Source organism: Haemaphysalis longicornis, unplaced genomic scaffold, assembly GCF_048455015.1.
Source record: "Haemaphysalis longicornis isolate Haplotype H1 unplaced genomic scaffold, Haemaphysalis longicornis Haplotype H1 scaffold_3, whole genome shotgun sequence".
Taxonomy (NCBI): Eukaryota; Metazoa; Arthropoda; class Arachnida; order Ixodida; family Ixodidae; genus Haemaphysalis; species Haemaphysalis longicornis.
The window spans coordinates 212,305,926-212,450,104 of record NW_027526335.1 but is presented as its reverse complement, the minus strand read 5'-3'; the positions used below and the strand labels follow the sequence as shown (position 1 = coordinate 212,450,104).

Here is a 144,179-nt window from a genome sequence, read left to right as displayed (position 1 = left end):
TGCTGGCCCGAGCACGCAGCTGTCGCGTGTGCTGAGAAAGCGAAGTTTTTTGCTCGGCCTCTGTGTAATCTGCCCACGGGTATCTGGCTACCTTTCACGATTACGTTTAGGCTGCAAAAAACTCCAACTTGAAGCGAATGGGTTGCAGAGCAAGTCCTCGTGCCCGTTGAAAAAAAGTTTGTGCCAGACAAACGATTCTAAGGTAAACACTGCGCGCAGAAAAGTAGGGATCTGAGCACAAGCATCGCGCTGGTTTTCGTCACCTTGACGCAGTCAGGGTGATTTCTTCGAATATTCTGCTGGCAGAAGTGGCCACACTGCTGGCTCACGGCCGGCCTGCAGGTTTCGGGAATGTGCAGGTTAAGCAAAGGTGAATCGAGTATCGCTTTGCCAGAAAACTGCACCGCGAAAAATCAGAATTCAGGGAGTAAGAATTTATATGCCCACTTATTGTTACTTTTATACGTTAAAATAACTGTTTCTGCTTTTTGTGCGGCACTATCACAGATGAAACTAGCGTAAATAGAATATTTACCCATCTGTATCCAGCACACTGTCATCGTCATGCGAGCTGGTGTCGCGTTCAAATTCTGCCGACAAGGCGTCCTTGATGGCAGTATCCACTGCAGAGGGGTGTTTTGGAGATGGACCTCCCCAAGTCGAAGAACGGGCGTCCCAATATTGCCGCCAGTTGCTTTTTGCCGTGACTTTCATCCGGCGCCGCTGCTCCGTTATACGAGCCAGGTCGCGGTCCTTCGCTGGCACAGCAACGCAAAATTCCTGGTAAACAAGCTACCAGCATCCTTTTTCTCTGCAATTGACAGCATGGTCGTTGGACGTGTCTTCTAAAACTGAAACTCTCTGAAGAATGGCGCCTAACAGCGCAAGACGTGCGCGTTCCTCCCAGTTCTCGCTCCGCGGCCTTTTTATTTTCTGCGGTGCCATTCGAGAATTACCACACGCACAAAGAACACTAAGTGACACCTGAAGAAATTCAAATAAAAATATAGGGCAGACAGTACTGAGCACAACGTTCACAACAAAAGAGGATTAATATGCGCGGCACACACAACACGAAACAAAGTTGACGCACTAGGAATCTGTCCTGTCACACGCGACCGAAGCGAGCCGAAACATAAACTACAGACAATCGAAAAAAGCCTGCGCAGACGATAGAAAAAACACTTAAAAAATAAAAAGCAAAACAAACACAAAGCAAACCTTATACACGAGCCTAAATATAATAAATGCTTAAACTGAAGGTATATTATGAATATTGTGAGCATTTGTGTGCGCGCTACGATAGTGCTCGCTTCATGGACACATGGAAGGTGCCTGCTACTTTCGCGTCCAATCCACTTTGCACTTTGTCTGCTTCTCACGACCATTATCATCACCATGTCACACCTCATCTGTTTCTCATACCCATCCACATCATCTTTCCTCGGGCTGGTATTCTCGGTTGCCTCTTGGAGTAAACGCGCCGTTCCGACTGACTCTGCGACGTCTCTTCTGGGTGACGGCTGCCTTTGACGTCTCCCTGAAGTGGTGGAGGTGCACCTCGGTCCTGTCCTCTGTCTTTCCCAGTTGCACACCTGGAGCTCCGTTCCGGTAGGCGCTTGCCTCTGATGATGCACTACGAAAGCCCATGCTCCTACGTAAGCGCACTACAATTGCTGGTGTTGCTGACTTGGGGGCCACCTGTATTTTTCAGCTCTGTGCAGTGTCATCCCCTGCTCATCTCGATTCCGGTTCTCCTGGCTGTGATCTAACCGCTACGATGGGTTCTGACCTCTCCCCGGCTGAGACCGAATCGTTAATGGCGGTTCTGAGCAAACACAAATCTTTATTTGACGCTAACTGCACCACACTCGGTCAGACGTATGTGGCAACGCGTCGCATCGAATCCGATTTGTCTCGCATTATTCACCGCCGTCCTTACCGTGTGTCCTCCTAAGAAAGGAAAGTTATCAGTGACAACGTCACCGATATGCTTCAGCGGAACATCATTCGGCCGTCAACCAGTCCGTGGTCGTCTCCGGTTGTTCTCGTGCAGAAAAAGGACGGATCAGTGCGATTTTGCGTTGATTATCGCGCACTGAACAAGATTACACGAAAAGATGTCTACCCGATGCCACGAATTGATGACGCCCTAGATTGTTTAGAAGGAGCGGAATATTTTAAGTGCGAATGCACTTCTTAAGCGAGCCTGAATCGTCCGCCGCCGTCGTCCGCATAGCAACAGCTGCGGGTGCGCGCGCTCCTCGTCTTCCCTAGCAACGGGGGGAGACGGGCGCGCGCTACTCTCCTCCTCCTCTCTCCGCTCAGTGACTGCGGGTGTTGGGCGCCTCCTCTCCACTTCGGGCGGGAGAGCTCTCGCTCGCGTAGCGGGCGCTCCGCATTCCGACGCGTGAGGGCGCTCGTGTAGCGGCCGCGTGGCGCGGGAGGGTATTAGTCGAGCGCGCGCCGTCGTCGAGAGCGGTCGCTGGTCCTGCATCTCGATAACGATGATGGCGGACTGGGCAACGGTACCAGCAATAACGAGTGAAATATCTTTCTTTGTAGTTGTGTGCGTGTGTGTAATCTCTCGACTACTCATTAAGATCACGATATCCACCGTAATCGCGCAATCAACAACCGTGCATTCGCACTTACACACTCTCCCCCTCGGGGAAGTGCGAGGGAATTTTTTTCAAAAAGTCTTGATCTGCGCTCGGGGTATTGGCAGATCCCCATGCACGAGGCCTATAAAGAGAAGACCGCGTTCGCCACCCCGACGGGCTGTATCAGTTTAATGTTTTGCCATTCGGGATTTGCAACGCCCCTGCAACATTCGAGCGGATGATCGATACAGTTCTTCGCGGTCTCAAATGGAAATCGGGCTTTTGTTATCTCGACTATATCGTTGTCTTCGCTTCGAGTTTCTCTGAGCACCTGAAGCGACTGGACGAAGTCCTCACCTGTCTTGCGAATGCGGGCCTTCAACTTAATACTAAGAAGTGCTAGTACTAGGTGCTAAAGAGCTAATACTAAGAAGTGCTAGTCGAAGAATTAAAGTTTTGGGACACGTCGTGAGCAAGGACGGAATTCGCCCAGACCCTGAGAAGATTGCCGCTGTCGTCAACTTTCCATGGCCATTGCAACAAAACAGTCTGCGTAGCTTCCTGGGTCTGGCCCCGTACTTCCGTCGCTTTGTCCGGAATTTCGCTACCCTGCCTTCCCCCCTGAACAAGCTCATGCACTCAGGAACACCCTTTGTGGGGTCTGAAGAATGTGAAGACGCCTTTCAAGCGTTGAAAAAAGCCCTTGCTTCCGGTCCAATACTGTGCCACTTCGACGAGTCCCGACCGGTCCTTCTCTATACGGACGCCAGTGGACATGGCTTAGGTGCTGTTCTCTTGCAGACGGATGGCCAACACAGAGAAAGGGTTGTTTCCTACGCCAGCCGCTCTCTCAGTCACGCCGAGAAAAATTACCCGATTAATGAGCAGGAGTGTCTCGCTGTTGTTTGGGCGGTTCAGAAATTCCGCCCATACCTCTACGGCCGTCACTTCACAGTGGTAACAGACCACCATGCTCTCTGCTGGTTGCAGTAAAAAAAAATCTGACCAGCCGCCTCGGCCACGGGATAATTCGACTTCAAGAATACGACTTTACAGTAATTTACAAATCCTGCAAGATGCACCTTGATGCAGATGTCCTTTCCCGATGTCCGCTAGATCCTCCTGACGTTCCTCCTTCGACTACCTCACGTAGCGCACTACGTACCATCGCTTCTGTCGGCGACATCCCAACTGACGACATCTCAAATTTGGCGACCCTTCAACAATCAGATGGTTACTGCCGTGGAATTATAGAGCAGCTCATGGGCTCCTGAACACCCGTGGACAGCCGCTATCGCCGTCAACTTCAACAATTTCGGCTTTTCGGCGGAGTGCTTCACCGTTCCATTCACCACCCCTCAGGGTACCGGTGGGTTCCTGTTGCGCCGCACTCCCTCCGCCCAAAGATACTTCAAGCCTTGCACGATGATGCAACAGCTAACCATTTAGGTTTCCATAAGACATACGATCGTGTTCGCAGCCGGTTTTTTTTTTTTGGCCTGATCTTGCCACTTGTGTCGCCCGCTACATTGCGTTGTGCGTGTCGTGCTAGCAGCGCAAGTGCCCGACGTCCGCTCCTGCCGGACTCCTACAGCCACTGCCTTGGCCGTCGGCACCGTTCGAAACTGTGGGAATCGACCTTTGCGTCCCTTTACCTACCACGACTGCCGGATATCGCTGGGTGGTGACGGCCGTTTACCACCTCACTAGATACGCGGAGACAGCTCCCCTTCGTTCCGGTTGTGCTGCTGCCAGGGAGTCGACTTCTTGCGCACAATTATCTTGCGCCATGGGGCCCCTCTTGAGTGATCGCGGCAGGACTTTCCTGTCTAACATTGTTAGAGAAGTTCGTTCCTCCAACACAGTGCACAAAACCACGTCAGCCTACCATCCGCAAACAAATGGACTAACCGAACGCTTCCATCGTACTCTATCCGATATTATTTCCATGTATATTCGGCCCGACCAGACAAAGTGGGACGCGATTCTTCTATTTGTGACATTCGCTTACAAGAGCGCTGCTCAGAAGACCACTGGTTATTCGCCATTTTTCCTCGTTTTTGGCCGCCAACCATCTTTTCTTCTCGACACCACCTTCTTTTCTGCTCCCGTACCTACGTCAAGTCCGTTATCCGAGCAGTTTATCGCTCGTCTCGATCACTGCCGTCGCCGTGCTCGCTTGAACACGGAAGCCTGCCAGCGCGACCGAAAACTTCGCAAGACGTTCCCAATCCAACGAAGTATTTTGCCACGAACTCCCATTTCGACAAGGCCTTCAAGGATGTTGTAATGACTTGCTGTGTCGAATGCTCGACTAATATAAAAAAGCAGCTATTTTCATGTTCCTTGAGAGCGCTCTGGTTCAATGGACGTCACCAGGTCTAGGACACTATCCATAGTGCACCGACGTTGCCGGAATCCTGATGTACATGCTAGAAAAGACTCAGATGTTTCTAAAAACCAGTTTAATCTATGCAAAATTACCCTTTCATATACCTTGGCTACGCAACTGGCCAAGCTGACTGGCCGAAACGAGTCGATCGATCGTGGTGATTCTCCTGGCTTAAAGGAGCCATGAAGAGAAAACACAAGTTTGGTCCACTCAAAAGATTTCCTTCTTAGAATCATACTGACACCACTTCTAACGTAAACTCCGCTCAAATAAGCTACATAATTAGCAAAAAATGGAATGGCCAGGCGACCCACTAGCTCATTTCCCGCAACAGAACCTGTGATGTCATACGAGACAGCTCTGCGATTGGCGGAGGGCGGCAAAAGCAAACGCAAATTAGGCAGAGCTTATAAGCTTGACGAACGAGCTATTTGCGCTTAAACATAGGGAACATTCTTTTTAAAGCCCTAAGAATGGTGGGAAAAACAGTAGAAGTTACCAAAGCACACGCAAACATAGAAGTACCGATGCGTACTGCTGTTGGTACTGCGCGCACTATGCTTGGTTTAGCTGCACAGGACTGCGGGGTTTTGGGATTGTTTCAGACGACCCTGGCCGATTGACACAAGCGACGATGTCTTATGTTACCGTATTTGTCGAGCGAGCACCATGTTTCACGAAACGATTGTCTTCACGAACTAACCAAGCCAGGTTCGAATACGGTCAAAAACAAACCGAAGGCAGAAAACGGCTTGCCATGGTGTGGTGGCGCCATCTAGGTTCACTAACGCTAAACACGGCCCTGTGATATCATTGCAGACCACGAAAACGCACGATTTAGCGGGAAAAGTATAATTTTGACTTAAATTAATTATTTCTCAGTGAAGAAAGCATCATTTGCATTTGGACAAGCGCTGGGGGCATTATAAAACACGAAATCTTTCGAATAACACAAACTTGTGTTTTGTCTTCATGGCTCCTTTACTCGGGGATCTCCTCATAATTCCATAATTCATTGAATAAATGTAGCAGATGGCTGGACACACGGGTACCAATTGAGATTGCAAAGGAGAGCGTAGGTGACGTTGTCTGGTCCAGCGGCGGCATTGCGGCGACTCCTTCGCAGTTTCGTCGAGCTCAGTGAGCGAGAACGCGACGTCAAGCTGTACGTGGCATGATGTTCTGTGCTTCTGAAAGAATGGTCTAGCGGCATCGGGAGATGTGATAAACTCATCACAGGCCATTGCATCTGAAGGCCTCGTTAACCATGCCCAAAATTCATCTGCAACAGCTGTTTCGGACAATCCTCTGCATAGCGCTATTCCTTGAAAAGGCATGCTCGCTGCCAAAGGTGATCGAAGAGCGTGAATCGTATCCCACACTTTGCTCGTTGATATCATCGGACATAAAGGGGCACAGACTGACCTCCACCTACGTTTGCCTAAAGACTGCAGTTTCTTACGCATTTTTATTAACGTTCTCTGTGCGGTGCGGTAATCTTCTAGCTTTCCTGAGCGGCGAATACGCCGCTCAGCACGACGTCGAATTGCGCGCAGCCGCGCGTATTCACCGTTTACACCAGCACTGCGCTTGGAACAGGAATCCACTTTGTAAACTTCGGAACGGCCCGCGGCATCTTCGGAACGGCCGTTATGAAAGCGGAAAGCACCCCAGTTAGTAATGCATGCCATCCTTGCTGCTGCGTCAAGAAAAGCCGTTGGTGTTGAAATAGGACAGGAAGATGATCGCTTCCGTGTGTATCAGCATCGACACAACATGACGCCTTCGATGCAATGTCTGAAGAGCATAACGTCAAATCAAGCACAGTACTCTAACCTACTCCTTTAAGATACGTTGGTGGGCCGTCATTGAAAACACATAAGTTGTTACGCTCAATAGTTTGCTCCAGTAGTAGGCCCCGACTGCATATCCGCTGGGATTCCCATGATGGACTATGGATGTTGAAATCACCGCATGCAACAAACGGAGCTGACAGGTTTCTAAATAAAGTATTAAGCACAGATAAACTCACAGTGGTTTGCGGCTCTAGGTAGACACTACCGACAATGCAAATGAAGGATACACACCGCACTTTCACTGTAACGTACTCCGGTGATGAAGAGGTCGATGAGAACACGAGGGTAAGTCTTTGCGCACACAAAGCATAACACCGCTGAGTCCATTTGGTCTCTTAGCACAGTCAAGCGAAATACGAACTATTCCAAAAGTATGCACTATCAGACCACAACCTGGCGCAATCCCACACGCCGTAACTGTCCGGCATAAAGCGCCGATTTCCCTCTTGGGAAAGCTGAAGCAACAGATCGAGACTCTGCGCATGGGTATAATTAGAAAAGTAGAAGGCCCCATAGAGTGGTGCGCAGAAATCGTGCTGCTCACGAAGCAGTCGGGAGAACTAAGAGTGTGCGTAGACCTCACGAAACTAAACAAGTGCATTGTTCGGGAGCGCTTTTAATGTATCCGTTGCCTACGGTAGAGCACGCTTTCGACCCTGTGGCAGGCGCAAAATAATTTTGAAAACTTGACGCCTCCTCGGGGTTAAACTAAGTTCGACTGGGTAAGGACTCCGAAGACTTCTATTCCGAATTGGATCCGCCCAGGAGTACTTTCAGCAAAGAATGTCCGAAATTCCTGCCAGGCGTTTTTACCGTCATAGATGACGTTTTAGTGTTCGGCAAAACGAACGCACAGCGTTTAGCGCAGGTTCTGTCACGCTGGGCTAGGGCCAATGTGACCCTGAACAAAAAAACTGCGTGTTTGGTGTTAATTAAGTGCGATTTCTAGGACATATTTTGAAGGGGGTGGGATTGAGCCTGATCCAACTAAGGTCAGTGCTAGCAATAATCTCAGGACACCAAACAATGTCACCGAAGTAGGAAGCTTACTCGGCATAGCCTATCACTTTGGACGGTTTCTGCCTCATTTGGCAATAACTACGGCCCCGATTCATGCTCTTCTACGCAAAGATATTGAATGGGTGAGGCGATGTCACCAAGAAAAAGCGGTAAATGAGCTGAAAGAGGAAATTTTCTCTGCGAAGTACATGGCCAAGTACGATGGATGATGCAACGCTTCCAACACGTGTGTCGGCGGACGCATCCTCTTTCGGATTGAGAGGGGTCCTTTTTCAAGCGCAGAAAACGGGTCAGCGTAGGCCCATAGCTTTCACGTCTCGATCCCTTACAAACACCGAGCGGCGATGCTCCCAGATAGAAAAAGAAGCGCTGGCACAGACATGGGCTGCCGAAATATTTCACGAGTATATAGGTGCCCTCAATTTCATTTTTGAAGCGGATCACAAGTCTTTAGTGTCTATTGGGCCGGATGTCCATTGACGATATGCCGCTGCAAATTCGACAGTTCCGGCTGCGCCTTATGTGCTATATTTTCAGTGTCCAGCACGTTCCGGGCAAATTGCTTATCGCAGCCGACACACTTCACGTTCCCGGTGGCATTCAGCGATGTAGAATGGAATGGATGACTTTATTATAGGAGCAGGCCAATATGACCATGGGAAAACGGGTAGGGTAAGATGGTTCATATAAGGTCTTTTCACTGCACTGTGAGAGTTCACTTAGCACGATATGCACAGTTGAAATTGTGGCGAGGACACCCTCATAGGACCATCATCGGGGTATCTAAAACGAGCCCTTCAGGAACCACAAAGGGTATTTTGGGGGCAAATCTAGAGAGTGGATAAACGATCTGCCATCACACTATTTTGTAGAGACCTGTTTTGAGACCTAATTCTGTAATTTGCTTTAAAAGTTGGGGTTGTTTCTGACATGTTGGATATGTTCTTCAGAAGTCGTCAAGCATACTTGCGTTTTAAGGAACTGGCCGCGGTCAGTTGAGTAAGCGGAACATGCCCAGATAAGGTGGAAAAGGTTCGGTGTATTGTTACTGCCGCAGTATGGGCACAGAGGACTAGCAAGGTGCCTATGCGTTGTCCATTTGGAGATGAAGTCCGGAGTGTAGGGCGAGTCAGCGTAGACTTTATTGGCAACAATTTCTCCTGTTCTTGGCAGGGACTGCAGAGGAGCCAGAAAACCAGGTGGTGAGGCGTCGGCACGCCGTTGCCGGCTGAGGTTCTTAATTCGGCGGTATGTTTGCTGCCAGTCCACTTTGCATGCCTGTTGGTGGTCAGGTCGTTCCTGGACGGATGCGGGAACCATGAAAAAAACTTTGAGTGTATCAGTCGTCACCGGGCATTGTAAGACGTGTTTGGCGGGTTTAGAAACTTGGAACGATTTTTCGGTCAGAGTAAAAGAATGTCAAATGAATGACCCCAATTTTAAACGGTTCACAGGCTGTGCAAAACCGGTTGGCCGAGAAAACCCAATGTTTCTTCGTTCCTGGCGCCATTGTGGCAAGATAGAGCATGCCCTGATGTCATTGATGGTCTCTTGTTGAAAGAAACGAGGCTTGTAATCCCGCACCCTTTAAGAGCAGGATGATGGCCTTCGACGCAAAGATCAAGCATGCAACCTCAGTCAAGAAGAAATCGCTCAAGGATACGCTGCACAGCAGGCCACACCTAGGGAATAATCTCGCGAACGAAGAACACAGCCAAGATGAAGAAGAGTAAACACGACCGGAATAGCACGACGATAATTTACCAATGGAATTGCAGAGAGATAAAAAACAAATTAGAGGAGCTCAGCCTACACATCGAAAATCTAGAACAGAAACCGGACGTCATAGCGCTACAAGAAACCAACGACAGACCCAAGCTCGCGGGGTACATTACCTACACGGACCCGAGCGAAAAGAGCACGGCAATCCCAGTCCGCAGTAACTTAGCCGCAACACAACACGTAACCGCCCAACGCGGATGCGAGCACGTGCTGATCGAGATCCATAACAGGAGCATAGGCAACGAGAAGAATATTTTCGTACTCAATGCCTACTGCCGGCCATCGAAAAAAGATCCCGACTTCGATGGCACCCTCCTGGACTGCATCAAGGAAGCAAATACAAGACCGATAATAATGCTGGGGGACGTCAACGCTCCGCACACACAATGGGGATACAAATTCCAATCAAAAAGGGGCAGACAACTAGCTAACGTAATAGAGCAACACAACCTGGTCATAATGAACGAGCCGGACACCCCCACCAGAATGGGTACGAGCACGTCAAGGGACACCACCCCGGACCTGTCCCTGTTGAGGGGGGACCTCGACTTATCCTGGCAAAACAAGGGGACGAATCTAGGATCGGACCACGATATTATATGCCTGACAATAAGAGGACCTAATTTCAAAGTGAAACTAGGACAGGCAAGAATCACGGACTTGGATCGCCTCAGGAAGAGAATGGAAACCGAAGAAGAAGAACAAGGGGAAACAGAGTCCAGGTCCTACCAGGAGTGGGCCAAAAAACATTTGGAGGGGGTGGACAAGTACACGCAAAAGATAGCTACCACCGTGCAAACCCAGCACGTGGACAGCAAACTAGTCCATATATGGGAGGCTAGGCACGGGTTAACCAGAAGATGGAAAAGGCAAAAACACAACAAGAAGTTGCGGAAGCGCATACACAAACTTAACAGGCAGGCTGCGGAATACGCAACCCAGCTGTGCAGAGAAAACTGGATGCAGCTGTGCGACGGACTGCAAGGCACTCTGTCGACAAGAAAAACGTGGAACCTCCTCAGACACCTGATAGACCCCCTAAATGACAAGAGCGCAAGCAACCGCAGCCTTACGCGCACGTTGAACAACCACAAGGGTGGCAGCGATCAGCTAATCAAAGATCTCAAGACAAAATATCTAAAAACGGGAAAGAACGCCACGCCACTTCCCGAATACGAGGGAACGAGTAACGGTGACTTGGACGAACCTTTCACCGATCAAGAGCTGACAGCGGCAATCGACGAAAGCAACCATGGCAGCGCACCGGGCAGAGACACCATAAACTACAAGATGCTCAATAACCTCTGCAACAAAAGCCGTCTCGAGCTCCTAGGACACATAAACAGTGCCTGGGAGACAGGAACGCTACCCAAGGAATGGAAAGAGGCGGAGATCAGGTTCCTACCAAAACCAGGGAAGACGCCGCACATAGACAACATGAGACCCATTTCCCTCAAATCATGCGTGGGGAAGGTGATAGAACGCATGGTCCTCAAAATACTTCAGAGACATCTGGACATCACCGACCAGATGCCAACAACCATGTACGGGTTTCGAGAGCACCTAAGCACCTAGGATGTTCTCATACCACTAAGCGAACTGGTCATCAAGAAAGCAAAAAGTCAGACGCCCAGAGCGATACTAGCACTCGATTTGAAAGGGGCATTTGACAATGTCACCCACGAGAGCATACTTCGCAACCTACGCAAAACGGAATGCGGAGAAAGGACCTATAGGTATATCAAGGACTTTCTCACCAACAAGACGGCAATCATCAAACTCGGAAAGGAGAAGTCACAGCCGCTAGCGTTGGGCGACAGGGGCACCCCGCAAGGGTCAGTCCTCTCTCCCATGCTTTTTAACCTGGCCCTTCTCCCCCTTCCGGCCTTGCTGGAGAACATAGAAGGGATAGACCATGCACTGTACGCAGGTGATATCACCATCTGGACATCGAAGGCGGGATCAGACGGCTGGATAGAGGAGACTCCAAAAAGCAGCAGAAACGGTCCACGAATTTGCAAGATCATGCGGCCTAAGCTGCTCACCGCAGAAATTCGAGTTAGTGATAATAAAGCCAAGACAGAAAAAGGATGAAACGAAAGAGATAAGAATCGTCATAGACAACACCAATATCAACCCGACACCCCAAGTCAGAATCCTAGGCCTGCTCATACAAGAAAATGGCAAGGCCGGAGCAGCGATACGCAGACCCAAGACCACATCAGAGCAGATCATGAACATGATCAGAAGAGTATCAAACAGAAGGGGACTGAAAGAAGATGACGCCCTGAAGCTAGTTCAAGCCTTCGTGACATCAAGGATAGTATACTCAGCCCCATATCTCCAACTACTAAAGAGTAACAGGGAACAGCTAAATCATCAGGAAAGCCACAAAGCTGGCCTTGGGCATCCCAGTCCACTCATCCACCGATAACCTCCTGGGGATGGGTAAACACAACACAATAAGTGAACTGGCCCATCTGTCCAACCAAAGAGTCAGGCTCAGTCAAAGCAAAGCGGGAAGAGCCGTCCTAGCCAAGATAGGATGGCAGGAAGCTTATCACCAAAGGAAGGGCCCCACACCCAAGACCTGGACCGAAATAATTGAAACCAAACCACTACCCCGGAATATGAAACCGGACCGCAACGAGGGACGAAGAGGGGCCAGAGCGAAAGCCCTAGCCAAAACTCTGGAACAAGAAGACGGGATCTTGTATACGGACGCCTCGCTGCCTACGTTTTCAACGAAAGCAACGATCACCGTCACGAAAGTAGACAAACTAGTCACGTGTGCATCCATTGCGTCGCCCTCCCCCGAGGAGGCCGAAGAGACAGCGATAGCCATTGTCCTGTCTAACTCTCGTTCTTTTTGTGCCGTGTTTTCGCGCGCTGGATTGTCAATCATGAGCCATTGCCCTAACCCAACCTGGCACAAAGAAGATAATCACGGACTCCCAGAAGGCTTACAGAAACTTCAGGAAAGGATTGGTGTCTCTAGCAGCGCTGAGAATCCTCAAAAAGAAACCGCCTCCAAACCATAAGACAGAGCTAGTATGGGTACCGGCACACTCAGCGGTGGGGGGCAATGAATTTGCCCACCAACAGGCCCGAGAAATCAATCTCCGGGCTGAGGGGCCAGAGCAACAACCCATCACGAGCTACAAAGATATCCTAACCCATTACAGGGACGGCGGAAAACGCTTCCCCGAACCACACCGCTCCTTTAGTAGAACCCAGCAAGCAATTTATAGACAGATCCAAGCCGGATCCTTCCCGCATCCATACCTCCAGAACAAAATGTATCCAGAGAGACACAAAAAGGAATGCAACTTTTGCAAACAACCTGGCACACTCCGACATGTCATAGGAGAGTGCAATTGCTTGAAAACGTTCCCCCCCTCCCCCTACCCAATAATGCCCTTATCGAGCGATGGGAGATCTTGCTGTCCAGCCCCGCCTTGGAAGACCAGCAAACACAGATCACCAGGGGCCAGGAGGAACTGGAAGCATATGGTACCCGAGAAGAGGGAACCACCCCATCTAGCGCTTAAGCGCTACATGCTCAATAAGGTTTTTCCTCCTCCACCTCCTGGATAGACATCAGGGCATTGGTCGATGTCGCAGTGTGTCTAAAGGTTCGGCTGGTGGTCTCGAGCACCAAACTGGCCCAGTTCGTGAAGTAGTGTACTGTTTGTGCACAACATGCTCTGCAACAAACTGAGCCCATTATAGCGACCACGACACCTTCATTCCCTTGGAAGAGAGTTCGGGTGGAATTAGGCGTTATCAGGTCAGGCCTGCCTTGTCGTGGTTGGTCACGTTTCACGCTACCCTGAGATTGCTATTCTTCTTTCCACAAAATCTGGCACGTTAATTGAGAGATTAAAAGATATCTTTTGCAAGGCATGGAATCCGTGGTTACGAATGACGGTCCTCATTTTGTGGCTACGGACTTTGAACAGTTTGCTGTGTCGTATGGGTTCCGCCATGTCACCGTGAGTCCGCAGCACCCGCGCGGATACGGGGAAGGCGAACAAATGTCTCAGACGATTAAGCACCTCATTTTAGAGTCCACGAACCCTTACCTCGCACTGTTACGACGTGCTCCCGTTTTGGCGTGGTGGTGAGTTGACTTGAGAAAAGCTGTTGTTGAAAACCGAGGAGCGGGCGACGTAGAGAGAGGGCCACTTTATTGTGCCAGCGGCAAGAATAATTCCAAAGAAGCCTAATGATGATGGCACGCGCCACCTCGTTCCCCGCCTCCCCTCAGTTCATGCCAGGTTCGTCGTCGTTTTCTTGACCCCGTCGCTTTAAATATGTAACAGGCTCTGGGCCGGCCAGATAAGAAGCAACAGGTTGCGGCTGGGTGACGAATCTTGACATTAGACCAGGACATCTTTACCATTTGGTCCACGTGGATCCATGTCAACATAACCCTCATGGGTCTCCAGGTGGTATAGAAGTTGCACAGGTCGGCGCAAAATTGTCTCGGAAGAGGTGCGGATTTGACACGAACGAACTTTTCCATCTTTGCCTGGGAAAAGTTCTGTCACAACCGCCATCTTCCACATTTGTCTCGGTGTGCCTCTTGCAAAAGGACGACGTCTCCAAGCTTTACGGACGCTCGTGATCTGCAAACTCTGATAGGTGCAGAGCGAAGTAGATCTAGAAGATACTCGCGCCGCCATCGTGCCCAAAGCGCATCCAATATCTTTTCCCGATGCCTCCATCTTTTACGCAGAATTTCAGCTGACTGCTGCTTCGTCGAGTTTAGAACTGATGATCCATAAGGTAGCATGGTCAGCCGTTGTCCAATCAGAAAATGTCTTGGTTTTAATCCTGGGTTCAGAGGGCTCCGAGTATGTGTAAGTAATAGGCCGAGAGTTAAGCATGGCTTCTACTTGCGTGAGGATAGTGGAAAGTTCGTGATAGGTGAATTATTTTCTTCATAGTAGTTTTGATGGACCGAATGAGTCGTTCCCAGAAACCTCCCTACCAAGAAGTTTGTCCAGCAATAAATTTCTATTGAATCCGGTGACTTAAAAAGTATGTCTGAGCTTTTTTTCCTCGCATGATGGACCAGAAAAGTTTACGTTCTTTCGCTGCTCTTTTGAAAGTCTTGCTTTTGTCACAGTAAACAACTTTGCACAGTCCTCGTCTAGATACAAATCTTTGAAAAGTGGGCCTAAGCTGTTCTGTCGTAAGATCCGTGACGCGTTCTAGATGAACTGCTCGCACAACCACGCAGGTGAAGATCAGGATGTAAGACTTCCGAAGTATTGCCTTTGTTTTGTACAGCAGTGGTCCAGCAAAGTCAACGCCGGTTACTTCAAACGGCAAGGTCTGGTGCATCTTATCCATTGCCAGTGGGGCAAAGCGTACAAAATATGGTTTAGAAGCGAAGCGCCGAGAAACCGTACACTCGTGTATGACACTTCTTGTCCTGCCGCTTGGTAACAACCAGGGGAGTTTGCATTGATTCCAGTAACTTTTTTATCGAAGGCTTCAGCGTATTAGTGTCAATATTCCATACACGCCCCAGAATCTTGTTGTCCTGCGCAGTGCTAAACATTATTGGGGCGTCTCTCTTATTGAAGTACCCTTGTACAGCTGTGCTGTTAGTTTTCCATGTGGTCAAGCGCATTCCCACCTCCTCCAGTATCCGGAAAGAGCCTTCCACCACTCGTGAACTTCTTCATAACTGGTAGCCCCAATCACAAGGTCGTCAAAGTAGAAGTGGTTTTTGAGTTGATCAGCGAGTTCGGGGTTAGCCCCTCTAACTTCATGAAAGTGGTGCCACAGCGTTGCAACCAGAAGAAAGGGGCTGCTCGAGGCGCCAAAGGGCACTCGCATCATTCGTAGTTCTTCGACATTAGACGATCCTCCTTCCTCATAACAAATAAAAAGAAAAGCGTCTGTCCTTTTCAGCCAAGGATATTTGTAAAAAAGCCTTTTCAGTGTCCTAAGATATTCCAATCCTGTAGCTTCGAAATCAAATAAGCAAATCAAGGACATTCTGGTTCAAATTTGGACCTGTCCACAAAATGTCGTTCAAGGAAGGGCAATAGGGTGCGTCCAAAGACGCATCAAAGACTACACGGACTTTGGTTGTAGTTCTGTCACGTTTGACCACGGCTCGGTGAAGCATATAGTAGACCATCTTTTCTCTTGTTGTGGTGGGATCAACCTTTTCTGTGAAGCCGTTGTCATAATAACTTCTTATCGTGACGTCATACTCTCTTTTGAACTCTGAGTCACGGTTGCGCTTCCTCTGTAGAGTTTCAAGTCGCTGCAGAGCGATGACTTTGTTATTCTTGAGTTCAGCGGTTTGGTCACCATGGTGTTCCGCAGTACTTTTAGTAAAAGTCTTGAAAACGTCGTGTTCTTTGGCTGGAAATTGTGGTTCATCTTTCAATCCGAGGTGTTCAATTTCCCATAATGCCTTGAGCTGATTTGAGATTTCTTCAAAAGACACTTGGAAGGTCTTAACCTCTTCCACTCTGCCGCTGTTGGTAACGCACGCGCTGTTCCCGTGTAGAGTCCATCCGACAGCAGTATTTACAGCAGTCAGCGATTCGTTCCGACGCTTGATATCTCCAGTTACCAACGTCCAGTAAAAATATGCGCCAATAAGTATGTTAATGCCTGGGTCAGGCTGGATGTCGAAGACGGCAACGTCAGCAAAGGAAGGTTGATCGTCTTTCATGTGTTGGAAACCATGCTGCTCCGTTAGAGGGTGGAGGTCGTTACATATTTCCAATGGTCGGTTGTCATACTGACTGTAAAGCGTGACTCTCACCTTGCGATATTCTTTTCTTTGAAACGAAGAACTTCCGAACCCCGAAATGGTCAACAGTTCGTGTCCGATCGATTCAGCGTGCAGACTTCGTACTAGAGACTGTGTAATAAAGCTGCGCTGGCTGCCTCCATCAAAAAGTCATTACTAAACAGCGCAACAAAAACACGGACTATAGCTGAGGTACACAGGACGAGCGCTGACTTCCAACTGATCTTTTATTGAAAAAAACACATATTTATACCCCACACACCTACACACACGTGCCATAAATGCACACAACAAAACAAGCAATTCATCACAGCCGTGCTATGACGCGCCACACACGCTCTAAAAATTTTCATTACAACACACGCACTTGAAATGATAAAAAGCCCTCTCAAGCCATGACACACTTGTTGCGCCCCTAGATTACTTTCTATGTAGCGTTCCTTTCCCCTTGTAAAAAATCAAGTTCCTTGGCTGACAGAGCAACCAAAGGTATGCTGACGCAATTTTCCCCCAACCTAGCAATTTTCGCTGCCTCCACTATCTCCCTTGTCGTCTGGTCACTATGGCGCTGAATGACTTCGCATTTTTCGAACATGGGAATGCACTTTCCGGTGGTGCCTTTGCAATCTCGGCAGTGAATGCCTAACTGCCCTTTGACACTTGTTCGTACGTTGTTGCTATGCTCCCGGAGCCTTGTATTAAGACACCTTCCCGTCTGGCCCACGTACTTTTTTCCGCATGGCAAAGGAATCGCATAGATTACCGACTTTGCGCATGGGACGAACTTCGTTTTGTGCTCAATGGAGCACTTGTGGGAATCCTTTCTCGGGAGGTACGTCTTTTTGCAAAGGGCCCCCAGTTTGCGAGGGGCGGAAAAAACCACTTGTACGTCAGCGGCATTCCCTGTTTTTTTTCAGCCTATGGGCTATATTATGTATGTATGGAATTACTGCAACCTTCCTTTTTTTCTTTTTCCTTTTCTACCACAACCGTGGCCTCGCCCTCGCTCCGGCGGTGGTTCTTCTTCAGCTCCCTCAGAACCTGCCCCGCCACAGACGTCACCACGTCATGTGGAGAGCCAGAGCTATGCAGGCGCGCTTCTTGTGCATGGATGCTATCCTACATCCTGTGGGGGCACGATCTTAGTGCATTTGTGAGGCACATCTTCACTATTGCCCTTTTCACCAGCTTGGAGTGACCCGATGAGAAAGGAAGTAGTGGCGTGTTACTGCGGGGCTCATACTGCCAGCAAACGTGGTTCTGAAAAATTGCAGTCGCAGGTCAAGGAACCTCAAAACGTTATTCTCGGGTACTTCATGCGTCAACGTCAACGGGTGAAAGCATTTCTGGAACACACCTAACACTTCCGGCACCTGCTCGCCACTGGTTGCACCCAAGCAGTCTATGAACACTAAAAAATCATCTACATATCGAACAACCTTGAGAACACCCATATCCCCCAATTCACTGGCCACTTTTCGTCCCAGGCATGCCAATTACAGGTCGCTGAGAACCGGGGCTATACGAGAGCCTATACACACCATTAGTTTGTAGGTACACATTGCCATCCCACTTCGCAAACGTAGAAACTAAATACATAGACAACAGGCTAAGAAAACCTTTGGCTGACACTCCTACTTCATTTTGAAATGCTACCACTCTATAGTTATCAATTCCTTCTTCAACACAGGTCATCAACCCTTCATGTGGCAAGGAGTAATATAGGTCCTTAATGTCTATTGAGAAGGCCGAAACGCCTGTGGTGCTGCCAGTTGCTAGGAAAGTATTACATCTTCAGAGTTCCTGATCAAGAAAGCGTCGTCTAACATCAACTGTCCTAGCCCTTTTTGAAGGTACATGGACAAACACTTCTGCCAAGTTCCATGTTCCGAAATGATTACCCTAAGCGGACAATCAAGTTTGTGCGGTTTGGCCGCGAAAAACAACTCAAGGGAGCACGAGGCACTCTCTTCAATGTTGTGTGCTAGAACCGTTAAGTTTAAATCAGTACAAATTGTTTTTGCGGCCGATTTTACCTTGTTCAGTGAAACGTTATCGTGACGGTTGAAGGCTCCGGTGACAGCCTCAATGGCTTTTCGCTTGAAGCTTTCTTCCGGGAACACCATGAACCCTCCTTCCTTGTCTGCAGGCAGCAAACATAGGTTCTCCTCCTTGAAGAATCGTTCTACACGCTTGAGAGGCAAACCGCTGGTCCTGGATTGAGCCTTTCGTAGAACGTCAACACCAGCCGACACACACTGGTCTGATTGGGGATCCGGAGCGCGCTTGGAGACCTGTCTCACCAAGGACAATAGTTCAGGCGGCGACAACCTCGGTTCGACGGCGAACTTGGGTCCCAAGTTGAGCGTTTCGCACACATCGGTAGGCAATTGAAGACCACCTTCCGTACGGACGAAGTTCCCTTGCTCCTTCCTTCGGTGTCGCCTGTTCGCCTTCAGCTGAGTTAAGGCCGGTTTCCAAAGGGATTCCACCGTGATATCTACGAGGCCGCATAGTTCACGCCACTTTTTCTTCCGTGCGTGTGGTGGCCCAACCTGGGTCTGAACTTGAGCATAGAGTGCATCCTGGTAACGTCGCGCCTGTCTATTCCATTCTGCTGCCATAATTTTGCAAATCCTGACACCATGTCCCCGAGATGGAGCGAAGCCACCAAAGAGGCCTTGTACTTCCGGAGGCAAGATGTGCACCCTAAGGCAGTACGACAAAACACGTGCCCTGAAGAGCGCGACGGCGATGAGGGTTACTAACATGGTTGGATTTAGGGTTACACACTGAAAAGAGCCCGATGTACTAGAAACGTAGTTAAGCAAAGTGCAGTATTGGGCGAGTTGGTTATCCATCATTACTAAACAGCGCAACAAAAACACCGACTATAGCTGAGGTACACAGGACGACCGCTGACTTCCAACTGATCTTTTATTGAAAAAAACACATATTTATACCCCACACACCTACACACACGTGCCATAAATGCACACAACAAAACAAGCAATTCTTCACAGCCGTGCTATGACGCGCCACACACGCTCTAAAAATTTTCATTAGAACACACGCACTTGAAATGATAAAAAGCCCTCTCAAGCCATGACACACTTGTTGCGCCCCTAAATTACTTTCTATGTAGCGTTCCTTTCCCCTTGTAAAAAATCAAGTTCCTTGGCTGACAGAGCAACCAAAGGTATGCTGACGCAATTTTCCCCCAACCTAGCAATTTTCGCTGCCTCCACTATCTCCCTTGTCATCTGGTCACTATGGCGCTGAATGACTTCGCATTTTTCGAACATGGGAATGCACTTTCCGGTGGTGCCTTTGCAATCTCGGCAGTGAATGCCTAACTGCCCTTTGACACTTGTTCGTACGTTGTTGCTATGCTCCCGGAGCCTTGTATTAAGACACCTTCCCGTCTGGCCCACGTACTTTTTTCCGCATGGCAAAAGGATCTCATAGATTACCGACTTTGCGCATGGGACGAACTTCGTTTTGTGCTCAATGGAGCACTTGTGGGAATCCTTTCTCGGGAGGTACGTCTTTTTGCAAAGGGCCCCCAGTTTGCGAGGGGCGGAAAAAACCACTTGTACGTCAGCGGCATTCCCTGTTTTTTTTTCAGCCTATGGGCTATATTATGTATCTATGGAATTACTGCAACCTTCCTTTTTTCTTTTTCCTTTTCTCCCACAACCGTGGCCTCGCCCTCGCTCCGGCGGCGGTTCTTCTTCAGCTCCCTCAGAACCTGCCCCGCCACAGACGTCACCACGTCATGTGGAGAGCCAGAGCTATGCAGGCGCGCTTCTTGTGCATGGATGCTATCCTACATCCTGTGGGGGCACGATCTTCTTAGTGCATTAGTAAGGCACATCTTCACTATCGCCCTTTTCACCAGCTTGGAGTGACCCGTTGAGAAAGGAAGTAGTAACTTGTTACTGCGGGGCTCATATTGCCAGCAAACGTGGTTCTCAAAAAATTGCAGTCGCAGGTCAAGGAACCTCAAAACGTAATTCTCGGGTACTTCATGCGTCAACGTCAACGGGTGAAAGCATTTCTGGAACACACCTAACACTTCTGGCACCTGCTCGCCACTGGTTGCACCCAAGCAGTCTATGAACACTAAAAAATCATCTACATATCGAACAACCTTGAGAACACCCATATCCCCCAATTCACTGGCCAATTTTCGTGCAAGGCATGCCAATTACAGGTCGCTGAGAACCGGGGCTATACGAGAGCCTATACACACCATTAGTTTGTAGGTACACATTGCCATCCCACTTCGCAAACGTAGAAACTAAATACATAGACAACAGGCTAAGAAAACCTCTGGCTGACACTCCTACTTCATTTTGAAATGGTACCACTCCATAGTTATCAATTCCTTCTTCAACACAGGTTATCAACCCTTCATGTGGCAAGGAGTAATATAGGTCCTTAATGTCTATTGAGAAGGCCGAAACGCCTGTGGTGCTGCCAGTTGCTAGGAAAGTAATTACATCTTCAGAGTTCCTGATCAATAAAGCGTCGTCTAACATCAACAGCCCTAGCCCTTTTTGAAGGTACATGGACAAACACTTCTGCCAAGTTCCATGTTCCGAAATGATTACCCTAAGCAGACAATCAAGTTTGTGCGGTTTGGCCGCGAAAAACAACTCAAGGCAGCACGAGGCACTCTCTTCAATGTTGTGCGCTAGAACCGTTAAGTTTAAATCAGTACAAATTGTTTTTGCGGCCGATTTTACCTTGTTCAGTGAAACGTTACCGTGACGGTTGAAGGCTCCGGTGACAGCCTCAATGGCTTTTCGCTTAATGCTTTCTTCCAGGAACACCATGAACCCTCCTTCCTTGTCTGCAGGCAGCAAACATAGGTTCTCCTCCTTGAAGAATCGTTCTACACGCTTGAGAGGCAAACCGCTGGTCCTGGATTGAGCCCTTCGTAGGACGTCAACACCAGCCGACACACACTGGTCTGATTGGGGATCCGGAGCGCGCTTGGAGACCTGTCTCACCAAGGACAATAGTTCAGGCGGCGACAACCTCGGTTCGACGGCGAACTTGGGTCCCAAGTTGAGCGTTTCGCACACATCGGTAGGCAATTGAAGACCACCTTCCGTACGGACGAAGTTCCCTTGCTCCTTCCTTCGGTGTCGCCTGTTCGCCTTCAGCTGAGTTAAGGCCGGTTTCCAAAGGGATTCCACCGTGATATCTACGAGGCCGCATAGTTCACGCCACTTTTTCTTCCGTGCGTGTGGTGGCCCAACCTGGGTCTGAACTTGAGCATAGAGTGCATCCTGGTAAAGTCGCGCCTGTCTATTCCATTCTGCTGCCATAATTTTGCAAATCCTGACACCATGTCCCCAAGATGGAGCGAAGCCACCAAAGAGGCCTTGTACTTCCGGAGGCAAGATGTGCACCCTAAGGCAGTACGACAAAACACGTGCCCTGAAGAGCGCGACGGCGATGAGGGTTACTAACATGGTTGGATTTAGGGTTACACACTGAAAAGAGCCCGATGTACTAGAAACGTAGTTAAGCAAAGTGCAGTATTGGGCGAGTTGGTTATCCATCATTACTAAACAGCGCAACAAAAACACCGACTATAGCTGAGGTACACAGGACGACCGCTGACTTCCAACTGATCTTTTATTGAAAAAAACACATATTTATACCCCACACACCTACACACACGTGCCATAAATGCACACAACAAAACAAGCAATTCTTCACAGCCGTGCTATGACGCGCCACACACGCTCTAAAAATTTTCATTAGAACACACGCACTTGAAATGATAAAAAGCCCTCTCAAGCCATGACACACTTGTTGCGCCCCTAAATTACTTTCTATGTAGCGTTCCTTTCCCCTTGTAAAAAATCAAGTTCCTTGGCTGACAGAGCAACCAAAGGTATGCTGACGCAATTTTCCCCCAACCTAGCAATTTTCGCTGCCTCCACTATCTCCCTTGTCATCTGGTCACTATGGCGCTGAATGACTTCGCATTTTTCGAACATGGGAATGCACTTTCCGGTGGTGCCTTTGCAATCTCGGCAGTGAATGCCTAACTGCCCTTTGACACTTGTTCGTACGTTGTTGCTATGCTCCCGGAGCCTTGTATTAAGACACCTTCCCGTCTGGCCCACGTACTTTTTTCCGCATGGCAAAGGGATCTCATAGATTACCGACTTTGCGCATGGGACGAACTTCGTTTTGTGCTCAATGGAGCACTTGTGGGAATCCTTTCTCGGGAGGTACGTCTTTTTGCAAAGGGCCCCCAGTTTGCGAGGGGCGGAAAAAACCACTTGTACGTCAGCGGCATTCCCTGTTTTTTTTTCAGCCTATGGGCTATATTATGTATCTATGGAATTACTGCAACCTTCCTTTTTTCTTTTTCCTTTTCTCCCACAACCGTGGCCTCGCCCTCGCTCCGGCGGCGGTTCTTCTTCAGCTCCCTCAGAACCTGCCCCGCCACAGACGTCACCACGTCATGTGGAGAGCCAGAGCTATGCAGGCGCGCTTCTTGTGCATGGATGCTATCCTACATCCTGTGGGGGCACGATCTTCTTAGTGCATTAGTAAGGCACATCTTCACTATCGCCCTTTTCACCAGCTTGGAGTGACCCGTTGAGAAAGGAAGTAGTAACTTGTTACTGCGGGGCTCATATTGCCAGCAAACGTGGTTCTCAAAAAATTGCAGTCGCAGGTCAAGGAACCTCAAAACGTAATTCTCGGGTACTTCATGCGTCAACGTCAACGGGTGAAAGCATTTCTGGAACACACCTAACACTTCTGGCACCTGCTCGCCACTGGTTGCACCCAAGCAGTCTATGAACACTAAAAAATCATCTACATATCGAACAACCTTGAGAACACCCATATCCCCCAATTCACTGGCCAATTTTCGTGCAAGGCATGCCAATTACAGGTCGCTGAGAACCGGGGCTATACGAGAGCCTATACACACCATTAGTTTGTAGGTACACATTGCCATCCCACTTCGCAAACGTAGAAACTAAATACATAGACAACAGGCTAAGAAAACCTCTGGCTGACACTCCTACTTCATTTTGAAATGGTACCACTCCATAGTTATCAATTCCTTCTTCAACACAGGTCATCAACCCTTCATGTGGCAAGGAGTAATATAGGTCCTTAATGTCTATTGAGAAGGCCGAAACGCCTGTGGTGCTGCCAGTTGCTAGGAAAGTAATTACATCTTCAGAGTTCCTGATCAAGAAAGCGTCGTCTAACATCAACTGCCCTAGCCCTTTTTGAAGGTACATGGACAAACACTTCTGCCAAGTTCCATGTTCCGAAATGATCACCCTAAGCGGAAAATCAAGTTTGTGCGGTTTGGCCGCGAAAAACAACTCAAGGGAGCACGAGGCACTCTCTTCAATGTTGTGCGCTAGAACCGTTAAGTTTAAATCAGTACAAATTGTTTTTGCGGCCGATTTTACCTTGTTCAGTGAAACGTTATCGTGACGGTTGAAGGCTCCGGTGACAGCCTCAATGGCTTTTCGCTTGAAGCTTTCTTCCGGGAACACCATGAACCCTCCTTCCTTGTCTGCAGGCAGCAAACATAGGTTCTCCTCCTTGAAGAATCGTTCTACACGCTTGAGAGGCAAACCGCTGGTCCTGGATTGAGCCTTTTGTAGGACGTCAACACCAGCCGACACACACTGGTCTCATTGGGGATCCGGAGCGCGCTTGGAGACCTGTCTCACCAAGGACAATAGTTCAGGCGGCGACAACCTCGGTTCGACGGCGAACTTGGGTCCCAAGTTGAGCGTTTCGTACACATCGGTAGGCAATTGAAGACCACCTTCCGTACGGACGAAGTTCCCTTGCTCCTTCCTTCGGTGTCGCCTGTTCGCCTTCAGCTGAGTTAAGGCCGGTTTCCAAAGGGATTCCACCGTGATATCTACGAGGCCGCATAGTTCACGCCACTTTTTCTTCCGTGCGTGTGGTGGCCCAACCTGGGTCTGAACTTGAGCATAGAGTGCATCCTGGTAAAGTCGCGCCTGTCTATTTGATTCTGCTGCCATAATTTTGCAAATCCTGACACCATGCCCCCGAGATGGAGCGAAGCCACCAAAGAGGCCTTGTACTTCCGGAGGCAAGATGTGCACCCTAAGGCAGTACGACAAAACACGTGCCCTGAAGAGCGCGACGGCGATGAGGGTTACTAACATGGTTGGATTTAGGGTTACACACTGGAAAGAGCCCGATGTACTAGAAACGTAGTTAAGCAAAGTGCAGTATTGGGCGAGTTGGTTATCCATCATTACTAAACAGCGCAACAAAAACACCGACTATAGCTGAGGTACACAGGACGACCGCTGACTTCCAACTGATCTTTTATTGAAAAAAACACATATTTATACCCCACACACCTACACACACGTGCCATAAATGCACACAACAAAACAAGCAATTCATCACAGCCGTGCTATGACGCGCCACACACGCTCTAAAAATTTTCATTAGAACACACGCACTTGAAATGATAAAAAGCCCTCTCAAGCCATGACACACTTGTTGCGCCCCTAAATTACTTTCTATGTAGCGTTCCTTTCCCCTTGTAAAAAATCAAGTTCCTTGGCTGACAGAGCAACCAAAGGTATGCTGACGCAATTTTCCCCCAACCTAGCAATTTTCGCTGCCTCCACTATCTCCCTTGTCATCTGGGGGCCGGCCAGATAAGAAGCAACAGGTTGCGGCTGGGTGACGAATCTTGACATTAGACCAGGACATCTTTACCATTTGGTCCACGTGGATCCATGTCAACATAACCCTCATGGGTCTCCAGGTGGTATAGAAGTTGCACAGGTCGGCGCCAAGCATGTTGTTTCACAACATGCTTGGCGAATACCAAGCATGTTGTTTCACAAAATGGAAACCAGAACTCGTTTAAATGCGAATCTTGGTCGTCGTCCAATCACGTAGCAGCCTTACCTGACGTCACTGCGATTAGTCGGTGCAGCCGCCGCAAACTGCGCGTGGTAGTTTTTCTTCCTTCGGGATTTATAAAATAAACACCGCCTTATCAACCGGATAAACGATGAAAAGTGGGTTTATTTGAGCCAGTCTGCGCAGTGGAAGCAAGAACGGGAACTTGACAAATTAACATCAGTGCCCCTTTCACAGAACTTTTTGCACCATGTTACCACCATCTTATTGTGCTTTGCGCTAATATTTCGGAAGTCATAGTAAGTCTAGTAGCGCACTTTTTGTCAGACATTTACAGTAAAAGGGCTCCAAAAAGAAGTGAAAAACAATCGTTTATTCAGTATCAGGTAAATACATGCGAAATGACGAAAAAGTAGGTCTCGATTCTTCATTCAACTTGCGTGATCTCAGGTTTTATGATCTCAACTGGCGGAAGGATGGCTTCTCGGAGTCAGCTTAATTTCAAGGCCTTGGATAGGCTTCATAATGATGTCGGTGGTCAGTGCAAGCTCGTTCATTGGGATTTTAGATGTGATTTCGAAGCGCCGTAAAATGTGGGCAATCAGAATCTTGGCTTCCATGATTGAGAACTTTTGACCTGAAAGAATGGACAAGAACAGTGAAAAATTGTCCCCAAATAAAGAACGAAGACGTCTCCGCCGACCTGGCTCAGTGTCATATATGGCTTGCTATACTCAACGCTGTGTGCTTGAGAACTACTGCAAGCTCCGTCTTCGTTCGTGCTAGATAACGTACTAGAATGCCGTACCGTATTTCTCACATCCGGAAGTGGCATCCAGGTCCAGTTGTTTATCTAAAGAGGAACTAGCCTACATTTTAAAGATAACAACTTTCTCATATGCATTCAACGTTTCCTCAACAAACAAAAAATTCGAAATATTTGCAACCAGAACTTGCCGCTAAAGTGCGGTAGAAAGCCACGCACTTTTTAGACTCCAAGTGAGCATGGCGAAGTAGGGTGGCTATCTATGCTGCGCATTTAAGCGCTTGCAACGCTTCTCAAAACCGCGGCCTAAAGTAGCCAGCTGTGCTTTTTTCCGTTTATTACAGGTTAGCCATTGACGTTGCTTCTATATCTACGTGTTAGCGCGGCCAAGCTAACGAGAGCGCTGAGCAGCCGCTTACCTAGACAGTTTCTAGGACCGCCAGAGAAAGGGGCGAAAGTGTAGCTGTGGATCTTTTTCGTCTCCATAAATCTGTCGGGTTTGAAAGCATCAGGGTCTTCGAAGAACCTCGGGTGTCTCTGGAGAAAGTAGAGTGCCACGAAGCCTACGGTGCCCCGGGGAATGGTGTGCTTCCCTACAAAAAATAAAGGAAAGTCATTTCGCAAGTATTTCGACAAGCACCTATTATTGAATCATCACCATTGATGCCTTGGTCAACTTTCTTTGTCCTAAATTGTCTTCAATGAATTCTACAAAATATTACGTTCTTACAGTCCCCTTATTTCGTACGTGTGAGGCATATTCGATTCGTCATTTTATCAATTCAGGCTCCTACGTTTCCAGGTAAATGTACGAACTCGGATAGAAGGGCCCGACATTTGTCCATTCAGGTACAAATACGCTACGGAAGATATTTTCAAGAACATAGCTTTGGATGCACCAAGACGGCGCTGTTGTGGGAGTTATACGAAAAACATTTTACTGGTTTAAAAGTTCTCAAAGCAAAAGTGCACGAGGTTTTTAGATACCTTCCGACTAAAGACACGTACTTGTGCTTTTGGATTGACACTGAGGTGGCAACCAGGACAGCCTTCCAGATAACTAAAGTTCCCAAAAGGAGTACAATCTGCTTGCATGATAGCACAGCACTTGTTATTCAGGCTAAAAATGTCATACGGTGTGGGAACGGTTAACGGCACCAAGACAATTTTGGGCCTGCATTTTTTTAACGGCGAAAAATCAAATGTGGTGACACGGCATTGGTGAAGGTCGGATTGATTGATTGATTGTAGGGTTTAACGCGCCGACGCAACGCAGGCGATGAGGCGCGCCGTAGTGGAGGGATCCGGATTAATTTTGACCGCCTGGGGATCTTTAACGTGCGCCGAAATCTCGTACACACGGGCGTTTTTGCTTTTCGCCTCCATCGGAAAAGCGGCCGCCGCGGCCGGGAATCGAACCCGCGACCTCGTGCTCAGCAGCGCAACGCCTTAGCCACTGAGCCACCGCGGCGGGTGGTGAAGGTCGGCCAATGAAATACGGTCCAACTAGCATCACAGGGTAGGGTTAACGCACCAGGAGTTTTCTCCACAGCGTAGGCTTGCAAAAACTGCTAGCATCAGCATGAAAACATATAACAGACTACCTGAATGCCGCAAAAAAAAAAAAAAGATTTGTCTTATTTTCGATTTCGCTGCAATGGTTCGCCTTAATGTAAGCCCAGTCACAGACTGTATGCGGGTGAACGCGGCAGCCATTATGCCTATTTACTGCCTGCGCACTTTACGCGAGGGCCAGGTACAAACGTCAAAGATTTTAGAGCGAAAGCCTGATATGTCTTATTGGAAGGACGACATCGAATATCTCAGGTGCGGGCACGCATGATGCAAGCCTCTAGTGAACTAAGAAAGGATAGAAGAGAACCAAAGTTGCCAACGTGAATCACAGATGATCATTGACTAGCAAAGTTAAGAATAAGTTCAAATACCCTCCGCCTATCGACAACAATGGTCGAAATGCGAATCTTTCTTGCATGCGAAAATGAAATGGCGAGGTGCAATGTCAAACCGGCAGCAACCAAAGTCACAGCGTGAACGATCAAAGGGCAAAACGGCTGAGAATTCCGACCATGGGAAGTTTTTTTTTTCTGTTTAAGCATTCTCACGAAAGTGCACTCGCACTGCGAAAAGTTGGCGTTCCTGCAGTGCATTTTTGTTGACGCTAGCATGACTAAAACCAAGAAAGTTGTTCTTTAATAATCAATTATGGATTTCTATTATTAATTACTAAAAAAGGGATGAAAGCATAGTAAATTGAAGAAGGGTGAATTAAAAGAATTAAAATACAGTAAGGCGCACTAGGATAGGCGTTAGGGCAGTTGCATTCATGCTCAGCTTCTTCTGTCTCGCCCTTTCTGAATAACGAAAAGAAAGGGCGGGAAGGTCAGTAAGCTCGTCCCAGGGGCTTGACGATGCACTTTAATAAGCATCTCCATCGAAGGAAAAAGCATTATTCGTTTTTAAGCCTCTCAACGAAGACAGAAAATAACACTGCACAGAATAATCACAGGGCAACGCAATCAAACGAAAAAGAACTTAGTAGACATAGTCCCCATTATGTACAATCTACAATTCTAGAAAAAGAATTCAACAGAGTTCAACGGAATTCAACTGCTCACAATTATATCACATTCAGAATAGTGTTTTGTGTGCGAACGGATCTCTCTGTTCAAATGCCGGGAGTTTCGCGGTCGGTCGGTATACACATTTTCTTAGCCGTGTTTCCTCTCCTTTCCGCGGGGTTTTGAGTTCTGTTCCTGTTTTATGAAGGAGTAGTGATGCAGTGGTGCATACTTCCGATTTCATTATTCATTTTTTACATTTGTAGGTATTCCTATCTCTGTATTTTTTTATTTTAATAATTCGGAATCGGCCCCTGTTTTATCATTGATAGCTCGTGTTCCGTGAATCGGTCGTTGATACAACGGCCAGAAAAACAAAACAGGGTCGTATTTTCCACATCATTGTTTCGCCTGCGAAGACAAGCCATGTCAGCCGCTGTTTAATGAAACAAAGTGCTGAGCTGAAGCCGGGAAGAAGTCGCCCGCGAGCTCATAGAAGCGCTTTATTCCTAAAAACCATTGATATTCTGTGAGCGAGCCTTCTGTTACATTGTACGGAACTGAGTTCCTGTTTTCAATAAGGCTACTTGTGAGCCTGCGCCCATTCTGTCCCCTTTGTTGTGGTCTTGTCTGTGATGCGCAGGATTTAACACCAAAGTGTTTTATTCTGGGATACACGAAGATTTCACTGACGTCACGAAAATGACGCCCGTACAACGAAGCAAGTGGCCTGTAAAGGGTGCACCCCTGCAGACAGGGTGTTTTTGCGGGGAATAACATTTAGTACTAAAAAGTACGTTATAGGTTTGTCCGTTTTCGGGTTTTATATTTTAACACGAAGGCGTTTTATGCCGGGATACACCAAGATTTTACTGACACCAGTACACCTTGGCCGAAGCGACCCGCCAGCAGAACATCGCTCGCCAAGCAAAGCCACAAGACAACCGCCGACCCGAAAATTATGCTCAGCTGCAGATTTCGCTGCACATTTCACTTTCGTGTTTTACCGATTCCTACGACAGAGGAATCAATCACAGTTTTTTCTACTCTGGAAAAGTCTTTGAAATGTTTCAAACATAAAAAATGGAGAAAAACGTGCTTGCCGAGCGGGACCCGAGCTCATGACCTCAGGAATACCTGTCTGGTGCGATAACAACTACGTTAGCGCTGAAGCTGTGCTCTCCTCCTCTTTCTTGTGTATTTATGTTAACGTAAGTCTTTCCTACGCTTTCTGGTAGTAGCCAGCGACACTCCGACTGCTCCGCTACCTGTGCAGGGCTACCTGTCAAGGAAAAGGTCCTTCTTCAAAAAGATCTTTTTGAAATCTTTGAAATATAGAAAGTGCAGGAAAACAACCTTCGCAATACCGGTATGATGCCACACTGACTAGGCTACCGCGAAGGCTGCGTTCCTCTGTGCTTTCCTTGGTATTTATATGAAATCAGTGGTTTTATATACTTTCATCCACTGTATATACCCCGACCTGGAGTAGCAAGCGCGACAATTAGTGGGGCTGACCTCTTCAGCTTTCATTGAAGGTCTCTCTTTCTCTCTCGCTTATTCTCTCTCTCTCTCTCTCTCTCTCTCTCTCTGGTTTTGCAAATGGGCATGGTAGCTAGCCAGGGCCACTCCTAGAATACAGAATGAAAGGGACCGTTTTTTAACTGCAGAACACTTTAGGAGCTCGACTTGTCGTCGTAGCTCGAATCCCGGGTGAACCGTCGTCATGGCGTCTAACACAAGCTTCGGAAAACAAGCAGTTTATATACCGTATTTACCCGATTCTAACGCGCCCCCGATACTAACGCGCACCCGATTTTCCTGGCAAAAAAAACGAAAAAACTTGCACTTCCGATTGTGACGCGCACGGGACTTTGTGACCGAGACAAACGAATGGGAGAGAAACGGGCGATTTATTTCCCGAAGTAATCTCACTCATCTCACTCCTCGTCGCTCTTCGCTGACCACATCTCGGCCTCGGTGCCTTCAAGCGCGTTCGTGATTCCACACTTCTGAACGAACGTTCAACCATGGTCTATGGGATCGGGGCCCACGCCTCGCACGCCCATTCCAAGAGCTTCTCCAGAGGTGCACGCATCAGCCGACCGGTCGTTTTGAACGCGTGGGACCCGCTGCAGTCATTGCTGTTATCAAGCGCGCAAGTGAAACGATTTGACGATTTGTGTGAACTCCGATAGAAAAACCTAGGCGCCTAGGCTTGCTGCGTCCGAAAAATCGTTGCTAAAAGCTTTGGCGCCATCTTGAGATGCCGATGGCGATGGGTGGGACGAAATTTCCGCTGTTTCGGTAGTTTCGGTTTTGTATCCGATTCTAACTCGCATGCTATTTTTCGGCCTATTTTTTCGGAGAAAACGTGGGCGTTAGAATCGGGTAAATACGGTAGTCATAACCGCTCGAAACCCGTGAACCGCTAGCGCTTGTCATACTTCTCCCCGTTGTTGAGCGCAAAGAAAACTGCAGGTACAATTGAGGCAAAATACATGTAATTAGCCGGCAGCCACTGTGTTCATTTAGTTAGGCAGGCTCGTTGGTTTGCCATCTCACTTCCATCATTTTATTTACCTGGGCGGAACGCCAATCCAAACCAAGTGCAACCAGGTTCGCATCTTGGGAATTCCATTGGACAGCCACAACAGTGCCAGGCGTTGGATCACACAACTTTGACGCAAATGGAAACCAATGCTGCATTTGATCTCCAGGATGCCTAACATGGTGGAGGTAGTCAGGCTGCTTGCCTCGCTCTCGCTTGAGCAGTTGCCCTTGGTCTAATTCCGTATGACGCCCCTGCATATGACCTCCGTCCAGCTCACATGAAGCAACAACCAATTCTTCATCGTGCGTCTCTGCGCACGCTCAGGCCTCCCACGGCGCACTCGGATCTGCGCTTTAGAGAAAGCTGCTCAACCGCCTCCCCTGCTTATAATGCGCTGCTCGTAATGCAGCGTGGGAGAGCCTTCAGTCTACACCTCCCTTGATTGCACCTGATCCAGGTCTACATCCGCGCCTCCAACTGGATCATGCTAAACATTCTCGCAGAAAGCGGCTCGCTGAGAAGACTCCGCAGGGCTACCTGCATGGTGTCCCGACCCTACCCCGTTCCGCTGAAGTCTTTGTTAACAAGACAATCGCTAATGCTGCACTTACACCCTCCACACTGCAGAAATGGTTGCACTTGGACCCTTTAGCATCTCCGTACTGTCCCCATTGCCAGCAAAGTGTTTTTTTTTTTTACAGACCTCAAGCACCTCACTTGGAACTGTGCAGCTTTCGCGTGTTTTCGCGATTCTTCGCTCAGTCCTCTGCCCCGCCAACTCGTCCCCTGATGAACCCCCGTACGAACACCCAAATTTTCTGCATGCTCTAGGTGTGTTTCCCATTAAGATTGGCCTGACAAGGGTAGTGTGAGATGGGGTCTACACTCCCCCTCCCAAATAAATCACTGATCATCTATATCCAACGAGTCATCTCTAACGATTGAGTGATCACCTCCCCCTCTCCTGCCTTCTTCCCCTTACCCAACTACGGCCATGTGGCCTCCCCATCTTAATAAATGTCAGTCAATTTAATTTTTACGATAGTTAGCGGGAGGAAGTGGCAGTGCAAAAAAAATATCGCGCGTTCCAAACTGCACAGCAACGTGCCGGAACGTGCGGAACGAAAAGCAAGCACAAAAATACAAAACTCCCGCTCGCGCTATTTCAGGCAGGGGGCGCGCAAGCTCTGCGAAGGCGGCAAATTTTAAATTCGTTGGATGAACCTCCGTTCAATTTATCAGGAGAGGAGCGAGACAGGGCGGAGAAGAACGTGATGGATTGTAGCTGTGGCGGATAACGGCGCCACAGCCAATTATGGGGAATCACTGATCTGCACTTCCGACAGCTTTCCCGTTTAGTGGAACGGCTTTAATTTTTTTCATCTCTGTATCGTGAATCGAGAGTCTGTGACGTGTCGGGAGCAGTAAACCAGCTGTGAAACCTCGTATGGCACCTATGGTACCAAGAGTGCCAGCGCCGAGGCCCTCGCTATGTGTGCAGCGTATCTGTATATATTCTATATGGTTACGTGGCGCAGGACATGAACGATTAGATGTGGACGATCTATTTTACACTATATACATGGCGACTATAGGAGAGCTCGCACAGGCTGCACTCCCGCCACTCCCTCGTCGTCGTCTAATGTGGGACACTGGGCATTGTCCACCTGTTCAATTACATCACCCCCCGGTCTGAGACGACCGTCCCGGTCGAGCTCGGTCACCGTGAGTCGGCTGGTGCGGTGAGGATGAGGTGCGATGCGCGTAAACAGTTGTAAACAGTGAAGTCCTTTCTGCCGCGAATGACGATGCTGGTTTCCGATGACGACTGGCCCCTGAACATCGACGCCCACAAGGCCCGTGACAATACTATAGATTAATTTTGTGATTAGGGCAGGCGGCCTGGCGCTTTCGGGGTGGTTCCTGTTTATAAGGGTTGAATTGAGTTTGTCTAGATCAGGGGTCGACAACGGTTTTGAGACGGACGGCCGAGTTCCATGAAGTCGACACGGTGGGGGCCAGATGGCAAATAAAGGGTGGGACTGGGCTGTCCTCCGCAGGCAAAGAGAACGAATCTGGCGGACTGACAATATTATACAAACCTGGAAGATAGGGGACAAGTGCCAACTGGAAGGGATCTTTCTTTCAAAACTGCCATTTCAGCCTTCAGAAAGGAAATGAAAATGGGTGCGTCTGTGTGTGTGTGTGGGGGGGGGGGGGCGGAGGTGTTCTGAGGTCGTGCCGGAGGCCGCATAGTACTTCCTCGAGAGCCGCAGCTTGCCGGCCCCTGTTGTAGATACTTTACGCTGTCAGTGTCATCACTGCATGCTATTTAAAGTCTTGTAGCTTGTCCTACAAGGATCCTTGGTTTACAATGTCGCGGGTGATGGCTTTTGTAATCTAGATACTGCTGCCTGTCCGTTGGTTTTTAAAAAGTGTGGCTTTAAGTTTACAGTTGTCTAGAATGAAGGTATCGACGAAGTTCACTTGTTTTTCAGGATGCTGACATACGAATGTACTAATGGGAAGCGGAGAATTGAGATGCAATAGAAACGTTTTTAGACGCGCGCGTCCGCGCACCCAAATAATGAAGATGTCGTCTGTGTAACGGAGTTAAACGTGAGGTTTTTGCGGAAAAGAGCTTCACATGGTGGCTTCAAGTTGCCCCGTGAAAATATGGGCATTTGTCGGCACGAAAGGAGTACCCATGCTCGTTCTAGAACTTGCACATCTGGCGCATGTTTGCGCAGGTTTCCTGATAATGTTTTGGAATACCTTCGATCCCTTCGACGAGAGGGATGTTTGTGAACAGGGCAGCAACGTCAAGGGGGTGTCTCGGAGGGTGTCGCTGGGTAGGCACCCACCCTTATTTTTCTCTTCTGTTATCTGGAGGAAGTGATGATGATGACGTTTGTTTTCTGGCGCAAGGGCAACGAAGGCCAAAGAGCGCCAACACAATGGTTGTGCCGTTTCTGGTGTAGCATTTTAAGTAAAATAGAAATGTGATAGGTTACGGCGGGGTGCATAGAGCCCCTAATTTAAAACAAAAACTCTGTAGTGAGCCAGAATAAAAAGTAAGGAATGAATGTTCAATCAAAGCTACCCCCAATGAGGGGCTTTGTGATTATGTGTGGTACGAAGTGCCTTTTAAAAATCCAATGCCTCCAAGGTAAGCAAAGACATGTTTACTTGGAATGAAGGGTTGATCGCCTAAAAACAATGACGGATGAAGTGGAATAATGTGAGTGTACAGTTCCCGGAAATGCTTCTTTCTCGCACTGTGGCAGTGCGGACATTCAACGAGAGCATGTATTACTGACAGAGGATGTCCACAACTGTTGTATCGTGGCGGCGGGATACGTAGTCTGCACTTCTAAACTACTGTTGTTCCGTGATGTTTTTTTTCTGTGTAGTGGCTGCCAATTTGGGATTTTATAGTGTGGAGTTTGTTTTCGGTCTGTGTGCCCCAGTGTTGCTCCCAGCGTTTTCTTAGTGCTTTGCGAATGAGCGGTTTTATGTCAAGATAGGACAGCTCAGGAGCATCGATTTCACAACGCAGTGCTGCTGCAGCGGCGCTCTGGTCAGCGAGTTCATTGCCAGGAATTCCGCAGTGTCCAGGCACCCAGCACACAATTCTGGTCTGTTTTAAAGAATACGCTGACATTATTTCTGTAATGACCTTGTTCAATACCACATTTATACTTTTTTCGCCTAAGCGCAACGCTGTTACAAAATTTAAGGAGTCTGTGAATATAATGGATTGTTGAGTTTTCGTTTGTGTTATGTGTTCCAGAGTTAATAAATAGCATGTGCATCTGCCGTAAATATACTTGTGTTCCTGTTTAGCGTTCTTGTGCTGGAAAAGTGGGGACCATGTGCCGCACATGCCACTGCAGTGGAAGATTTTGAGGCATCCGTATAAAAAGCAGGGTATAGGTACTTGTATTGTAAGTGTAGAAAGTGTTGCAAAATCAGTTCCTTGGGTGCGTGTCTTTTGTCCATTTCCTTGAAAGACACGTCACAGATCACAGGGAACAGATTCTAAGGTGCACTAAACTCGGTGGTGTTTGTTTTGTAGGTGTCGGTCAGGTTGACAGCAACGTCCTCTGCCTCTGCTCTCACTCGGAGAGAAAAAGGCAGAGGGAGTGATGAATGGCTCAAGAACAACCTTTCAGATGATGTGTTTTGAATAATAACATTGAACGGATGATTTCTCATCGACGGCGCTCTCACGCAGTACAAAAGCGCCAGTATGTGCGTTGGTGCTCTAAGCACCACTGGTTAGTTTCAACATACAGGCTTTCTATAGGGCTTGTCCGGAAAGCCCCAGATGCAAGGCGGAGCCGTAAATGCAACACTGGGTCGAGCATTTTTAGAGCTGCTTTGGGAGCAGAACCATACACCACGCTGCCGTAGTCTGCGCGATCGGACTAAACTATTGAAAAGACGGAGCAAGCATGTCTTATCTGCACCATATGGTAGGTTTGACAGTGTTTTAATAATGTTCATAGTTTTAGTGCATTTAATTTTGAGTTGTTTAATGTGGGGGATAAATGTGAGCCTTTTGTCCAGCAGAATGCCCAGAAACGTGTGTTCATTTTTCAGTAGTTCATGATCAGTAGTTGAAGATACCGTTAACAATTTTGCGCAGATCAGGCACATATTCAGGGCCCCGAACTAAACGCAGGAGTACATCTACTACGTATTGTATGATTTTATGAGTTTTTTCAACGCATTCATGTTCTACGAACAAAAATAAATGAAATAGTAAGCGAAAACAAATGGGGCCTCAGGCGCGAGATTCAGTTCCCGTATTTTGTGAGGGGCATCAGTAATAAAGCTTCACACTATCAGTGTCGTTCCCTGTGTCACATTGACGCTTGCGGAAACTACGTTATCTACCTCCGTCCGCCCGTGCTGCAGCCTGCACACTGACGACGATACGAATAAAGCGGCCGCCTATCTTCAAGGATACGGCTCCCTACATGCCAGGGAGTGGCTGCGGCCGATTTTATCTCGCCGTCAGCTGGTCATGTCTTGTTACGTGAGGCATTTCTGGGCAGATGGGCTCCCTTTGAGTGTATAGGATTCGTAAATTAAAAACGAACAAGCATCCGGAAGATTTTACGATGTCTAGCGTAAAACTATGTTCTTGTTTACGCGTGCTGTTATACTCTCAATAAACGCTGTTTTGTTTGAGTGAGAAATGAAACAAGCGCCAAATAATAGTAATAATAATAATAATTTTATTTGCACAATAAGACGGTTTTCTAGAGGAGGAAAAGGCGAAGCAGAAAGGTGCAAGTTTTCGATTGATGCGTGCTCCTTTAATCACTGAAACACGCAATGCAAAATTTTTGAAGATAAGATAATGCCCCCGTATGAATTTCGGTTGAAGATTTGTGACACATTTCCGATGCTCAATGGATCAACGATGTTACATTTATTTTACGTCTCCTTGTACTTCCACCCGTATATGGCCCATGTATATGCCTGCACAGAGGAGGAGTCGCTGGAGTAAAATTCATTCATGCGAGCCTTAGGTGCTGATGTCTGGGCACCAGCCTCGTTGGGGGTTAAATATATTTTGTCCTTCCATGTGCGCCTTCGCTAATGACGGGAAACGGGCGCTTCCGTTCGCCCTCTGCATTTCATGAAATGCCGGTGGTTTTGGCCAGAAATCTGTCTGTCTATAGAAACCGGGGGGGGGGGGGGGAAATCCGACTGCCACCTGCTAGTGGTACCCCCTGCCAGCTGGCTGGGCAAAGGCGGTTTCGGCTGCCTAGCTTTGGTCAGTTGCCAACGGCAGCAGTGGGTGGGTGCCAGGTCTCACTCGGGGATGCAAAACCCCAAGGGAGTGGCAGCGACTCCCTGGAACTGTATGGGCCAGTTTCTTGCCCCAGAGCCGATGCTGGACGCGGAGGCAGGCCCGGACAGCCTGGGTGGCTACCGAGGTTGGCTCCGGGAACTTGGCTTAAAAGCGGTGAAAAAGGATCTCTTATTAAGGGTCCGCCGCAGTCACCCCACGCGGGCACGACTGCTCGCTGCCGACACAAAGGCTCCTGGACAACAGGATCCAGGGCATTCGATAGGTGCTCGTGATGGCCAATGTCTCCGGCCTTTAGTAGCGACCAGTCTAGGAGGCGCGCACTTGCTAGGACCGAGGAAAGAGGGATTAGCTCACTTCTTAGGGAAGCTTCTCGTCCTCAGTATCGGGAGTAGGGCTGGTCGTACTCTATAAGGATTACTCCTTTCACCTGATGACTGCTGCCCGTATGGGGAGGGTTCCCTGGTGGGTGCGTGGTTGGCATAGGAGCACATAAGAGGTCCGCCGAAACCCTATAAGTCACATAGGCCTTCCTATGGAGATAGGTGATTCAGGTGCACATAGGATCGACGGATGCGTTCAGGGTACAGTTTACCCCGTCTGTCGGACAGTTAGCTTCACCAGTATCCGAAACCGTTGAGACGAGGGGGATTAGTACCTATGTAGGCTGGGCAGGTGTCTCTTGAGTACTCGGGGGACCTGGTGGGTGTTAGCCGGGGGGCTGGTTGTGAAAAGGGTCCGGAGATTAGGTGTCGTCACTCAGTCGCGGGTTCTCCCTGTTCTTCGCTGTCGGAGCTCAGATAGTTGGAACCTATAGTGGGGTCCGCTGAATTCCAATTGGAACCGTCTGACGCCCATCCTGAGTTGTCAGGCCTATTTTAGGAGTCAGACATATAAGGATTAGAACGAAAACCTCGCTGTCCCCATTCCCACCCACTTTCCCATAACCCATTCCTTATTACCACCATCCGCATCCCTCATCCCAACCTTTCCTGCTACCGTCCCAGGGGAGATCAGGGGAGTCTCCCCGGGCCCGCTCTCCTGGCTGTGGTGTCGCTGTGTATTATTTTTCCCTTTTATTTTCCACTTCGGTGGGTATTTCCTTCTCTTCAAAACTCTAGTTGACCTCGGTCCAGTTTGTTTATTTTTAATTGGCGTCACCCGTGATACGTATGTGGTACGGGTTGGGCTTTTATTTTATATTATAGCCATTTAGCTTTATGTCTATAGAAACCGCCTTCGAAGCCTCTTGTGCTAACGTACATACGCGAATTCTCAAGTCACGATGGCCCTGTTGTGTCTTTGTGTAAGGCGACGCCGACCAAGGATATAGGATATATGGCTCCCCTCAGAAGCACGTGATTTTGAGTGTAACTATAAATTAGTTATTGCGCCTTATCAGTTATATCATAGTGGCTAATGTTGAAACAACTGTCAAATATTAACTATAGAAGGTGAATCAAATTCCTTAGCATGGAACAATCATCATTCACTAATGTAGAGTATTCAGACTTAATACGTATTGCATGTAGCGGTCATAAAGATAGCCTACAATAAATTAAACTCTGGATTTTTTATTTGCTACAAATACATCTACGCGTATCGGTTCAGCCAGGACCACCTGGAGACGTTCTGCAGCTGTATACATCTATTTGAAGGAATGAATAATAACCATCCGCCTCGCAGTCCGAAACACGTAGCACAGTCTTCCTATTTATGCCAACGTTAAACCGGTGACTCCAGAGATGCCGCGCGAGACCTTGTCGAATTTCCATGCTTCCACTTCAGCGGGCTCACAGCAACAAGAACGATAACGAAGTTGCACTACCAGAGATGGGTGCCAGTAATGCTGTAGCTGATTATACCAGCATTGTTGACTTCATCAAACATAATAGGGGCATGATCAGCCCCTATGTATCATGTACTTAACACCACAGAACGTATTCTGTGTTGCAATCCCGGCAACAAAACAAAGACAAATTTTACATTGACAGCCGTGCCCTCACTCTCTGCATCAGGTTATGTTTGAGACATGAGAAGTTATTTGTGCAAGCTGAACCCAATAAAATTCTGTACACATACATCTCTACATTACTTTTCATACGTACAGCACATATAGTACATTATTCTTGCGCTGCGAGAACAAGCAAAAAGAAACGCAGAAAAGGCAACGGGTCCATATCTACGAGCAATTCTCATCAAATTTTATTTCACTCCAGTAACCCCTCTAATAAAGCTTGTAATGCTAACAGCGAGTCTAAGATGACCAAGTGTGTGAATTGAAAGAAAGGAAGAAACAGTAGAAGACAGGTAGGGAGCTTACTCAAGGAAAGAATAAGAACTGTCTCGTTGGCTGCGCTACTCAAGGAAATTAGAATAAGGGGCTTTAAAGGGAAAGAAGGACTGGTATAAGATAAAGAATAGAAATTAAAGAGAAAATAAAAAACGTGGCGTGGAAATGGCATGTACAAAGACAACACCACGCACAAAAAAGCAAAACGGCATACAAATACGCAGGAAAAACGATAAAATTGGCAAACGAAGGATGCTACTCTGTGTTTTTCCATCTTATACACTTCAATTTGCTTCTTCCAGACGAGAATTGATTTCATTGCTTCCGCTGCACCATGTCTACAACTGAAATATGACTGATTTGCAGCGTACATGATGTAAATAGTGAACATAATTTGTATTTTTTCATGAAGTGGAGCTGTTCCTTTCTGGCAAACTCTAGTGCCAAACTGATCCTTAGAATGGCACTTGTTTTGTTCATTCTGCCGCTCACTTATGCCTCTCGTTCATGCTGCCTCTCATTTCATTTATGCTGCCTCTATTTGTACTAGTTTATTTGGTTCTTCTGCTCTTCTCAACTGCAAAATGTTTTTTTATATTCAAATTGGTTTTCCTTCCAAAAGGCTTTTGTCCTTTAACACTGTCTGTTTATTGGCTTTAAAGCTTTACACCTGCATGTCTTTGCTGGAGCAAGTCAGTTCCCCACATTATTTTCCTTTTTTCTCATTCTGAGAGAGGAGGACATGGAATTTTAAAGGGCAAAGAGCCCTGCAGTGGTACTAATGAACACTTGCATTACTTTCTTTCTGTTTGTAAGTACTTGAAGCTATAGTAACCACCCACACAGATTGGCACTGGTACCTTTCTAGTCTCTGGTTTACTTTTGTTGCGATTTTGTTTAAGCTGCTCTTAAGCAGAATTGCGACCTAATGCAAGCAGGCAACAACAATAATATATATAGTGTGACGTCGCCAAGCATACAGCCAATGCTCAATCTTCTAAGAATACTTAGAAAAACGAAAACTCTTGAGTGAGTTTCTTGATGCCCATACATGGTGATATTAGGCTTGAGTATTTCATAATGTTTGCATCTAAGCTAGTGAAAGCGCCACTACCTAAAAGAATTTCAATTGGAAACAACAAGTTGACACACGTGCTGCAGCGGCCTCATAGACAGGCACTTACTTACACTATTTCAGAAAGCATGTTTGTTTAGCATAACGTGCAGTAACAAATACGATTTCCATTTACACACATTTATTGGAAGCACTGTCTAGGTCGAACTTCCATTCGCTAGAAAAGCAAGCAGTTCTAAAGAGCACCTCGAACGATCGTGAAGACAATCAGCTGACCCATCCAGGTGGGGAAGGCTGAAAGATGTTAAAACAGAATTGTAGAGACGGGACAACAAAGAAAAGACTACACAGGACTAGTGCTGCATATCAACTGAATTCTTTTACCAGACACAAAAGAGTATATACAGAAACAGCGCATGCGCGAACACGGGAGAAGCAATCAGGAAAAAAAAATCAGGGGAAAAAGCAATCAGGGGGAAGTGGTTTGTTTTTAAAGGAAAAAGGAGAAGAAATGCACTGGGTGCACTGGGTATAATATTGAGCTCTCGTGGAAGCTCAACCTGCATTTAACACAGTCTGGAAGCGGGAATAGTAGGGAAAATAGGATAGGAGAGAGAAAAGTAAAGATTGGACAGGTGGGGAAAGAGTAGAGAAGAGTATTTCCACTGTGGTCGATTCTGTCGCATACAACACACCACGAACACGACGAGCAACGCTGCCTCCGGGAGACGAGAAGCCTCGAAGGGAACGGTGAAGCGCGGAGGCGAGCTTGCTGCGACGAGGAGCGAAGTCTGCGGCGGTCCCTACCGCTTCGGAGTTCGCTGGATTGGAGAGCGGCCGACAGACAGGTACGGGGGGACGGGAGCTAGCACTCGACCGCCCACACAAGCAGAGCGGGGCCACAGCGGGGGGAATGCCGGGCGACATCAAAATCTAGGGCGGGGCTGCCGAAATGAAGTCCCTCCGAAGCAAAGGAACGTGAAAAAACACGTCAACTCAACTCCGAAGCGACGACCGAACCGACCGTAACGCATCCGAAAAAGTACACACTAATCTACGCGCTAGCCTTCTAAGGTGCGGAGAATTAAGCACTGCATCTAACGCGTTAGCATGACACAAAAGATGGCTACCTATCACAAGAAAACCTTCACACAACGTTTTTACACACCAAAGTTGTCACGGCGCATAACACTGGAACGGAGGCTCCCATGGTGCAATTCATTGGTTGCTAGGTGAATACCCAATACTGCCGCCAAGTCTAGTAGGCAAAAGGACAGCGGGCAACGCTGTGAGGGTGGCATCGTGGCTGCGCTCGGGTTTAGCACGGTTTCAATGCACGGGCTGGCCGGGCAGCTTTTCCTCTAGACTCACTAGTATTAACTCTATGGTAAATATACTTGTGTTCCTGTTTAGCTTCATGTGCTGGGAAAGTGGGGACCATGTGCCACACATGCCACTGCAGTGGCAGACTTTGAGGCATCCGTATAAAAAGCAGTGTATGGGTACTTTTAAGTGTAGAAAGTTTTGCAGAATGAGCTCCCTGGGTGTGTGTCTTTTGTCGATTTCCTTGAAAGACATGTCGCAGATGACAGGGAGCAGATACCAAGGTGCAATAAACTCGGTGATGTTTGTTTTGTAGGTGTCGGTCAGGGTGACACCAAGGTCCTCTGCCTCTGCTTTCACTCGGAGAGAAAACGGCAGAGGGAGTGACGAACGGCTCAAAAACAACCTTTCAGATGATGTGTTTTAAATAATAGCATTGCACGGATGATTCCTCGTAGACGTCGCTCTTACGCAGAACAAAAGCGCCAGGTATGTGCGTTGCAGCTCTAAGCACCACTGGTCGGTTTCAACATCCCGGGTTTCTATAGGGCTTGTCCGGAAAGCCTCACGCCAGAGGCGGAAACCTCAATGCAACGCTGGGTCGAGCATATTTAAAGCTGTTTTCGAAGCAGAACCATACACCACACTGCCGTAGTCTATGCGCGATCTCACTGAACTATTGAAAAGACGGAGCAAGCATGCCTCATCTGCACCATATGATTGATTGGATAAAATTTAATAACGTTAATAGTTCTAGTACATTTATTTTGAGTTGCTTAATGTGGGGGATAAATGTGAGCCTTTCGTCGAGCGGGATACCCAGAAACTTGTGTTCATTTTTGGCGGGAATCACTACATTATTAATTCGGACTTCAGGGCCAGGAACGACTCCACGCTGTCGAGAAAACAGTACACATGTGCTCTTTTCATGATTAATCCTAAAAGCATTTTCATCGGCCTACTTTTCAAGTTTATTAGCACCAAGTTGTAACTGCCGCTCGCAGATTGAGGGATTACAAGACTCATAGCTGATTTGACTATCATCAACGTATTCTCAGTAGAAAATTGCGGGCGGCAGTGTCTTTTGTAGGAATTCATTTTGACAATGAAAAGTGTAAAACTCAGTACTCCACCCTGCGGGACCCCGTTTTCTTGAATGTGTATTCTAGAAAGTGATGCTCCAACCCTTACGCAAAACGTTCGCTCAGACAGGTACCTTTCTATAGTGTTCAGCATGTTTCCAGATACAATGTAAGCTTTGAGGTCAAGAAGGATGACTAGGCGCCATGCAGTACCGTACACCTTCTCCAAGTCGAAGAAAATAGACATACAGTGCTGCCTCTGGACAAAAGCATCTTTAACGTACGATTCCAAGGCCACAAGCTGGTCGGATATAGATCTTCCTGAACAGAAACCTGCCTGGCAGCTATCTACAATACCGTAGTATTCTAAAACGTACATGAGCCTGCTATTGACCATCTTCTCGAACAGTTTACTTAAACAACTGGTAAGTGCTATTGGCCGATAGCTAGAAGGAGAAGAGGCATGGTTCCCTTGTTTTAGCAATGGCACCACAATTGCCTCTTTCCAAGTCCGTGGAAGATGTCCTACACTTCATATCTTGTTAAATAAATGAAGGGAGTGTTTCGAGGGTGTCTGCGTGGAGGTGTTGAATCATTTCGTATGGGATTTGGTGTGCACCTGGTGCTGATGTCTTACAAGTCGCCAAGGCAACCTTAAACGCGTGGATGGAAAATAAACAGTTGCAAGAGTCTTGTAACGATTTCTTGATGTCCCTAATGAATTTGCGCTCAGCAGATGTTTTGTACTTTATAAATCTGTCTGTGTAATGTGAAGAGCCTGATATTAGAGAGTTTTAGCCGACCGGTTTTGACGCTCCGCTATGCTCCCGACGTCCCGCTCAGCACAACCGGAGCGTCAGCAGCCGAAAGGCTTTTAGCTAAGCGATAACCGCGTGACTGGTCGTTTCGCGTGCGCCTGTAAACCAAAACTTCAACCTAAACCAAACATAAAAATTTGTATTTGGTCGCCAAAACAAAGTAAAATACCGTGTTTCTTGGCCTAATTTAACCTTTTTTGGTATAATGCAGTCGCTGAAATAGTATAATTTTTGTAAATAACAATAAACACGCCGGTACACTTTGGAATAGCCAAGCCAAGGCTGTCTTTCTCGGCGATGCATAGAAGCAGCCCCGCGATTCGGTCGACGTTTTTCGCTTCCGTTCTAAAGATCTTTGAGGTGTGTGGCACCATTTCCGATTCGGAAGGGCTTTCGCGCCTTCGTCGGTCGTGTTTCAACTGATGAAACCAAGTTCGCCGGAGCGCGCTCGCATTGCGGGGGCAGCCATGTTAAAATTCCGCCCGGTAGCGTAAGCTGCCGCGACGGTCCGGTAAGAGGCCCCGTTTAGCGGAGCGGGGCCCCGCTCCGGTATCGCCGGTAGCGCGCTAGCGTGCCACGCTTGCGCAATGGCGATCCCGCTTGCTATCGGAGCGGAGCGGGCCGGCAGAAACGGTCAGCTAAAACTCTCTATAAGTTCAAAATGTTAAACCAGTGTGTTTGCCTGGTCTTCTAATGTGTTACCAGTGGTACTAACAAGGGGTAAGGTTGTTTTGTTCCCTTTGAACTTTCTTATTCGGTTGCACACCTTTCTTATGTCAGTGCAAGTGTTAATCGAACTCACAAAAGCTCTCCAGGTGTTGGTTTCGGCTTCTCGGCGAATACGCCTTCCAACTGCATTAGCACGCTTGAAAGCAATAAGATTCTGGGCCGTTGGGTACCTTCAAAGGTTACCCCAGGCCTTGTTTTGTGCTTTGCATGTTTTTCGACACTCCTCGTTCCTCGTGGTATTTTGAGAAGTACCGGAGGTTTGAGGGATTGAACTCTTGGCAGCCTCTATAATGTGGGCGGTAACAATTCCACAAGCTTCATCGATCTGCAAGTAGTTTATGAATGTGTAGGAGAGCTGTGACCTTTTTTTTAAAAGCCACCCAGTCGGCACGGGTTTCTTTAAACCTCTTATGGTATATGGAACTGTCAGAGAGTGTATCTAGGCACTTAAGAGTGACAGGGAAGTGGTCACTTCCACAAGGGTTGGAGTACACATTCCACTAAAATGACGGGAAGAGAATAGACGATCCAATTGCTAAATCAATGTGTGAGTAGGTGTTGTGTGTTGTGCAGTAGTATGTTGGTTTCTTTTGATCAAATATACAGGTACGAGATTACAGTAAGAGTCTGTCAATTAAACGGCCCCGGCCATCTTCGCGTTCAGATCCCCAGAGCTTACTGTGGGCATTAAAGTCGTCCACCAGTAGGAATGGACCCGGTAGATGGTTAATTAAGGATTCAAATTCTGTACTACAAAGGCGAAAGTCCGGGGGATTATATATTGAAGCTATCGTTATTAACCAGTTGGCGATTATTACACGTTCAGCAACCACTTCGAGGGTTGTGGTCAAAGGAACAAATTGACAGGGAATAGAATGTTGTATAGCTATAGCTACACCACCAGAGGAGGGAGAACAGTCTTCCCTATCATTCCTAAACACATAATAGCGCTTCAGAAAGTTTGTTTGTTTCGACTGTAAGTCTGTTTCCTGAAGACGTAAGATGGTTGATTGGTTTTTATGAAGAATTTCGCATATGTCATCCAAGTTTTTCATTAAGCCCCTGCAGTTTCATTGTGTAACGCATTGTACTACCATGAGTGTTTAAAGAGAGTGCAGCGTGTATTTGTGTGTTGCAGACGGGTGGTGTTGTCTACGTTACTCAGCCTGCGTTAGGGCCAGTTGTGAGCGGTGCTGGTTTTTTTTCCCGCGTCCGATGTTGCCACGCTGCTCGTTTGGCTGAACAGCTGGCCGAGGTGGCATGAGTGTTATGTCCATCTCTTCATCCAACGGCAAAGGAGTGAAAGCAGGATCTCCCTCCTTTTTCCGTGGACCCCGGGGAGGGAAGGAAACGTGGCGCAAACTAGACGTGGACGAAGAAAACAAGGTAAGACATATACAGGCGCCACGCTTTCTTCTTTTTTAAATTATGTACCAAGTAGCTCAGCAACCAGTTTTGTTAGCCCGGGTAGGGCCTATCGTGTTTGCCACGTGGAGCAATGGCGGCTGAAGCGGAGTTCTGCGCGTAGATGCGGATTCAAGGCTCCCCACCTCGCTGCCTACTGTGCCCAAAGGCGACAGCGCAGCAGGAGCGGCAGGCAAGCCGTCTCAACCTACGGTGTTCGTTGGCACCTCAGCCGCAGTGGAATCCACAGGCTGTCGTGCACCATTTTGTGCAGCTGAAGCCAGGCCAGTGGGGGGCGGGTGTGGGAGCAGGTGAGCGTTGCTGAACTGGGTCGCCCCCGAAACCGACGCTGCCCCACCCCCGGAGAGCAGCGTCAGCGTAACTTCCTGAGGTAAGCATCGAATGTCTTTTCCGAGCTTCTGGCTAAGACTGCTTGTAGGTCACTTTGAGGTTTGTTTTCTTTCTCATTTTTGAATATTTTGCAATTACGGAAGTACGCGGGGTGGGATCTTTCACAGTTAGCACAGTGAAATTGTGTTGCATTACACTCATGTGTCTGGTGGTCGTACTTCGAGCATTTTGCACATGTGTTTTGCCCTCCACAGTTGTTGCTACTCCGCCCGTACCTTTGCCATTTGAAGCGACATCGCGGGATTGGGATGTACGCCCTTATTTGACGGTGGAGAAACCCAGCTTTGGCAGATTTGGGGACGTACTACGGTCAAAAGTCAACATCATATGTTTGGTTTTGATTTCATTTCCGTCACGCCTCATTGTGTTACGTCTAACATCAGTCACTCCTTGCTCACGCAAGCCCTCAAGAATATCTTCAGTTTTATTTATGAGTTCAGTTTCCAAGAGGACACCTTGGCAGATGTTGAGGGTTCGGTGAGGTGTTACAGTGATCTGTAAGTCACCTATGCTTGTTCGCTTTAGAAGGTTAGCAGATTGTTACTTAGTTCTGACCTCAATAAGCATGTCGCCAGATTGAAGTATCTTTGCGTCATAGGTTTTTCTAACTATACCTTCAATGAACTTTGTGATCAAGAACACAGATTTCGAAGTTATTGGGGTGGCATTGTCAACAATCTGCATAACTTGGAAGCTTGGAAAGTTCTCAGGGTTGTTGAAAACGAGGTTGGGTAGGGGTTTAAAGATTGCTTCGGTGCGGGCCCTTTTCAGGGCCGATCATTTGAAGGAAGGGGTTTAGATAATACTATGCGTCATAGTATAAAGCAGGGGACGTGGGTACTTTCTTTTTTTACTTTGCCCTGATGGTCAAAGAGGTCCCGGAGCACCCTTCCTGGTAAAGAGACAGGGAGCCCATCCGCCTGAGCTTGACCTGGGCACCGACGGCCACCGTTCGTGGTTTCTGCCTTTCACCTTACAACTCCTAGCCGCGGTAGATTACAGCGTGAGTGTGGGGGCTCGGGGTCCGCGTTGTCGACTATACCGCCACCAAGATTACTCAAGGTGCCCCGTGCGGGGAAGTGGAGGAAGTGGGGAATGTCCTACTATAATAATCATATACGCTATACGGTGATAATCGTTATAATCATATACTTTGATAATAATAATATGTCACAATCATCTACCATGACAATAATCTTATATACGTGAAGTAGATGAAGCATGGCTGAGAGAGGTGAAATGTGATGATGATTATGTATAGCATTGAAATAAGTGAGGCGCATGAAAACGAACATTAATAGTGTTTACACTATATGTAGCTATGTATCCATACATACATGCATATATATATATATATATATATATATATATATATATATATATATATATATATATATATATATATATATATATATATATATATATATATATATATATATATATATATATATATATATATATATATATATATATATATATATAGCGAATCAGAATAGGAAATGAGGGGCTTGTTGAAAATAAGACAGAAATAAGAATTGGCAGTCAAGAAGACCTCGGAAAGCAAAGAAGAGGATGTAGTAGCTCACGATAAAGAATTTGGAAAAGAAGAAAGTGGAGAAAAAATGCCCGCCAGGTGGGATCCGAACCCACGACCTCCAGAATATCGGTATTGTGCGATAACCACTACGCTACCGGCGGGGCTACTTTAGCCTCCACTTTCTGGGGTATTTATGCTCAGGTGTTTTTGTTTCCTGCGCTTGGGGGTGGTAGCCAGCGCCACTCGGACTACTCGGGGTGAACGGGACCTTCTTTTTAACCCCCGGGCCGTGACTCGAGCGTCTACGACATGTCGAGAGTGGTAGACCAGCGTTGAACCCTCTTAAGCTCCCTATGGCACCAAGACTGCCAGAACAGAGGCCCTCGCTATGCATGTAGCGAATCAGAATAGGAAATGAGGGGCTCGTTGAAAATAAGACAGAAATAAGAATTGGCAGTCAAGAAGACCTCGGAGAGCAAAGGGAAGGATGTAGTAGCTCAAGATAAAGAATGTCCAAATTCCAAATTATTTTCCAAATTCTCTATCTTGAGCTACTACATCCTCCCCTTTGCTTTCCGAGGTCTTGTTGACGGCCAACTCTTATTTCTATCTTATATATATATATATATATATATATATATATATATATATATATGTGTGTGTGTGTGTGTGTGTGTGTGTGTGTGTGTGTGTGCGCGTGCGTGTCCGTGTGTGTGCGCGTGCGTGTTTGCGTGCGTGTGCGCGCGCGTGTGTGTGTGTGTGTGCGCGCGTGCGTGCGTGCGCGTGTGTGTGTGTTCCAGCGATAGCATTGTCGTCACCATCAGAGGAGCAGAACGTAGAAGCCGGACCGCCATCGCATAAAGCGCGACCGGTTCTATCGCACTACCTGGTCCCACCTTCTGCTATACTACTCCTAGCCTCTGGACTGCACAACAAACTTACCCAATAAATCCCATTTCAAGTGGTAGAGGCCCGGGTCATAATCCCTCCATAAATTACATTTTGAGAGCCATTTCCCTGCAACATTATTGCTTTCAGTGGCTCACAGCGCAAATTTATTGTTGTCAGAAGATTCTCTTACGGCTGTTTCGAAAGTGTATTGGGTTACTTACTCACAAGTTTATATCTTCACTTTGGAAGGCCTACATGGGATCCATGCCGATGCCATAAGTGTGCAAATAGTAAATGAATAGGGCGGTCTATTCCATGTACGCAACGTAAAAAATGTCATGTTGACCATCAGCATGCTATGTGCATGAGTTTTAGGTCCCTGTCTTGTTTTTCGCACCTTTTCGTGAAAATCATGCTTATAAATGGGCACGGCTGGCAAATGAACAACAAGAAATGACTTACCGATTACAATGTCCGTCTTCAGTGTACGGCTTATAATTGGCGCCGGAGGATACAGTCTGAGAGATTCCTGCGAAACAGGGAGACAGTGGAGCCGAATGCTTAGTAAACACCTAAGCCTTAACCCGTTTGTATCGTCCATATGATAAATTTTATTTACCAAGCCTCTAGATGATTTGTGTAGTGTAATTTAAAATGACGCTTTGCAGATATGTCAAATTTGCTCGACTTTTAGATTATTCAGTGTAATGAGTGTAATGTATGGATTCGCAAATGTTCTCCGTGGTAAAAAATTACCTACATGTGAAGAATCTTGTAACGCAACAAGGCGAACCCGATCGCTACCTCGCTGCGCCTCAGCAATCTTTACGGACGTATATCTATGTATATAAACATCTGAAGCGATTGGTAATTTGTATTCCTGATCTACCCACGCTGCACAATTGCAATAAAAATTGCTGTTTTGAAGTTTTTAATGTAATATAATAGAACGTTATTGTTGTCTTAGTAGGGTACATTATTGGAATCTCTGATGCACTTTATAGTGATTACCCTACAGCGGCAGACGTGACAGCACTCCAAGCAGTCGACAGAATTTCTTCTGTCTGTGCAGCCACAATTGCCGGCTGCTCTTTCTTCAGTACCCTTGCGGACTGCCCTGTGATCGTCAGGGGCCTTCAACAGGCCTTTATCGTCGGCACGTGTAAGCTTCCACCATGCTGATAAGCGATCCCCGGATCCTGCTGCTTCGCCATCGCCAGCCACCGCTTGGAGGCACTGCCTTCAGAGATGACAGCTATAAACAAGCCAGCATCGGGCACTGCGCTCCATTAGCTGCAGTCACAGCGCTTTAAGCAGTCGCCTGAATTTCTAAATTGTCTGTGCAGCTTAGTCTCTCATTGGAAGAGGAAATCGCGTTTCTTGATTTTTTTTTTGTTTTTGCTGTCATTGCTGCCATTTCCACTGTTTTTTTTTTTTTGTTGCCTGCGCGCTATTCCCACGAACGCGGAGTTTGCAAGGATGTTTGCAGACGTGCAACAAAGGCTATCAACACTGAAGCTGACCGAACTGCGGAAGCTGTCTTTGGAAAGGGTTTACGTTAAAAATGCCAACTTCCGGTGTTAATGTCGTTGAGCTAAAGAAGCAAGTTGATGAGTTGGTGTCAAGCCTTGAGCACATGAACTCGCTTGTTGATGATCAGCGCAGTTATAATGCTTCATTGGTCGCCGAAAGCAAAGCACTGAAGACGGAAAACTCTGTTCTGACTCAATAGGTTGCTGACCTTGAGCAGTATTCGACGACGAACAACATGGACATCAAGTGCGTTCCTTGCACTCAGGGTGAAAATTGCATTTCAATCGCCCCGAGGTGTCACCGCAACTTGGCAGTGGGGGCTACACCTCGGACGCAGCACTAAGCGCATGTCGACTTTCTTTGCCGCAGATTGCTGCAGATCACCCGGATCGTCGTTCCAAGGGAGCTGTATCGTGCGCCAAATAGCGTTCGAAAGAACCCAAGATCAGCTTCGGAAAGAGGGCGTATCTGGAAGCGGTGCACGTGATCGGCAGCGCTGCGGCGTCTGGCTACAAAAGGAACCGTTCGTCAGCAGCATGCTTCACTTGAAAGTGGCGGCGACACCTCGGACGCACCACTAAGCGCATGTCGACTTTCTTTGCCGCAGATTAGTTACGGTACTAAGCGCCTGTCGACTTTCGTTGCCGCAGATTAGTTACGGTTTACGGCAGAATTTTTTCCGTCGGTGTTTGTCGCCGTGACTGCCAAGTTCAAGTGTATCGGTTCCTGCATTTTGATGAATATTGTATACCTTCAACATGTCGAAAGAGTCAAATGTAATATGTAAAAAACCCGAAAATGTAAAAAAGCAATTTGCAGGACCGATACACTACTATCGGCCATGCGAATACGAGACAATCCCTACAAAAAAAAAAGAGAAACACAAAAACAGCTTTTCAGCATTAAGTTACTTTCCCTGTATAAAATAGCAGCTAATAACATTTGTGCGCTGCTAAAGACCCTCAAGAGAAAGTATTACGAACAAAAAATAACAGAAGCTGGCAGAGGCGATTATTACGGGCTGCAGATATCATCGAAAACGACTCCGATATCTGCAAGCTTAAGAGAGAAAAACACAAATTTGTGAAAACACAACTTACTCCTTTTCGTCTGTTAAGGTTGGCATTTCCGAAAATCCCGCCTTCTCGAGCCCTTACGCCGTGATAGAAATTTTCTCCCGAAGTTAGTCTCTAGTTCTAGCTGTTTTTTTTTTTCTGGCTAAGTCAGTGTATCGGGCTCTTTTTTTGTAGGTATAGATTGCACGACGTCCTCCAATAAAGATACCTTTAATAGTTAATCCGGTCGCTAAAGCATCATTGAGTTTATGAAGCCTAAAAGACGACAAAACGCCCTGCGACCTTCGCGGTGGCCGCAACAACTAAGACCTCTAAAATTTAGGGGCCTTATGCGGTGGCCGCAACAACTAAGACCCCTAAAATTTAGTGGCCTTAGCAACAACTGCAATGACGCAAAATGACGCGAACTCGTCTTGCGATGGAATTAGACTATGTCCAGGATCTTAAAGTTCATGCGTATACGCATTTGATCTTTCTTTATAAAATATAATTTAATCCTGTTAGCTCAACATATCTGTTGTAATGCAGTTCTTTGTGGTTTATTCTCAGAAAGTTGTTCAAAGCAGTTTCGGTTCTCTGGAACACGGTCGTTGCTCCAGACGTTGTCTCTGACCGCGCATTAGCGATACTTTTAAAATCGCCATGAGCCGCTTTTCGCGTGTTGTTTGCTGCAGATATAGGGACAATAAACCTCCTAGTACTGCTTCTATACTCGGATACAACTCAAGAAAAATGCGGCTTTTCCTCATCAAAGGACCCCCATCCAGCCAATTGTGTCGCCGTATCAACGTGACGTCGCGGTAGACCGCCTCCACGCCGCGCTCACGGAAGAAATCACAAAACATGTTCTTCCGCGCTTACGGACTTCTACCAAAATGGCCGCCTCCGCTGTTCGCGTCAAACCGTCGGCGTCGTCGGGCTCTCTGAGGACGATTTGTAGTGCCGTGCAGTCGTATTCCTTCTTTGCGTGTTGTGTGCAGTGTTCTTAACATGCTCGGTAATGACAATCGCTACGGTGTTTTTTCTTCTGCTTTGTGAGCGCTCGCGTTGCCGGCAAGCAGCCGCCGCTGCAGTTACTGCAATCTGTGTACGCTGTATCATACGAAGCGGTCGTCATCATCCTGTACGGGCGTTTGCCCTTGAGCGTGAAGTGCCGTTCTACCGTTCTCGTTCTACCGTTTAGTCCCTCCTGTGTCTGTGCCACCCACGTTATCGCACCAGTATCTGCGACAGGGGGCGATAACTCTTTGTTTATTTCTCGTAGATTACGCCAGCAAGTTGTAAATATTGTGCATAGCGCACGACATTAACGCCATGGACAGTATGCACGGGGCGAAACGCAAGCCGCGCGACGTCGCGCGCTGCATTTCGTTAGAGCATATATGTCGAGCCGTGTGTCCCAAGTCCATGTCGGGCGCAAGCGTATTCGCCCAAATTGTGATCAAGCTGCCAAATACAACAGGTAGAATTTTCGCACTTTTTGACCGTGAATGCGTACGAGCTGTAGCTTAGCTGCGTGATGGGATTTCATATGCCACCTTTTCTATTTTGCTTCTCGGTTACGCTGAGATACCATTGTTAAATGTGTTAATTGCAACAAGTATGTTTTTGTCGCCTGTTTTTTGTTGGAGCGCCTTAAGTTGTTGTTTCGGACAAAAACCTTTGTGAATTAAATACGAATAGGCACCTGCTTTGAGTTTGCATTGTCTATGATAATTAAGATTCCACAGGAGTGTTACCACTGTAAGTTCAATTTCATTGTCCCGTTTATGCTTTGTGAATGAGCTGTGGTTCGCGATAGTGACATTGCATTAGCTAGATTTCACCGGTATGACCAGCTGCAACAATGCATGTGACGACATGAAACGCAGCACTGAAATCAAATAAACCACCTTTCAGCTTTTTCTACACATGCGCATGCATATTGTTCACCAAATCAAATTCTTGCATGAGATGTGCATTATTGAAGCTATATAGACACTGCTCGCCTTGTGTTTGTCTCTTAAGTAAGAAGCTGCTGCTGCAATGGTCATCTGCATGCACGTGCTCTAAATTCGAAATAGAGCATTCAGGGTGGAAAACAGCTCAGCATTTCACCCATTCTCACTGTTGCGTCACACGTGGCCGCTGGAGCGAGAAGCTCGCTGCTCCAAGTCAAATAGAAAGCTGCTGCTTGCCACAGCACTGTTCGCAACTCAACTCGTGCAATGTCTACACATATATTAGGAGTGTAAATCACAATGACAGAACATGAATTGATGCCCACTTCATAACACAGGCAATGAAGTCTGTTGGAGGGTTACGTAGTGATATGCACTGATTGATGACATGTCGGTTGAGTTGATGCATGGAAGCACACATATGGTACACATCGCTGCACTGAAACTGGTCAATGCATATCATACTTTTCTTGCTACGCAAGAGCCAAAATCGGATCATATGTTCAGGAGTAAATTTCTAATCTCGCCAAATATGCACTACATGAAATTATTCCCATACATGGGAGGATCGATTGAAACCAACCTTGTTTCCCCTTCCCAAAGCTTTCGGGATTGTTTTTAACATTGTGCTTCTGCATTTTATCCAGTGGAGTAGGCAACAGATAAAACCTATTTATCCTACGTCCTGCGTAAGACAGCAGATAGCTAAACAGAATCAAATTAGAAATAAAACACCGAAGCAACTTTTCTTGTCCTCACTGCTGTATCCTGTCAGATTTCGCTCAGACAGCTAAACAGACGCATTGCTGAATTATGCAGAGCAAATGAAACGAGCAATAAGACACTGAAGCAGATTTATTTGTTCTCAATGTTCTACAAGAAGACAACTTGGCTCAACCAGCCACACGGGCACACAATGTTCAGTTACATGCTTTCACGTAGGCATTTAATTTGCAACTTTGTTTCTGCATCCAATACACACATAAGTGTCCAAAAAATGTAAAAAAACTTGGGGTGAAAACTCGAGCTAGCGTCTTTTCCTGTAGGTGAAACTTGCCTTTATAGCCATTTACATAGTGTCGCACAAGGAGCCCTAGAGCCACACACTGCAGATGATTCTGCTTGAAGTGAATTTGCGAACTCGCTTGACTCTGCTTGCACACACCTCATGCTATACATGCGAATAGCCATCCTCCCTGTGCAGCGAAAACTATCGCATAGTGCAAGCGTGGCCCTGCTTCCAGAAAATAGTTTGGAACAGTGTGGGTTTTCTCTAGCTCGAGATGTACAATTTTCTTTTATTGATACGTCTGCCACGCAGTGTCTTGTCAGGACTGCATTTATTCGGCCTAATTCCTGCACCACACTTGCAACAAATGAAACCAGAAACCAAGCACTGCAACAGCCTTTTCTGATTCTCATAGCTACATATCAAGGCAACCAGTCCTGAGCCAGCACCACACAATACACCGCTCGGTTCACTACAGCAAATGAGATCATGCATCGATTGTTGAAATAACTTGTCACCCTCACTGTCATACTGGAAAATCCCTGTTGACTCTACAACACAGCATACAACATTGAGCAATGGCAAATGAAATAAAAACCAAACACTGCAATTGCATCTTCTGATTCTCATAGCTACATATCAAAGCAATCAACTATGAACAAGTTACGCTGCACACACAGGCTGCTCAGTTAACTCCAGAAATAAGTCTTAATAACGCACACAAACAGCATGTCTGGTCTTCTCTGCTGTCTGGTGGAGTTTCTTGCTCCTGCAGCTATGGAAACACACCTACTTAAGCTAAATTGCGCACTCCACACTAACTGAAAGGGGCAAAGGCGGCACTGGCGAATAGCTGGCCGCCTTACACATCTTCAAAGGACTCGATACCAGATAGGTCACTGTCAGAGTCCATGTCATCTTCATCCAGATGGATTATAATAGGTTGAACACGCGCACTTGCTCCACCGTCTCCCCTGAACTTTGTTTCAATGCTGATCACACGCTGAACTGCATTTGCCCAGTGTTGAGCTGTTACCTTGGCAGCTTCTTCCCTCAGGAGCACCTCTACATCTGCCAGCTTAAATGTGGCATTTCTGGCTGCGACACCTCGTTTCATCTGCGCCCATATGAGCTCAATGGGATTGAGCTCACAATGGTAGGGTGGGAGCCTAAGCACAATACATCCTGCCCTTTCAGCTGCACCGTCAATACGATACTTGATGTACCGCGTCTTTACAGAGGCCACAAGGCTGAGGAGCTCCTTTTTAAGCCTTTTTTCATCCCAAGCAAGTCCTTTGGACGTCAGCCAGTCCTGAACGACCTGTTTGCGCGAAGAAGTCGTAGGCACTGCTTCTTCCAGCCGCGAGTGGTACGAGGCATTGTCCATGACAATTACACTACCTTGTGGCAGTTGCGGCAAAACGGCGCCAAACCACCTTTCAAAGCGGGTGCCGTCCATCTCCTCGTGGTAGTCGCCGGTCTTCGTACCCCGAAAGATATCCAGGCAACCACTGACGAAGCCGTCCTCGCTGCCTATGTGCGTTACAATCAGGCGCTGTCCTTTCCCTGACGGCTGCTTCAAACCTGTCGTCAGACCACGCATGAAGGCGTCGTGGTGGGAAGCAACCGTCGTGTCCGTCCAAACAGTCGATAGCGTGTGTCCCGCATTCACCCAGGTTTCATCAAGGTAGAAGATTTTTCGACCTTCCATCCTGTACCTGGCGACGTCGTAGAGGTACTTCTGCTGCCACGCGACAATGTCGTCCCGCTCGATCAGCAGCGAGTTCCGGCCCCTCTTCTCATACCTGAACCCGATGTCATTCAGCAGGCGGCGCACAGTCCATGGCTTGAAAGGAGTAACATCGCCGCTAGCGTTGAAATCCGCAGCAATTGCCTTCACTGTTGGAATCTCATTGCTGCGAAAAAAAGCGATGCACGGACGACCGCAATGCGCACTTCGTGAAGTCGTCGTACACTTCTGTGCGTCGTCTCTTTCCGGCGCTTCGCGGGCGCTTTCGGGAGGGCGTCGCAACATTTCCGTCGTTATTTTTCATCTCCTTCTTCACGTCCATCACCAAGCTCACGCTGACTCCAAGAAGATCGCTCACGGTCGCGGCCGTTTCTTCAACGCTGCGCTCTGGGTGAAGATGCCGCAAACGAACCTACGCGTTCCGGATCATCTCCCGTCCGCAGTTGCAGATGACACGGCCGCTTTTGTTTTTCTTGTACCATCGGCGTGGCGTAGATGGCAACTCACCACAATTCTCAGTCGACAACGATAATGCACATTCAGATGCGACTTCTTCGGGATCCATGGTGGGAAATGGGGCCGGCAATGCATAAAACCAGAAGATGCCAGAAGCAAGCGGCTCAGGGAAAACCCGGAAGAGCAGAAATTCACCATCAGGATTATAATTGGAACTCGCTACTGCAGCTGACGATAAGTTCTTTCACGCGTTGCATTAAAACGGGCACATACAGAATTTTAGCTAAGGTTTCTATCTCCGCTCAAAGTGAAGGCGTCCTTAAGAACTACTTTTCGGCACGGACGCATTAAGGAAAGCTTGGCTCCGAGCGCTGCCTGCAGGTGCAAGGCGGTCGGCCACGACGTCACCTTGATAAAGCGACACTATTGGCTGGAAGGGGGTAGTGGAAGTGGGGGATTGGGCGACGCCCCTTTTTTCTTGACTTGTATCCGAGTATAGTGAGCCAGTATCGTTTCACAAGGTGACGAAGAACGAGCTGAGGCCGCCGCAGTGGCTGAGCCCCCTCGCACCATCGAAGATGCTCAACTGGGAAGCTTTTGTCCCGCGCCTACGGAGCTCACTTATGTCCACCCCGGGTCGTAAAAAACGTATTGACGAAAGGCCGACAGTCGGTCAATTCGCAGAAAGAAGTCCCCAGAAGGGAATTTAAACCCTCTCAGCGTGGTTATACTAGCGCTGAGCCCCACCCATATAAGCTACTCGAACACACATGAAGAACGCCAATAAAATGTACATAAGACTAGAGTTACCGCGCGTGTCGTACATTGCTGTTTACCTGTTCGATTGGAGCAATCCGAGGTGCTAATCTTAGCATTTCTTTAATAACGCCTATGCAGTACGCTTTCCCGCAGTCCTCACAGATGTCTGATCACCAGCGACTGCGGTCCACCAGGCAAGTAACACCATCGCAAGTGTGTGGTCGCACTGCACACCCGTCTGCTAGTTTACACTGCGCGAAAAGTGCTTCCGTGCATTGGCTTTACGCTTTACGATAAAAGCTTCGCTCGATCGATATTTTCTATTACCTAGGTTAACTTCTCTGACTCTTCTGCATTTAATTGGCTTTAAATTCTTTACAAATGCACTAGTCGTACACGCAATGCAGCTTACAGCACCACTGGAGCGAAATTCTTAAGCGTCGTGAGCCAACATACGCATTCCATAAGCGCTACTGTGGAGTTATTTTCACTCCATACGCTTGGCTAGACATATTATATCCTACAAACTAACAAAATAACGCAAAATTGTTTCGGATACAAATCTTGTGCCGGCTCTGTGCGCGATTTGGCCGACCTATGTTATCGGCAGTAGCTCTAGCCAATACACGTGAGTTCGCGACACAGGAAACGTCACACGAAATCGGCAACAATGCAGGATTGAGAAAAACCTTACAAATGAATTTCTCTGCTAAATACATTCGCGTAAACCCACTGACAGTGGTCGAAACGTGGCCTAGGCACTACAGACCTACATCTGCACAAGCAATTTCACAATATTTACAAATCACTTCAGTGTACCTTTAAGGCAATGCCAGGGCTATCAACAATAAAAAAGACCTTACTGTGCCAGAGGAACCGATTTTTCTGTAGTGAATCAAAAACTCTTTACACAAACACGTTATGGCATCCTCCTGTCAATCGCGCTCGTTTGGTGACATTTTTACACAATGTTAATTATTTCGAGTTCACGTTGATATAAGGGATATAATGGCGACATACCTTTGAGCTAGCTCCAGCAGAATAATCGCACTGGCGTTATGATTTGAAAAACGGACAGCAATACATCTCGCTATAACCTGTGCAACTGAGCGGAACAAGGAGACAGCAATGCACCTGCAACTCCCTCTTTCGCCCACCAAAAGCAAGCCATCAAAGCAATACGCTAGCTGTGCATGCACTATACTGAGTAGCGAGAACATTGCCCGCATACACTATACTGAGTAGCAAGAACATTGCAAGAACATTGCCCTTTGGATAATTAAAAAGATGGTTGTTCTGCACGATATATGTGACGAAGCTGATATCATGCTTTGCGTTTGGTGGCGCGTTTTCACATTTTCGCAGTTGTCGACGGTCTGTGAGGTCAGCCTTATATAGTTTTAGTCAGTAAGAATGTGCAGTGATTAACAGGAAGATTCTACGATGAAGAATAAGATAAATGGAGTTTATTGATCGCGAGGGTAGTGTAGATCCTGGTTGGTTAATATCAAGGAAGCAAAGCAATGCTCAGGACGGCATGAAAATGCCACACTCATACACATCGCTGCGTGTGCAATGCCTTTATTCGTCCCGTCCCGAGCGCTATGGTCTCTGTCCTTGAACTGTAACTCTCCGCAATTTAATTTGTACAAATTCAGGGCAATCATTCCGCAACACTGCAAGTTGATTTCTCTGCTAGCGGAGCCGAATATTTCACGGGGGCTGCATTTTTATGTAGTACACAGTCCAAAAGAACGGCGAGAGGAAGTGAATCTATGAACTTGCACAGTTGTTGCTCAGCAGAATGCGCGAGAGGCGAACCTGTACGCTCACAAAATATACCACCATCTCCATTTACACAATGAACTTATAGCACCACCAGAATACCTTTCGCCTCGCATGGACCACCGTCACAAGGTCGGAGCACCATTATGCAGAACAAACGGCTGCTACACGTCATTCCTAACACACACGAGCATCTAGTGGAATCACCTTCCCGCATCTGTTGCTACCATCCGTGATCACGAATTGCTTAAAAACGGTATTAGCTAATATTGCATGATTAGGAGCCGCATCACTGTAATAGCTGCATATCAACTGCGGCTTCTTAGTATCGTTTTACGTATGAGAACCGCTCCTCTCTGTAGTACCTGCCGGTCCTGAAGGTACCAATCAATGTAAATAAATGAAGATGATATGTTGATTGATTGTAGGGTTTAACGCGCCGACGCAACGCAGGCGATGAGGCGCGCCGTAGTGGAGGGCTCCGGAGTAATTTTGACCACCTGGGGATCTTCAACGTGCGCCGAAATCTCGTACACACGGGCGTTTTTGCTTTTCGCCTCCATCAGAAAAGCGGCCGCCGCGGCCGGGAATCGAACCCGCCACCTCGTGCTCAGCAGCGCAACGCCTTAGCCACTGAGCCACCGCGGCGGGTAAAGATGAAATGTTATTCTCGAGGCTGGTCAAAAGCAGGAATAGCGTTCGAAGTGGCACAGTCGCTCACCTTTAGTGCGCACTCCATGTACGTGAGATCCTTGACTTCCTCTGCCGTTAATGGCTTGTCCCAGTCCTCTCCGCAGACCAAGATGATTTCGTCGTGCACATTAGCCTGAACTTCTGGGTGGAGGCCGAGCAGGTAAAGGGTGTGCGCGATGTTGCTGGCAGTCGGGTCAAACCCCTGTGAATGGCGAATGATTAGATTCAAGGCCAGCATTTCATGGGTCATTCCATACGGGCTCTTAGCAAAAGCGCCGACTGAACATGGAGCGAAACCGCGAGGTTCAGGCTATAGGAACTGCGGAGATCCGAAGCAAAGGCGAAACGTGGGAAACGCTTGCTCATTGGCGTGTATTACCTTCATCCAAATGTAGATATTCCCGTATTCGCGTGCGGTTTTAGCTCCTCCCAGACATTTCAGATCCTGGCAAGTTCATTATTTTATTCCGCGACTTGAACGCACCTGGCCAGTACTGAAAGCCTGTGGAAAATGTTGGCGATTCTTCGAAAGCAGCTAAACTATTTCACTGTGGCAATCCATTTGCCGGATTGGTATGCTGCTACTTCACCCCGAAGTAAACGTCCTAGGCATCGCTTACTCCAAATTGGCTTCTTTGGATCTTCAACAGGCTCAAAAAGCCCTCGTTCCGGTCCACCTATGGCAAGACCCTTTTACACTCGAGGTATATAACAGCAGCGCTTTTTAAGCTTGACCTTGGTTCATTGGCATTCGCAAAAAAAAAAATACCAAGAAAAAACCTTTCCGGAGCGCGCAGCCCGGAACGACCTTCCCCCAGCCGCGTAGACGGAGCCAAGCCTCGCTTAGCTATGACGTCATCGCGTGCGCCTTTGAGAACACTCTGCCCCGCGTTCGTGGCGTGATCTCTCGCGTGCTCTTCTCCTCGCCAGTTCCCGCTACAGAGGCCGACTTCGCGAAGGTGGCTGCCGTCGGTTCTGGCACGTGCTAACGCGGTACACTTTGAAAGAGACATCGAAGCCTGCGGACAAAGCGATTGTCGACCAATCTCTATACCTTCTATAATTAACTTGTGTTTTGAAAAACTATTAGCAAAGCAAAACATTGAGTATTAAAAAAGGTGACCTGTTAACAAAATGCCAACACGGTTTTCGCCCGAACAAATCGACTAGCACAGCGGTGACTTGTGGTACTAATATTACTAACAACTGCCTCAATTACAGGAAGTTGTTTTCGGTGTTTTCGTGGACATAAAGGAAGCTTTCGGTTCCTTAGATCGCTAATTAGTAATAAAAAAACTCGAACGCTAAGGTTTCAATGGTCAGCATGACCCTCAACCTTTTTTCGAAGCTACACAGAATCTTGTCAGCAGTGTGCACAGGTTCACGCAAGGTGCATGCGGCTTCTTCCCGTATCCCACGACGTCCCACAGGGCTCCCTAATGGGACCTGTTTTATTTTCACTGTACATAAACCATCTTCCACTATGTAGTGGTAACGCGCAAACAATAATCTACGCTCACGACACAGTGTTGCTAATTCAGGCAAGAAAATTAGGCAAATAGAATCCTCTGCAAACTTAGTAGCGGAGCATACTGGCTGTATGATAATAACTTACCATTGAACGCAATACAGTAATCCCTCCTTAACTCGAACTCGGATATTTTGAAATATCGGTTAAGTGGAAACAGTTTCGTACCGTGCACATAACTCCCACAGGTGCTATCTATTTACCTCCTTTTATCTCGAACTGTTTTTTTTTTTTCGGGGACGATGGATATCCTGGAATTTTGACGCAGAGGACACAAGGCAAAGTCCACTGTAGGCAGCTGATAAGGGTCCGTGCGAACGCTTAAAGGGACACTGAAGTGAATTTGTCAAGCTCCCGGTTTTGGTTGCACTGCTTGGACTGGCTCAAATTGCCACACTTTTCATCGTTTATCCGCTGTTAAAAATACCTTTCAGAAGTACCATTTTTTCTCATCCGTATGGAGCACCCTACTCCCATATTTATAAAGCTAGGTATTATGACCTTGTCAGGCGCGACAGACTACAAATCCGTCTCCATTACCTAGGAAACACTACAAAATAGCAACCCTCGCCCAAATTAATTATTTATGGCCCCACTAAGGAAAACCGGGCACAGAGCAAACAAAAGCTTCAGCATTTCACCTGTTCCCAATTCACAATTCACCTGTTCACGATAAACTACATGAGAAAGCAATATAGAATAGCCTTGCCATCATTGTAACACAAAGCGGAGAAAATTCTGAGAACTTCTGTTTTGCGCGAAGAAAGCATATCGGAGAAAATGAACTTTAACCCTTCCTGTAATCTATGGGTTATCCCCTGTATATATTTCAGCCTGCTTCTGTCACTGTATTCTTGGTAATTGCCATAGATCATGTAGACATTTTTGGAACCAAACTGGTTTTTACCGTTTTTGGTACGCATAACATATTAATTGAATCGTGTACATTTCGTTTATGTTCTATAACCAGAGTCGGTGTTTGTGGTTTACGAATAGTTGGGGCCCACTACTAGCAGCTTTGATGAGGGCCCCGATGTTTTCTACGCCAGTGTTTTCTCCATACAAATGCGTGAAATAAAATAATTGAATGAAAAAAGGATACAACTTTAACCAATTTGTTTCTTCATCACTAAGGATCAGCGGGAAATAGCACAGCACAAAATAGCGAGAAACTGAGAGGACAGCGCTTCACTCACAACTAATTTATTTTTAGTAAAAGACAAGCTTCTATACATACACAAGCTACCCACGTAGAACTAAATCATACCAACAAACAACAAAACGAAATACAATCACCGGTACGTCTGGGGAAGCGCAATCTTTTTCCCGATTTGGCTACACAACGGTGTCATTTATACATGCGAATTCTCGGTCATGTAACCGAACATATTCATGCAGCGGTCAGCAGGTCTCTTATTGGGTATGCCTCGATTTTAATTAGTTGTTTCAATTAGTTGTTTTATCGCTGGGTTCGACAACTCCGTGTGTCTTTAAAAAACGGGTACATAGCCGTGCGTGCTGCAGTGTTTTGCCCAGTGACTATGGTGATTCCCATTCAGTGATCGCTGGTGCTTTGACAACCAGTGTTTAGGCACTTCCCGGTTTGGCCCACAGATATGCCTCCACACCGAAGTGGCAACGTATACACGACATTGATGAATGGAACAAGCTGACAGATTCTGTTGTCGGTCAACGCAATCCGGCTCAATTCAAAGAATGATTGTTAATCCTCCTCAGCATTTGATTTCAAATCATGTCAGACTTTCCACCTTGGGATTTTTCGTTTTCTTATTGATTTTGTTGTATAAATTTTCTAATGAACTGTACATGCATCGAACTGCATTTCTTCTTGAACCACTATGTAGTACGACGATTCTAGCCCTCCCCGTCTTATGTAATGCCCCAATGGGAACCTTAAGAGTTGAATAAATTATGACGATGATGATGATGATGACACCCGTTCCACTTTTCACTAATGGCGCGGAATGGTTTACCGAGCACGCAATTTCTGGCGTCGTAGTCTCCGAAGCTAATCTTCCGTCGACCTCACTGGAGAATTTTCCTAATTTATTTACTCAACTCATACTCCCCTTGAACAATTTGTTTGGACATGTCTAACATTTATCGAAAGCATGCATTTAATGTAGAAAATGTGGTAACTATGTCACTTCTCTGATGTATCACTCAGACGCCTACACAGTGAACCAGACACGTTTCGAGACGTGAAAGTTTGTCCGGCGGCGTCACTTACCCCAATGAGCATTGCCATGCACTCGTCGCGGACGTCGATCTCGGTCAACGTCCCCTCGTCGACACACATGCGCAGGAGGATTTCGAGAAATACATTACTCGAAATTGGATCTCTTATGCCCTTCTTGTAGTCGGCCATTCTTTTTTGCAGGATCTGCAAATATATCACCCACTCTTACAAGCGTTTACGTACAGCTTAAATTATGCCCATTCTTTCTATTAGGAAGACATTTGTTCCGCCTCTGCAGCTTACAAAATTTTAACGTCCTACAGCCACAAGTGGCAAGCTTTTGAAGTTGCTCTCTACGGCAAGCCGAGGGACTGATGTTGAATTGCCGTGGCAGATAGGGAGCGCTGGCCGAGCTCCGCCGCAGAGCATGCGGCTCCCTTGAAGAGCAGGTGCTCAAAAACGAAACTTCCGTGGCAAGTTCTGTGGCAAGTTCCGAAGCAAGACAGGAACAGGAATTTCCCGGCAGCCTTTACGTCGAGCCCCTTCAAAAACATCAGCTTCGCTGCAGGCGTTTTCTTCTTGCCGGTTCTCAACTAAGGTGCTTTCATCGGCTTTTTTGCGAATGAATGTACTTTAGTAGCTTCGACGGCGTCCAACGGCGCACGGTAACAAAAGTTTCGTCTGCCTCTTCACAGGCAGCCGAGAAAAAGAAATAACGCCGAAGGCGCGTTTATAAGCCATGCCTACCCAGTCACCGATCGAGCTGGGCTCCTCGCCACTTTATTCCGAGTTTCAGCTGTCACACTCGCTTTCTTTAAAGCAGCCATGAAGACAAAACACAAGTTTGTGTTATTCGAAAGATTTCGTTTTTTATAGTGTCCCCAGCGCTTGTCCGAATGCAAACGATGCTTTATTCACTGAGAAATTAATTAATGTAAGTTAAAATTTTGATTTTCCCGCTAAATAGTGCGTGTTCTTGGTCTGGAATGACATCTCAGGGCTGTGTTTACCGTTAGTGAACGTAGATGGCGCCACTACACCGTGGCAAGCCGTTTTCTGCCTTAGGTTTGTTTGTGAACGTATTTTTACCTGGCTTGTTTTGTTCATGGAGACAACCGTTTCATGAAACATGGTGCTCGCTCGAAAAATAGTCACGTAAGACATCGTCCCTTGCGTCAATCGGCCTGTGTCGTCTGAAACAACCCCAAAGCCCCGCAGTCCTGTGCAGCTAAACCAAGCATAGTGCACGGAGGACTAACAGCAATACGCATCGGTACTTCCATGTTTACCTGTGCTTTCCTAGCTTGCACTGTTTGTTCCACCATTCTTAGGGTTTAAAAAGATTGTGCCCTAAATGTAAGACCAAATAGCTCGTTGGGCAAGCTTATAAGCTCTGCCTAATTTGCATTTGCTTTCGCCGCCCTGAGCCAATCGCTGAGCTGTCTGGTATGACATAGGTTTTGTTGCGGGAAATGTGCTAGTGGGTCGCATGGCCATTTCCCTTTTTTCCTAATTATGTAGCCTATTTGAGCGAAGTTGACGTTAAAAGTGGTGTCAGCATGATTCTAATTCTAACGAGGCAATCTTTTGAATGAACCAAACTTGTGTTTTCTCTTCATGGCTCCTTTAAGCAGCAAGCATGAACGCGACACGGCGTGCAGTATCTATTTTCCTGTTGTGACCGTGGCCGTTGCGCGTATTTGCCGGAGCGGGCGCCATGGCGATTACAAAAGGGGAGTGAAAGAGGGGAAGGCGGCGACGGCGTCACGAGAGAAGAGAAGGCTCGCCGCAAGTTCCAGCCGACTTCGCCAATTTAGGGGGACCAACTTTTCTTGCTCCACGGACCGATCTCGGCTGCGACGACGCTCTCGATCTTCCATTGGAACAGAATTTGGTAGCTCCCAATCAGCCATTGGAACGTGGCTACTCCACACGAAGCAGAAACTTTGCTCCGAAAGTGCTCCAGATCTGCCATTGAAATTCAACATGAGGTTCACTGCGCTTACAACTTCCATAAGGCGCGGCCCGACACTGTGCTGGCGAGCTGTGGGCGGCCATGTCACAGCGTGCCGACACCGACCGTCAACCGACCGTCGGCCAACAGTCTGCATCATCCAGAAATCGGAGGGGCGTCTGTGCTTGCGAGCGTCGGCCGACTCACTTGTCACACCACGCCGACGACCGCGCGACGCCCCCCTTACCCCCCCCCCCCCCCTCGTGGCCTGCCCTCTCTACTGGAGATCTCTTTCTCGACTCAACTTCGAGTGTCGTATCGCTGATGCCGCGACTGAAGCTGTTCGCGTGTACTCGCGTCTGTACTGCTTGTGTGTACTCGTCAGCTTCATGTTGGATCAGCTTCAGATTAAACAACTGCGGAATCACTTCCAGCAAGGCTTGGGAATGGGCTAGTCGGTGTTTTAACATCTTGAAGTGCAGAGGTGCGCTGCCTGACACGAAACGTAGAACAGGGTGAATAACAAAAACTTGCGCCTCACCTTGTCTGTTTTTGTGTTATTCACCTTGTTCTACGTTTCGTGTCAGGCAGCGCACCTCTGCACTTCAAGGAATCACTTTCTCCTGGCGTCATGATCACTTGCTCTGTTACCTGTAATTTTCTAAAGAATGTATTTTTGTATCCTGTTTTTGTTGACGTGTATTTTTGTATACTGCTCTGTGTTTTCTCGTGATATGTTTGTTAGTCTTGTTTTTTTTCACTGTTTTGGAAAATGAGTACGTATTTGTGGTGTTGCCAAATCGATAAATTAGTCATTTCCTTTATTTATGATGCTGTGTGATGTTATGGCAGGTTCAGGGCCGTAGTGGGAGCGGCTCTCAAGTGACGAGGCAGGTGACCAAATTCAAACAACGGAAATATTTATGAAAAGAATAAAAGGCAGAAAAAGGAAGGAGGAAAAAAAGAGGAATAAAGATGCCGCGAGTCCGGCGTGGCACGCAAATATGCTGTCGCTGTCAGAAGGGTTCGCGTCCGAGCCGCGCGAAATCGCTCAAGGGCCTCACAGTTTTTGGCGGCGGCGGGAGCGGCAGCGAGTAGAAGCTCCGGTCGAGGCGGCTACCGCTGGCGGTTGTTGTCGGTGACGCGGCGTGGCCCCGGCATCCGAGCGCAGTCACCGCGCCATGACGACGTTACCGTTGGTCTGCCCGAGAAGCTGGTCGGCGGGAACACGAGCAGTGCTTGGGGTAGCGCTCCCGCAGTCCGGGCGACTGCCGCTGAAGCGCAGGGTCCTCACAGGATCGGCGTACCCGCAGTCCGGTCGACTGCCGCTGGTCCGCCAGGCTACCACGGGGTAGACGCTCCGCTGGTTGCTCTCGATCACTTCTCGATCCTTCTGGAACCCCCGAGAATTGCTAACTCGCGGTTCAGCTCTGCAACGTGTTTTTTGTGGGCATCCTTCAATGCCTGCTTTTCAGCTTCGCGCTGTGCTTTTAACCTTTCCTTTTCCTCTTCACGCTGTGCTTTCAATCTCGAACGCTCACTCTCGACCCACATGCGAAGTTCCGGCCCTTTGAGTCCCAGTCGGACTCCATCAGTAATAAGCTTTTCCAGTTCCTCGAGCCCCATGTTAACAATCTCAACCCTGTAGATCCTTTCCACTTGTCTGAGCCTGACTCTCCAAGGTGTTATGGGAGAGTCCTGTAATCGGGGTTTCGTAACTATGCGAGGAAGAACATTTATGACTGACAATTAAGATGCCGGGAGGCGCAACACAAACGGATACAGAGTACAGTTGAAATGTTCAGGTGGCGGAGATGATGCGGACAACAGAACAGTCCAATTCGTAACCGATAAACAAAGTGGAATGGGTGCAGTCTTACGATTCAACAAGTCTCGCTGTGGTTGCAGAGCCGAAGTGGAGACATCTGTGTTGTCAGGTGAAGCAGCGGATGCAGAGAGCTGCGGCACGATGCTTCCTCGGCCTCTTGTGGAAGGTGCGGACGTGGTGCCTGACTGTCCGGTCGACAGACGCAGGACACCGTGGTTCTGGCCGTCCGGTCGACAGGCCGCAGAACCTTACGACTTCATCAGTAACAGCGAGTGCGCTGCGCTGCCCTCCGATTCTCAACGTCTTCTTTCTCCTCCTCTGCTTTCCTCCTCGTCATCACGATACCATTCAACCATCATTGTCTTTGTTGCGCCGCACACCTCTAGTGGATTGCCCATAGTCTTTTGATTTTTACACCCTATCACATCACAATACTCCCCCCTCAGGGAAAGTTGCTGGGGCAGAGCCACACACACTTTCAAAAATAAAAATCAAAAGAACAAGATCACACTCTAAGTAGTGTCTCGGAGTCTCGTCAGAGTCATTTCTAACTACTGAAACTCGCACTTAAGTTCACAGGTTCAACCTGAAGGGAAGCATCAGAGAAGAGCATACAAGTCCGAAGTCAGGGAAGGGGTCGTGCAGTTGGAAGCCGATTGGTTCAGCACATCTTCTTTTCTCCTGTACTTCCAAAGGAGCTGACCACCAAGTTTCACATGTCGTGCCCTCATCCGTGACTTGCCTGTCTTTGGGCTACCGTGTGCTCCTGGGACAGATTTGTGGCCATAATAAATTCTCTGTTCACCCGGACTGTTTGTTGGCCCTTCCGCATCCGGTTTCTTCTGAGATGAAAGCGGTTGGCGGCCGAAACTCCTGAAAGTTCTCACTTGGCGTCGTTTAGCTCTCGGCTGTCTTGGAACCGTTCGTTCTCTTACACCGACGGAGCGCGTCTCACGTCGATTCAGCATGCCAGCCTTGCGCTTGAGTACCCTCCGCTTCAAGAAGAAAGGTATGCGGAACTTCCTCCTGGTGCGTTTTAGGCTCTGCTGTACTTCACGGCTCGCGGGGTTGGTGTAACCCGTGGTGAAGGAAGGCCTCTTCTCTTTTTTGGGCTTGTGTTTGCCTTCCCGCATTTTCCTCACCTCTGGAGAAAGTTGGGGCTCCCTCCGGGGCTGGCTGTATTGAATGTCAGAGCACTCAGTTTTGGAAGCTTCAGGTCCTTTGTCAACTGAGAAAAACGGCATGTCTGTTTGAGTGATCGCTGCGCCTATAGCTGCACCTTCTTTCACCGCAATGTCTGATGATTCAGAGTCATCAACATACACAGATGCTCTTTCTGGACACCTAGCTTGGACCTCTTGAGGCACTATTTTGCTTTCTATCTTGAAACTGGGTCTCCATGTGCTAAAAGTACTCTCATTAGGCAGTATTTTGCCATCCTGATGGAGTCCTCCTCCAAACGTTCCTTGAGCTGAACTTTCGACACTTTCTGGCCTGGAAATATGCACCTTGCTGTCTGGTTCACGACCGTCTACCAACTTGTAATGGCCTGCCATCGTGTTGGCAACCAAAGAGGCTTCTCCCACCTTTTCCCTATACAAGTTTTCGAGAATTGCTAACTCGCGGTTCAGCTCTGCAACGTGTTTTTTGTGGGCATCCTTCAATGCCTGCTTTTCAGCTTCGCGCTGTGCTTTTAACCTTTCCTTTTCCTCTTCACGCTGTGCTTTCAATCTCGATCACTTCTCGATCCTTCTGGAACCCCCGAGCCTCGTTCCTCCTCTTTCTCCCTTGTCTCGAGCCCCTTTTCCGTCTTCGCTTCTTCCTCTTCCCTTTGCCACTCGCACGCTTGCTGCGCCTTTTCCCCGCCGTTTCTTCTTGTATTTCCCGCGCTCAGGCCACTTCATGACATCACCCCCCGCACAAGAAAGTTGCCGGGTGAGAACACGTGCACTTTCACAACTTCCCGCGAAAAAAAATGGCGGAGGATGTAAAAAGGCAAAAGTGGCGCGAAAAAAAATGGTAGGGGCCTAGACGCGGCTCATAAAATCGGCGCCTACATTCTCGCATCCCTTGATGTAGTGGACCGTGAAGGAATACTCCTGCAAATATAGGCTCCATCTAAGCACGCGGTTGTTCAAGTGCTTGGCAGTCTGAAGGTACTGCAGGGGCTGGTGGTCCGTTTGCAGTATGAATTCCTTTCCATATAGGTAAATGTTGTATTTTCGGACGGCCCACACAAGCGCTAAGCATTCGCGCTCAACCGTTGAGTAACGACTTTCTCGTGGAGAAAGCATTCGGCTGGCATAAGAAACTGGGTGCAGTTGGCCGTTGTATTCCTGTAGCAATACTGCTCCAAGGCACTTGTCTGAGGCGTCTGTCCGAAGAACAAACTGTTTGGACGTGTCTGCTGCACGCAGAATTGGGGCGGACGACAAGTTTTGCTTCAGAGTGCAGAAAGCTCTCTCGTTGTCGTCGTTCCAGTCAATCACGTTTTTAGCTCCTTTGCGCGTCAGCTCTGTCAGTGGTTTCGCTATTTTAGCGTAGTCCGGGATGAAGTCTCGGTAGTAGCCTGTGAGGCCTAGGAAGGAGCGGACTTCCTTTTTGGTTTGAGGTCTTTTTGAGCCTAATATTTTGTCCAACGTCTTATCCATTGGTTGCACCGTTCCATCTCCTACCTTGTGACCCAGAAAGGTGACAGTCTGCGGCCCTATTTCGCACTTTTTAGGTTTCACGGTCAACCTTGCGGCCCGGATCCGCTGGAATACTTCTTTCAATGCAATGATGTGATCCGGCCACGTTTCAGTTGCGACCAGGACGTCGTCGAAGTAGTGATATACGTTTTCCACGCCTTCAAAAACTCTCCGCATCAGTCGAGCGTAGACCGCTGGGGCGGTCTTGATGCCAAAAGGCATGTACTTGAACTGGTACAGCCCGGACTTGGTTGAGAACGCAGTCTTTTCCCGACTTTCATTGCCATGGGTACCTGCCAGTAACCTTTAGTGAAGTCGAATTTCGAGAAAAACTTCTTTGGCCCTACGCGAGCTAGGAGGACGTCAATTCGAGGTATCGGTTCGCTGTCGGGAACCAGTAGTTTGTTCAGCTCCCTGTAATCCACACAAGGACGGATGGTGTTGTCCGGTTTCTTTACAGGAAGGAGGGGCGCGTTGTATGGAGACTGTGATCTCTCGATCACTCCCAAGAGAAGCATGTCTTGCACCTCTGCTTCGATGACCTCCTCTAAGGCAAATGGTAGGGGGTACTGCCGTACATGAACTGGCGTGGTGCTTGTCAGTTCCAATCGGCATTCTACCAGATCGGTCTTGCCTGGCAAATCGCTGAAGATCTCTCGATAGTCTTCACATATTTGCTGCGCCTCCTGAGTTTGCGACGACGATAGGCTGTTTGAAATGCACACGTCCTTGAACGATTGCTGCTGTTGAAGGGGAAGGAAGGGTATTTCTTCGCCTTCAATGCCATCCTCTAGAGTGTTAATGGCCGCTACACTCGAAGACGTCGGCTGTCGTTCTTCGTATTTCTTGAGCATGTTCACGTGAAAGAGGGTGGTCTTCTTGCCCAAGTCGACTTCGTAGTCGAGGTCGTCACGCTTTCGAACAACCGTGAAGGGACCCTTCCAGTGCATCGTGAGTTTGTTAGCCTCACTTGGAAGGAGAACTAGGACGCGATCTCCCGGTTTAAGCTGTCGTGAAACGGCCTTTCGGTCATAGTATTTCTTTTGTGTTGCCTTCGCTTTTTGCAGCTCTTCCTGGGCAGCTTTGCACGTCTCTTCGAGTCTGTGTCGTAGCTCGACGAGGTACGTGTAGGTGGTCCGTACGTCTTCCTCCATGGCCTCGCCAGTCCATAGTTCTCTCAGGACTGTCATAGGTCCCCGGACATGTCGGCCATATATCAGTTCGAAAGGCGAGAATCCGAGACTGGCTTGGGGTACTTCCCGGTACGCAAAAAGCAACGGAGGCAAGTAACGGTCCCAGCATCTTGGTTTTTCTTGGCACATCCGTCTGAGCATCGTCTTCAGCGTGCCGTTGTACCTTTCTACCAGTCCATTGCTCATGGCATGATAAGGTGTCGTATGGAGGGACTTGATGGACAAGAGTCGGTTGACTTCTTGCATGAGCCCTGAGGTGAAGCTTCGCCCTCGGTCCGTGACGATTTCTTTTGGAAGTCCCACTGTGGAAAACATTTCGAGAAGCCCTTCTGCGACGTGAACGCTGTCAACGCTCGGTAGCGCGACGGCGTCGGCGTAGCGTGTCGCGAAGTCTATCATAGTGAGGATATATTTGTTTCCTTTCTCGGAAGCGGGTCTGATCGGGCCGATTAGGTCGACTGCTACTCTCCGGAACGGAGTGTCGATGAGCGGCATACTTCCTAACGGTGCGACGCCTACTCTTCCTTTCGGTGCAGTCCTTTGGCAAATGTCACAGGACTTCACGAATCGCTTCACATCAACATGCATGCCCGGCCAGTAAAATTCATCAAGGATCCTGTCCGTTGTTTTGCGGATGCCTTGGTGTCCGGCCATGATGCCTTCGTGTGCCATCTGTAGCACTGCGTTCCTCAAAGGTTGGGGTACCACCACCTGCTTGAATGAGCGTCCAGACAAAAGGTGATACTGCCGGTACAGCAATCCCCTGTCTACGACGTATTTGTAGTGGTTGCCACTCCTGGATGTGAAAGTTGTCCCCCGCTTCCGAAAACAGTCTTTCAAGCTGTCATCTTGTTCTTGTTTTTCCTTGAGCTCATCTCTCGTGACCTCCGCGATGTTAAAGCTACCTGTAGGCAGCCTGTCGATTTCGGCGACAGCCACGAGCTTCTGAGAGTCCATCGCAGTATTAGAGCTGCCCGGGCTCTGAGCTGGTTCTTGATAGCTTTCTGGGGTTGTCTTAGCTTCGTCAACATGTGGATGCCATTTCCAGTCAGGGTCGTTGGGTGGTCTGGCTCCTGGTATGTTCCCTAGCACTAAATCATACAAGGGATCCTGCATGCATTTCACCAGAAGCATCCCTGAAAAGTAGGGCGTGTGGACCTTGACGTACGCTTCTTGAAGTTGCTGCGCCGTTTTGTCCACGAACACCACACTGGAAGCTTGGCCCGTCAGACAAGAGTCTGGCACAAGATCGCGGCGCACGATTACGGTATTACTGCCGGAGTCTCGTACCACCGATATCCGCTTCCCATACATTTCCCCAGTCACCACAGGTAGGTTTTCAACCAAGAACTTGTTGATCCTTGAATCGCTCTTTTCTAGCTGTTCGGGGGTCCTCTTCTGTAGACGTCGGCGCTTTGCTACGGTGCAAGCCGAAACCTGTTTTGCGTCGCCCTCTTTTCCTCGACAGTTCTCAGTTCTATGGCCAGGTTTTCCGCACTTGCCGCAGCTACCATGCCGCCCTGACATTCTACAGTCACTAGCACGGTGGCCTAGTTTGCCGCAGATGAAGCAACCTTGGGTCTTCGTTAATTTTGGGGCCTGATCTGACCTCTGGTCCCGTCTCGGTTCATCTCGGGCCTTACCCAAGTTTTTGATGGCCTGTGCTTCCATGAAGTGGTCGCATGCTTCTGCCATCTCCTTAGCTGTCTTGCAGTTCCTTTCCTTGATAAAGACTGCTAGTTGCGTGTGGCAGCACTTCATGAATTGTTCCCCAATCATTCTGTCTCGCAGTTCGTCGAAAGTTTTCGCGACGCCGGACGTCTCTAGCCACCTGTCAAAATAGCCAGCAAGGCGAGAAACGAACTGTACGCCGGTTTCCCCGTCTTCGGCTTTCGCATTCCTGAACTTTTCGTTGTACCCCTGCGAAGTGAAGCGGAATCGTTGAAGCAGGGCCAGCTTCACTTTTCTGTAATCAAGGGAGTCCTCTGGGGTCATTCTCCCAATCACTGTCAGCGCTTCACCCGCGAGGCACATACTCAGAGCTACTGCCCATTCACTTTCAGGCCACTTCTGCGAAAGCGCGATTCTTTCGAACCTGACAAGATAGGCGTCGAGATCGTCTTTCCTGTCATCAAAAGGCGGGATAAGCTTGTGAGGGCTGACCGCCGTTGCGTGTCCCGAGGCTACTGGTTCAGGTGCTGAGCGATCAACTTGCGCGCTATCCCTCGCGAGCTCTTGCAAGCGGATCTTCATCTCTAATGTCTTCTGCTCCCGCTCGGATGCTTCTTTCTCCCGTTGCGCTTCTTCCCTCGCGCGTTCTGCAGCTTCTTTCACGGCCTCACGCTCTGCCAGCCGTTCTTCCCTTAATCGAGCCTGCTCAGACTTCACCCATTCCCGAAGCTCCGCATCCTTGTAACCCAATTCCTTTCCTAGAGCGATAGTCTTTTCGAGGTCCATGCTGCCACTTCACTCGTGAATTCCGCTAGGTTCTACGTCCTGCTCTTCAAGATGTTAAGAAGAGTCCTGTCGCGGACGCCACTTGTGATGTTATGGCAGGTTCAGGGCCGTAGTGGGAGCGGCTCTCAAGTGACGAGGCAGGTGACCAAATTCAAACAACGGAAATATTTATGAAAAGAATAAAAGGCAGAAAAAGGAAGGAGGAAAAAAAGAGGAATAAAGATGCCGCGAGTCCGGCGTGGCACGCAAATATGCTGTCGCTGTCAGAAGGGTTCGAGTCCGAGCCGCGCGAAATCGCTCAAGGGCCTCACAGTTTTTGGCGGCGGCGGGAGCGGCAGCGAGTAGAAGCTCCGGTCGAGGCGGCTACCGCTGGCGGTTGTTGTCGGTGACGCGGCGTGGCCCCGGCATCCGAGCGCAGTCACCGCGCCATGACGACGTTACCGTTGGTCTGCCCGAGAAGCTGGTCGGCGGGAACACGAGCAGTGCTTGGGGTAGCGCTCCCGCAGTCCGGGCGACTGCCGCTGAAGCGCAGGGTCCTCACAGGATCGGCGTACCCGCAGTCCGGTCGACTGCCGCTGGTCCGCCAGGCTACCACGGGGTAGACGCTCCGCTGGTTGCTCTCGATCACTTCTCGATCCTTCTGGAACCCCCGAGCCTCGTTCCTCCTCTTTCTCCCTTGTCTCGAGCCCCTTTTCCATCTTCGCTTCTTCCTCTTCCCTTTGCCACTCGCACGCTTGCTGCGCCTTTTCCCCGCCGTTTCTTCTTGTATTTCCCGCGCTCAGGCCACTTCATGACATGCTGTTTTTGTGTTAGCAAGGCAAATGCGTCTGTATTTCGCATTGCGAAATTGATTATTTGTTTCTAGCATTATACGCAACAATTCATTAAACCTATAGTTGCACTCTTTTTCTCGCAGACCTTCTCGTATGTTTCACTCGTATGTATCACGCGTATGGTTCCTTTTTTAAGGCAAATGCGCCTACATTTTTCGCATTTTCTGAAACTATATTTTGTTCAAGCATTACACGTTTCGTTTCATCACACATGTACAGTGATGATTCTTCTTGTAGTAGACCTGTTTATTTCACGCATATGATCCGGAATATTTTTATGAAAGTGTGGCGGCGGCTGCCATGTGTTCGGGGAGGAAGGAGGGGGCCTGCGGCCTTGTCAAGCTGGCATCATGCCAGCTTTTTCTGCAGCATCATATATCCTTGATGCCAAATAGTCATTATCATCACGGACATGGAAGAAAAAAAGCTGTGTTCGCTGCTACCGCGGAATTAAACATTATCGGATGTTCGATTAACCCCACGGCGAAAAGGCCTCTTTTACCACGTAGAATATGTATATATGGATATTATTGCGCACGTCAGCGGTAATTTAATCTCCTGTGATCTCTTAGAGAAGCCCTTACAGTGTCACCATGGTACCGCATTTTCGAGAAGCACGTTTCAAAAAAAAAATTGATTGCTGTGGCTGGAAGCAGCAGCTCGCTGTGTAAACAGAAATTTTTCCTAACAAATTCAGTTGCTTTCCAAAATCACGCAAAAAATGAATTCACGAATAGATTACTTAAACAATGGCACATCAAAAATCGACCACAAAAAAAAGAATTCCCTGGCGGGACTCGAACTGCCGCGTCGATAATAGTGCGCGCGGCGCTCGAGACCACTGCGCCACGAGAGAAATGAATTTTTTTGGGAAATAACCTGTATATTAGATAGAGGCCCACACTTCGCGTCTTGTACATCGGTGGCTGCTAAGCTGAAATTTCGTGAATACCGCTCGCGTAGTAAGGTTCCCTGAAGCCTCCACGATTGCTGATAACCAGCACCTAGCCCAGCTTCGGGCACAAGAAGCCATCGCAATAGTGTGCGCGCCGCTGCGACTGAGATTTCGCTGTGCGAGAATAGTGCTTGCCAAAATTTGTTCTTACGCTTTGCGCTAGAAACATCGGCGGGTAATGATTTCTTGTTGCCTAAATTACGTTCTGCAACTGTTATTCTGCACGTAACTGACAATGTTTTCTACAAGCGTGCGGTCGCACACGCATATGCAGTTTGCAACTCCGGTGGCGCGAAGTCCCCGAAGCGCGACGGCCGTAGAGTCGTAAAGCCAAAATACAGATCGCATTAGCGATAGTGTTGAGTTGTATGGGCTTCAGGAGCCTTACTAACTTCATCACACTCTAGAAAGTAACAAAATAAAACCGCATTCACTACGGCACGAATGTTGTGAGGGCGCAGTTTTCGCTTCTCGATAGATTCCCGACGGCACGTCGGCCGACCGATCGGCCCACCAATTTTGTCGGCGTCTTTGGTCGGCGAGCCCGCCACACTACGCGGACATCGACCGACGTGCTTGTGTCGCCGTCGCCATAGGCGTAGCGTCACAACGCAGTCTGCCAACTTGACGGTCGGCCGACGGGTCGGTGACTCGTCGGCGTCGCCGTCGTGTCGTCGTCTGCGTAATGTCGGCCTACATCACGGCAGTCATCACCCAAGAACATCGACCGGTTTCACCGTCGCCCGTCTGGGCGCACACCAAAACACGACTTCCGATCAGCTCACTTTAACTATCATCGTGTCCAAGCCCACCGCATAGGTCACGCAACATTACCCCTTCATTCTCCTGTACCTCGGTCCCCAGGCTCCAGCACACCCTCGCACCTCCGGCGACTCGATTTCTCTCGGGTAACGACGGGGAATCGCAGCATAGCTGCGGGCAGAAGACCGGTCAGCAGTTGAACGAAGTTGGGCGAGACTCGACAGCTCTCGGCGAGGGACGCTGGGGCGATCCCCACAAGTTCAACTTCGGGAATGGAATCCCCGCTGATTCCATCACTGCCATTATACAACACGTGCTGTGTGTGCACTCGCTTTCCGGTTTGATAATCGAGAGGGTGATTTCTCCCTCTAATACGCTCCCCTCAAGCTTCGCTAATAGACACCACAGGAATGTACTGGTTTGGAATGCGTATCCCAGAAGCATTCTATCCGCTGCTGCAGCGCACGGGACCGAGAGGGCACCGTGGAGGTTTTCTGACAGTGCTTTCGCTCACAGTTTTTTTTTTTTTGTCTTGAATGGGGGGGGGGGGGGGGGGGCATGCAAGGAATGCATACCAACGCTTTTTAGGGCCACCTGCGCTGCGAATGTTGACCTCTTCGAAACCGTAGTTCCGTACAGCCTTCTTAAAGATACTGCGAGATACAAAATATGACATGAAATTCGCCCACGCAAGGCGCAAGACACCAGCAAAATCGGTGATTTTGAAACCACAATTGTGAAGAGCGCGGCCATTACCGCCGGGATGAAGACACGAGGCATTTTGCGAGCCAGCATTTTGCGAGCTGGCCGCAGCAAACCTGCGCGCGACACCCCTAGTAGAAGCGCGCCAAGCGGAGCTCGAACAGTTTACTAAGCTGGCCGGCGGACCAGGCACCCAGCGGGAAGGAACGTCACTTCCGATTCAAAGCTGCTTTTGCAGTTCGCAGGCAGGTGCATCGTCGTCTGCTACCGGGCTATTATAACTGATAACCCGGTTATGCTGGTAGCACTGGTTTTGACTTAGAGCGTTTATAACTGAATAATGAGGAGTTTCAAGGAGCTACGAGTTTTATAAAACTTGTTTAACAAGTTTAACAAAACCCAGTTGAGCAAAATTTGTCGGGGGCTAGTTGGTTCATGATGCTTAAATATTTTTAGCGCAAAAGCCAAAGCCAATACACAAAAAATGAGACAGGACAAGCGCTTGTCCTGTCTCCTTTCTTGGGTATCATCTTTGGTTTTTGCGCTAAACATACTTAAAATATCCCAGTTTGTTTGGTTTTACGTACTGTAAGCTCAAAATAAATTTGGCCGAGGTGAAATTTCAGAGCAGTTGGCCTTTGAAAACACCGGTTAATTTTTTAGAGCCTTGTTACACCCAGCACAACAGTGAGATGAACGGTACCGCACGCACGCCATCTAGCTCAAAATTAACCAAAGTACAGGAGCCTCACCGCAAACGCGCCTCCGCACGCGTCATGAAATCTGCTGCTCACGCCGCCATTTAGTTTTCCCTACAGGCCTTGTCAGGCAGGCGGGAGTGAGCGACCCCGTTACAGAAAGCGCGCTCAAAGATGCATGTATGCACGACATTGCAGCCATCAACGTCTTTTATAGTAAATAAAGCTAGGTTAGTCTGCGAATCCATGAGCAAGCTGAATCGCCCGGAAAACCCATATAACTGAAAAAGAGCGCAATGGGTGAGAATATCTGGATACATTTCGCGTAATAACGAATGCCTTGGGGAAGCTTACGGTATCGACGAACTTCCTCGCTTTTTCCACGTTCCTCTTCATTTCCCTGCACTCCCTGGTGAAGGAGTAGATGCTGTCAAACCAGTGGTGGAAGTTCGCAGCGCGTTTCGTGACGGAGTCAGAAAGTCTGTGATGACAAAAGAAGACTGCGTCAGTCATCAAGCATGGTGTGCGAACGATTATTCTAACATAAATAGAAAATGGCAGTTTGCTTACGCATCATGAATGTTGAGGTACCCGACCCGCTCAATTTCTTCGTCATAGTCGACGCCCATCGTGGTTTCTGCAAAGCGTTAAAGATGAAAATAAAACAGAAAGCTTGTGTATTCCACTCGCCATTCCTGAGAACATTGACATAAAGTGGTGATTGCTTGCTTCATCTGGCCATAACGTTATCTCGCAACACTCGGCCGCTTCGGCCTGTGTGCTCGGTCACTGCTATTAGCCACATCACAGCTAAAAAGAGCCTTCTCGAGGCGGCTGTTGATTGAGGGGTCTTCGGGCAATGGCTCTCTTAAAACGGCCCTACATAGGGCTCTGAAGGTCGCGATTTAACGCGCGCCATCGTTTGAGTACACTGCGGGGAACGTCCTCCCGCAAAATATATTTAAAATGTGAAATATTAGCCAAGTTATCGCTTACTTGAAAAGTGCCAGATATAAAATTTGGTGCTTTCGCTCTTCCCTCGCGCCTCACAGTAATGCGGATGCTACGAGCTTGCCAGCTCGGAGCCTGACAACCCAGAGACAGCTGTCAAGGCCGTTGTGCTCTGATACGCGTAGCCATTGGATTCGCGCAGGGGTGCGGATCAAATGACTCCACCGGTCGTCAAATGAGTACGCAATATAAAAAGCGGGAAACATTAGCCTGTTCTGTACATACACTTACAAAGGTAGAGTAACAGAATGCAAAAACTGCTACAATCAATTCGTGTTATTTTGACTGTGCCAATCCTTTTATTTGCTGCTTTTTCGGTTTACCTTTTCTGTTTTGCATAGGTTTTTCTCTCAACAACTGCTTCTCTCGTAATCGCGTACACTGTTGATATGGGCAGGAAGGAGCGGCAGCCATGCGGCCTCTCCTAACGCCGTTCTGTTTTATTGTACAGATGCTGCTGACCTCGACATGCGCGGATGTGGTTCCACGCACGTGGCTTTCCCCAAGACACGTGAATCTTGCGCCGTCAGCGTGCTACCCCAGCGTGGAAGCTTCACGGAACCAGCCCGGTCTGCTGCCAGTCACCGTCAGTGAACTGCACACGTTGGCGCATGCTACGCCGGTGGCCCAAAATTCGTCCGGAAGCTGTGCGTAATAGCCTTACGTCCCTATGCCCGGCTGGATGCCACTTCACAACTACGCACCATCGACAGCAGCGACACCGCAGCAGGCAGGGGACTTAAAGAGCTTCCTTTCCACGCGGCGCCTCAGTGGGCAGGAAGGAGCGGCAGCCATGCGGCCTCTCCTAACGCCATTCTGTTTTATTGTACAGGTTGGTACTCCTCAATCTCTTAACTGTAAGCGTTCAAGTAATGCATTCTTGCTGCTCCTTCCTAGCTCCAGCGTATTGTTGTCTGTGACAGCTCATTGTGTTCGGGTTGCTAAATTATTACTAATCTGTGGCGACGTTGAGGAAAACCCTGGGCCTACGGACGGCACAGATGTTACCACACGGTCTGATGAGCTGAGGACTGTTATTAAATCAATTACTTCACATGTTGATTCCCGCCACGATGAGCTTAAGAAAGTATTAGATGAAGTAAAGTCGAGCCAAACTAAGTTAGAAAAAACGGTCTCGGATATTAACTCTCGACTGGCCGCGGTTGAAGCTTGGGTAAATTTACTGGATGAGAACCAAGAAGTCCAAGTACACCAAGTGGCCACAGACACTATTCGAGTGGAAACCGCCGAGCTGCGCCCTCGCCTAGGCAGCTTTGAGGACCGATCTCGAAGGGACTATCTAATTTTTAACGGTTTCGAGGACACAGCTGGGGAATCTTGGGCTCAATCTGAAGAGAAAGTTCGCGCTCTAATATCTGCGTCTCTTGAAACTGTGATATCCGAAGACTCTATTTCGCGAGCCCACAGATTAGGGGCCTACGTGCCCAACAAGTGCCGGCCAGTAATAGTAAAATTTTGCTCATTCAAAATCAGAGATGCCATCTTGTCGAAGAAATCTAAACTTAAAGGCACAAAAAAAATCACGCCATATCCACGGAATGAATGATGACAAGTGGGGCGAAGCTCGAGAGGGGGAGATCATCGGTAACCGTAACTCTCCCGTGAAAGTTCGCCCATTACATCATTAAGAAAGACGTAAGACTGTGTGCGTACATTGTACAAATCAACTTTTATTTTCGGAGTCAATGCTCCCAGGCCCAGACCTGGTGAAAGACCCCGCGCCATCGAGGACTACCCCGCACCTCCACCACAATTTGTCACGTAGGATGGGACACGACGGTAAAGAAAGAACTTTTATTTAGGGCGAACTTGTTCCCGAACAAGACGAGAGGAAACGAGCAAAGGTCCTTGCGTCTCGTTCGATCTCCGAGAACGACTGCCTGCGTTCGTGGCGTGATCTCTTGCGTGATCTCCCCCTCGCAGTGCACGTGCGCTCGCGCCTCCGTTGGCGAACACAGACAAGCTCGCGCTCCCGGTGCCGAGTTTGCGCTGCCGGTTGCAGCTGGTTCTTGCGCGTGCAACGCGGCCCACTTTGCGACATCTCCGAAAGCATGCGGCGGTCACGTACCACGAGACACAAGGGATGGACAGACCCATGGCTTTAGGAGCTTCGCACCTAAAAGCATCAGCGAAGACTTCTGTAAAGCTACACGTAATTCCAGGAAAAAGCTAATTGATTAGGGCAAAGCAAGTGGGCAGAAGTACACTGTCCGCTACAGCAAACTATTCATTAACAAAAAAATGTTTCGTATACTGCGCACAAACGGATAGCATTTGCGAAATAGCCGATAACTCCGAACTCGAATCCCCCGGCTCAGGTGTTCCTAAGTCGCCCCCTGCATCCCATTGTAACGCCAGCAGCCCGCAATAGCAATCCCAGTCTAAAAACCAACCTTGTGCTAAAAATGAAATTTCTTTCCTTTTTACTAACATCCGTAGTGTAATTAACAAACGCGACGATTTATCTTCAATTGTCGATTACTGCTATGCTGATATCGTTGTGTTAACCGAAACATGGTTATCGAGTAAAATTTGTGATTCCGAAATTTTTCACTGTTATTAAATTTTTCTGTCATTAAAATTCTGTTCTGTTATTTTTCTGTTATTAAAATTAAGCAAACTTAATATTGATAATAACATACTAAGATGGATTGAAAACTTCCTGCTTAATCGAACACACTGCGTTGCTATTAACAGCTACAACTCACCTGCAGGCCCTGTATCTTCTGGTGTACCACAAGGCTCTGTGTTAGGTCCCCTTCTTTTCCTAATATACATTAACGATCTACCTAACAACATCTCTTCCTCAATCCGACTATTCGCCCATGATTGTGTAATTTACCGTGAAATAACTAATCCTAATGACTGCTCAGTACTTCAAAGTGACCTAAACAGCGTTTCCTCTTGGTGTGATGACTGGTTAATGACACTGAATGTGCGTAAATGCAAAGCTATGAGAATTACACCTAACCGCAACAACGGCATTTCCTACCCTTACTTACCAAAAAATAGCTCTCTCGACGCTGTTAATACGTACAAATACCTTGGTGTTCATATAAGTAATAACCTCCCGTGGCAAACGCATCTTGATTATGTAGCCAGCAATGCTAACCGCATGCTTGGCTTCCTGCGCCGTAACTTTTCTCTCGCCCCTCTTTCTTTAAAACTACTGTTCTACAAAACCCTCGTCAGATCAAAACTAGAATATGCCTCTTCCATTTGGGACCCGCATTTATTATTCCTTTCCACCTCCGTTGAATCCATTCAGAACCGTGCCGCCCGATTATTGTATGCAACTACTCTAGAACGTCCAGTGTATCTTCAATCAAAATGCATTTACATCTTCCTGACCTTTAAGTAAGAAGAAACATAGCCCGGTTGTGCCTTTTTCAGAAAATTTACTTTACTAACCCTGACATCAAGTGCGACCTTTTTGCAGTTCCTTCATATGTTTCCTCACGCATTGACCACAAATTCAAGGTTGAAGTGCCGTCCTGCCGTACAAACTTCTGCTTCAATTCATTCGTACCGAGAACTTCGACGGAATGGAACCTTCCCCCGCTTCGATCGCCATCATCACTGAACCTTCATTATTCAAGGCGGCCATATCAAACTCTTTTTGAAAACTTGTATGACCCACTCCTCTCTGCAACGCCCTCGAGGCCCTGAGAGTGTTGTAATAAATAAATAAATAAATAAATAAATAAATAAATAAATAAATAAATAAATATACCGTTCCTATTAAAGCGCAAGCTCTTAAGCGCCCGCTTTTGTAGTTTGGCGCTGCCGTCGTCCCTCAATATAACGGAACAAACAAAAAGGACGCCAAAGGTATACGAGATGTAGCGAGAAGGAAAACGGAAGAGGAAAGTATGGCTAAAGGTGAGGTGCAGGCCGCGCAAGACATGTGGGGCAAAAGCGCGCCTTTGCTTCTAGTGGCTCCTGAGAATGGAGCCGCAAGCATCCACGGAAGCAAGCGTCTTGCTGTCTTCACAATAAGCACAGAAGCCCAGTACACGCTGCGCGCTGCACATACATCCGTCCTTCGTCTTCCTCTTCTCTGCGTGGCTCATCCGAACTACGTGATATTTGCGCGGCAGGTTCAAACGCGATCTGATCACGCTGATTACGCCATCACTTCCTGAGACGCAGCAGCTACGCGCTGTGACCGACAAGACTGCATTTCGCGCTGTGCTCAAATTTCGCATTAGGGATTGCCGTAATTGTCAGGCAATTTTCTCCGTAAAATACATTTGTCGGTTCTTTGGTCGTGCAGGCCAGTCAACTCGTGAGAGCCAGCGTCTGCTCGCATTCAGTGCTGCGCCGCTTACCGAGCAACACGCCCAGGGTGGCCGCCCGAGCAACAGGGATCACGTTGAAGAACCCGCCGCCCATGCTGGCCACTTTTTTAACCAGTCGCTCCCCTCTCCTGTTCAAAATGGGGACGTAGCCATCCAGAATGCGCAAGTGGTAGCCGGGCTTCACTGCCTTCCGACGGGTTCTCCAGGCCTCTCCGCCTCTGTGGGATAAACGCGACACCACATGGGCTCAATATATAACAAGCGTACACCGTTGCGCACAAAAATTCTGCTCAGCTTTTCTGCCAGGCAAAAATTCTGGTATAATTGTGTACATATCTTGACGGTACAGTTCACCAAGGCAGAATAAGCAATTTCTGTGGTGTGCAGTGCTTCATGGTGGGAGTACCACAGCCAAAGCTCGCTCACTGCCGAGCCAACCTGAATAATTCGTACTAGTTCACAAGGCAGGCCCTCATTCGTACCAAACAGCATTAAACAACATTAAACAAAGGAGCCACCCTCGAAGATCATAGCTACGCCATACGTGATATTATAACGTTACTGTGTTTGAAAGTGAATTTCTACTTAGCGTGAGCTGTCTTTTATTATCGCCACCGTTACGGCCTAGTAGCAAATTTCAAATACTGAAGATGTTTAGAGTGCCGAAGTCGTGAGCGTAAATCTGTCCAAGTGAAACTCGGTTTGGCTGTCTTTTATTTTCCCGCTCACGTTTCAATAAGAAGCACGCCATTGGCGTCCATGAAAAGCAAATCTACCACCTCGCTGATAGTACGAGATACATGCATAGCGTGAATGAATTTTCTGCACTGTAGCTATAGCCATGCCCTTACTTATATACTCGTTTCAGACAGGATCACGACCGCAGTGCGAAAGCAACAAGCTCAAACTTAGAAATTACCTGTGGTAAGTTGTCTTCTAAATAAAATCTGTGCAGTTACAACCGAACGTCTTTGTCTTGTGCAGATTGCCACGAGTTATTAGCAAAACTCAGCCTACCTAAACGAAAGAGACCTTCCTGCTTTTACCAGAGACGGGCCTGCCCTAAAATAAAAATTGTCATCTAATAACAACCTCCTTCCGAGGTTCTATACTACACAAATGTTTACAGCTAAATACTCGGTGGGAGGCGCAGGCTTATTTCTCATATCAAAACAAACCGCCAAAAGTCGTACGCAAAGTATGTGTGGTGGGTTCCTCTGGCTGACCGATTCGCGGATTGCTGTTAAACATGTTATCGATTCACGTGCACGCGCCATTCCACAAATGAGGTGCCTGAGCTACGCGGTGGGAGGTAGTGAAAATACAAGGAAAAAATGGCTGCAGCTTTGCTCAGCTAACAAAGTAAAGGTTGGCTCAGTCTTGTTGAGTATTGGTTTCGCTTGGTTAACCTTTGATGTAGTTGTATTGCCAACCACGTCTCAACGCCGTTACGTCCCGTACAACGCTCCCAGAAAGAGGCCCGTTTCGCTTTCATTCACGGCGAACGCGGAGTTCCTCTTCGCCGGGCACGTGACGAGACGACCGTGACGACCCAGCGGCGCATGCGTGGTAGGCGGCAGAGTTGGTCGGCTCCCGCTACCTGAGCAGAAAGACTGAAAACGGGGCCTTGTGCGCAGTGCCCAAAGCAGCCCGGCGAATGACGCGATGCGATTGAAGGGGTGTGTCTCAGGGGGTGTGTGTGCGGTCAAAAGGTGAACTTGCGCATTCGCGACGAAACCGCTGGACGGAAGTAGTACGTACAGCTTTACTTTAAACTATCAACACGGATGCAGTGTCAGGAGCGAAGCGACGAGGCTGAATAGGCGCAACGTCAAGGGCCATTAAACGCCCTACAGTGTAAAGGAACCCATACTGGAATTGCCTAGCAACGCGTTGGGACGTCTCAAAAGACGATTCTCATGAGAGCGCTGCCAATGTTGTAAGAGCATTATCTATATACTGAATTCAGTTGGAAAGGCATCGCGATTGAAGGAAAATATCGGTTGGAGCTCGAGGATTATACTTCGTGAGATTATCTTTTCACGGCCGTTTGGTTCCCACTTAGCATCATGCCATCGTCCATTGAAAATAGAGCGAAACACCAATCGGCGTTTACTTCGCCGCGCATTCTCGACAGCTCTCAAGGCGGCATATAAATACTTATATTGCGCGAGAACTGCATCGTTACCCGCCGCGGTGGCTCAGTGGCAAAGGCGTTGCGCTGTTGAGCACGAGGTCGCGGATTCGATTCCCTGCCGCGCCGGCCGCTTTTCTGATGGAGGCTAAAAGCAAAAACGCTCGTGTGTACGAGATTTCGGCGCACGTTAAGGATCCACTTACACTGCGGCGCGGCTCATCGCCTGCACTGCGTCGGCGCGTTAAACCCTACAATCAATCAATCAAATCAAGAACTGCATCGTCGCTTTAGCCGTACTGGCCTGCCTTCGCTGGTACCTTGTATCCGCATGTTCGCTCTCCTCCAACACCTCCTTAAAAAAGCGAGCTATTTTTTGGCGTTTCGCATGCGGTGCACATGTGAATATTTGGATGTAACCAGTCTCTATATTGAGTACAATTTGTCCGCGAAAATAATGAACACAGACAGAGAATTACAAAAGGCGCGCCAACGCAACGGGTAACAACTTTTACAGGTTCCGGGGCACAAAGCAATACTCACAGAGTCAGCATGCCTCCTCCTACCCAGGGCACCATCATACCGTAAAAGAATGACCGGTCCACGTTCACCGCGTTGGTGAGCACGCTCTGCGAATGCAACAAATATCGGCACCGTTCGTCAGACGCATCTATTTCGACCTTCAAAGGTTTCACGCAATTTGGAATTAAATTCCAACTGTGCCGTGCAGAAACCAGGCGCGATGCGTGTCGACGAATGCGAGCAGCAGACTATGCCATCGTTAGCTGCACAGGCGCTGTATATCGGGGACCTCTATCGCTCCACTGCCACCGTAACTGGCTACAAGGCTCTCGCGTACGCCGTGCGGGGCTGCCAAGGGGCTACCTGCCAGCCCCGAAATTTCCGCTCTTGGGATGGTGGAAATAAACTCTGTCAGGAAATAATTGCTACCGGCAATAATTTTTGCGTAACCAGTTACGGACCGACCAAACACAATTTCAGTGTATGCTTTCACATCACCAATTAACCACTTTAGAACTTCAGTGGGGGGAAACTTTCATTTCATTTCTTTTCATTTTATGTTTTGGTACATACGGAGGCGGGAGAAAAGCCTCCCAACGGCAGCTTGGCGAGGCCCCCACCCCCTGTTATATGGGAAACATCGCGCACAGCACATGCAACAGCTTTTTGTTGTAAATCACAGAGAAAAGAATACGTTCTCAAGTTCTCAACATTGCGTAAATTAGTACACATAGTTGCACGCACAGATATATCAGATACGCACGTATGCAAAGAGCAACTTCGCATGCATGAATTAATTTACGTGTGTCCCAATGAACAGTCGCGTGCGATTTGAAGGTAATCGCGCGAGCTTCGACCCATAAAGACGATAACTCCCGAGCGTGGCATTTTTAGCGTGCCTGGGACCTAGTTTACGCATTCTCCCCTCCTTCGGTCGCTGTTCCTGCCAGCAGTCATCACTACCGCGGCTAGTAAGCCACCCGTTCCGCTTTGTGGTGATTTTGTGCGGTTGCAATAGCGTGTGCGCTTTCTTTTTGATTATCCTGAGCAGCGATAGCCCACATTGTTTGAAATGGCCAGTATTTACCGACGATGTGTTTGTGCGCACCTTTAAGAAAAACGCTGGCACTTGTAACGTCTCTGTGCTATCTTGCGCAGCTTTGGATAAAATTTTATTACCATCTCGTTTTGTTGCATTCATGCACCAATCAAAATCTTGGGATTGTTGTTGCGTAAAGGTATAAATACTGCATTACAAATGCCAGAACAATTCAAGCTGAAAAAATGCCACGAGCAGTATCCCTGGAAGAGCGACGAGAAATAATTACGCTTAGCCAAGTTTTGTCTCAGCGATAAATTGCAAGGAAGATTAACCGCCCACAGAACACAGTTAACCGAATCCTACATGCGTTCTCGCGGGACAGTTGTTTGTAGGACACGCCGCATCAAAAGAGACCGATGAAGAAAACTGAAGTAGAGGATGCCCTAATCATTGCTGCCGCCGTCAAGGATCCCTTTACAGCAGCGACGATAATCAAAGAAGAGTAACGATCGGGCTGTGCGTCAGCGTTTCTGCCATCAGGCGCTGTCTTAACGCGTCCGGGCTAAAAAGCTATGTGGCAGCAAAAAAGCCGTCCTTGACACCAACGCTTCGGCAGAGGTGTCTAGAGTTTGCAAGCGACCACGAAAGCTGGATCACAGATGAGTCGCAACAGGTCATCTTCAGCGATGAATCTACGTTCACATCGTGCTGGGACGAGCGACTTCGTGTTTGGAGAGTGCGCTGTTCACGGTAAGGACAGTACATCTGTGCGTAGATTAATACATAACTGCGTTTCCTCAGTTTCGTTGCAGATACGAGGCGGGAAACATTCGCAGCGGAGCAGCAAGCGGTGGAGTCTCCGTGAACGTCTGGCGCGCCATTAGCCACGATGGTCTGGTTGAGCTCGATCGTACGCCGGTAAATGATATAATTAATACCATCTTGATTCCTTTCGCTGTAAACGACCCATTCCAGGACGGCTGTTTTTATTTTCAACACGATGGTTGCCCTGTCCGCACATCATCATCAGTGCAGCTTAACCTATATAACAGTGGTGTAGCGCAGCTTAAGCCGCCCCCCCCCCCCCCCCAAAAGCGGCACGAATATAATCCGCAATGTTTGGTGATTATTGAAGGAAAATTTGGCTCAATGCAACGTCGACAACGTTAATGCAGACATCCGTTGTGTGGCAGTGAAAGCAGAATGGAATCGGCTCTGACAGGACCCCTACTTGTTGCCTCCATCATCTCTGCCGCGCAGAGTTGGGCAGCGGAAGCAAAACATGAGTGGTGCGACCAAGTTTTAAGAGTGACATCGTAATGTTCTATGTTGTGATCCCTAAATTCAAGCCCAATCCCTTACCGTACCAGTATTACGCAGCAGATGGTTTGTTTTTGTTTCGTTCATTTTTCCCGCTTGTTGTATTTCGCGGACATGCTCGGCAAATAAATGGAATCGCAAGTAAACAGTTGTACTTCTTATCTTCCTTTTGTGCTGGCCCGCCATGCGGTAAGCCACATGCGTACGCGAATCTGATTGTCTGCTGTAAGATACGACAAGTGGGACGTCGTCACTGCGTTCGCGATAAAAGAGGAAGGGGTTACTGGTTTTGCCGAGGGAGTGACCGCTGCTTGAATGAACAGCGCCCCAGGGAGAGAAGATGCCTAAACTAGGAACCAGACGCAGTAAAACAAGCCGCGCGGGGGGGTCATCGTCGTGGTCGGTCGACGCTCGCGCGATTACCTTCAAATAGCATGCGACTGCATGCAAAAAAGGGGTATCTGGCGTCAGCAATGTGTAGAAAGAGCATTCCCTTGCCCTCCTGCCCGCAGATAAAGAAGGGGGATTTCTTGTGTTACCCCGGGACTTGTACGTCACTAAAACGAAAGAAGCCATTCTGTCCGTCTTCAAGCGCCATGACGACGTAGACCTAGCAAAACTTAAATCTAAGGCAAAGAAGTTGTGTACTGACCTAGGCCTGGAGAAACTGGTCAATTCTGTGAACCGGAGCAACAGTGTGGGACTGCAGCTATTTTTTACGGCCAAAAGGCACAAAGATGGTTGCCCATTTTGTGTTATCGTTTCTGAAAAAGGGTCGTGGTTACATAACGTGTCTTCATTTCTACAGAAAAAACTGACATTGCTGCCAATTCGGGATCCTTTCTTGGTACGCAACTCCGAAGAAGTAATTAGCTTTCTTCAGGATAACAAGAACCGGGGGTACAAGGCATGCTCTTTTGATGTAAAGGACCTCTATTACTCGCTTCCGCACAGTGACGTTCTTGCTTGCGTTGAAGAGTGTATTGATGAGCATGGCAATGTGGCATTTCAGAACGACACAGGCGTGTCTGTTCAGGGTTTTCTGGAGCAGCTCACAGTGTACCTGACATCTTCCTACGCTAGTTGGGAAGGCGGCACGTATTTGCAAGAAAACGGGGTCTGTATTGGCTCCTGTATCGCGCCGATCTTGAGTGATTTGTTTTTGGCCAGTCGTGACACAGTCCTTGAAGGTCACATACTTGGTTCTAGCGTGGCAAAAGTGTTTCGATTTGTAGACGATTATTTTGTGTTGTTCGAAACTGATGCTGCAAGTTTCCCGTCCGTGCTGACTCAGGTCAGGGGCAATTTCGATGCTTGTATGTCGCCACTGGTTCTGACCCAGGAAGAGCCTTCAAATGGCTCCATCAAGTTTCTGGATTTGAGACTCCGGCTGCTAGACCACCACGTATGCTGGCAGTACGACCCGCGTGGCAACAAGCCGCTCCTTTCTTATGCGTCGGCTCACACGAAACTCGTGAAAAGAGCAATTGTCAAGACTTGTCTTGGCAACGCGCTAAGGAAATCCCGCCCCCATGCCATCCAGAGCAGTTTTGAGGCACAAACACAGCGCCTATCGGCCGCGGGGTGCCCAACGTGTGTGCAGGCAGCCGTAGCGAAGTCCATGTTGAAGGGACTAAAGAAGAAAGAAAAGGAGCAGGAGCAGCCTCAGTCCAGCTCCCAAAAGAAGGAACCCATTGCAGTGGTGCCGTGCATGCATCGAATTGCTCATGGCCTGAAAAAAGTAGGAAAAGGCGGAAATGTGAAAGTTGTATTTTCAGCTCCCCTGAAACTGTCGCAAATGTGTCGTAAAGTTAACACTCGTCTCACTATGTGTAACAAGTGCACTACGAAGCATCACAAGCAGTTTGTTGCCTGCGCAGAAAAAGTTGTTTATTCTGTGCCTCTCTCGTGCGGCAAGAAATACGTCGGCCAAACTGGCCGATGCCTGAACGATAGGCTGAGGGAACACCATAACAATGTTTCAAAAACGTTCAGTGGTCACCTCGCCCAGCGTCATCGTGATTGCGTTAGCAAATGCCAGCCCCTTTTTGACCAGAGCGTAGTGATAGGCGAGCATGGCAGCAAAATCGTGCGAGAAATCTTAGAGGCCACAGAAATTAACAAGTTAGGTGATAAATGCATAAGCACCCCATCTATCGCCCTCACAGAAAAAGAGTGTAGATTTCTAGCGCAGTAAGCCCACCCTGGTAATCTCTGTCTTGTTTCCAAACTGATTACAAAATGGACTTGTGTTTTGTGTTGATCGTACTTCTTGCCCCGTAAGTAGATTAACTTGTGAATATACGTAAAGTCAGCATGATGCCACGCTCACGCTCTCATATGGTCACGTGTTAATTTAGTGTTTCCTTCTCTTTTTTCCTTTGTTTGTTGTTTTTGCCCATGTGTGTATAAAAACCACTGGCCTAAGCAATAAAACTCAGTTGTTAGTCAGCGCCGTGTTTGTGCCCTCTTCTTTCTGTCTGTGTCGGTAGCGCTGTTAATATGAACGCATACAAAAGCACACCAATATGTTTCCACACGCGCTTACATTGGTGTCAACCATACTGCAAATACCATATTTATTTGGTGATATTAGGAGTGGGGCACAAGGAAATACTAAAAAGTTCAAAATATTAACTATTAAGGAACAGCGCAAACGCGTGTTTAACTGATAGGATATCTATTTCCTTCCACAGTCTGGGAAGACTTAAGAAATGCCGGTGTTTCGTTCGTAGTATATTGTCTCCATACATGGTTCTCTTACGAGGCACTGACCAGAAATCCGGAGGTCTCATTAGAGGTGCATGAACATTTTTATTTAATTTAGAAATAATAACTAGCCTATTCGTACGTTTATTTCTTTCTGTAATTACCTTCTTGCAGAGGTGGTAACCAAAGAAGCTAGACATGCTAATCAGGTTAACTTTTTCTGTTTAAAGGCGCACGGTGTGGTCGGGAACGACGTTGGAGGTCATTCTTATAAATCTGTTATGAAGTCAAGTAAGTATATGTATACTTGTAGATGTAGTTGTACAAGAAAACAGTATTTAGTGTAAGGTAATAACAGTGCTTTATATAGTATTAGGAGTTTAGGATTCATTGTAAGTGTCTCGGTGACGGTAAAGTGCAACTGTGACACGTGATAATTTGGTAACGCCTTGATCTGAATTCAAGTACCAGACCATATTATGAGAAAACGTTACTCCTAGCGTGTTGAAACTACTTACTATTTCAATGGGAGATCCGTTTAGAAAACTAGTATGACTTTCGTGAAGCCCTTTAGTTTTTGCTCGGAATACAACAGCCTTTGTCTTGTCAGTGTTTATAGCTAGTCCATTACACGATGCTCATTCACCAAGTTTAAGAAAAATATCATTTCTTCGTTTAAACAGTTACCATCCGAAATCAATTTTCTTGTAACATATCTTTAATTATAAATTTAAATAATAAATTGATTTGACAATATTATTTATATAGATGTTGAATACGTAGGGTCCTAATGTAGTTTCCTGGGGGTCCCAAACGAATTCTTTTTAGGAATAGTTATTATTTAATCAAACATACTGGGTACCATTATGGAGATATGATTCGATAATATCGTGGGCAGTGCAGCGTACGCCAGTGATTCAATTTTTGCTTCAATTTTTACAACTTTCTATTTAAGAAACCAAAAGCCTTGAAGAAATCCACAAAAATTCTAACAGCTATTTTTTTCTCTTTAATAGCTTCAAGAATGAATTCTTTTTGCCCCGTGGCCGCTAGGGTTGGCTATGCTTTACTGATGCCGGTAACGCAACCACCCATATTGTTTCTAGGAAATTTTTACATGCCAGAAAACTAACTGACAAATGTGTCCGACATGAGATGCACGCCACCACTCTTAAACAGTACTTCAATTCCTTTATTGTGCCCAAAGGTCTTGCAATAGAATTAAAACCAGCCACGTCGGAGTTGCCGCCTGCGAATAAGGAAAAGTGGGACAGTGTGCCCAAATCCGCTTCATTGGACTTGATCCGCATAATTATCGATCACTACCAGACAAATTTTGAACTTTTGGTAAGGAACGAAAAAATTCTCTTTCCCCATCTAAGCAAGCATGAGATCGAGTCATTGGCCTCGCACGAATTAAAGGTTCGAGATAAGCTGTCACATGTCAAGGCCAGACAATTCTTGCGTAATAATGTTATCGCTAAACCAGACGGGCCCCCTCCTCGCACCTTACCACTCACACAGCATGAAGATGTTGCGAATAGTAACATAGTCAACTTGTCAGATGCGGTTTTGTCCGACGCCGATTTGAGCATACTTTCTAGGGGTTTGAGTTTTTGCCCAACAACAGGAGGTTTTTGCAAATTCCTGCTTTTTAAAGATTTGGGAAAATTTGCCCGTACCATGAGGTTAAAGGAATACTTTCACGGCCGTGAAACATGTAATGACACTGCTAAATTGCTTCGATGCCCTCAACACTGGACACCACCCGTGGTTCAGATGAAGGCTGCTACTGCAGTCGAAACATCAGTAAGCGACTGGTTTTGTTTTTAAGCTTGAGTCAACCATTTTCTCAACTATTTCTTCTGCTCCTCGAGAGGTTTCTTCTACTGCTTGTATATATATATATATATATATATATATATATATATATATATATATATATATAAATCAAGGTTGCAGTCGTCATTGCCAGTGCTATTCGGCTTTTTTCGAAATATTTAATAGGGCCGAATGACGTGTGCTTGTCACGTTTCTGTGATTCATTGATAAATAAGCGAAAATATAAGTCGAGAAAAAATCCGCCGTTTTTCCGGGAGCGGGACACGAACCCACATCTCCGCATAACCGGTGCGGTGCGTTAACCAATTACGCTATCCCGCAGCGGCTTCTCTCTCGACTTTTAAAGCGGGGGTTTATATTTGCAAGAGCTCTGAGGCCGGTCAACTAGCGCCGCCCCTCGACTACCGCGGGAGACGTAGAACGTCTTCTTTCCCAGCGGCCGCCACGTAGAACGTGGTCGGAGGTCGGGGTTAGCAATTGGCATATCCGAACTGCTGGAGCCAGTGCCTCGTAATGCATGTAGCAGAACAGAGAGATACGGGACGAGGGACTCGGTAAAGATACAAATCAAGGTTGCAGTCGTCATTGCCAGTGCTATTCGGCTTTTTTCGAAATATTTAATAGGGCCGAATGACGTGTGCTTGTCACGTTTCTGTGATTCATTGATAAATAAGCGAAAATATAAGTCGAGAAAAAATCCGCCGTTTTTCCGGGAGCGGCGGAAAAAACGGCGGATTTTTTCTCGACTTATATTTTCGCTTATTTATCAATGAATCACAGAAACGTGACAAGCACACGTCATTCGGCCCTATTAAATATTTCGAAAAAAGCCGAATAGCACTGGCAATGACGACTGCAACCTTGATTTGTATCTTTACCGAGTCCCTCGTCCCGTATCTCTCTGTTCTGCTATATATATATATATATATATATATATATATATATATATATATATATTGTAGCAAATATGTATGTAGCGCAAATGTACGAGCAATTGTGACCAGCATAAGTCATAACGGGCAATTCTCCGTATGTGGGTATGCGCCGGATGACGACGAAGAAGAGGACGCTCTCGTTGAAGCTCAGCCTCGCGATAAGCTGGTCGTCTCGGCTCGCCCCTGCTGCGCTGACGCCTCGTTCACGAATAAACGGGACCATCCTTCTACAGGAACGTCGAGTATCTCCTTTACAATTTTTGGTGGAGGTTGCGGTCATGCTCGGGTCCACATTTCTCTACCCTGGAGCTGCGCAGTCGGACACTTCCCTCGACGATGTCTCACGGTAACCACCACGAGTCCACACCTCCTGTGGCACCGATCATCTGCCCTGGAACGGTCCGTCAACGGGATCCCCCCTTCTTCAACGGCACTGATGACCAGGACGCTGAGGACTAGCTCGCCACCTTTGAACGTGTGAGCACCCATAACAACTGGGACGATAAGCATAAGCAAAACAACGTCAGTCTCTCTTTTACCGGTGTTGCAGAGACGTGGTATAGGAACCACGGGTCTGATCTTCGCACATGGTCAGACTTCAAGACCGAATTTACCAAAGTGTTCGGGCGCCCGGCGTTTGCGCGAACGTGCTCAGCGCACGAATGAAAGTTTTACCTCCTATATCGAGGACATCCTTGACTTATGTAACAGGGCAAACAACGGTATGACCGAAGAGGGAAAGATCAAGCATATCCTTAAAGGCATAGAATACGACGCCTTCCAGATGCTTATCGCGAAAAACCCTCGCACTGTTGCTGAAATCAGAATCAGCCAATACTTCGATGAACTCCGCAGAGAGAGGGGTCTCACTCGAAAACCCGCGGAGCAAGACCACTCGCTTTGCAGCTTAGCCTCTGACGATAAGGGTGTCCTCTTCGCCCAGATTCAGCAGTTTGTTCGCGAAGAAGTGGCTCGTCAGCTTTCTCTCGTTGGCGACGTAGTGAAGATGCCTGAGTCCAATTTAGCCCCAACACTCAAGAGCGTGATACAACAAGAAGTCGCTGACGCACTTCCATGCACCCGGCAGCCCAATATCGCGGTAGCCCCAGTGGCTTACGCCGACATCACACCGCAAACGCCGATGACCGCTCCTTTGACTTTAGCCGACGCAGTACAAAATATGCCTCTAACCTATGCCAAGACCGTGGCACGGCCCTTCACTGGAGCCGTACCGGGACCCTACCTTGCGACTGCTGCAAGCACTGGGAGTCATTCCACTGCCGGAGTTCAACGCGTTCGCCCCATGCCTGTCGTGCCGCATCCGGCGTCCCCATTCGCAAACCCTTGGCGCACGTCCGATAATCGCCCTATCTGTTATTCGTGTGGGATTGCGGGACATGTGGCACGCTACTGTCGCATGACGGGTACGCGCAACTCATCGTGGTCCTTTCCTTATGCGCCCTCACCACCCATGACGCACTCCCGAGCCCCGTTTTCGACGACACCCATCTCGTGCGATGACCGTGACGTCGCCAGCCGTCGCTCGCAGTCTCCACGACGCCGCTCGCTCACTCCGATGCGCCGTCGCCCTACGACTAGTCAGACGGAAAACTAGACGCCGCAGTTCCGGAGGCAAAAACTGCGTCACCGTCGAAATGCCAAAGTCCTCCTTCTTTGCCGCCTAATTTAATCAATTCGTATGTTGATGGTGTTTTTACCCTGGCGCTCATTGATACTGGAGCTGCGGTTTCTGTTATTGACGATAAATTTTGCCGATCGTTGCGAAAGGTGACGACGCCTATACATGGTGTTACTCTGCGCACCGCTAATGCGCAACCGGTGGAACCGCTGGCCGCATGCACTGCTCGGGTTACAATTCAAGGGGTCGTCTACACCATCGAGCTCATCGTCCTGCCGTCCTGCTCTCACAATCTCATTATCGGATGGGACTTCTTGTCACGACATCACGCCATCATTGACTGCGCGCGCGCTGAAGTAGAGCTGTTTCCGGTACTTGAAGACGATTGTGAGAAAGCCGCGGCAAAGTTACTTGTTGCTGACGACACGGACATCCCACCGGATTCAACTGTGCTTGTGCCATTGTCGTGCAGCAGTGTTTCGGACGCCACAGTCATATTCGCTCCTTCTGGTTTCTTGTCGCTTCGCAAATCCTTTCCACTGCCATTCGCTGTCCTCGACATTAAATCCGGTTCCTGTTCTGTGCCTTTCTCAAACCCAAATCCGTACCCCATCAAAATCGTTCGCAGTGAATGCGTTGGCCTTATAGAGAAAGTTGAGCCTTTCGTTCTTATCGACGTAGCTGAAGACGTTTCTCCCGTTCATATCACCGCGCTTAGCTCCGGTTGCTTACGTGATATCCAACCTGATGCGACTATGTTGCTCAAAGCCATTGACGACGCCCTTACTTCGACCCAACGTGACCAACTATTGACCGTTCTACGACGCTTCAGTGCATCATTCGACTGTCATGGCACTCCTTTGGGCCGCACGTCAACTGTTTCGCATCAGATCGACACTGGCACCCACGCACCATTGCGACAGCGACCGTATCGTGTGTCCTCCACCGAGCGTCGTGTTATAGAGGAACACGTGGAGGACATGCTAAAACCCGACGTCATTCGACCATCGATGAGTCCTTGGGCTTCTCCTGTGGTACTTGTCAAGAAAAAAGATGGATCCATTCGGTTCTGCGTGGAATATAGACGTCTCAACAAAATAACTCGCAAGGACGTTTACCCGCTGCCCCGAATTCATGACGCCCTGGACAGCGTGCAAGGAGCCGAGTACTTCTCATCATTGGATTTGAGGTCCGGCTACTGGCAAGTCCCCATGGCCGACGCCGATCGCTCTAAAACGGCATTTGTAACACCAGATGGGCTCTACGAGTTCAATGTCATGCCATTCGGACTCTGTAATGCACCCGCGACATTCGAACGAATGATGGACAACGTATTGCGCGGTCTGAAATGGAAAACATGCCTTTGCTACTTAGATGACATCGTCGTGTTTTCACCAGATTTTACGACCCATCTAACGCGCCTGGAACAAGTACTGAAATGCCTGACTTCCGCCGGTTTGCAGCTGAACCTTAAAAAGTGCCGCTTCGCTTCTCGGAAACTCACCATTTTGGGCCATCTAGTCTCAAAAGATGGCGTCCTCCCGGATCCAGCGAAACTCCGTGCCGTGGCGGAGTTCCCAAAGCCGACTACGATAAAGGACCTGCGAAGCTTTATCGGCCTCTGCTCCTATTTCCGGCGCTTTGTACGGAACTTTGCCTCCATCATTGCGCCCCTCACGCAACTTCTCGGTGGAAGTGGGGAAATTTCTGACTGGTCCGCTGACTGTGAAAACGCTTTTCTGAGGCTACGCCGTGTCCTTACGTCGCCACCCATACTCCGACATTTCGATCCGCGCGCACAAACCGAACTCCACACCGATGCCAGAGGTGTGGGATTGGGAATATAACGGCTTTCCTTTGAATATTTTAAAGTTTATATATATATATATATATATATATATATATATATATATATATATATATATATATATATATATATATATATATATATATATATATATATATATATATATATATATATATATATATATATATATATATATATATAAATATATATATATTATAGTGTCACGAATCGAACATCGAACTAATAGAGTACCAAAGCGAGAGCCCATTGTCTTACCGATTTAGCTACAAGCCCAAGCGGAGAGGGGAAAGACAGGTGGTGTACTCACTGAGCTCGCTGAATGCCAAGCTGAATGCCACGTGATAGCGTCACGCGACCTCTTGCACCGCTGTGCGCTCCACCCACGGCACGTCTAGTGGCCCTGCGCGCGCCTTGCGCGTGTACTAGAAATTACAAAAATTAAAGGACGCTCACACCAACGCATGTCATCTAACTTCTATACCCTAAATGTCCCAAAGACTGTGACCTCCAGTGTTCACGCAGGGAATCACAGCTCCTTGTCGTTCGCCCTCACACCCAACGACACATCAAGGAACACATTCAAATACTCCTTGATGGCCAGCACAGATTGTAACTCCGCTTGATGTACTCCCGGGCTCTTGGCGACAAGAACTAAAGATTCTCCCTTGGCTTAAAAATATGAACCCCTCACACGACGGGGGTCGCCGACAAGGACGGGCTCACGCGCTCGACCCCATCCTCGGTGGCGATTACCATGTCGTCTACACAGACGCCTCCCAACATCGAGAGCAGCAGTACGACATCATCGTGGCTATCTCCAGAACTAACCTCCTTGCGAGTGCCTCACTCAAGACCCAAGATATGACGGCAGCAGAAGGAGCCATCGCCTTGTCTCTCACTCAACCAGGGGTTTGGAAGGTAGTCACCGCTTTCCAAAGCCTACCAAAATTAGCAGTCGGGTTGGGTGTCCCGACCTGCACTGCGTGTGCTAGAAAAACACTCTCTAAGCGGTTCCATTCAGCTAATCTGGACACGCGCTCACGCTTCAATGGAGGTCCCCGATCACGCCCACTAACAAGCCTGCACTTTAACCCCCCCCCCCCCCTGCCCGGCTATGGACTGCACGAGGCAGCAGCGGTGGCAAGCGAGCACGTCGTCTAAGCCGCTCCCGTGATTTTTGCAGTTGCTGCCATCGACGCCTGCGCAGTTCTCCTGGATTCAAGGCGACCGGCCACATCTGGCCGCTCCACCCGACGAACAAGCGTTACTCTTCAACGACTGTGGCTGACGTCACTCCCAGAAGCAAGATCACGCCCCCCATGCGCATCGGCACCTATAAAAGCTTGGACGACACCACTGGCCGGACATTTCTGGCAGCAGCGGTGGCAAGCGAGCACGTCGTCTAAGCCGCTCCCGTGATTTTTGCAGGTTGGTTTTAAGTTTGGAACTGTTATTCTATGCTTGATGTAGATTTTCCACTGTTGCTGCCACATTGCTTTGCTGTGCAGTGCTATGGCTGATAACAGATTGTGTTGTTTGTGCTGCAGCGAGGAGGTAGCAGGTTGTGAACCGCACATGGTATGCAACTTCGTCTATCACGCCGGAAAATGTTCGGGTATTTCAGAGACTCAATTCTCTTCAATGAGAGAAGCTACAAAGAAGTCGTGGCGATGTCAGACGTGCCGTGTCGGAAAGTCTCGCAGTGGCTCAAAAGATAAATCAAAACCGCAAATCCCTCAAAGCTCAAAAGACGTTGACTTCACGCAGGTCACTCATGGGACTAAAACCGACGCTGTACCGTCTGACATTACCCCTATCCTTCTTAACATTCAAATGAAACTAAGCTCCCTGCTGTAGCTAAATACTACTGTTGAAAAAATTGAACTCTCAGTCCAAGTGATGTCAGAAAAGTATGACACCATTCTAGCTGACACTACACGTCATGAAGCTGACATAAAGGGCATCAAGAAAAAAGTGCAGGCTCTTGACATCAAAGTTTACTCCGAGGTGGATCCCTTAAAGGGGCCCTGAAAGTCATTTTGAGCACACTAAATGAACTAGCGCAACCGTTAGATTGGGTCGTCAACGTCCTCTGTGCCAAGTATTACTCTTTTACGCGCAGCGGAAAGCTCACACTTTTGTTGCAAAGTTTGTCGTTTTTTTCTCACCCTTTCCTTCGTGTTTTTGGACGCCGCCATCTTCACATGTCTACATCATCGATTCCCAGATGTTCTATCATGAGCTAGACATCCTGCTATTGGGCGGCTTTTTCACGCACTTCCGGCAAAGAGATTAGTCGTCTGCTCAGCGTCGGCTCGCCGGCTGATCTGCCAGCGGAGTGCCGGAGTGCTTGGACATTTTACGACAAACGAAACAAGTGTAAACAAACGCTTAACCGTTTGTATTGAATGCAACAGGGCCATAACACGACATGAATATTCTCTTACCTGAGTACGTTCCATAAAGAAAGCGTTCAAGCCCCGTGGCATTTCTTTCTTGCAATCGCAGAGAACGCCCTGAGCCGAATGCCCGGGTTTGACGCATACATTTTATTCAACTTCAAAACAATCCAGAGATGCGTTTCTAACGAACACAACGTCACAACATGCGTTGAAAGTCTGAACCACGATTGACAGAGGATGGGTTGCCTCCTGCCCGTCGTAAATTCGGTACTCACCTCGCGCGCGGTTTGCGGGGACGAACAGCAAGTCACTTAACTCTGGCGCACAAGCCGATGGCTTTTAGCCACGCACACTGCACATACCCCAAGCGAGGTTGAGTCGTACGTCGCTCGAGAAAGATTTTCCAGACCATGGGAAGAACTATCCACCCGCAGAAGCACAACGTCGCATTTCATCGCGAAACAAAGGCGTCCACAACGCACACACCATCGCCTCCTGTAATGCCAAACGCATCTCGCACTTCCCAATAGGAGTGGGTGGTACGCCTGCAGTGCCCACATGTCGCAAGGTGGGGCCCCAAGCTGAACCGGGATCACGGAACCGTAACTGACTTCTGGAGCGGTTTGTGCCTTGTTGCCAAGGCAACTGATGTTTGAGATTGTTAAAGAAATGGCGCTCGCTCCAGCGCTAGAAAGCTCAGAGCCGCGGCGGAGAATGTTTTGCCAACGTTGCCGCTCTCCACCACGCGTCGCCCCAAGCTGAACTGGTCACATGATTGAAGCGTTTTGTGCACGGGTTCTGTATCGGTTTAAAATGCCTTTTTCACATGCCGCCGGCAGGAATTACCACCGCCGCAAAATAAGACCCGGCACCAGCGGGGCCACATCTGATACGGCGCTTTTTGGATAAACAGTGCGCGGTGCATCAAGGGAACGAGCGCACGACCCTCCCCGTGCGGCTGCGAGTTCGCCGCCGATAAAAAGTCATGTGCCGCCAGCAACGTACACCGCGAAAGGGCAAGGCCAGGCCGCCGCATACATACGGCCAGATTTTTCGTTCGCTTTTCCAGCCTTGAGCGGAGTGCGTGCGGGATTCATGGTGTCAACAAAGCTTGCCCGTAGCAGACGACAGTCTGAGCAGCGCAATAGCGGAAGTACGTCACCGCTGCGGAGCGCAGCATCATGGGAGGCAAGGCTCGCGCGCCGTCAACAGCGGAGAGTAAGTCGAAAGGAGGAGGAAACTTGGAGCGACGATAATGCGCGGTTTTTGATTTACGATTTCTCAGCTAATACTCATCGCTTTAACAAAATTCTTGCGGGAGGAGATTGCAAATACATTGCTTTATTTGGGTGCATGTACATCCATGCATCGGCGGAAGGTATTTCAGGACCCCTTTAAAGGAACAGCTGAATGATCTAGAATGGCGAAACCGCAAACTGAATTTGGAATTTCACGGAATCGAACCAGCGGAAAATGAAAACTTGATAGAAAAAGTAAACGAGGTGGCAACCCTGTTAAATGTAGCTCCCCTGTCTTGCAATGACGTTGCTGCGATTCACCGCTTATCAGCCAAGCCTGGGAAAACACCCGGCATCATTGTTCGATTTTCCCGCAACGATTCGAGGGACGAATGGTTCGCGAAAAGACTAAAGCTTAGGACTGCTCAATCGCCAGTGCTCATATAAGAGAACTTGACTAAGCACTGTAGGCTACTTCTCTTTGAGGCGAAGAAATGGGCCAAGGAACAAGGCTTCCAGTTTGCCTGGCACCGAAACGGAAAAATTCTCGTACGGCGCAAGGACGGCGATCCAGCGCGACTTATCAGATCGGTGGGTGATCTCGCGCTGGCTGCCGCGGAAGACTATTGAATTATCTGTGCCGACTTGACCAAATTTAGTTGTTATTTTTCTTTTTAACATGAATGAAAGCCACTACATAAACCTAGATCAGATTGTTAGCTTTGTAGGCCAAGAATTTCACTCGTCATTGAAGACATTTCACGCCAACATGAGATCTGCTAGAAATAAATTGGAAGCTTTAGAAGTTTTGCTTAGGGAATTAAAAATTAGATGTCATGCAATTATGCTAACCTAAACGTGGTATGAAAATAATGATGTACCATTCAGTGCCGTAGGATATAATACTTACAACCTGAACCGACAATCCGGTAGAGGTAGTGGTGTCGCTATCTTGATCACAGAGGACTTAAAGTGCGAGGTAATGTCCTCTTTTACGTACTCTACTCGGGATATTGAGATTATCACACTGCAGTGCAAACAAATAGTTTTCACAACAATATACCGGCCTCCGGACGGCAACTTAGCATCTTTTTTCGGTCATTTAGAACGTCTCTTTTCCTATATCAATGAGAATAAAATGAATATTATTTGTGGAGGTGATTTTAATATCAATCTATTGTGTGATTCTCAACCTGTTAAACAATTTAGTCTCTTGCTTGCAGAACATAAAATTACCAACAAGGATAACAACAAGCTCGTCTACAGTGATTGATTTATTTCTAACAAATTATAAATCGTGTCAAACTAAAGCAAGAGTATTGACGTACTTACTACATTAATGATCACCTCCCGATTTTTCTGTGCGTAAATACGACAGTTAAACACAAACGAGCCGCGGATAAAATACATTACCAGGAAATCTTGCCATCTCAACTACATCAGTTCCGACACAACATAATGAGTACGAATTGGTCAGAAGTGTTTGATTCTCAAGATACGAACGTTGCCTATGACTTATTTATGAGCAAATTCAAGGAGCTGCACAGCAGACACTTTCCTTCCAAAACTATTAGTATATCCTCAACTGTTAGAAAGCCATGGATAACAAATGGGTTGTTAGCTAAAATTAAAATAAAAAATCGCTTGTATCATACGTTTATCCGCACGAGGGATAACAACAAACTTAAAGAGTTCAAAAGATATCGCAATGACTTGAATAAGGAACTTAAGAAAGCCAAAGTTCAATATTTCGAAAATAGTTTTCAACCAATCGAAAGTGATAGCAAGGATTTGTGGAGAAAACTAATCAAGTTATGAACAACTCACGGGTAACGAAACCGATCGATGGGCTCATTGTTGATGGAAAAAAAACCAGTGGTCAAGATTTGTCAAATGCGTTCAACACACATTTCACTAATTTGCCTATTCCATCTATCAAACATCCAACCACCACTGTAAATAATGATAGTCAGTTAAATAGCATGTTTTTAAACCCTGTTTCCGTTGAAGAAGTGCACTGCACTTTCTTAGCCATAAACAATACAAATTGTTGCGACGCTGAAGACATACAAATCAAACCAGTAAAATTTGTAATCAACATCATAGCCCCAGTATTAACACATATTTTTAACTTAAGCTTTTGTACAGGTATTTCCCCCCCAAAAATGCAGATAGCCAAAGTAATTGCAATCTATAAGAAGGGTGATCGTAATAACCTCGGTAACTACCGGCCTGTATCTATTTTACCAGTGTTCTCCAAAGGATTAGAAAAACTTATCCGTGCTCGACTCGCTTCCTTCGCAGAAAAAACAAAAATAATAACAGAGACGCAATATGGTTTCCGTCCTCATCGATCTACACAAATGGCTCTCCTGGATCAAAAAGAATATATGCTAAAAAATATAGAAAGCAAAAAAATTGTGCTAGGAATATTTATCGACTTCACGAAAGCCTTTGACTACTTAAACCGAGATCTTCTAAACTCAGCTCTTATGGAATAAGAGGTCAATCATTAAAATTAATCAAATCCTACCTATCCCACCGATTTCAGATCGTTAAAAACAACGGCTATTCGTCAACTCTTTTGCATACCCGGAATGGAGTATCCGAGGGCAGTGTGTTAGGACCATTTTTGTTTAACGTGTACATAAATGATATCGTAGACATTGATTCCCGAGCAAAATTTGCGATATATGCAGACGATACTAGCATATTTATATCATCTGAAACCTGCCTTGAACTTTGTAATATAGCAAATACTATTCTATCTAAAATTGTAAAATGAACATCTGATAATGGTTTATTAGTTAATGTTTCAAAATCCAAAGCAATAATATTCCACGCTAAAGCGAGAGTGGCTACACTTGGCTCAAAACTTATGTTAAGTAATTCAGAGATTGAAGTTGTGAATGAGTTCAAAACCCTAGGAGTAATTTTCACAAACAATATGTCGTAGGACAAGCACGTGAATCTTATATCACAAAAGCTTTCATGAATAATTGGTACATTTTATCGACATAGAGAACACCTCACTAAACGTATCATGCTACTGTTGTACAAATCATTGTTTCTGCCTTACTTGAATTATTGCGTGCTTGTCTGGGGTACAACCATTTCTAGCAATATACAAAAATTGTGCAGGCTACAGAGGAAAGCAATTAGGATAATTACTCACTCTCCATTTGATTTTCCGGTGCAGACTTTATTTGAGACTTTTAAAATACTGAGCGCAGAACACCTTTATAATTACTACCTATGTCAAGCATTAATCAAGGACACAAGACAACATAACTTTTTGAGAATTCTTAGCCAACTAAATAAAAATACACCGACAAAATATAGCACACGAAATCCAGAACACTGTCCTGTGCATGCATACCGAACTAATTACGCTTTGTAAACCGTAAAACACCGAACTCCTACCCTCTTAAATAATTACCTAAAACAAAATATCGATATTTTCCAGCTAAATACTAGAAAATTTAGAAACATGTTTCTTACATACGATTCCCCATGATAACCCATTGTTGTTGTTTTTTTCGTACGCTATTGTTCGGATGCTGACCTACATTACTTTGTATGAGTGAGAATTTTATTGCGTTGTACATCGTATACGTTCGTATTTCTTTATGGATAATTAGCGCGTATATAGAAGTTGTATTACGTTGCCATGGTATGATTTACCACTACGTCAAATTAATATTGCTATGTATACTGTTTATTTATATTATTGTTCCATGTGCCCATGACTTTTGTTTGCATGACTATGTATATTAACTGCTATTTTTATTGTTATTTTGTATACTGCATATTGAAAAGTTGGTTTCGTTTTATTTTTTTGTTATTGTTGTTGTTGTCAGTGCTATGCCAACCGCTGTAGCCAGGAGGGGGGATAGGGCTTGTCAAGCTGCTCGCACGGCTTTTTTCTCTCTCCTCCTCCATCGCCGATGGAAATTGACCCAATAAAAAAAAAGTCACCCGCTCGTCACGTGCAGGGACATAACCCAGAATTATCGCCTTCAGAGACAGAACCTACCTTCGCCTTAGCCCTCATTCCCACAGCCGTTTTTCACCCCGTCACGTCACCGTCACGTCTCCGTCTTCCGTCATGGGCGCCGTTTTTCGGCCGATTTCTGGCCGAAAACGGTGCGACGGTGACGGGAGGCCGAGCTCTACGTTTCCGTCACGTCAACGTGACGGGACCATGCCCCGCGCTAAACCAGCACAAGCCATTTTCTTTTCTTTTCAGAGTAAAAGCGCTCAATTCTAGGCTAAACTGATCACTAGGCAGACGACCCTGTAATCTGATGGAGCTCCAGTACGAACGCTACTCGTTTACGTCTCCGTCGCGGTTTCTTGACGCGACGGTGCCGTGACCTAGAAGGTGACGGCTGTGTGAATGAGGGCTTACCCTGACCTTTCCAGAGAAGAACAAACTACCCTATGGCTCATACAATCCGGCTCCTTCCCACACCCGACGTGTCTTCCCTTAATGCACCCGAATCGCTACGACGCTGAATGTAAGTTCTGCTGAAAAGTAGGAACACATCGCCACATACGCGGGGTGTGCGACTTTAGCCCTGAGCACCCCCTCTCTTTCCGTCAACTACCCAACAAAAGCAATGGGGGATGCTTTTGCCCAAACCCAGCTTCAGCTGGTGGACAGGCGGCGCGCACTGTGAAGAAGGAACCACTCCCCTGGGCCGCACTCTGCGCCGTTCAGAAATTATGAATAGAAGTATTTCTTCCTTCTCATCCTGCTCCTCCTTCCTTCTATGCCGCCCGTCGCCTCCATCAACGGCGGCAGAAACGGAGATGCGAGATCGTCTAACACTGGGTTTGTGCTTTCTTTAGTTCTGTAAAAAAAAAAAATTCCACTCATGTGCTACACCAATCGAACTCAACCGACCACCGTTCATACACCATGCATTGATTTAATACTTACTAAGAATACCTCTTTGAAGTAACAACGGGTGTGGTTAAGTGCATTTCACTTCTCTCTGGTTTCACTATTTGTAGAGCGACGTGAGGGAATTTAAGTGACGCCTAATGGGTAATCGTTGTGGGTGCCGTTTACAGCTTTGCTTTCCAACCACATTCACATGGTGGATTAGCCTGAATTTTTTCTTGAGCCACATTTTCCTCTATTACTTCCCGCTCGGACAAGGAGACACGGTACGGTCGACGGCGAATAACGGTGGGCCCTTCCGTTTCGATTCTATGCTCTGCCGCTGTGGTCTGTGTGAGTCCGGGTGCATGCACGTCAAACGAGGTGTAGTGCTTCGCGAGAACGTCGAGTAATAGCTTCGTTTGATGAGGCGTATGCTCGGAACTGACGGTGGTAGCAAGAGCTGAGAGATCGGGAGGCGAAGCAAACAAGGACTCTTTTGAGGCCTGGGTGCGACCAGAAACGACAGAATCAGGGTTACTGTCGACCACTGAAGCAATAGTGGTTCCTCGGTGCAGTAGAATGGGCTCATTAGTAGTATTGACTGCGGCGAGTGCTGATGATCAATTTGCCAATCGAATTAGACAAGTTGCAATTCAATTCCATGCGGAAGAAATCGAGCAGCCGGGATGGCCACCGCATCGCCTTCTGCAATTTCTTTTGAAACGACGGAGAGAATATCTTCACTACCAGCTGCCAAGAAACGGCCAGCATTCAACTCGAGAAAGGGCTGTGGTGAGTCCTGACAACTTAGATGTTCAGTGTCGGCAATTCTGATGTCCGGGTGACGGCAGGAGATAACGGCTGAAGCAGAGGATAGGAAGTCCCATCCTAAGATTAGTTCATGAGCAAATGGCGAAAGCACTGCACATTGAATATGATGCCGAATTCCTCCAATCAAAACACGCACAGTACAATAGGCAGCTGGCTTGATGTCGCGCTCATTGGTGCCACGTAAACAAGGACCAACATACGGAGTCTTGACTTTCTCCAGACGCGAACACAGGTCAGCATGAATGACAGAAATACTTGCTCCGGTGTGTACGAGCGCTTCCACTTGGACCCCTTCGACAGAAACAGACATGTTAGACGGAAATTGAGGAGGAATTGTAGTCCATCCAAACAATGCAGTTTTTCCTTTTCGCTTTATGTAAGCCGTGACCAGAAGAACTGCTACACTGTTCCACCATTTGTCACGCACGCGTAATACGACCACACAACGAACCATGCATCCCGCCGTTCGTTTACGGCCGCCCTTCATCTTCCGTTGTCACCTCGCACGTGTGAACACGGAGGCATCCCAAGAGGACTTGAAGTCTCGTCACGGTGCAACGCATCGCCCTGTTCCTTTGCAACCAGGTGATGAAGTATTACTAGCGACTTCCGTTCGTACACCGGAGTTGTGCGAGAACTTTCTTCTACATTTTATCGGTCTTTACCCCTTTCTCGAGCAGACGTCTCCAGTGAACTATCGGGTGGCTCCTCTGGACCGGTACCCCACTGTCGGTTCCGCGACCTGAAAAGGTTCATTTATCGGCCTTAAAGGGACACACAACCGATTTTTGTCGAGTATATATTCTCTGTCCCAAATGAAAGGGCATCGCTTAAAGCACCCTAACAATAAACGGTTTCACTGACAACGCCTTCAACTTTTAAATCAAATTTTTTAGATCTACGAGCCGTATGTGTCTTCCCAAAAATAATGCTGTGAGCCAGGACATACAGTAGCGCGGCAACATACTTCTGTCTGTGTGCGAAATGAAAAGCGATACTTAAATAAAAATTCCCTCGCCTTCCCGCGAGGGGAACACGAGTAAATGCAGCGCGTTGGGGCCTCAGTACTCGTTGAAGGCAGTGTTGCTTCCATAGCTTCTTCCGTGATGATGGAGTAGCAGACACGAGTAAACGTGGGAGCGAGCGTCAACCAAGGAAGGAAGGAGCAACGCAGTGACTGTTGCACGAGCGACCGCTAGCCGCTTTATATTTGCAGCGCGCGCAGTAGAGGGAGAGCAGTACGGGGGGGAGAGCGCGCATGCGCAAGCAGCGCGCGCCCTTCCACGCCCCACCGCGCTGCTATCACGCACCTGTTACGCCGAGACCGCGACGGAGCGAACGGGCTGACTACGACGCATGCGCGCGCCAGCTGCTGTTGAGAGAGAGGAGGGAAGGAGGAGAGGCGCACCTGCTGCGGACGCGGAGCTGTGGACGCTGTCCGACGCAGGAAGAAGCGAGGCTAAGAAATGCTCTGCATTTAAAACTTGTCCCCGGCTAAAAAACGTGAATCGCAGATGGCGCCTTCCTGCAAAATAGACTGGTAAATTTAAAAAAAGCACATAAAGTAATAAGAAAATTCCTCTTTGTGCTTCTTTTTATTTCACCAGTCTATTTTGCAGGAAGGCGCCATCTGTTGGGATGGACGATAGGTAAAATCTGTCTTCACGTTGTAGGGGTCGGAAGTTCGATTCTTTCCGGGCGCGTCCTTTTTTTTTGAGCTACCGTTGGCGTATTTCAAAACATAAATCGAATACTTCGGCAGAAGGAACGCCCCTGACTCAGGCAGAATCGTCAAAGCTTCTTCACTGGGTCTGTGAACTCAACGTTGCCGTTGATTCTGGGCTTGGAGGCTCAGTTCGCCACACTGAAAGGAACCAGGCGGCGGCGGGCGGCGTGTCTCAAAAAATTTCAAAATAGTGTTTAAAAATACATATGCAATTTAAACCTATACAAATACTTCTGTTAAAAGGTTTTCAATAAGTGAATAAACGTTTTAGCCGTTGCAGTAGCAGCTAGGTTTGAGGTCACGTGACGGGGACACATATTGTACTGTCAAGTTTCGACACTAAGAACCGCCACCATTCCGATTTCAAAAAGTTTGCTGCGAAATTAAAATTATTTCTATGAATTTGTTTAAAATTGCTTGTGGTTAGCGTGCTTGTGGAAAGTCAGCGTTATAAAACGCTGACTTTCATGTGAGCTAGAGAGCATATACGCGACAAAAATCAGTTGTCCCTCCCTTTAAAGCACTCCATCGGCGCCGTTCAACTTTCTAGCGCCCGGAGCGGCTGCTTCTGGCGAGGTGTGGGGGGGGGGGGGGGGGGGGAGCATGCTGCTGAAGTGGTCATTCTCACGATGCTACTGATCATCGTCATGTTAGATCCATGCACAACCACCGTCTTCATCACCCAGTGGCGCGCCTTCAGCATCATCGTTCTTTTTTGGCAACGGCTTCTCGCCGAGGTTGCATCCTCATTAAGCGCGTCCTCCAAGTCTCTCGTTTCCGAGTTTCGCAATAGGTATACATATATATTTAATTGAATGGAAGCGACTGACGAGTCGAAAGTTATCGTAGTTAATAACCATGACATTTTTCCTTTGGCAAGAAACGTTTGTTTTTTGTGGGGTTGAGACTTTGCACGGTATTTTCTTCCCCTCCACAAAATGCGCTGGCGGTAAGCCTACTTCACCATTCCTGCCCCACGGAGGTTTTTTGGCTTAGATTTCTGGTGCTTATTTTTATTTGTTTGGGTGGTGTACCTTTCCAAGAAGGAATTCGGCCTCATGATTCCATTTTAAATGCTAAGTATATGACTCGAAAGCCGCTCGAACGTGTTTGCTGTATTTTGGAGGCACCTTAATTGGTGGTTCGAGGCTATTCGAGCTCACTGTCCGTGGTGGATCTGGCAGTTCTAAAAAACAGAAAACTTGAAGACTCGTTGATGAGCATCCGTAATTTACCTCAACGGTTTCCGGAGTCGAAGCCATCAGAAAGGGGTAGGGTCCGTAGAATGCGACGGTCACGTCTTGGTCTTCAACTGACTTGAACATGCCTTGCAGGTACTTGAATGACTCTGCGGAAAGCAACGAAGCAAAGAAATCACCCGAAGAATGGTGCTGTATATTTAAGAAGGCATCAAAAGCGAACACTCGACAAAGTTGGCAAAAAGAAATCACCCGAAACTAAAACAATCACAGATTATAAAAGAGGAAACTACGACGCCATATATATGGAACTAGCACAATTCTATGAAACCTCCGGCATTCCTACCAATATCGTACCGTCAATTCTAACTGGGAACTCTTAATGAACAAGCTCATAAAACTCAAAAATAAATTTATCCCTAGTATTCTTATCAAAACCGATTAAACCAATCAGTGGTTTACTAAACGCCTAAAATCCTTACTCAACAGAAAAAAACGCCTATACCGATCGGCGAAACTACGCAACCATGCCGACGCCTGGGAAAAATATCGCCTGTGCGCCGATCAGTACATCAAAGAGGTAGCTGAAGCAAAAGCTAAATATTTCTCAGTGGATCTGCTAGTTATACTAAAATCGAATCCTAATACGTTTTGACGTTTGCATTTCACCAAAGTCAAGTAGCCACCAAACCGAACTTGTTGATTCAGAAGGCCAACCGATAAACAGTGAGGATTGCGCATTCGTCCTTGATGACGACTTCGCATCAACATTTACCCTCGCCAATTGCACTGCCGTCTCGCCCTCCCCCTTCAGTTCCCCCCGAGAGCTCTCCCCATTCGACATTAATCCTGATGAAATTTCTAACTTAATTCGTACCCTTCAACCTTCTTCATCGGCTGGCTGTAACTGTATCACTACCAAGCTTCTAAAAAACACTGTCCATTATTCTAGCCTATTACTTTCTCTAATATTTTTGCAATCCGTCGAGCTGGGCACCGTTCCAGACAAGTGGAAAAAAGCCCAGATTATACCTATCTTTAAGTCAGGTAACCGGTCAAACCCAGGTAATTACCGTCCAATTTCTTTAACGTGCATTTGCTCTAAACTACTTGAGCATATTATAGCATCTAGTGTCATCAGCCACATTGAATCAATTAATTTCTTCGATCCATTTCAGCACGGCTTTCGCAAACATTTTTCCTGTGATACCCAGCTCGCCGAATTTATGCACGACTTACTTCATCACATGGCTAATAACCTTCAGACAGACGCCATTTTTCTTGATTTTGCAAAAAGCCTTCGACCGCGTACCTCACAATCACCTGATTCGCAATCTAACTTCTCTTGGTATTCCTCCTAATTTATCCAGCGGGATTAAGCACTTTTTAACGGGACGCATGCAGTTCACTTCAGCTAATAACTGTCAAACAGCATTTGCTACAGTAACATCCGGCGTCCCGCAAGGTGCCGGTTTATCGCCCCTTCTGTTCCTCATCTGCATTGATGACTTGCTGGCTAACATTACATCTAATATCCAACTTTTCGCTGATGATTGCGTCATCTACACCGTTATCAATAGCCCTGACGATGCTGATAAGCTGCAACGCGGCCTCGACTCAATTGCTTCATGGTGCGATAAATGTCTCATGTCCCTTAACATAGATAAGTGCAAATCATTATCATTTACCCGTAAGCGTAGCGTACTTGCCAACATATATTCTATTAACGCCGTGCCCATCGCTTCTATATCATGCTACAAATATCTTGGCGTCCACTTGACTTCATCACTATCCTGGACCACCCACATCTATTCCATCTGCTCTACAGCATCCCGGACACTCGGTTACCTTCGACGCAACCTCATGTGCGCATCCGCCGACGTAAAAAAACTAGCTTTCATCAGCTTCGTACGACCTAAACTTGAATATGATTCAGCAACCTGGCATTCTTCACAAGCCTACCTTACAACTAAATTAGAGTCCATCCAAAATCGCTCAGCTCGCTTCATATCTTCATATCATATCTTCAAAACCAGCGTTACAGCGCTAAAGCACTCTCTTTCCCTCCCAACTCTTCAATCCCGCCGCTTGATAACCCGTCTATGCCTTCTTCACCGCTTCTACTATCACCCACACTCAATACATCAATTTCTCCAATCTGCACACAGAATTTCATCGCGCATAAATCACAGCAGACAAACTGCACGTATACGTGGCCGGACGTCAGCATTTATCACCTCATTTTTTCTTAATGCAATTTCCCTCTGCAATGCCTTACCGGATGACTCCGCATCATGCGCCGACAGGGAAACGTTCCGCGCAAAGCTGAACGAATACTTTTTGAAGCACCTCTCCTGATAATTTCAAGTACTCCGTGTTCATCGCTAATCGTTTTAGAATTGTACTTAGTTTTACTCTGCAATTGTTTAACATATCTAAAACATCCTTTATTCTTTTGTATTTTGTTCTAGTTACGTTCATGCGATTTCTGGTTCCTGTCTCCTGTGTATACTCATTTGCTTTTTTCCATTGAACCTTGTACCCTACCTTGTCATTTGTCCCCCCTTATGTAATGCCTTCGGGCCCGTAAGGACGGAATAAATGAAAAATGAAATGAAAATGTGCCTAAAACCACATCCATATTCACTGCTGAAACGCGTGGTCTTCTTTCGGCTGTAGAGAATATAATTCATGGCAAAGTTGAAGGGTCAGTGATATTCACCGACCCTCAAAGTGCATTGCGGGCCTTGTACTCAGGCAAATTACAGAGAAATACAGTTTTTGATAGGCTTTTAAAGCAGCTCTGCTTAGCACACAAACCAATCCGGGAAGTCACAATCCTTTGGGTTCCGGGACGCTGCGGCACAGCCGGAAATGAAGCAGACAGGAAGGCTGTAGCAGCTGCTCTTCGGAGGAAGTTAAATGTTCGATGCGTGCCTTATGAGGATCTTAAATCATGTGTTCGGAAGAGACTGCATGACCAATGGCAGGAAGAGTGGAACAGGCAGAAAACAAATAAGTTGTACATGATAAAACCAAAAATAGGTAAATCAGTCACTGATAAAGCAGAAAAGGTAATTGAGGCGTACTTTTTGAGAGGTACAGAACAGCCACGCTGCTCGAGATGTGGAGGTTTGTTATCCGTCATTCATGTACTAGTGGAATGCAACATACATACCAGAGAATCCGTCTCGAGGAAGCTTCGCGTTCAACCATCGTCGTGGTTTGACGTAGGGGCGCGTGATTTTTGTTGGAGCGCTTTAATGAAACCGTTCGGTAATTATTTAGTTCGCAACACAGATAGGGGATGTTGGCAAAACGTTCCCATCGCTCCGTCAACAGAACAAACGACAGAAGATGACGAGTGTTGACAGGTGGGCTAGTTGGTGTTAAGCTGGTATTTAGTACTTAGGTATGGAACTGCCGAGAAGACGAGGATGAGGGGAGAGAGGGGCTCAACAACGCTGCTGGCGCTGCAAGGGAGTCGTCAAGTCACTGTTACCGGCAGAAGTTTTTAATGTGCTGTGGCTGAAGCAAAAATAACTGACGATGGTGGGCTTACCCGGTTGCATAAACTAGATGTCTCGATATCACGTGGTCCCGACAATTTGTGAAACGCTTTTTTTGATTAGACATGCTGTATTGGTGGCATCTCTGCCGTAGTGGTAGTGGTGCCAATTTTACCTGCGCCAGCATAGCCCCCGGACTGCCACCGTGTTCGACTGAGGGTCCGCGGCCGGCGCAGTCTCGACAGAGGTGAGCAATACCGAGTTCGACACTACAGATACAGTTCAATGCCTGACAACGCGGACAAAGGAGGTACCCCACCCCTGTTATCGTGTCCCAGGTCTTTTTGCGGCACACATGACGTGGATGTTCAAGATTGAATTGACATGTACGAGCGAGTGAGCTCACACAACAACTGAGACCCCACGCTCACGCTGGCAAGCGCGACCTCAAAGGATAGCACGGATATGACTGCGTACGCCCAAGTGGCACCAGCTTGGGGCGTGTGCAAAGACAAACTGCGCGAATTCTTTGGCGAACTCATCGGCCGCTAGCCCGAAGCCCAAAAAGAACTTGCATCGTGTAACGTCATTTACATCAAACGCACATCATATGATCTTTAATCACTGGAAAAATTCCCAATGATTGGCGCTAGACAAAAATATATCTGTGCTCGAGAGAGAGAGAGAAGAAACTTTATTTAAGAGTCGTTCGTTGCGAACTCCACACTGGACGGAGGTGGTTCCCTGTTCACGGGAATCCATATGCTGCTCTCGCCGACTGGCCCCTGGTGACCAGTAGTAGCTGATCCTCCAGGGCGGGGCTGGTCAGCAAGATCCTCCATCTCTCGTTAAAGGGTAGAGTGGGGTTGGTGGGGCGAGACTCGGGTAAGGGGGGCGGGTGCCTCGGGCTAAACCTACACTCTCCTATCATGTGCTGGAGAGTGCCTAGTTTTTTACAGATTGGGCAAGCTTCTTCGAATTGGTTTGGGAACATGCGGTTGAGTAGACGGGGGTGCGGAAAGGACTCTGTCTGGATTTGCCGGTATATAGTTTGCTGCTCCTTGGTGAGTGCTGCGTGGGGTGCTGGTAGCGTCCTCCTGTCGTGCCTGTAATAAGTGGTTATTTCCCTGTAGGTAAGCAATGGTTGGTTTTTTGCCTCTGCTGTGGACGTGGCCCGGTAAGTCAGTGCTCGGGCCTGCTGGTGGCCAAACTCGTTACCCTCCACCGCAGAATGGGCCGGTACCCACACTAGTTCTACGCTTTCCTTCGGAGGTTTTTTCTCCTTGAGCACTCGGAGGGCCAACCGGGACACCCAGCCGCACTGGAAGCTTCTGTAGGCTTGCTGGGAATCCGTGACCACCTTGGTCTTGTCCGGTAGAGTAAGGGCCAGAGCAATCGCCAGCTCCTCTGCCTCTTCAATGCTCTGAACTACAGCGGATGCACACGTCAGCATCTCTTTCGTGGTTGTCACCGTTGCTGTTGACCGGTTCGTACCATCATTCATGGAGGCGTCCGTGAAGATAGCCCGTTCTTCTTTTGCCAGAAGCCTGTTGAGAGCACGAGCTCTTGCCTCCCGCCTGCCGCCATGGTACGCTGGGTTCATGTTCTTGGGGATGGGCTTGGATTTGATGGCTTCCAGCCATTCATCTGGCAGCTGGTCTCTGTCCTCAGATAGCGTCGCCTTCCATCCGATTTTCTGCAAGATGCGTCTGCCCGCTTTTGTTTGGCTCCGCCTTTGTTTCTGATCGGCGAGATGGGCCTCAATGAGCTCGTCGACCGAGTTATGCAAGCCCATTTCCAAGAGTCTGCATGTAGACGCGCTCATAGGAACTCCAATAGCTTGCTTGACGGCTTTGCGGATGATGACGTCCAGCACCTGCGTGTTCGCTTTGTTCAGGAGGAGGTAAGGTGCTACATATGTTATTCTGGTTACCACAAAGGCCTGGACGAGCCTAAGTGTGTCCCTCTCCTTGACACCTCGGGTTCTTGACGCCACCCGTCTGAGCATATGAAGGATTTGTTCCGACGTGCGCTTTAGTTTCGCAACGGGTATAGATGCCCTGTTGTCGGCCTGGATGAGTAATCCGAGAATTTTTGTGCTGGGGCGTGGGAGGATGTCTTCGCCCTCTAGGCTGACTTTTATGTCCTTTTTTTGTTTCTTAGGCGCCCTTGGCCGGATGATCACCAGTGCTGATTTTATCGCCTTCCTCTCGACACTAACAACTACGGGCCAGTTTCCTGAAAGCGTACGTGTTGCAAATTATTTGAGCACATTATCTATGAGGGCAGTATTACTTACCCGTAATATAATCGTGTACTTCATACCAAACAGCGTGACTTTAGATCTGGTTCATTTGCCGTTATCAAACTAGCTAAAACAACCGATAAATTATTAGTTCACTCGATAAAAAGAGCTGCGCGGACGCTACATTTCTCGATTTATCGAAGGCGTTTTATGTCATTTCTCATCAGCATCTAATAAAAAACTGCCAGCTATTGGCATTAAAAAGCAGTCGCATGCAGATAACGTTACATACAGAATGAAAAGCAGTGTGTCGTCACAAAAAAGTGTGTATACCAAAAGCTGGACGGGTACTTTGGGGTTCCTCATGGCTCTGTCCTCGTGCCCCTCTTTTCTTTTCTAATAATGATATTTATCTTACCGTTGAACCACCTAATTAGATTAAATTACTTGTTGGCGGCCGTGTTGAATACACAGCTGTTAATACCATAGATTACCAAACTAATGCAAACTATGCTTTAAGCTCAAAGGAGGCCTGGTGTACAAGGTGGAGCTGAAGAATAAACACTATAAGACAACAACTTCCATTACGTTCAGCAACAAAAAGAAGCCGCTTGATTTTATGTATTCTTAAGTAGTGCTACCATCTCCAAAACTGACCAAGTTAAATACTTAGGCGTCACAGTTACGAGTGACATCTATTGGGAAGCGCACGTAGAAAACGCCTGCCAGAGTGCACTACAGAAATTGCCATTTTTTTTAAAAGGAAGTCGCGTTACCTCTCTTGCTGTAAAATTACATTGAAAGCGTTCTACTACAAACAAATCTGGTGTACGAAGATGTTTCATTTATTAGCTTTTCGTTTCATTTATTCTGTTTATTCAAGTCACTGTAGTGCAACCACCTTGCGTAATAAGCCTAACCTGCAAAAACCTCAGCAGCACAGAATCATATCTAGCTTAGAATTTCTTTACCAACTTCATAACGGACACTTTCAATTGTCGCGGCAATATTACCTCCAACAGCCTTTAAAACGTTCGGAAAGAACACATCACAGCGAAAATATTAGTGAACCGATAAGCCACATTATTTTTCGTAAGTTCTCCTTGTTTCCCTGTGCGGGTTTATATTGAAATAAGTTACCTTAAGGAACAGTGAGCTCAGTATCGTGAGGTGTATTTCCACAGCGTATTGGAAATGTGCGTCTTCGTTGAACTTTCATGTTCAATATCGAAATACATTATGATTACATTTGGTTGTATTGTCATCCATTTCTCACTAACACAAATTTGTCTTTCATGTATGTATGTGTTGCGTGTTTTAAATCTACGCCAGCCAGTATTGACGTATTGCTGCGTTAGATTGAGCAATTTGTATTCTTTGTATCCACTCCTTCATGTGTCTGAGAAGGGCCTGCAATATTCGTAAATAAAATCACAAGAAGAAAACAGCGATGCCCACCGATGCAACGAAGGTTCCCAGAAAAGTTTGCAGAAACACACCGAAGAGCAGTGGGCAGGAGAACGCCATTCTGGCATGCTCTGGTCAGGGCCGGTCAGGTTGGCTGGTCTAGGGCGCCTACAATTTCCTCATTCTAAACATCGTAAATGAGGTCGGCGTCTATCGTATCGGTCGACAAATGAGGTCAAGGTGTCGTAGCAGCCGGCCGTGGTTCCGAGACCAGGTTTAGCGGAACCGTGCCGAACTACATTCCCACGATACCGAGTCTCCAATACATCCGTACACTGCCTCCGCGCCTAGCTACGCGTCGCTCCTAGTTACGTGTCGCATAGCCTACTCTATGCGGCGCGCGTTAACATGGCGCATGTTCTTTCACCACACCACTGTGCAGTGAATCAGGGTGTCGAACCGGTATTTTTTCGGGTTTGGTTCGGGTTCACGTTCAAGCCTTTCGCAATCGTTCCGGGTTCGGTTCCAGAGCCTCCAGAGCCTAACGGTTCGAAACGGTTCGAACCAGTTCAAGCGGGTTCAAATGGGTTCAAAAAAAAAAAAGCATGAGTGTTTTTTGTTTGTTTGTTAATTTCTTGTGTGCTCGGTTTTCGTCTCTCTGTCGTGTCGGTATAAAAAACAGTCATAATGTAGGTTTCTGTGTGGAAATATTTTGTCTTGGACAACTTATAGGGACCGTGCAACACTTTTTCCAACTTTTTTCCAAATGTTGAATGCTTGCAGAAAGTAGTCTACCAACACATCCAGTACGTATATTAGGGGATCGCGAAGTACCTCAGCCAAAAATTACTGCTCGATGCCAATTAAATAATTTAGACACTCGCTCAAAATACTTTTCTCTCCTTCCTGGCGTTCTTCGACCGCTGGAATTACGTCATTACAGCGGTGTAGCGGCTATTTGCCGGCTTTCCTTAAGCTGCAGCAAAGGACGCATTTGATAGCCACTTTAAAATGAAGTCACAAAATCAAAGCCGGAACAAAGGCGTACCGCTGCGACGGGCAAATCGCGCAGTGCCGCTCGGTGCTGGCAATATAAAAACGACGTAAAGAGTAAAACCGTTTATAAAAGGCGTTGAAGAGTCCCTCTAACTGTACAATCCACTGCACAATGTTTTCTACATGGTAGGTCAACGACTACCACACTAACTGAAACGAAATAAATGCTTCGCTGGGATAATTAAGGCTACGTATGTGTGTGAATGAGAAAGCATTACTTTGTGGCCACAAGATTATTTTTATTAATTTTGATTCATTGATTTTTATAACTTAATTTCATTTTGTTCTTGGCTCGTAAACCCCCAGTTTCATTCCCCGTAGTAGTTTTGTTGAGGAAAGAAAAAATTCGCTGACGATTACGATACTCGCTAATGTGAATTTCGAGTGCAGCGCAAACTGCAGTCTCATCGGCGATGGCGCACAGCTGATGCGTTTCAGGACGTGATGGCGTCGTCAGCGAACACAGGACGGCGCGCGCTATACTCTTGTTACCTCGTAAAGCGTCGCCGCCGGAGAGCATGTCCCGCGATCTCGACATTCCGCCCTCCCCCTTACACTTTCTCCATACTTTCATCCCCCGCTATCCTGCTCGCTCTATCTCCAGTGGCCCATTCGTTCTCTCGGCCACGAGGTCGACGCGATGCTAAGGAACTAGGCGAAACCACAGGAGCAGGCGCTTAAGAGCTGCGCTCTACAACATGCCTCTAAGGTAGCCGCCGCTGTGCCCACTCCCCTGGGCGACCTGTGACGGGCCGCACCTCATTTCCAAATAATGCACCCTCGCCTCAGTCTCCTGGAAGGCAAGCATGATGCCTCCTGGTCAGTCGGCAAGGCCCCAGTGCCCCTGACGCCCCCCCACCCCCCACCCCACCCCACCCTGTCTTTCCCCTTGTGTCACCCTCGCTTGAATCTTCTGGCGTTGCGCGGCCTCCCTGCAGGATGTCCATGGCCCCGTACGTCCACCATCGCTTTTAAAGACGATAGTCGTTCTTGGGCTACTTAAACCCAGAAATTTATTTTGTATGTATGTCTGCCTGTCTGTCCATTTGTCTGTCTGTCTGTCTGTGACTTGATTCAGCCACCCGGCCAAAGTAAAACAATGCCTACGCAATGGACTTACATAGCCACAGCTAAATCTACCCGTCTAAGTCCGATGTAATGTTCATACTTGTCAACATTGTTGAAGAAGAACAAGACATTACGCAAATATAAGACAACATATTAATGCAGAAGTAATATTTGCAGTGTTCCTTTATCAAAAAGCATACATGCTTGATTTTTTGCGAAATTAAATACTTCATCAACTGCAGACAAAAATTTCACTCCGCCGTCGCCTGCTGTCACCCGCGCCAATATAGCTTCTGGCGCCATTTTAAGAAATCAACCGGCAATAGTTACGACAGGTTCCGCTGTAGGTTCCACGTTCTGCTTGCAACGCACGTAGAGTAGGGAAACGCGGTTCTATAAACGTTGAAGTAGGGCGCCTCGATTTACGCGCGTCTTCACCGTATGGCAGCGTTGGCATCGAGACACCCGGCCTGGCGGAGTGGAACGCGGTAAATTTAAAACGAATTAAGCAAACCTTTGGCGTCTTCACCTTGGGAGGAGCGCGACGCAAGAGGAACAAAATGAGAGGTGAGCGGGAAGGCGAAGGGAAGCATTTACTTGGCAAAAGTCGAAAAAGACTCGTCTTTTGTCGACATTTGCCACGAAAGGAGCAGATACGCGGTCAATTTTTGGTACCATGGACTGCCGCCGTCGATCGGTTTGCGATCCCCCCCCCCCCTCCTCTAATGGCCGGCCCGTGACTGGACGCTCCACGTCTCCAAATCACGCATCCTCGCCGGAATCTTCTGGCTGGCTGTCAGGCAGGCAGGCAGGCAGACAGGTAGTTTACTGGCGAGCGGGCAGCCTCTTTTTGGGGAAGGCAACTTCTCTTGGTAGCACAGAGTCTGCCCGCCCGCCATCTATTTTGTTTCCATCAAATGTTTGCGCGCGCACGCACGCGCGCACGTACGCACACTTATTTTCGCACAATAGGGCTAAAAATTGCGCATTGAAAATAAATTCGTTGGTCTGCTACGCTTTTCAAGTACATATAGTTTCAACGGCGTTTTAGCTTTAGCACGAGATCATTACCAACGTTAGAGGTCAAAAACTGTCCCGCGTCGGCGTCAGCCGCCTCCACTGTCAAGCGTGGCAGGTGACGTTTAAAGGGATGTCATTCTCCCCACCTTCCACCCGCTAACAGACCCGCTAGAAGGAAGGAAAAGCTCACTCACTGACTGAATATAAGGAAGCACCGGCGAGAACTTGCTAATGACACTGCAGTGACAGGTGGCCGCAAGCAACACGAATGGTCTCTCGTGGAGAGAGAGAGGATGAACTTTAATTAAATCGAGGAAACTTTTCAGAAAGGCGTCCTCATTCAAGAATGCCTTGAGCTTGGGCAGAGTCGACAGCCTTTTCGATTAGGCGCAGCTGATCTTCGAGGCTGGAGCTGCCAAGGCTCTTCTGTCCCAAAGCTCCGTGGAAAGGTGGAAGTCGAAGGGGGGGGGGGGGGGGTCTTGGGTATATTTGTCACAGCCGCCCACCATGTGTCTTAGGGCCCCAGGCTCTCCACAGAAGCGGCACAATGGAGAGAGTTTTGTCCGGTCAAAGACGGGAAGCCTCGCGGGGTGTGGAGAGGTTTTAGCCTTCAGGCCACGGAATAATCTTTGCTGGTTAATCGGTAGCGATTTGTGCGGGGAGAAATACGTCCTACGGGAGAGTGTACAGTGCTGCGCAATTTCCTGTTATGTGGCTAGAGGGTGCATGCGCTCGGGCTTGGCTTCATCAGCAATGGCTCGGCGGGTCAAATCTCGAACCGCGAGGTTGGCGACCTCGTTGCCAGGTATGCTGCATGAGCTGGTGCCCATACAATCCTGGCTGCTCTCGTTAGTGGCCTCTGATTGTTCGAAGTGTTGTAACATGCAATCGAACGTTGGCAATGTTACGGACGCCTGCTTGCAGTCTATTGCGGTATCTTTGGCGCCACTTTGGCTGAACACACGTGATATCGCTGCTTCCCAGGCTTGGAGGGGGCTGTGGCCGGGGATTGAGGTGCTGCACCTGTCGAAGGCTGCAGAACCACACCACAAAGGAAGAGAAGGTATTGGAGAATGCTATCCGATGTCCTTCCCATCAAACCAGTTCATCGCTTCTCTTTTGTTTTTTGTTTCAGTTACGTTGCTTCCTGCAGCCTTACCTCATATATACACTTGTTTTGAAAACCTTTGGGTGAATATAAAAGATGCATTATGCAATTATTTATGAACTTCAGTTCGAGATGCCAATCTTACGCAAGAAACAACATAACAGCGCAAAACGTGCATAAAGAAAGACATTTTATAGCGTTCAGGAGATCGTCACATAACAACTTTCCTTCCGTTTTCTGCGCAACTAAATTTTCTAATTGTTCGAGGAGGAGAGCGCTGCAAGATTTACAAATACCAATGACCCGAAAGATATCATGGTTGGTACAACCCTCTCATCCACCTTAACCACGACCGCTAATTCCTCTTATCCAAATTAATGAACACACCAATCTCACTAATTCACATTAGCTCACACACTTATCTCATTTTTCCATCCCGTCCACCCTCTAATCCGCATTTATCCACTTTTTTTCCATGCGCCCGTTAATTTTAATTATAAGGGGATTCAAGATGATATGGAAATTCTGTCGCATCTACTTCAAAAGTGGAAATGAAAAGGCCCCAATTTTTTTTTCAATTCTCATGCTCTCTTAGAGCAGAATGGACACAACGGCACAGTACAAAAAAGTGACGACGACGCGGAGAACAGGGAGTGCTTGTGTCTCACTGCTGTTTGTATGTGACTACTAATTCAAACTAGACTAACTGGAAGATGTGGATTTATTGTTGATGGTGTACCTCAAGGTCGTCACAAGGGGGCAGGAATGCATTCAATTGAACAACACATTCAAAAGTTTACACAAGTTTACACCATGCAGAAAAAAAACCATTTGGGTCAAGAGGTCCAACGCGTCCAGAGGTCCAACGCGTCAAAAGGTCCGACGAGCCTTGCTTTTTTTTCTGTCTTCTCCAATTATAATCTTACCTCAGAATATACGTTCCAATTTACCTTATTCTAAATGCAAAAGAAAATTGTGGGAGATGGGCAGTATCTACGCAAAGTGGTAGTATATACGGACACTTCTCCATTAAATTGAGGGTAATAATAAGAGAACCTGATTGGTTACTGTTGGACTACAGACCATGCAAAATATTTCGTGGTGCTGTCCGGGGAGTGGTAAAAATATCTTCAGAGGCAAGGTAGGGCACCAAGATCGAAAATTAGAAATTAGTTTTGAAGTCCCGGGGCCGGTTCAGAACGGCTCCTTCGATTCGTTCCGGGGTTCAGTTCTGCAATGGCGAACAAACAAAATACGGTTCCTGTTCTGTCCCGGTTGCAGGAGAAAATTCGGGTTCGGTTCCGGTTCGGTTCCGGTTCCAGTTTGACCCCCTCGCAGTGGCAAAAGTCTAATTCCGGTATGCGGAACTGTAAACAGCCAGCGCGTCCTGTTGTCCGCCTTGCTTTCCTCTGACTAATCAAGAACGAAAACGCAGAAATGACGAGCGACAACGAGCGTGTCAGCTGCGGAAGAAACAACAGCAGGAGGCACAAGGTGCAGCTGCGGATACCAGCAACTATAGGGTGCCTCGATGCCAGCGCCGCCGTACAGGGTGGAGACACCCTTTGAACAGTCCCATGTCGCCGCTATTAGGTCAAGGTGCTCAACACGCTGTTCTTTTCGTTTTTCACAAGAACCAGCACGCGAAACAGATACGATGATTCAAACTTCGCAGGTAAACCGCGTTGCTGGGATAATTATGTCGCAGTTTTGCTACAATGACTTGCTGCGACTGTGAGCGAGTGACCCAAAATGGGCGCCAACGCATACGTGTCTCCATCCTGAACGGCGGACGCGTGCTTCGAGGCACCCTACAACAACGACGGAGTAGATGGGAAATGCGGTCTTCCAATACAGCCAGACAGTGGTGCGGAAGGGAAATCTGCAACTCCGAACAGCCGCATGATACCGACCACCATCGAGAACAAAGCGCGCACGTGGACGACGACCTATCCTACGGATGCAAGTGCCGAATACCGAAAAGTCACTGTAAATCATCTGAAGGAGTGAGTCAAGGCGAAACGCGACAGAAACACCGAATGCCCTCGTGAGCAGCGCCATCATAAACAGCGCCGAGATCTGCGCACTCACGACGAGCACTGCGAAGAAAAGTTCCTCGAAGACGGATTCGGAACCTCGTGTGAGGCTTGTGACAGATTGGGGCTTTCGTTGCGACTAGCCCGACGCCGCAAATCGCTGTGGAACCACACCCAACGTGAAGCTTTCGCCGGCGGAGACGTCACAGACATTAGAGAGTTTTAGCAGTCTGTCCGTTCCGTCCGGTACGTAGTTAGCGTGTTGACTGGGACCCGTCTGGGCACTCGGGCATTCGTCACGGTAGGGGGAATTAGTTCCGCGGGCCTGCCTTTGCCATGTCCGCGCTTCCTCGCCCTTCCGCGCGCGCAGGCGGGTTCCGGTCAACCCGGTAACAACATAACCAACGGAACAGACGGACTGCTAAACCTCTCTATTCTGCTGTGCTCCCCGTGCAAAGCATCCCTCTGTGAGAGCGAAGTTCTTCGCCTCCCTCGCAGCAACGGGCCGTTCACCGTTGAAAGAGCTAATGCGCGCCGGTCTCCTTTCGAACACCAACTGCCACAAGAATACGGATATTCTGTGACCGGTCGCTTGCCGTGCTTCGGCTGAACACCGCTTCCCGAAGGAAAAACGAATCTCCTAAAGCCGTACTTCGGCCATTTTCTTTCTCAACATGGTCAGCCGAAAGGGAACTGAATATGTGGCAGCCGGGTAGGTGCCGTTGTGCGTCTGAACACAGGCGGTCGGAAAAATACCGAAGCGCTGCTTGCCGAATTTTGGCCGTTCATCGTATGATCAGTGGCTGCCAGAACGTGGATGCTGGCCGGACATGCCAGAAAGCGGCCATAGACGGGCCGGTCTTTTGGACACACTTTCAGTGCCGCCTGGGGGTTCCGCTAGCTACGGCGTGCCGCGCATCGGCCGCCGTATAACGAATATGGCAGCGTCAGACCACCTTCGTGCCCATCGAGCTGCTAATGCAAGGAAGGCAGTTTTGCATTGGGGGTCGAGAAGGTTCTGGCCGGGGAAGCTTTCGGAGAAGGTTCCGGAAGGTACGTAAACGAGAGGACGTAAACGAGACATTTTGGTTGGTTGGAAGGGGGAAGGGGGAGCTTCCATCAGCCTTATGAAACCGCCTTCGCCCCCCCCCCCCCAAGTCGGTCCTCTTCTGGTCGAGAGGTCCAATGAGTCAAGAGGTCGAACGAGACCACAGGTGCAATAGTCACGTGACAGCTGAGTCAAGAGGTCCAACGCGTCAAAAAGTCCACCGAGCCTTGCTTTTTTTTCTTGTCTTCTCCCTTTATAATTTCCCCTTAGCCGTCCTTAATACATTATCCCCTTCAGCTCATTTTATAAAATGGCTGGATCCAATAAAATCTCGTAGTAATATTTGCTTGTTTGAAGGAGTAGGGACACGAAATTTCAAAGCTGAGATAACTATGTAAAATGCTTCCTTTGTATTAGGAGATATCTCCCAGCAAGCTCCAACAGTAACCATTCCGTATAACATATTTTAAATCCATCTTAATCTCTGCTCGCGCGAGAAAGCCCAGAGCGGGCCAGCATGACATCATCTGCTACTTTCCCCAAACTGCCGACGTCGGGGCTTCCGTGACGTAGCCGACGCGCTGGCTGTGGTTGGCGCGCCCTGCTACACCGTGTGTACACATCGTGGTTTTCGCACCGACGTCGTGCTTCCCGGGTGCGCGGAGGCCTCGGCCGGCCTGGGCGAGCGCGTGCGGTCGCTCGCGCACGCGTCCGGACCAGCAGCGGTGCGACAAGAGTGGTGACGTCAGGTGCTACCTCCTGTCATGGCGGCCACTCGTCGTTCGTTTTGTGAAACCGAAACTGACACGAATAAACGACGCCGTAAATTATTGTTTCCGCTGCTATTGACCATCTAATGTGGGCTATAGGTATCCATAGCGGGAAAAAAACGTAACACGAAAATTTCGTGTCAGTACTCATTTGAGTTATGCGGGTCTACATTGCGATTAATTGCTGCTGGCTATAGTTACTGACTGTTCTAGCTATTTTGATGATTCTGTACGATACGACTACTATATGGGTATTGCCGAAAAGTAGACAGACTGTTTTCCACATAGCGCGGTTATATTGATAATAACGGCTCCTGGTGACGGTTCCCGACCGCTTGAGTGACATATTTTGGAATTTTATAATTTAGGGTCGGCGTTCTAGTCCACGCGTCCTATAACACATACTATAATAATTCTATAAAAGTGCACTTCAGCATCGTACGTATAGCCTTCCCCTTTAGTATCTCAGTACTCTTAATCGTCAGTACTTCCTTGCGTAACTTTGACCAGCCCTGGGTTCTCGTGTGTTCTATTTTTTATATTCTTGACTAGCGATTGTGGCTGCTCTGAAAGGTTGCCGAATGCTGTAGTCGCCAAACCGAATTAATCTTCTTTCAACGCGTAGCACGATATACGCCTTTCTTCGTCCCTGTAAAGTAAACTAATTCAGCTTCCATCTAGCAAGTTCCCAACGCCGACACACCCTGTCAATTAGCTACTCCTTAAGCGCTAGGCTAATGATTTTACTCTTGAAAGGTGTAATGAGAAATGTTTATTGAAACAGAAACCCACAGTTACAGGAACCACAGGAACTTTGAATGATATTAAAATGGAATGACATGTCCGCAACAATCAAGTAAACACAAACATTGAAGAAGCGTCCTACAAAGTAACGTGCACGGTCCAGCGTCGTCGACTAAAATGTAGCGATTTTTGCCCGGTGAGGATCTAGTTTTCAGCGTTATTATATCCCAAACAAAGGAATTGGATCGGAAACATTCATCAAAGAGACGTTTGATAGACAAAAGTATCAAAGGGGGGAAACCATCTTTATATTAAATTAGGTAGCCCGGCGCGGCGCACAATAAACAGAGGAAACCTCGGCTCAGCTCTAGAAAGCTAAAATAGCCGGGCGCGGCCAGGCGCTGGTAAAAAAAGGCAAGATATGCTCGCGGCAATGTATACACAACCTATACACAATTATATACATAAGAAACTTTAATACACAGAGGCGTTATAATTTCAAGTGTTACACCATTATATACATAGAAAACTTATATACACAGACGCGTTATACGTTCAACTTTTCGTAATAACACCGAGGCTTGAAGCCCAAACGTGGCGTTAATTTGTAGCGGTGATTTGTTACAGCTTCGACCTCTCGACTCGTTGGACCTTTCGACTCGCCTCAGCCGCGTCAAGAGGTCCACGGGGAGTCAAGAGGTACAACGAGACAAGAGGTCCAATCAGTCAAGAGATCCAATATTGGACCTTTTGGCGCGTTGGACATATCCCACAAGGGTGGGTAACAGCGTCACAAGGGACACCACCCCGGACCTCACTTTCACAAAAAATATCAAGGAGGCCATCTGGAACAACACGCGTAGAAACCTTGGAAGTGATCATTACATAGTCGAAACAATTATCCAGACCGGACCACCTAAACCAATGGGCAGACTACATATGATTACCAAGTGGGACACATCCGGAAATTATGAGAAGCAAATGTAGAACCATATGGGGCAGCGATCGAAGACTTGGATGAGTGGATTTCGGAGCTACAAAGCCATGTTGACCTGGCCACACACATTATACCATAAGAGGCAGACTTATGGCAGGCTGACTCCAGACTTCTACACATGTGGGAGGCTAAAGCCAGCATCCAGGCGCGGCTTGAATCGGAGCTTGAATCGGAGCTCATTCAAATGGGGAGTCAGGGCACACCACAGGGATCCGTACTGTCGCCCTTCATCTTCAACGTCGCCATGATCAAGCTGCCTCCACTCCTAGAGGCTATCCCGGGAATCCAACATAGCCTCTACGCAGATGATATTACAATCTGGGCGACTGGAGGCAGTGATGGGGACCTGGAGGAAAGGCTGCAGCAAGCTGCCGATGCTGTCCACGCCTACATCACCCCGAGAGGTCTTGCTTGCTCGCCTCAAAAATCGGAGATCCTTTTCTACCAACCTCCCAAACAGGGAAGAAGAAAGAAAGACGTCCCGAACATTCAAGTGTATATACAGGGCAGCCTGATTCCACGCGTCGAGTGCATTCGCGTACTCGGCCTTCGTGTTCAAGCAAATGGAGCCAACACAGCTACTGCATCGACGTTGAAATCTAGTGCGGAGCAAATCAGCCGACTTATATCCCGCATAGCTAACAAACACCACGGCCTCAAGGAGGCAAATTTACTGCGCCTGGTTCATGCTTTTATTATAAGTCGCATCATATACGTGGCTCCTTTTCTGAACTTCAAAAGAGCAGAAATAGAGAAGCTCCAGTGCATCATCCGGAAAGCCTACAAGCAAGCTGTAGGAATACCCGTCATGGCATCCACGGAGCGCTTCCAAGCAATGGGGGTGCACAATACCCTGGAAGAGCTAGTAGAAGCACAAAGGATGGCGCAGCTGCACAGGCTCTCATGCAGCGAGACTGGCCGCGCAATTCTAAGGTCCCTGCGCATCCCCTTCGCTTCTCAACACGGTATCAAATGCTCTCTGGATGACAGCACTCGATCATACATCCATTGTTCTCCCATACCACGAAATATGCACCCGGATCATCATCAAGACAGAAGAACCGCCAGAGCTTCTGCACTTCACCGGCAGCTGTGCGGGAACCCACATGCCTCTATGTGGATGCTGCGGATTATCACGACCGACCGGCTGCGGCCGTAGCCGTAGTAGACCAGCAAGGAAACTCAGTGACCTAGGGCACAATCCTGACGACGCACCCTGAGGTGGCGGAAGAAGCGGCTATTGCGCTCGCAATAGCTAGCACGGAAGCCAAAATTATTGTGTCTGATTCCAAGACAGCAATAAGAAACTTCCTGGCGGGACGAATATCCCTGCCAGCGGCCAAAATTCTTTCTACGTTTATTGGCGACAGATGCAGGCATGTTCGCCTTGTATGGACACCACCGCACTCGTCCCTGCCGGGGAATGAACTGGCTCACGAGGCAGCCCGAGATTTCGGCAACCAGGCTGACCTCGACGGAGACGTCGGGCCTACGTTCGCGGGGAGCAGAGACAGGCTGGCCACGTACACGGAGATCACGCACCACTACAGGTTGAGTCGCCTCAAGTACCCTGCACCACACTCTTCCCTCAACAGATGGCAGTCGGTTGCGTGGAGACGAATACAGTCGAACACCTTCCCCAACCCTGTTCTATTACCCAGGCACGTATTCCGACAGATGCAAGTGGTGTGCAGACAAAGCCACCCTACAACACATCATATGGGCATGCCCACAGAAACCTCGTTCACCTAATAGAGCATTAAACATCAGGACTCAGGAGCAATGGGAGGCCGCCTTGCTCAGCTCTCACCCCGACGTACAACAACTACTCGTCCAGCTAGCGGAAGGTGCCGCTAGGGCCCACGGGCTCATGGCTGCCATCTAACGGGGAAGGCTAGGTGACTTCCTCCCTGTCACCCCCTTCCTTCTACCAGTTTGGGCTCAAATAAAGTTCCTTCTCTCTCTCTCTCTCTCTCTCTCTCTCTCTCTCTAAAACAGTGCTTAATACAGCCAACCTCATACTCAGAAAAGCCTATAAAGCAGCGCTACAACTGCGCCTCAGCACTGCAACTGCCACATTCGAAGCTCTAGGTGTGCATAACACCGCGGAAGAACTCATTGAGGCCAATCTCGTCAATCAAATCACCAGACTCTCAAAAACTACCACTGGCGTTCATATTCTCCAGAGGTTACGAATCTCCTCTCTAGACCCCCCAGACGACAATACCACACTCCCTTACGACATCCAGTCTAACTTAATTATCAAGCCTATACCCAGAAACATGCACTCACAATTCAACACCAAAGGGCGTTCTCAACGCGTACAAGCATTACATAAAAAATACCGCGACAAACATGACGTCCATTACGTCGACGCAGCCGAATATTGGCGTCATGGTGCCTTCTCAATCGTCTCCCATTGCCCTTCCAATCAAGTACAGCACAACTTCCTGACCATCCGCACCACCAAACCAGCCACAGCGGAAGAGGCGGCTGTAGCATTAGCTCTAACGCAAAAGCCGACCCCCTACACAATCATCACCGATTCTAAACAGGCAGTTCGAAATTTCGCCTCCGGCTTTATTTCGCCTCAGGCACTGAAAATTCTCGAAGCACCCCTACCGTACCCCGTAGAAATCATCTGGGCTCCGGCGCATGCTGGCCTGGAGGGGAATGACGTTGCCCACTCACCATGCATCCGAGCCAGGCCCAGCACGTTCCCCACCATGGCACCAGACAAGACCCCCCGGCACACACATCACTATCCAGCAAGAACACTCATGGCGTCTTTTACAGACGAACACATTTCCCAATCCCACTAAATTACGCCTAATGCAGCCAGTCCTATACCTTTCACCTGACTGTACTGCCTGCCAGTCCCTCGGCACCCGTCAGCACCTTATGCGGGGATGCCCGAGAGATCCCTACACGAAAATAACCACATGTGAGCAGTTGGAGGAGGCGCTGCGCTGCCCAAAACAGGAGGCCCAAGCTTCACTGGTCGCCCGGGCGGCCGCCGCCAAAACGGCGGCCACCATCGTCAACTGATGATGATGATGGTGTCCTCAAAGATTTTGGCACGTACCCACAAGGGGGGGGATTGGCCAGGTCAACTGGCTGTATTCCCTAAATAAATAATTCTTCTTCTTCTTCGTGACTCGCGAGCAGTGACGTAGGGCAGGACGCCCGCCGGCGCGCGCCACATACCGGATGAGTGCCTGAACTAAGCGTCTCTACCGCTCCCATTGGAAAGCGGGCGACGCGTTAGGCAATGTTTATACAGGCGGCGTTGGTAGTGAGGTACTTAAAGGTAGATATCAAGCCAAGCAAGAATTTCCTACCACTTGTGCGCGAGAACACCCCGCCCCTCTCTGTCGTAACGCCTCCAAAGACTGTCACCACCTCGAGAAATACAGCTCGAGGCATTGGTGCAGCAAGTGGAACATATCAAGCTGATATTCGCTATGTTCAATCCCGTAGTGTTAGCTTTCTTACTTTATGTTCTCGAATTTATTGTGCATGTTTGTTTTTGCTTTTCTTTTTTTAAGCAAAGCTTTTTACCTCTACCCCCAAGGGTTCTTCCGCGACCGTTGGTGTCAACAGAAAACTCCCGCGAACAAACAAAAGAATTTCCTGGCGCCGCCAGAAATCGAACCTGGAAGTAATACACTACCAAAGCGAGAGCCCGTTGTCTTGCCGATTTAGCTACGATCCCAAGCGCAGACGGGGAAGGCAGGTGGTGTACTCACCGAGCGCATATACGGGTTTACCCCCTGCATTCTCGCTGAATGCCACGTGATACCGTCACGCGACCTCTCGCACCGCTGTGCGCGCGCCTTCCGGGTGTGCTAGAAATTACAAAAATTAAAGGACGCTCGTACCAACGCATGCCAGCTCACTTCTAGTACGCCAATGGCCTAAAGCCTGTGGCCTCCAGTGTTCACGCAAGAAATCTCAGCTCCTTGTCGTCCGCCCTCACAACAAACGACACATCAAGGAACACATTCAAATACTCCTTGATGGCCACCACAGAATGTAACTCCGCTTGATGTGCTCCCGGACTCTTGGCGACAAGAACTAAAGATTCTCCCTTTGCTTAAAAATATGAACCCCTCACACGACGGGGTTCGCAGACAAGGACGGGCTCAAGTGCTCGACCCCATCCTCGGTGGCGATCATGAAGTCGTCTACACAGACGCCTCCCAACATCGAGAGCAGCAGTGCGCCATCATCGTGGCTACTTCCAGAACTAACCTCCTTGCGTGTGCCTCACTCAAGACCCAAGACATGACGGCAGCAGAAGAGGCAGCCATCGCCGTGGCTCTCACTCAACCAGTGGATCGGAAGGTAGTCACCGCTTCCCAAAGCCTAGCAAAATTACCAGTCGGGTTGGGTGTCCCGACCTGCACTGCGTGTGCTAGAAAAACACTCTCCTAACGGCTCCATTCAGCTCATCTGGACACGCGCGTACCGAACACACCCACCAACACGCCTGCGCTTTAACACCCCCCCCTCCCTTCCCGGCTATGGTGGCTGCAAGAGGACAGTCACCCGCTCGTCACGTTCACGGACATAACCCAGCATTATCACCTTCAGAGACAGACCCTACCTTCCCCTTACCCTGACCTTTCCAGAGAACAACAAACTACCCTACGGCTCATACAATCCGGCTCCTTCTCAGACCCCTTAATGCACCCGAATCGCTACTACGCTGGATGTAAATTTTGCTCAGAAGTAGGAACACTCCGCCACATACGCGGGGTGTGCGACTTTAGTTCTGAGCACTCCCCTATCTTTCCTTCAACTACCCAACAAAAGCAATGGGAGATGCTGCTGCCCAGCCCCTCTCCGCCTAGCCAGCTTCAGCTGGTGGACAGGCGGCGCGCACTGTGGAGAAGGAAACACTCCCCTGGGCCGCACTCTGGGCCGTTCAGAAATCTGAATAGAAGTATTTCTTCCTCCTCATCCTGCTCCTCCTTCCTTCTATGCCGCCGATCTCGTCGCCTCCGTCCGCGGCGGCAGAAACAAAGAAGTGAGATCGTCTAACACCGGGTTTGAGCTTCCTTTAATTTTGTGAAAAAAAGTTTCCACTCATATGCTACACCAATACAACTCGACCACCCACCATTCATATATCATGCATTGATTCAATAATTACGAAGAATACCTCTTTGAAGTAATAACGGGTGCGATTAAGTGCATTTCACTTCTCTCTGGTTTCACTGTTTGTAGAGCGACGTGAGGGAATTTAAGTGACGCCTTATGGGTAATCGTTGTGGGTGCCGTTTACAGCTTTGCTTTCCAACCACATTCCCAAGGTGGATTGGCCTGAATTTTTTTATCGTGTTCTTGTTATAGAGCGCCCGTCCTGCTTGGACCTATGAAAGGTCTGCAGTAGGTACAAAAATTAATAACAATAAAATATATATCCGTCCATTTCTTCGGCCAGAAGGCCTCCTTCTCACAATCAAGGAATGGGAAAAGAGTGTTTCTTGAAGAAGGAGTAACATGAGAAGAACAAAAGTGATCTGTAACCACTCATTTATATCTGTCTGAAATTCTTTGCCACAACATATTCTGCAAAGTCGGAACGGCTAAACAGCTGTACTCAAATTCCGCATTAGGGAGTATCGTAATCGTCAGCCACTTTTTTTTCTTACGCACGTGCTATAGAACGCATCGCAGTCAACGGTAGCTTCGGAGCCGCTATAGTCGCCGCACGTTGCCGACTTTGCCGCCCAATAAGACATCGTCGTTTTCGCACCAACATTGTCACAAAGCGTCTACCCGAGTCGATTAAATGAGTTTCCGCCTGTTCCGTCCCTCGCGTTCATCAGAGAGAGAGAAAGAGAGGCAGAAATGCAGCCGAACGTCTCGTGTTACGAACATATATCCGCCACCTCCTAAAGAGCGGCTGTAACCGTCGCAGTTTGGGCCTCCCACATACGTAACATGCTGTAATACTCTAACGTTGTAATACTCTAGGGTACATCATGGTAACATACCCAACGCATTTCAGCTGATCGTATCACATACTATGCATTTGTGTTCGCCATTTGCACGTTGATATTTCCCGCTACGAGTGGGGGAGGGGCGAAGGAGGAGGGGGTGCTGCAGTAGACACCTCGTTTGGTAATTTACCCGCCGTATAAGTTGAAATGTGGAGTGAGAATAATAATGATTGTAATAGATAATTTATAATCCGGTAAACTCAGAATGTATGGGCCAATGTTGCATCCGACACTTAGGTGCGCGGTATAGTGTATACGTGTACGTTATATTTTGTACCTCCTGGGGATCTTTAATGTGCGCCTAAATACAACCCAGTGCATTTTCGCTTCTTTTGCGTATAAGACTGTCGCCCCAGCCGAGATCGAACACGCTACCTCCTCCTAAACGGCCCAAAGCATCAGCTACAGAGCAACCGAGGCGCATGAAGCGAGACGTTTACAGCTTGTAACACGTATCCGACCTGGTACATCCGTTTTTCGCGCAAGAATAAAATTTAAGATTGATGGAAATAATTCCTCTCTGTTACTAAATGTGTGAAAATGCCAACCTACCAGTGAAAAAAATGACACTCCCAATATAGAAACGCGGTGACGCATGTGGAGACAGCGGTCATGTCAAATGACAATGAAAGCTACACATGCTGCAGAGATTCCTTGTGTTCGGCTGTTCGTAGTTTTTAATTTTCTTTGGATATCAGATGCGCTGTGATGAGACGGTAGGGCATGCGTGCCAAACGAAGGTAACTAGCTCGAGTGTTCCCAACTCGCATTCGCCAAAATGATTCCCTGTTTTGATGCGTACTCACTGACTTTCATGTCGAGGCTGGGGTCCATCGCGGCTGTCTGCTTGTACATGTCGATGAGCAACGAGAACGAGTTCTTCGGCTTGGGCTTGGGCACGTCACGCAGGTACCACCACATGCGCAGCCATTCGTACAAAGTCTGCACCACGCGGACGAAAATTATCGCGCTGATCGCCGACACGATTGCGACCAGCGTCCAGTAAGAAAGGGCCGGGGTCCGGTCGAAGTGCGCGAATGCTGGCGACGCGCAAATCATCTCAAACGCCTGGCTCCCGCGCCTCCGTGTGCAATCTGACGGCGTAGGATGCGCTTCCGATCCTTTTGCGCCGTTCGCCGGAGATCGCCGCCACCCAGTGTTGTACGGAACGGCGTTACAAGGAACGGCGTTCCTGGAACCAGTTCCTTTTTGGAGGAACGGAGGAACGCCACCGTTCCATTAAGGGTCGGTGGAACTGTAACGATAACTCGTTACGTTTTTGAAGGAACGGCAGGAACGGCGTTCCTGCCGTTACATCGCTAGGATTTGGCTGTTTTTGATGCCAAGGCTAGAGTACAAAAATCCACAAAGCGCTACTGTGTTTTCCTTCCTATAACAAGGTCAGTTTGCCCGCCCTTCAGCCGTACGTGCTTCCTCGAAGGCCAAAGGCAGAAGAATAAGCACGCAGGCTTGTGCTTGCTTTCATGCTGGTTGCTTACGCGGCGTTCGACGGGTGAATAGCGTAGCCGTGAGAATGTTTTTCACCCTTCATCGTTTGTCTGGGGAGGCCAGAATGCGCGTCTGGCCGATAGAATCCGCCTCTTTCACAACCCCACTGCGCATGCACAATCCCCTAGCGGCCAAGTCACTAAGCAGTCCAGTAGGGGTAGCAGACGACATTCCCCACAGCTCCCGCACAAGCGGGAAGGGGTCGTAGTTGTATTTACATCGTTTGATTTTTTGTGTGCGCTCGTTGTGCGCGGAACAATGCCCACAACTTGTGCTGCGTTCCGCTGTAACTCGGAGTGCCGAAAAGGGAACGGTGTCTGCTTCTATCGCTTCCCGTCGGCCGCACGCGATCGGCTACGGCGGCTTGCGTCGCTCGCGTCGGCTCGGGTGATGGGAACTGTAGGCTTAGCATCCTGGCGAATATTTGATCGCTGCTATCTGTGCAACTGCGAATGACAATCCGCAACACAACTTTTCACTACACTATCATACCCTTTCTCGCATGTGGAACTCTATTTAAGTTATAACTGCCGTTTGAGCGATCGGTGACCAAGACATCTGCGTAGCCTGTTTCGATGCTTCCGCGCAGGTATCGCCCATCTCTCGGCTGCTCGGCGCACCGCGCGCCGCGGCGACCGGTCAGCGTAGGCTTGCATCGCGGCAGATATATCTGATCGCCGCTTTTAAAATAAGCCCTGACAACAATCCCTAGCACAATTTTTCACCACACTAACACCTACTTTCTCGCATGTGGAACTTTTTAGCGATCAGATTGATTCAGAAGAGCAGCGACAAGCGCGGTTGCTACCGTGGTCTGCGCCGGTTCGAGCCGCTGAGTGTGCCGAGCTGGCAGGCGCGGCCGGCGTGTGCGCGGACTGTTTCCGAAGGCAGAAAACGCTTCACGATTGCTTGCTTTATCCATTTCTTGCGAACAAACGCGCAGAATCTACAAATTCAGCTCAGCGATCGTCGTAGTTGACCATGGTGCAAAAACTGTGGGCGGAGCGACGCCGACGACGCATCTCATGCGCGCATCGGGCCGTCTCAAATTCACGCGTACGACTAGTGGCGACAGTCGTAACGATCAGTCGCATGCGAATCGCGTGTACCAATCGTACATGAGTCCAGCGCAGGCATTTTGCGAACTGCCGGCCTTTGTTGAACTGGCGATCGCACTTCATGCCAGACGACTCCAAGTACTGCTCGAGCTGCCACTCGGACGGCACACGGATCTGTCCGAGATTTCTCTGCCAGCCCTCATTCAGTGATAAGAAGCCGCCTGGTATTATGTGATGACCAGGGGCTGTCGTCTTAAGGCGTTATAACACCAACACAGAAGAAAAACTTCGGCTGCTCCTCGCCGTAATGTGGGATTGCCGTGCATACAACGAGAACGCAGCCGGAGGAAACGCCGGCAAACCCTACAGCTTCAACTTCCGCTAGGGACGCTAGGTGGCAGCACACCGCAATGAAAGAGGCTTTTAGCAGTCCGTCCGTTCTGTCGTATGCGTTGGGCACTTAGGCAATCGTCGCGGTAGGGGGATTAGTTCCGCGGGCCTGCCTTCGCCATGTCCGTGCCTCCGCACCCTTCCTACTCGCCCTGTCGGACATTTCGGTCCAGGACGTTTCGGTGTGGACATTTCTGTGCACGGACATTTTGGTGCACGACGTCTTGGCCCAGACATTTTGAGTGAGGGGATGTCCCAGGCATTCTTAGAACATTTTAGCTTTAATATCGTAATTTCGTGACTTCATATGATTTTACGTTGGAGACTTCTGCTTGCACCGTCGTAACGCTAAACCCTGGCGGAGCATTGCCACGTGAAACCCAATTTCTGTAGCAGATGGTACAAATTAACGTTGTTAATTTCGATCCATTGAACCATTTTTTGTTATTTTAACATTCATGTGAACAACCCTAATACTTTAAGTGTTACCAAAGCGCTTTCCTTTCACTTCACCCAACGGTACAAGACGCTGCTGCTTTTAGTCTATTCCTCCACCCCCCCCCTAGCAAAACTTTCGCGAAAAAACAACAACAGAAAAACGAGGTCGATTAGGCGCGTGTGCATTTCGTTTTAATTATTCTCTCAATAAATCTCGCCTTCGTTGCATTCGGTGTCACTTCTACTTAAAACTAACAAACCAACGATCGCACTTACGGTGGCTTTACTTAGGGGAGGGGAAAGCTGAGCTCCGCCGGCAATCATCCCCCTAAGTAGAGAGAGAGAGGGGTTTCACTTGTGCTTCACCATTGCGTCGACTGGACTTCGAAAACTTGAAGACGACTGTGGCCGCTCTCGTCACACTAGCCTATTCATTCTTTATTTTTGCTCCTTATAATGGAAGGAAGCGATGTATACCTGGGGTGTCCATAATATGCGCGACTTAATGAGTTAATTCCCAAGGGGGCGACTGAAGGCGCAGAAAGAGCGATTCCTGGAGTGGGGGCGCCGTCGATATGACCGCGACGCGCGGAAGGGCGTAGCCAGCAAACGATAGGGGCCATTGTGTTCTCAGCGGCTTTTTGGGTGGCTTTTTGTGTCACATTAAAGAGGTTTCGTGCGCCCTTGGTGAATGTAAAGTTTTTTCTCTGTTTTAAACGGGAAGTGTGCTATGTCATTGTTCTGAATGTATCACCCAATTCCTGCAAAAGCCTCCACTAAGAGGCTAGCACTATGTTCTAAATAAAAAATAAAAAATCCATGCGGTGACGCTTCGGAGACCGTGAACTCCACCACGCCAGTAGGATTTTCAGGGGAAACCGAAAATAATATGGCTGAAAAAGAAATATGGTCGAGATTCGAGCGTACAGGCGGGAGGTGGAAAGTAAGGGGGGGGGGGGGCGTAGAACAAATAATTAAAATGTGGTTAATGTAGGCTTGTAAACATTAAACGAAGGTTGGTTGTCCCGAACACAATGGGTGGAATTTGTATGCACAACCGGTACGCGCTTAATCAGCATTTAGGACATTAGAACCTGCGGCTGTTTTCCAAAAGGCCCGTTTTTCCTCCCCGACAATATCCTACACCAGTGTTCGCGAATTCATTTTAGCAAGGCAGCTCAGCCTACGTAATGCTCTTCATAAGGTTTTCTTCATTCTGGGGGGCTAGCTAATGTTTGTTACTTTTTGGGTATTGAGAGTGTGCATGTAATTTATGTAATTGGAGGGTGTGTAATTTAAAAAAAAATACAAAAGAGGCGGTAGACCATTGTAAACACGGGTAATTGTCTTAGCTAAAAAAGCAGGAATATAAATTAACAACCTGTCATAAATGAAAAAAAAAACGTGTGCTAAAGAATTCAATCGGCTGCATAACAGGTGTCCCCAGGAAGAGGTATTAAACAAAAATATATAAATGTAGAATTTCTAAAAATACCTGGCAAAGATCGAACATGACCTCAATCAAAAAAATAGATTCACTGCTCCAGATTGTTGTCCATAACCCACGTTAAGCGGAAATAAAAATATAACAGCTGTCGCAAACAGGCAAGCACCGGATAATTTGGTCGCCGAAATGTCCGTACACCGAAATGTGCGTGCACCGAAACGCCTGTACACCGATATGTCCGTACACCGATACGTCCGTACACCGAAATTTCCGCACCGAAATATCCTGCACCGAAATGTCCTCGAGCCGTCTGGAGTTTGTCCGGTGCTCCCTGAAAAAATTCGCCTAGGGGCGTTTCTTTTTATTATCTTTATTTCCAGATAATCTGCTGCCGGTGGTGTTAATATTCGTATAATATACGTAGTTCGATGTGATTTTTAAATGTCTCACTTAATTTCGACCCAGGATTATCCGACACTATATTTTAATTTAAAAACGTAATTGTAACGTTAATGTAACGACACGTTCCAATTTTCGAAGTGGAACTGGAACGCGTTCCTTTCGCAATAAAGGAACTTGTAACGGGAACTCGTTTCAAAATTGGCAAGGAACGAGGAACGAGCTTCCGTTCCTATTTTGGAGGAACGTGTACAACACTGCCGCCACCTCTACGCGCCGTCCTGTTTTGGGCGAGCGCGACCGAGGGCGCGTGCGCTCCGCAAACTTCGATCCGCACGTGCGGCAAACAACGTGCCAGCCCTGACACGGAGAGGAGGGGGCAAGCGCGACAACCTTTTCAGAGGCTGGCTGCCTTGCTGCGCTGTGAGCGGAGCCCAGGGGCGCTGGGCAAGCAGAGAGCGTTTGTCACATTCATAGCGGATGAGATTTGCATAGACGCGCACAAAAAGGCCGCAAGTAGCTTCCGGCTACCACGCTGTTTTCGCAGGCGGTTCGCGTGCCGTCTTCCGAGAATCGTTGCAAAATAAATAACGAGGGGCAGCCGTTGCGGAGCCTAGGAAGCACGGTCGTCGGTATCAAACCAATCATTTTCCTGCCGACCTTCTGGCAGGATTTAGTTTTGGCGTCATGTAGAATATATAGTTATCGTCGGCGGTTCGCGGAAGCTTCACCAACACCGACGAAGACTGCGTTAAAGGATCAATTTCCTCTTCTCGTACTCTATTATTGCATTATTTGTGCCGCTTGTCTTACACGCATACTCACGCCCCCGATGTCTTTTGCTATTATTGTATCCACTGAAACATGTTTTCGTTCGTTGGTTCTTCTATTATTTTTTTCCATGCGATCACCGGCAGGCCGAAACATACGAGAAGTTTCTCCAACTTTACCCTTCATTTATTTCCCAATAACGCTATACTCCCTCAAAGCGGTATGACATAGGTTAAGGGGTTTACATTGCTGTCCCAAAAATATGTACAAATATAAATATAACACAGAAAATGCTAAAAGAAAAGCGTCCATGCACTCTTCTTCACATACGGTTAACCAGCGAAGGTGCAACGTATGGCCGGTGTTTGCTATTGCCGCGTAAACACTGCCCCGCTCGGATTTTTGCATTCGCGTACGACCTATTCGGTTTCTTCGGACTTGCAGACAGTTTATTTTGTCGTGGTTTTTGCTATAGGGCGTGAGTGGGTACATATGTAACGATGCTAAGTCTTGGGATTTACTTAACATTTTCGCGTGCGTATATTCCCATAAAGGTGCAAGTTATTGTTAGGTATTGGGCAATCCGATTCCCAAAACATATTTGTCTACGACGTAATATTCCAAATAAAGCCGCATTCCTTGTCCGCGCTGCAAAACGCAACCAACCTCTCGATGTGCCACTATCAGGTCAAACGAGGCGACAATAGAATTCGCTTGTGCCTGACGTATTCGGAGGTGACACTGGTGATATGCTGCTAGTGTCGCTGACGCCCGTCAGAGAGATCAAAAAGCGCCAAGAACCACGTCCTGGATAGCTTTTGTTGGCGCTCGAGCACTTTACCGAGACGCGTCTGTTTTTGGAAGTGCCGTAAACGCACCATTTCGTACAAACTCCACTATAACAAGTTTTCTAGGGCGTGGAAAGGCACAAAGAAGCGAAAGAGACCCCCCCCCCCCCCCCCCCCCCGAGGCGCGAAGCGCTCATCCCGCAAACGCCGTGGAGAAGCGGTGACAGGAGGCGCAGCCATCGCGAATCTGGAGACGTATAGCTCAGTGTGAGCAACAAATTTATCTAGGCTACCCGAGAAGTAAGCGCCCGGCACGTTTTTCAAGCATCAAAAGTAACCGTAATGTATAGTCTGCAGTACCAGAGTAGAGTGAACGGCCAGATTCCACGATATGGCGAACGTAGTTTGCACAAAATGAACGTTATCGACGCATGCCTCATTTGCTGTGAGTCAGCCTTCTGAGTCGACTTAGGGACCGTTCCCCTTTTAAAATTACAGATTCGATGCGGGAGCAGCAACTCAAAGAGGGCTCATACATAACGCCACGGTATTTCAGCGTAGTCAATTGTTTAATTATCTGATTTTGCTATGTAAGAGAAATTAACACGTCGTGTTGTAAAGGAAAAAAAATTCAGGCCAATCCACCATGTGAATGTGGTTGGAAAGCAAAGCTGTAAACGGCACCCATAACGATTACCCATGAGGCGTCACTTAAATTCCCTCACGTCGCTCTACAAATAGTGAAACCAGAGAGAAGTGAAATGCCCTTAACCGCACCCGTTGTTACTTCAAAGAGGTATTCTTGGTAGGTATTAAATCAATGCATGATGTATTAACGGTGGTTGGTTGAGTTGTATTGGTGTAGCACACGAGTGAAAACTTTTTTTAAAAGATATTAAAGGAAGCTCAAACCCGGTGTTAGACGATCTCATTCTCCGTTTCTGCCGCCACGGACGGAGGCGACGAGATAGGCGGCATAGAAGGAAAGAGGAGCAGGATGAGGAGGAAGAAATACTTCTATTAAGATTTCTGAACGGCCCAGAGTGCGGCCCAGGGTAGTGGTTCCTTCTCCACAGTGCGCGCCGCCTGTCCACCAGCTGAAGCTGTGTAGGCGGAGAGGGGCTGGCAGCAGCATCTCCCATTGCTTTTGTTGGGTAGTTGAAAGAAAGAGAGGAGGGTGTTCAGGGCTAAAGTCGCGCACCCCGCGTATGTGGCGGAGTGTTCCTACTTCTGAGCAAAATTTACATTCAGCGTCGTAGCCATTCGGGTGCAATACTAAGGGAAGACACGTCGGGTGGGGGCAGGAGCCGGATTGTATGAGTCGTAGGGTAGTTTGTTGTTCTCTGGAACGGTCAGGGTAATGCAGAGGTAGGGTCTCTCTCTGAAGGCGATAAAGTTGGGTTATTTCCCTGAACGTGACGAACGGGTGACTGTCCTCGTGCAGCTCCACAGCCGGGGTGGAGCGCAGGCTTGTTGGTGGGCGTGTTCGGTGCCCTCCATGAAAGTGTGAGCGCGTGTCCAGATGAGCTGAATGGAACCGTTTGGAGAGTGTTTTTCTAGCACACGCAATGCAGTTCGGGACACCCAACCCGACTGGTAATTTTGGTAGGCTTTGGGAAGCGGTGACTGAGAGCCAAGGTGATGGCTGCCTCTTCTGCTGCCGTCATGTCTTGGGTCTTGAGTGAGGCACACGCAAGGAGGTTAGATCTGGAGGTAGCCACGATGATGGCGTACTGCTGCTCTCGATGTTGGGAGGCGTCTGTGTAGCGCTTGAGCCCGTCCTTGTCGGCGACCCCCGTCGTGTGAGGGGTTCATATTTTTAAGCAAAGGGAGAATATTTAGTTTTTGTCGCCAAGAGTCCGGGAGTACATCAAGCGGAGTTACATTCTGTGCTGGCCATCAAGGAATATTTGAATGTGTTCCTTGATGTGTCGTTTGGTGTGAGGGCGGACGACAAGGAGCTGTGATTTCTTGCGTGAACACTGCAGGCCACAGGCTTTAGGACATTGGCGTACTAGAAGTGAGATGACGTGCATTGGTGTGAGCATCCTTTAATTTTTGTAATTTTAGCACAACCGCAAGGCGCGCGCAGGGCCGCTAGACGCATCATGGGCGGAGCGAACAGCGGTGCGAGAGGTCGCGTGACGCTATCACCTGGCATTCAGCGAGAATGCAGGGGGTAAACCCGTTATGCGCTCGGTGAGTACACCATCTGCCTTTCCCGTCTCCGCTTGGGCTCGTAGTTAAATCGGTAAGACAACGGGCTCTCGCTTGGTTACGCTGTTAGTTCCAGGTTCTATTCCTGGCGGCGCCAAGAAATTCTTTTATTTGTTCGCGGGAGTTTTCTGTTGACACCAACGGTCGCGAAAGAACCCTTGGGGGGTAGAGGTAAAAAGGTTTGTTATAAAAACTAACTGGCAACATTTTTGTGGGGGTTTAGAGCTAAGTGAAGCGTTTGGAGCTATCTAGTCGCGATATCAAGATGGTTCTGGAGCAGTTGGAAGAGGGACTGAAAGAGAGAGAGAGAGAGAGAGAGAGAGAGAGAGAGAGAGAGAGAGAGAGAGAGAGAGAGAGAGAGAGAGAGAGAGAGAGAGAGAGAGAGAGAGAGAGAGAAGGCTCTCTATTAGAAGAGAAAGCCGAGATGTTACTCGGCATGCTACTCGGCAGCGGAAGGGGTCGGGGGAAAGAAAAGGTTCCATAGAGTACAGGGCAGAAGAAAGAGGAAGAAAGAGAAGTAAACGAAGACCGAAAAATAACAAAAAAAATGACGCTCAATTTGTGAGTAGTGGGATTGAAAAGACTGTCTTGTAAACTTTAAATAACTGCAATGACACCAATCTCGTCCAGATAGTCGAACAACGCCTCCAGTACTTTGCGTTGAGCTGGTGGAAATGGCCTTGGACCAAGAAGTACTTTCAAGTTCATTGGTCCTGGGCTGAGGCGCTTTAGTGTTTCTACACAAGACTGCACCTTGCGTGTATGTATGCGGAGCATTCCAGCAGCAAATGCTTCACGGTTTCCGGCGACCCGCAGTTGTCGGAGTAAGGGTTTGTGGTGACACCAAGTCAAAAATGGTATGACTTCGTAAGCACTGCGTGTAGACGAAGTCGGTGGTATAACGTCTCTAATCGGCGCGGAAGTACCTCTGGCAGCCTCATCCTGAGCGCAGGGCCTATGTAGCGTAGGAAGGCATGGTGGTGATCTGGAAGGGACCAGAGACAGTTCCATTCCATTGAAACGAGCGCCTTCGCCATAGTTGTGGCATCATTATTAGTGAATAAAATCTTCCTCACATTGCGCATTTCCAGGCTCCTGCGAGCAGCTTCATCCGCATTCTCATTTCCTAGAACACCACAGTGACCGGGAAGCCACTGATACCCTAGATACACGGCGTAAGTAACCGCAGTTACGTTTGACCGTGATAACTAATTCTTTAACCGTGGTTATCGCAAACTGTGGTTTTGTCTTACACGGGAAATCCCAAGTGTGTCGACAGTGTTCACTTGGTTGTGAGCGTAACAAAAATAAATTAACAAACTGTTAACCTCGCGATAAAACAACAAGAAAGAAGCAGTGTATACATAAGGAAATATCGTTAAGACAGTTTCTTCAGACCCAAACGCGACGCACTCGCGCGCGGCGAGAGAGAGGCTTCCCCAACAGCTCAAAACCGGACTTGATTTTCTCTGGTCGGCTGAGAACTTTAGGCTTAGCATCGCGGTGGATATTTGACCGCCGCTATCTCTAGAACTGCGAATTGCAATACACAGCAAAATTTTTCACCACACCAACATCCACTTCCTCGCATGTGAAGGTTCTTTTCCGTGATCAGATTGATTTGGAAGAGCGGCGACAAGCTGGTGCTGCCGTCGTCTGGGCCGGTTCAAGCCACTCCAGTGCCGTGCGGGCGGGTGCGCCGGCGTGTTTGCAGGCACGGCCGACGTGCGCGCGAATCGTTTTCTAGCGGTGAAAACGCATCATGACTGCCTGCTCCTCCCACTTTTTTTTTTTGGTGAACGACGCGCGGAATTTGCAAATTTAGCACGGCTTTTGTCGTAGATGGTCGGATGGATCGGGGAACGAGCCGCTGCTCGCGGGCAGTCGCGCTGACTGCGATAGCGACGCAAAGAACGCAAGCGCCTCTTGGGGACAGCTTTGGGGCTCCGGTCATTTGGGGCCTTCGTCTCCTCCGAACGCCAGGTGATTTTTTTTTCGCCTCCGCTGATGCGTGCCACAACTTGCGTCCAAACTGACTTGTGCGATTTTGAACACTGCGGCTGCGGAAACTGCGGTAAGCGTGACGAAACTGAGGTGGCCAAGCTCGGTTTGCGTTAACCATGTTTAGCGGGGTAACCGCAGTTTTGTCTGTCGTGTAACGCAGCTAACTGCGGTTTTGTCTAACCGTGGTTCGCTTAGCCGTGCTTAACTGTGCCCGTGTAACTAGGGTATGAAACGTTATACGGTCTCCAGCGTCGTTGGAAAGTTGGTGCAGGTATGTGGTGTCACGAGAGGCATGTTCATGGATGATGAAGCAGTCGCTGCGTTGCAGGCTTTCAAGAGCCACCTTCGAGTCTGTGAAAACAGTCCATTGCTTTGGACTGAAGGTCGTCATCATATGCATAGAGCGCAATGTCATCTGCGTAAACACAAACGGTTACTTCCTGGTCGCGCGGCATTCAACTAAGTACAATGTTAAAGAGAATTGGTGAGAGAACGGACCAATTGAGGGACACCTCTAATCTGTGAAAAGTAGTCGGACTTCAGTATGCCATCTGTGCAAAAAAAATCGCGCCCTTGTAATAACTCCTGTAGCCATGCTGTATATTACGGGGAATCAAACGCCCAAGCAAGATTTTATATTCTACGCTGTCGTAGGCCTTTGCCACATCCAATATGACTAAGGCCGAAAGCTTCGCCGTTTTCCTGGCGAGCCGAATGGTACTTTCTAAATCAACATGGGCGAACCAAATAGAGCTTCATGGACGAAAACCAATTTGCCAAGGGCTGAGAACGTAATACTTAGCAATAAAAGCCATCAAGCTGTAATGTACAACCTTTTCCACTAATTTTACAAGAATCGAGGTATGAGCAACAGGCCGAATTTTGTCGATTTCATACCCTAAGCTTGGGTTTTTGAGCACCAAAATAATGTTTGCAAGCTTTCACAGTCATGAAATCCATGCACATTTGATGGACGTATTAAAAACGTAAAGCAAGTGATCAGTGAAATCAGATCCCATGAATTTCAGCATGCATATTACTCTGACGGTATCAGGTACGGAAGCCGAAGACTGAAGAGATTACAGCGCGTCGTCTATAG

At 48.0% G+C, this 144,179-nt stretch overlaps 1 protein-coding gene across 1 annotated transcript; it reads right to left on the bottom strand.

Annotated features, from left to right (window-relative positions):
- Positions 1-25,711: 25,711 nt before the first annotated feature.
- On the bottom strand, positions 25,712-133,207 carry LOC144175954 (cytochrome P450 4V2-like). The gene is made up of 11 exons (XM_077705023.1): positions 132,866-133,207; positions 109,077-109,189; positions 85,460-85,545; positions 82,813-83,000; positions 78,020-78,086; positions 77,804-77,930; positions 63,429-63,581; positions 59,678-59,851; positions 49,111-49,177; positions 26,545-26,718; positions 25,712-25,996 (listed from the first exon to the last, which is right to left on the bottom strand). Exons 1-11 carry the CDS (start codon positions 133,116-133,118, stop codon positions 25,821-25,823), a joined length of 1,578 nt encoding a protein of 525 aa, XP_077561149.1. The 5' UTR covers positions 133,119-133,207; the 3' UTR covers positions 25,712-25,820.
- Between the last annotated feature and the right edge of the window lie 10,972 nt (positions 133,208-144,179).

What these genes read in the sequence shown, in the direction of transcription:
- LOC144175954 (XM_077705023.1), bottom strand. Translation starts at nt 133,118, where the DNA reads ATGATTTGCGCGTCGCCAGCATTCGCGCACTTCGACCGGACCCCGGCC. An exon ending in CACCCTGGGCGTGTTGCTCG is followed by an intron (nt 78,087 to 82,812) that starts GTAAGCGGCGCA and finishes AACGCTTTGCAG; the next exon opens with AAACCACGATGGGCGTCGAC. An exon ending in ACATGGAGTGCGCACTAAAG is followed by an intron (nt 49,178 to 59,677) that starts GTGAGCGACTGT and finishes CCTGTTTCGCAG; the next exon opens with GAATCTCTCAGACTGTATCC.